The 144,179-nt window shown below is 43.6% G+C and overlaps 3 protein-coding genes and 2 long non-coding RNA genes across 9 annotated transcripts in view; 2 read left to right on the forward strand and 3 right to left on the reverse strand.

Annotated features, from left to right (window-relative positions):
• The first annotated feature begins 2,932 nt into the window (after nucleotides 1–2,932).
• LOC139554523 (uncharacterized) lies at nucleotides 2,933–4,492 on the forward strand. The gene is made up of 2 exons (XR_011670854.1): nucleotides 2,933–3,116; nucleotides 3,830–4,492. It is a non-coding gene; the product is annotated as an uncharacterized lncRNA (long non-coding RNA).
• Nucleotides 4,493–13,927: 9,435 nt separating this feature from the next.
• anxa14 (annexin A14) lies at nucleotides 13,928–30,461 on the reverse strand. 4 transcript variants are annotated; one of them, XM_071367378.1, is made up of 13 exons: nucleotides 30,326–30,461; nucleotides 27,992–28,031; nucleotides 27,389–27,485; nucleotides 27,155–27,243; nucleotides 26,914–27,027; nucleotides 23,375–23,465; nucleotides 23,131–23,210; nucleotides 20,769–20,807; nucleotides 20,594–20,684; nucleotides 20,409–20,504; nucleotides 20,131–20,186; nucleotides 19,915–20,022; nucleotides 13,928–14,517 (listed from the first exon to the last, which is right to left on the reverse strand). In XM_071367378.1, the coding sequence occupies exons 2-13, from the start codon at nucleotides 28,016–28,018 to the stop codon at nucleotides 14,458–14,460; spliced, it is 948 nt and encodes a 315-aa protein (XP_071223479.1). In that variant the 5' UTR covers nucleotides 28,019–28,031; nucleotides 30,326–30,461; the 3' UTR covers nucleotides 13,928–14,457. The 4 variants fall into 4 exon arrangements, with proteins under 4 accessions (XP_071223479.1, XP_071223480.1, XP_071223481.1 ...); XM_071367379.1 differs by lacking the exon at nucleotides 30,326–30,461 and adding an exon at nucleotides 28,596–29,180; XM_071367380.1 differs by lacking the exon at nucleotides 30,326–30,461 and adding an exon at nucleotides 29,115–29,178.
• A 550-nt stretch (nucleotides 30,462–31,011) lies between these two features.
• LOC139554528 (serine-rich adhesin for platelets-like) lies at nucleotides 31,012–102,857 on the reverse strand. Its single transcript, XM_071367388.1, has 22 exons — nucleotides 102,559–102,857; nucleotides 95,804–95,915; nucleotides 82,329–85,822; nucleotides 61,854–63,915; nucleotides 51,520–51,567; nucleotides 47,721–47,839; nucleotides 45,546–45,762; nucleotides 44,485–44,624; nucleotides 44,181–44,307; nucleotides 43,947–43,982; nucleotides 43,677–43,816; nucleotides 43,473–43,599; nucleotides 38,541–38,704; nucleotides 37,477–37,603; nucleotides 37,226–37,261; nucleotides 36,983–37,095; nucleotides 36,065–36,194; nucleotides 35,579–35,718; nucleotides 35,366–35,489; nucleotides 34,949–35,107; nucleotides 34,301–34,460; nucleotides 31,012–32,175 (listed from the first exon to the last, which is right to left on the reverse strand). Exons 1-22 carry the CDS (start codon nucleotides 102,750–102,752, stop codon nucleotides 32,087–32,089), a joined length of 8,058 nt encoding a protein of 2,685 aa, XP_071223489.1. The 5' UTR covers nucleotides 102,753–102,857; the 3' UTR covers nucleotides 31,012–32,086.
• Nucleotides 63,806–79,368, forward strand: LOC139554529 (uncharacterized). The gene is made up of 2 exons (XR_011670856.1): nucleotides 63,806–63,922; nucleotides 77,153–79,368. It is a non-coding gene; the product is annotated as an uncharacterized lncRNA (long non-coding RNA).
• Nucleotides 102,858–139,852: 36,995 nt separating the features above from the next.
• The window catches only part of LOC139554530 (PR domain zinc finger protein 1-like), an 11,349-nt gene continuing 7,022 nt past the window's right edge, over nucleotides 139,853–144,179 (reverse strand). For both annotated transcript variants that reach the window (XM_071367391.1, XM_071367392.1), the window contains 3 exons: nucleotides 142,625–143,532; nucleotides 142,389–142,517; nucleotides 139,853–141,791 (listed from right to left, as the gene is read on the reverse strand). In XM_071367391.1, coding sequence (XP_071223492.1) covers nucleotides 141,222–141,791; nucleotides 142,389–142,517; nucleotides 142,625–143,532 — 1,607 coding nt within the window. In that variant the 3' untranslated portion in view covers nucleotides 139,853–141,221. The remainder of the gene's footprint in view (nucleotides 141,792–142,388; nucleotides 142,518–142,624; nucleotides 143,533–144,179) is intronic.

The raw sequence follows: 144,179 nt of genomic DNA on the forward strand, positions 1-144,179 counted from the left end.
AACGTTCCAAGCTGTTTAAAGGCACAGTCAACTTAGTGTATGTAAACTTCTGACCCACTGGAATTGTGATTTAGTGAATTATAAGTGAAATAATCTGACTGTAAACAATTGTTGGAAAAATGACTTGTCATGCAAAGTAATGTCCTAACCGACTTCCCAAACCTATAGTTTGTTAACAAGACATTTGTGGAGTGGTTGAAAAACAAGTTCTAATGACTCCAACCTAAGTGTATGTAAACTTCACACTTCAACTCTAAATAACCTACACTACATGACTAAAAGAATGTGGACACCTTCTTGTCGAACATCTCATTCCAAAATCATAGACATTAATATGGAGCTGGTCCCTCACTTTGCTGCTGTAACAGCCTCCACTCTTCTGGGAAGGCTTTCCACTAGATGTTGGAACCTTGCTGTTGGGACTTGTTTTCATTCAGCCACAATAGCATTAGTGAGGTTGGGCACTGATGTTGGGAGATTAGGCCTGGCTCAGTCGGCGCTCCAATTCATCCCAAAGATGTTTGATGGGTTTGAGGTCAGGGCTCAGTGCAGGCCAGTCAAGTTCTTCCACACCAATCTCGACAAACAATTTCTGTATGGACCTCGCTTTATTGCTGAAACAGAAAAGGGCCTTCCCCAAACTGTTGCCACAAAGTTGGAAGCACAAAATCACCTAGAATGTCATTGTATGCTGTAGCTTTAAGATTTTCCTTCACTGAAACTAAGGGGCCTAGCCCGAACCATGAAAAACAGCTCCAGACCATTATTCCTCCTCCACCAAACTTTACATTTGGCACTATGCAGATGGTTAAGCGTGATTCATCATTCCAGCGGACGCATTTCCAATGCTCCAAAGTCCAATGGCGGAAAGCTTTACACCACTCCAGTCAACGTTTGGGATCGTGCATGCTAATCATAGGCTTGTGTGCGGCTGCTCGGCCATGGAAACCCATTTCAAGAAGCTCCCGGCGAACAGTTCTTGTGCTGATGTTGCTTCCAGAGGCAGTTTGGAACTTAGCAGTGAGTGTTGCAATCGAGGACAGGCCATTTATACGCCATTGTTGCAACTAGATGTTTCCACTTCACAATAACAGCACTCAGGGGCGCAACTTTCCTTGGGGACATGTCCCGTTCCACATTCTGAAATTGCATTTTTGTCCCTCCCAGTTGTATCAATGGAATGTGATACAAAACGAGGCAACGGTGTGCTTTAGGACCATGCGGACGCCTCCGAGTGGTTGGGTAGGCTGTGTCCCCGCAACTTCTAAAACCAAAATTGCACCACTGACAGCACTTACAGTTGACCGGGGCAGCTCTAGCAGGGCAGAAATTTGACAAACTGACTTGTTGGAAAGGTGGCATCCTATGACAGTGCCACGTTGAAAGTCACCGAGCTCTTCAGTAAAGCAATTCTACTGCCAATGTTTGTCTATTGAGATTGCATGGCTGTGTGCTTGATTTTTATACACCTGTCAGAAATGAGTGTGGCTAAACTAGCCAGTGGGTTAGGCCTAATTGGCTTTCAAATATGTGTGGTTGGCATGAACCACATAATACATGACTTATCTAATCCTAACCACCACCTTCCAAGATACGGTAAGTCATTTTATTGCATCATCACCACTCTGTTTCCTTATGACTGAGCCCCCTACGGCTACCTGTCTCTTTCTGCGGTCAACAACGCTACATTACATTCCCTCCCAATTTCCAGTCAATGTAATAAAGTTCACAAGTTATAGTGTAACTAGTTTCATATTACCTTGAAATTGGGCTTATCAATTGAAACATTTTATTGGAGTATGTATTGTGTTTTGATTGCTATTTTATCATCAGTTATGATGACATTCTTTAACCCTCACACTACCAACTGGTGTTGTTTTGACCCCAGAGGCGTATTTTTGATCAAGGTCATTTATTAAATTCTTTCATGACTTTGTCAATCAACTTTTTATTACTAAATCGAAATAATTGTTGTGTTTCTGTATCAACGTGAAAAAAAATACATTTTCACCACAGCCATAAACAACTAATTTCGAAACACCTACTTCCTCCTATAGGAATTTGATAGATATGACCCTTATTTAAATCTAGGTTCCTCTGGAGACATAATAAGAAGTAGATCAGCTTTAATATCGCCGATAGATTGTAGGTTCTATCAATGTTTTTTATGTTTATGTCCCATGGCAGATGAGCACCGATACGTTTCATCTATAATTTCTTAAAATTATTTCTCTTCATAAGACAAGGATTGAAAAGGATTTCCCAGTAAATTGTCGACTTCATTCATGATGACTGCTAGCTTGTATGATGGAGGGAACTGGAACACACGTCAATCCAGAGCATCCCAAACATGCTCAATGGGTGACATGGCTGGTGAGTATGCAGGCCATAGAAGAACTGGGACATTTTCAGCGTGCAGGAATTGTGTACAGATCATTGTGACATGGGGCCATGCATTATCATGCTGAACCATGAGATGTTGACATGATCAGTCCAATCTAAGCTACTGTAGATAACGTGATTTGGCGTAATTTTATCTGTGGCCAATGACCTTGAGCCTTCTTGGATAGGCACTTCTAATGTAACTCTATGGCAGCACCCAAGGGGCTTGAATTTGTGTCAGCATGAGTGACAGAACACTGAGCCAATCACGGCGCAACTAGAGAACATTACCAACACCTGTACTCTGTATTTTCCGCTGGCTGCCCCACCACAGAAAGCACTGAGCTAGGTCGCCAATGCATATATTCCTAATTTCCTCTTTCTTCAAGTGCTGTATTTTCACCTGAAATACAGAGAAATGTTCTTTGCGAATTAATGGGAAAGGCTTTGGCAACTTTGCATTCATGGGCGGCTCCCGTTCTGTAATGTGGGCTGGTCAAGGTTGTTTCCTGGATGGACGTTATATAAGACCAGGCTCACCCTCAGCTGTAGTCAGACTCTACACAGCCAGATCAGACCAAGGATAGCGAACCCAGGATTGTAGACCCAGGACTAACACAGGACAGCAGTTTCCTCTAGTATCTGACCCATAAGACACCTCGCCTCTCTGCAATATGAAGTACCTGGTTCTGGGACTCTGCACACTGGCCCTGCTGGCCTCCACCATGGCACAGGTAATGTACTTAAACCTAACTCAGTAATAAGAGCTGAACATGTTTTAAACTCATTAGCAGTCCACTCTCTTTGCAATGCTCTGCAGGGGGAGAAAGAGAAAGAAAGGATGAACGATGGGGAGATGTGACTCTAAGTGGACCTAATGGTGAATAGAGGGCAGGATAGACAGTCAGACTGGTAGACTATATTGATCTGTGGTATAGTAAGCGCTTGGAAAAGCGTAGTGAATAACAGCAGTGATCCACAATACGCTAGATTCACCTTCATGTTGGTGCTAGCTGGCAGACTTGTAATGCTAGGTATCAACAGCCAATCCAGTAGGGTCTGGAAACTATAGCGAGCTTCGATTGATCAATAGCAACGCGATGTCACGGAATACGTGACAAAAGTTCAGTTTTCCCCCAAACCCTGTTCACGCGCCCTCACGCATGCTTGCATCGCCAACTTCTCTTCCCTTCATTGAAAATGAACGGAGCTTCCTTGTTTCATCACCCCCAACATGCTAGATGAATTTCTGCCTTTAGGGAAGTACCAAAACACCTTGATAGGGGAGACGCATGCAAGCAGAAGATGAAATGTGGCTAGGATGGAAGTAATTATACCACCCCAGCAAATTTCAAACTGTCCCTAATTCATTTCAGTTTGAAACATGGGTGAATTAATGCTGAATTAACATGTAGCCTAATGTAAATAATTCCATTTCAACCAACAGAATTCTACAACAACACCAACAACTGAACAACAGAATTCTACAATAGGATCAACAAATGACCAAAATAATTCTACAATACGACCAACAACTGACCAAAACAATTCTACATTACGACCAACAACTGACCAACATAATTCTACAATAGGACAAACAACTGACCTAAATAATTCTACAATACGACCAACAACTGCCGAAACAAAAGCCACATGGCCAACCACTCTCACCACACCAGCAGGGGGCAGCCATGTCTTCAGTTACTCCCTGACTCTACTGTTTGGTTCGACAGCCACCCAGATCCTGCGTTCACTATGGCAATGATCGCCACCTAGACGACAAGAGTCACATTGACCGCACCATCCTGAGAGCGTGTTGGAAACTGAATGAAGAGCACCCGAGAATGATCTGTACAGCTTTCTCTTTTCTCTGACAATGTGTTCTTACAATGACCTTGAGGTTTGTGTGTCCTCTGTGTATTTCAAGATGGATAATTAACATACTCTGATTGACAGGGTATATTGCAATGCCTAAAATATATGAATGTTTTGTAATCATTCAAGCTGTGAGTTCCTTTGAACAAAATAGCTAACTATACAAATTGTGAATGATTTATTTTCTCATAGTACAAATGTTGATCAGTACCCAAATAAAATGTTTGTTTTTTTCTTTCGTATTGCTATGTGACCCAGTTAAATATTTATATATTAATGTATAATGTATTTTAGTAAAAGTATGATCTTTTATCACAGTAAATAGGTTTATCTGATTTGCTGTTGCTATTAATCTTAATATCAGTTCCATTGTTTAGCTTTTTAGGGCACTTTAAGGTCAATGTCTAAAAAGTGTCCACCCCCGAAAGTTCCTTCAAAGGAAAAATAAATATATTCTAATCTAATTTAAGATAAAGTTCTGAATTAACAATGTAAGTATTATCAAAATCTATCACATACAGTGTGACTACACTTATCAATCCAGGTACAGAAAGAAGCTAACCTAACTATAAAAAGGTGTATAATCTTTAACTATGATAAGGTTTATCATCTTATCAGGCTTATACCCCAGTGTACAAACATTAGGAACACCTGCTCTTTCCACGATATACACTACCGGTCAAAAGTTTTAGAACACCTACTCATTCAAGGGTTTTTCGTCATTTTTACAATTTTCTACATGGTAGAATAATAGTGAAGACATCAAAATTGTGATTTAACACATATGGAATCATGTAGTAACCCAAAAAGTGTTCAACAAATCAAAATATATTTTATATTTGAGAATCTTCAATGTAGCCACCCTTTCCTGGATGACATCCATCCAACTTGACACAACTGTGGGCCAGCATTCCTGTGGAAAGCTTAGGACACCTTGTCTAAGCCCCGACGAACTGAGTCTGTTCTGAAGGCAAAAGCGGATGCAACTCAATTTTGTACACTCAGTGTATTTGTTAATCTATTTCTGCACGGTATAATAAGGAAATAAGGAAATAGGGTGCATTGAGTTTTAAAGAGAGAAACAAAAGAGGTGGTAAGTGGGTGGTACGCTCCATTTCCACAGGAAATATACACTACAACGACGATACTGTCTTGTTGTTGTGCATTGTCACAGAGTACACTTTCCAAAAGACAATTAAACTGGATCTACTTCCCCCTTACCGGTAAATGTCTTCTCACTTCAATAAAACACATCAAACAATAGCATACTTCCATGCTGTTATCAGGTTGTTATGGAACTAATGGGCCAATTTATGTTTTATGAGGCGCTATTACAGTTTGTGGTTGTGACATGTCACCGTTTTCTGTAATGATAACTCAAAGAGTTATTCCACGACACAGCCAAACTGAACAATATCTCAAAAGCGCATTGTAGGCATACCTGATCTAAATATACAGTGGATTATAGGCATATATGATCTAAATATAGAATTATGTATTTCATTTTGACCGTGAAATTCAGGATGGAGATGGGAAGTCATTTGGGAGAAATTCTAGGTCTTCGTTGCTCTTCTGTATAACATGTCTGACCTCAGCTGCTATATCAACTGTCTGGTAAGAGGAAGCACGATATGATAAAAAGTCTTCTTCAGACTTCAACTTTATCCCCATACAATCCAGCAGATGTGACACGGTATTCTTTGCAGTGACGCTGCAACGTCTCTACCGGGAAGTCTATCAGACGAGGATGCAGTTTCAAATACTGACGGGAACTAAAATGTTTCATAAAACAAGCTATAAAATATATATTTTTACGGTCTAGGCAAAACAAAATATCTAAAATCAAAGTTATTTTGTCACGTGCGCCAAATACAACAGGTGTAGACCTTACAGTGAAATGCTTACTTACAGGCTTTAACCAATAGTGCAAAAAATGTATGAGGTGAACAATAGGTAAGTAAAGAAATAAAAACAACCGTAAAAAGACAGTGAAAAACAGTAGCGAGGCTATATACAGTAGCGAGGCTATACAAGTAGCGGGGGCTATATACAGACACCGGTTAGTCAGGCTGATTGAGGTAGTGTGTACATGTAGATATGGTTAAAGTGACTATGCATATATGATGAACAGAGAGTAGCAGTAGCGCAAAAGAGGGGTTGGCGGGTGGCGGGACACAACTCACGGGTATATTGAGGTGAAGGAAGAGTAAGAAAAAATGTTGTTGTTTTATGCATGATGTGTGAGAAGATATAGTAGATTGTCCATTCAACAGACGTCATAGAGAAGGTGGCACAAGTTGTTAGTGGGGCTAATGGTCTTTGATAGCCTAGGTCTGGTGTGGTTGTTAATGGATCATACAGTTAAAGTCGGAAGTTTACATACACCTTAGCCAAATACATTTACACTCAGTTTTTCACAATTCCTGACATGTAATCCTAGTACACATTTCCTGTCTTAGGTCAGTTAGGATCACCACTTTATTTTAAGAATGTGAAATGTCAGAATAATAGAGATAATTATTTATTTCAGATTTTATTTCTTTTCATCACAAAAGTTTACATACACTCAATTAGTATTTGGTAGCATTGCCTTTAAATTGTTTAAAACCTCTTGCAGATCAGTGGGACGGTAGCGTCCCACCTGACCAACATCCGGTGAAATGGCAGAGCGCCAAATTCAAATTAAATTACTATAAATATTAAACTTTCATGAAATCGCAAGTGCAATACATCAAAATGAAGCTTAACTTGTTGTTAATCCAGCCAAGGTGTCAGATTTCAAAAAGTCTTTACGGCGAAAGCAAACCATGCGATTATCTGAGGACAGCATCCAGCACACAAACGCATAACAGATCATTTTCAACCAGGGAGTTGCGACACGAAAGTCAGAAATAGCCATATAATATATGCCTTACCTTTGAAGATCTTCTTTTGGCACTCCAAAATGTTCCAGAAACATCACAAATGGTCCTTTTGTTCGATAATATCCTTTTTTATGTCCCAAAAATGTCCATTTATTTGGCGCGTTTGATTCAGAAATACACCGGTTTCAACTCGCCCAACATGCCTACAAAGTATCTAATAAATTACCTGTAAAATTGGTCCAAACATTTCAAACAACGTTCCTAATCCTTCCTCAGGTATCCTAAAACGTAAATAATCGATAAAATTTAAGACAGGATAATCTGTTTTCAACACCGAAGAAAAATACCACGGAGCGCTCTCCTGTCTATGCGCAATAAAATACTTCAGCCCTTCACAGTGACACAAACAATTTACAGCCGTACTTCTTCATTCCTCAAAAGAAAAACGTCAACCAATTTCTAAAGACGGTTGACATCTAGTGGAAGCCATAGGAACTGCAACCAGGGCCCATATAAATCAGGATTCCCAAAGAAAATTTGTGGAAAACACAATGAGCTCAAAAAAACTTTTCCCTGGATGGATTGTGCTCAGGGTTTCACCTGCCAAACAGTTTTAGAAACTAAAGAGTGTTTTCTATCCAAATCTACTATTATATGCATATCCTAGCTTCTGGGCCTGAGAAACAGGCTATTTACTTTGGGCATGCTTTTCATCCGGACGTGAAAATACCGCCCCCTATCCCAAAGAAGTTTTAACTTGGGTCAAACATTTCAGGTAGCCTTCCACAAGCTTCCCACAATATGTTGGGTGAATTTTGGCCTATTCCTCCTGACAGAGCTGGTGTAACTGAGTCAGGTTTGTAGGCCTCCTTGCTCGCACATGCTTTTTCAGTTCTGCCCACACATTTTCTATAGGTTTGAGGTCAGAGCTTTGTGATGGCCACTCCAATACCTTGACTTTGTTGTCCTTAAGCCATTTTGCCACAACTTTGGAAGTACGCTTGGGATCATTGTCCATTTGGAACACACATTTGAGACCAAGCTTTAACTTCCTGACTGATGTCTTGAGATGTTGCTTCAATATATCCACATCATTGGTGGATGATGATGCCATCTTTTTTGTGAAGTGCACCAGTCCCTCCTGCAGCAAAGCAATCCCCCAACATGATGCTGCCACCCCCGTGCTTCACAGTTGGGATGGTGTTCTTTGGCTTGCAAGCCTCCCCCTTTTTCCTCCAAACATAACGATGGTCATTATGGCCAAACAGTTCTATTTTTGTTTCATCCGACCAGAGGACATTTCTCCAAAAAGTACGATCTTTGTCCCCATGTGCAGTTGCAAACCGTAGTCTGGCTTTTTTAATGGCGGTTTTGGTGCAGTGGCTTCTTCCTTGTTGAGCGGCCTTTCAAGTTTATGTTGATATTGGACTCGTTTTACTGTGGATATAGATACTTTTGTACTTGTTTCCTCCAGCATCTTCACAAGGTTCTTTGCCGTTGTTCTGGGATTGGTTCGCATTTTTTGCACCAAAGTACGTTCATCTCTAGGAGACAGAATGGGTCTCCTTCCTGAGCGGTATGACGGCTGCGTGGTCCCATGGTGTTTATACTTGCGTACTATTGTTTGTACAGATGAACGTGGTACCTTCAGGCATTTGGAAATTGCTCCCAGGGATGAACCAGACTTTTGATTTTCCCATGATGTCAAGCAAAGAGGCACTGAGTTTGAAGGTAGGCCTTGAAATACATCCACAGGTACACCTCCATTTGACTCAAATGATGTCAATTAGCCTATCAGAAGCTTCTAAAGCCATGACATAATTTTCTGGAATTTTCCAAGCTGTTTAAAGGCACAGTCAACTTAGTGTATGTAAACTTCTGACCCACTGGAATTGTGATTTAGTGAATTATAAGTGAAATAATCTGTCTGTAAGCAATTGTTGGAAAAATGACTTGTGTCATGCACAAAGTAGATGTCCTAACCGACTTCCCAAACCTATAGTTTGTTAACAAGACATTTGCGGAGTGGTTGAAAAACGAGTTTTAATGACTTCAACCTAAGTGTATGTAAACTTCCGACTTCAACTGGTCTATACTGTGGACTGCAGGTGTGACTGCTTTAAAAATAGACCTTTTAATCAAAGAATGTTGTCCCAAATTACAAGTGATTTGTGTGACATGGTGCTCAGGAATTTGCTAAGCAACATCATGGCCTCTGGACCGTGTTTGTTACAGCAACTATCAGTATGATATTTATTTATACCTTTTTTTTACCCAAATGAAGATTTTCCATCAACAAAAACAGAGTGAAGAGTAATGGAAAGGTGGAGTAAAAATCAAAGTGATACGTGTTGAACCTTGACGCTGCTGTTTTGTACACTGACATGATGTCGGCCGAAACTGCCGGGAAAAAACCCCAACCACACGTGCACATACACACACACACAATCTTCCTGGAACCAGAGGAACGTGGTGTGTTCAGGACATAGACTCTACAGCACTCGATACACTGAGGACCATCTCTGGATACATAAATAACATTTGATTTGATTTGTCTGTCACATACACATGGTTAGCAGATGTTAATGCGAGTTTAGCGAAATGCTTGTGCTTCTAGTTCCGACCGTGCAGTAATATCTAACAAGTAATCTATTTCACAACAACTACCTTATACACACAAGTGTAAAGGAATGAATAAGAATATGTACATAAAAATATATATGGATGAGCGATGGCCGAACGGCATAGGCATGATGCAGTAGATGGTATAGAGTACAGTATGTAAACATTAAATAAAGTGCCATTGTTTATAGTGGCTAGTGATACATTAATTACATCCAATTTGCAATTATTAAAGTAGCTAGAGTTGAGTCAGTATGTTGGCAGCAGCCACTCAATGTTAGTGGTGGCTGTTTAACAGTCTGATGGCCTTGAGATAGAAGCTGTTTTTCAGTCTCTCGGTCCCAGCTTTGATGCACCTGTACTGACCTCGCCTTCTGGATGATAGCGGGGTGAACAGGCAGTGGCTCGGGTGGTTGTTGTCCTTGATGATCTTTTTGGCATTCCTGTGACATCAGGTGGTGTAGGTGTCCTGGAGGGCAGGTAGTTTGCCCCCGGTGATGCGTTGTGCAGGCCTCACTACCCTCTGGAGAGCCTTGCGGTTGTGGGTGCATCAGTTGCCGTACCAGGCGGTGATACAGCCCGACAGGATGCTCTCGATTGTGCATCTGTAAAAGTTTGTGAGTGTTTTTGGCGCTGCTGCACCTTCTTCACCACGCTGTCTGTGTGGGTGGACCATTTCAGTTTGTCCGTGATGTGTACTCCGAGGAACTTAAAATTTCCCACCTTCTCCACTACTGTCCCGTCGTTGTGGATAGGGGGGCTGCTCCCTCTGCTGTTTCCTGAAGTCCACGATCATCTCCTTGGTTTTGTTGACATTGAGTGTGAGGTTATTTTCCTGACACCACACTCCGAGGGCACTCACCTCCTCCCTGTAGGCCACCTCGTCGTTGTTGGTAATCAAGCCTGTCGTCTGCAAACTTGATGATTGAGTTGGAGGCGTGCATGGCCACGCAGTCATGGGTGAACAGGGAGTACAGGAGAGGGCTGAGAACGCACCCTTGTGGGGCCCCAGTGTTGAGGATCAGCGGGGTGGAGATGTTGTTTCCTACCCTCACCACCTGGGGGCGGCCCATCAGGAGACCCAGGGTCTCGAGCTAAATTATGAGTTTGGTGGGTACTATGGTGTTAAATGCTGAGCTGTAGTCGATGAACAGCATTCTTACATAGGTATTCCTCTTGTCCAGATGGGTTAGGGCAGTGTGCAGTGTGATTGCGAATGCGTCGTCTGTGGACCTATTGGGGCGGTAAGCAAATTGGAGTGGGTCTAGGGTGTCAGGTAGGGTGGAGGTGATATGATCCTTGACTAGTCTCTCAAAGCTGATGACGGAAGTGAGTGCTACGGGGCGATAGTCATTTAGCGCAGTTACCTTAGCTTTCTTGGGAACAGGAACAATGGTGGCCCTCTTGAAGCATGCGGGAACAGCAGACTGGGATAAGGATAAGACCAACAACTCTCCAAGCCTGCTGCAGTATTTTACTCTTAGGACACCTCATCTACTCTCCAATATGAAGTATCTTCTGGGAGTCTGTACACTGGTCCTGCTGGCCTCCACCATCGCAATGGTAATGAAATGGACACTACTCAACAGAGTCGGAGTCAATTCCATTTCAAATCAGTTAGTTTAGGAGATGACTTAAGATTCCAATTCAAGGAATTAGAAGTGGCATACATTTATTTTAAATAACTTACTGAATGTTTTTTTTGAAGTTGAAATGGAATTGACCCCCAAAAAATATCAGAATTACTGTACAATGCTTCAGACATGTTGTGTTTGAATTTGATGGGAGTTTTTTTTTTCTTTGGGGAAAAGCAGCAATGTCTAGTATGCTATTAGTCTGCAATTGAGTGCCTTGAAAGTTACAATTTCTGGTGTCAAAACATAAGGGTAGGCAACCTACTAATCTGGAAAGGCGTCAATTCCATCCAGTAAGTGACATTATTTCCAATAAGGATTGTTCCATTCTGGAATTAGACTTTCAAGTTCACTTCCTGGATTTAAATTGAATTGACCCCCAATCTCACTGTTACTACATTCCTTAAAGCTAGAATCCTTAATTGAAACAATAACAAAGCAGCCACCTAGCCTGTGTTTTGGTAAAAAATCTGAGGGATGGGCCTGGAGAAATGTAACCACTCTCAAATTCATACACAGAGTCTTTGGATGCAAAGACTATAGTTTTAACTATGGGCTGGATTCAGTCCGCGTAAAAATGTAAAGGTAATTTCTGACTGAGCCGACATATGCAGGATTTACAGTGAATGCAGTCTCCAGGACCGCGGGAATATTGCCTCCGATTGTCAATCGCGTTATAAAGCAGATCTTCAGCGCTATGGATCGAACAGAGCCCTATGTTTTGAGGCAATACAGTGTTTGTTTACATTGAGATTGTTTACAAACATTGGAGTAAAACAAGCTTGCATTTTGGATTCTGACGGTTGAACTAAGGACTCTATTCGATCCGTGTCGCAGAAATTCAACTTTACAGTGTGATTGAAATGGAAAGGCAACGCGTTAGCGGAGACTACATTCACTGAAACGCTGCACATCGTCCGTCTCCATCGGAAATTACCTTTGACATTTCTAGCGCGCAATCCGTAACGCTTCAGCGATCCAGATTGACTAGAGCCTTAAACTCATGAGGCCTTGTCGTGGTAATTTCCTGTATTACTCAATAAAGAGAGCCAACCACACACAAGTCAGAGTTATATTATAAAGTCCATCTTTAATAATATATGAGCTTCACCATAGCCCTTTTTGACTCTCAGATCAATTCAGTGTCTATAAATGAATTCTCTGAGAGTGCTTACAAAACAATTCTTAGTTTCATTTATAGCCAAGATACACCCCTCTCCTTACAAATAACCTTTTACTTGAAAGAGGAGTATCTCACATATGAAGACAAGCCTGACCTCCCCCCTCTCTAGGCCCCAAGTGACTAAGCCCTAGCTCAGAAGGGGAAAATGCACTGCCAACCCTATAGTCCAAAGGGCACCATTCTAATGACAAGTATCTCACAAGCATATGATGAAAATAACATCTTATCTATCTATGTTACCTAACTAATTATGATTCAGCCACGACAGCCTTTATAAGTTATTTTCTTCAAGAATCAATGGTTATATATCATCCATTTATAAATCCAAAAATGGATCGAGCATCTAATAGTTAAAGCTTTAAAAGGGACATTACACTTTCAAATGAAAGTTTGTTAGACTTTTTCTGACCTCTAAAGTAGTCTAATGTCAAGACGAAACTATGTCCAATGACATTGGTTGTGTAGATCCAGCTCTGCACCTCCATTTCAAATTAATGGAAAAGATGAGCATCGAATAAAACCAGGAAAACTAGGAAATTAGACAGTGCTAATCCATTAATTTGGGATTGAGGCCTATAGCCAGATCCACACAATCAATGTTTCACCTTGACACGAGTCTACTTTTGAGGTCTGAAAACATCTGACAAATCTTCATTTATGAGTGAAATGTCCCTTTAAGAATGATTTGCAGCCCACTGACTCAATTGTTTCTATCATTCTCTGTATTCAGGATACTAATGCAACCGCTACTCCTGCAGCGGCTGCTCCAACAATGGCTGCTCCCAACAACGGCTGCTCCAACAACGGCTGCTCCTGCAACGGCTGCTCCTGCAACGGCTGCTCCTGCTCCTACAAACGCTGATCCTGTTCCTCCTACAACCGCAGCTCCTGCTCCTACAACAGCAGCACATGTCCCACCCACCACACCAAGTGGCAGACCAGCAACCAGAGCATCTCTGTTGTGTTCTGTGGTGCCTCCTCTGCTCTACACCTTGTGGTTCTAAGCGGTGCACCCCCCCTGGCCTGGAGTTTGTATTACTCAGGCTAAATAGACTGACGGGCTATGAATGAAACCAAAGCTAATGAGCAAAGCAAATATGTATCTGGAAGTATGGATTTTCCTCTACTGGAACACCAGTCATTAACGTTTCATGTTAGAGGTTAAACTTTGCATATGAACATATTAGGAGAAAAGCAAGTTGTTCTTAAACTTGAATTTGTTGTAAACAGTCACCAAAGGGTAAAATTCTTTGGGCAGATATCTGTTGCCGGTTTTAGGAACTTGCCTCCACTACCCTTTTAGACGTCTTTTTGTCTGTTTGTTTTTTAAATGCACTGGTTAGAAGGAATGAATGTTGTAGAAAATATACTTGATTGTAATCCAATTTTTATTTTAATAAAAGTATGTATGGAAGTACACTTCAAATAATTATAGAAGAAATGAGTAGAAGGTGTGACTTTACTGTCATATTAGGCATTATGAGCATTAGCAATAGGACAAAGTTTGATTTTCTTGTATTACCGTGTAGGAATGAGACGTAGAGTAATACAGATGTAGGATCTTAATTTGATCACCGTGTTAAAGGAGAACTTTCCTGCAATGCAGGGAATGTAAAACTTGTAGTGTATTTGAGGTTTAAACAGGCTTCTGAAGTTTGTAATTTTCACTTGATTTCAGACTTGATTTTTCCTTACGAAAAATGTATCAACCGGTACAATATTTTGTATTAATTATAATCCACATAACAATTCACATTTCCAGTTGCTGCAGGATTATTTTCCTGCTGTAGCAAACTGGCTCAAATTAAGATCCTACATCTGTATACTGTAAATACTCAAATGTGAATAGTAATGTGTAGGCTGAGCTAATGTGAAATTGTACACAAAACTCATTCCTTTAGTCTTCAGATCGACAGATAGCCAGCAGTGCTTGTAGGTGATCTCCTTTGAATTGTTTCTGTTGAAAAACATTGGAACATTTAAAAAAATAATAATAATATTTTTTTTGGAAAGACTGTTGGCTATACTGCTTGGTTGAGATACTGTAGATAGATACAGTAGAAATGCATGTCAATGAAAGTATTTGTTACAGGAAATAAATACATAGATTTTGTTTTTCATTCCTCAACAGGTGTGCTACTGGCATGCAGATAAGTGTGTGTACATGTGGGAGTCTAAATGTGCATGACATCTGGTGGATGGGTACACACAGTGGTGTAGTGGTGCCTGGAGAAGTGAGCATACTCTATTTCTGCCCAAAATTTCCCAAATGGCCAGCCCGGTGAAGGAAAGGCGCCCTGTGTGAGAAAAAATATACTTTGTCCTATATTTCTTTCGGGTTTTCACTCTCACAAATTGGATGTTAAGAGACTGGTAGACCATCACTAGTTAACACAGCCACAAAGTCACAATTACTCCATAATTCTATTTTCTAACTATATATGGCCATATTGGACTTACTTTCTAATTATTTCTAATTCTAATACTTTTCTTTCAAAAACAAGGACATTTCTAAGTGACCCCAAACTTTTGAACAGTAGTGTATATCAGACATGATTTATGACAACATTTCTCTTTGCCATTAATTTGAACATATTTCAGATGTATCTTACAGAATAAATAAAAATCAGTTCCATATTACTTAACACACTTTCCAGCTAGTTTACTTCAGCAGGAAAATAATCCTGCAGCAACAGGTAATGTGAATTAATTGATATTTTTGTAGGGGTCTGAATATCTAAAATGCTATTTAAAAACTTTAGAAGCCTTTTTAAAACATCAAACGAGTGATCAAATCAAATCAAAAAGTAAGCTCCTACATCTGTAGTCAATAGTGGGTGACATCTGTAGTCAATAGACATGACGTCAATAGTGGGTGACATCTGTAGTCAATAGACATGACGTCAATAGTGGGTGACATCTGTAGTCAATAGACATGACGTCAATAGTGGGTGACATCTGTCGTCAATAGACATGACGTCAATAGTGACATCTGTAGTCAATAGTGGGTGATATCTGTCGTCAATAGACATGACGTCAATAGTGGGTGACATCTGTAGTCAATAGACATGACGTCAATAGTGGGTGACATCTGTCGTCAACAGACATGACGTCAATAGTGGGTGACATCTGTAGTCAATAGACATGACGTCAATAGTGGGTGACATCTGTCGTCAATAGGACATGACGTCAATAGTGGGTGACATCTGTAGTCAATAGACATGACGTCAATAGGACATGACGTCAATAGTGGGTGACATCTGTCGTCAACAGACATGACGTCAATAGGACATGACGTCAATAGTGGGTGACATCTGTAGTCAATAGACATGACGTCAATAGTGGGTGACATCTGTCGTCAACAGACATGACGTCAATAGGACATGACGTCAATAGTGGGTGAAATCTGTAGTCAATAGACATGACGTCAATAGTGGGTGACATCTGTCGTCAATAGACATGACGTCAATAGTGGGTGACATCTGAGTCAACAGACCTGACGTCAATAGTGGGTGACATCTGTCGTCAATAGACATGACGTCAATAGTGGGTGACATCTGTAGTCAATAGACATGACGTCAATAGTGGGTGACATCTGTCGTCAATAGACATGACGTCAATAGTGGGTGACATCTGTCGTCAATAGACATGACGTCAATAGTGGGTGACATCTGAGTCAACAGACCTGACGTCAATAGTGGGTGACATCTGTAGTCAATAGACATGACGTCAATAGTGGGTGACATCTGAGTCAACAGACATGTAGTCAATAGTGGGTGACATCTGTAGTCAATAGACATGAAGTCAATAGTGGGTGACATCTGAGTCAACAGACATGTAGTCAATAGTGGGTGACATCTGTAGTCAATAGACATGAAGTCAATAGTGGGTGACATCTGTAGTCAATAGACATGACGTCAATAGTGGGTGACATCTGTAGTCAATAGACATGACGTCAATAGTGGGTGACATCTGTAGTCAATAGACATGACGTCAATAGTGGGTGACATCTGTAGTCAATAGACATGACGTCAATAGTGGGTGACATCTGTCGTCAATAGACATGAAGTCAATAGTGGGTGACATCTGTCGTCAATAGGCATGAAGTCAATAGTGGGTGACATCTGTCGTCAATAGGCATGAAGTCAATAGTGGGTGACATCTGTAGTCAATAGACATGACGTCAATAGTGGGTGACATCTGTCGTCAATAGGCATGAAGTCAATAGTGGGTGACATCTGTAGTCAATAGACATGACGTCAATAGTGGGTGACATCTGTCGTCAATAGACATGACGTCAATAGTGGGTGACATCTGTAGTCAATAGACATGACGTCAATAGGACATGACGTCAATAGTGGGTGACATCTGTCGTCAATAGACATGACGTCAATAGTGGGTGACATCTGAGTCAATAGACATGACGTCAATAGTGGGTGACATCTGTCGTCAATAGACATGACGTCAATAGTGGGTGACATCTGTCGTCAATAGACATGACGTCAATAGTGGGTGACATCTGAGTCAACAGACCTGACGTCAATAGTGGGTGACATCTGTCGTCAATAGGCATGAAGTCAATAGTGGGTGACATCTGTCGTCAATAGGCATGAAGTCAATAGTGGGTGACATCTGTAGTCAATAGACATGACGTCAATAGTGGGTGACATCTGTAGTCAATAGACATGACGTCAATAGTGACATCTGTAGTCAATAGACATGACGTCAATAGTGGGTGACATCTGTCGTCAATAGGCATGAAGTCAATAGTGGGTGACATCTGTCGTCAATAGGCATGAAGTCAATAGTGGGTGACATCTGTCGTCAATAGGCATGAAGTCAATAGTGGGTGACATCTGTAGTCAATAGACATGACGTCAATAGTGGGTGACATCTGTCGTCAATAGGCATGAAGTCAATAGTGGGTGACATCTGTAGTCAATAGACATGACGTCAATAGTGGGTGACATCTGTAGTCAATAGACATGACGTCAATAGTGACATCTGTAGTCAATAGACATGACGTCAATAGTGGGTGATATCTGTCGTCAATAGACATGACGTCAATAGTGGGTGACATCTGTCGTCAATAGACATGACGTCAATAGTGGGTGACATCTGTAGTCAATAGACATGACGTCAATAGTGGGTGACATCTGTCGTCAATAGACATGACGTCAATAGTGGGTGACATCTGTCGTCAATAGACATGACGTCAATAGTGGGTGACATCTGAGTCAACAGACCTGACGTCAATAGTGGGTGACATCTGTAGTCAATAGACATGACGGCAATAGTGGGTGACATCTGTAGTCAATAGACATGACGTCAATAGTGGGTGACATCTGTAGTCAATAGACATGACGTCAATAGTGGGTGACATCTGTAGTCAATAGACATGACGTCAATAGTGGGTGACATCTGAGTCAACAGACATGTAGTCAATAGTGGGTGACATCTGTCGTCAATAGACATGAAGTCAATAGTGGGTGACATCTGGAGTCAATAGACATGAAGTCAATAGTGGGTGACATCTGTCGTCAATAGGCATGACGTCAATAGTGGGTGACATCTGTCGTCAATAGGCATGAAGTCAATAGTGGGTGACATCTGTCGTCAATAGACATGACGTCAATAGTGGGTGACATCTGTCGTCAATAGGCATGAAGTCAATAGTGGGTGACATCTGTCGTCAATAGGCATGAAGTCAATAGTGGGTGACATCTGTCGTCAATAGACATGACGTCAATAGTGGGTGACATCTGTAGTCAATAGACATGACGTCAATAGTGGGTGACATCTGTCGTCAATAGACATGACGTCAATAGTGGGTGACATCTGAGTCAACAGACCTGACGTCAATAGTGGGTGACATCTGTCGTCAATAGACATGACGTCAATAGTGGGTGACATCTGTAGTCAATAGACATGACGTCAATAGTGGGTGACATCTGTAGTCAATAGACATGACGTCAATAGTGGGTGACATCTGTAGTCAATAGACATGACGTCAATAGTGGGTGACATCTGTCGTCAATAGACATGACGTCAATAGTGGGTGACATCTGTCGTCAATAGACATGAAGTCAATAGTGGGTGACATCTGTCGTCAATAGGCATGAAGTCAATAGTGGGTGACATCTGAGTCAATAGACATGAAGTCAATAGTGGGTGACATCTGTAGTCAATAGACATGACGTCAATAGTGGGTGACATCTGTCGTCAATAGGCATGAAGTCAATAGTGGGTGACATCTGTAGTCAATAGACATGACGTCAATAGTGGGTGACATCTGTAGTCAATAGACATGACGTCAATAGTGGGTGACATCTGTCGTCAATAGACATGACGTCAATAGTGACATCTGTAGTCAATAGTGGGTGATATCTGTCGTCAATAGACATGACGTCAATAGTGGGTGAAATCTGTAGTCAATAGACATGACGTCAATAGTGGGTGACATCTGTAGTCAATAGACATGACGTCAATAGTGGGTGACATCTGTCGTCAATAGACATGACGTCAATAGTGACATCTGTAGTCAATAGTGGGTGAAATCTGTAGTCAATAGACATGACGTCAATAGTGGGTGATGTAAGGGCTGAAAACCCTACGTACGGAGAAGGGTTTGAGAGCTACATTTGTGTAGGCTACTTCATGCATGATTTCTCTATTGTTCTACATAATATATTTTTTGATAACCTTTCTTTTATCAGGGAGTCATACCGAGACCAAGTTCTCTTTTACAGATGAGCCCTGAATGACAGAAATGACAGAAAATACACACATCGAAATACAAATACAAAATGCAAACAGGAAGAAGAAAAACATCCATAAAAAAACAAACACATTCATCAGTGACAACATCCTCAATCAGCTTTCTGGATTGCCCTACAGGCACCAGAACCTCTGGTGCAAGAAAACTAAAAGCTTATTTAACTCAGTAGAGACCAAATACATTTCCAGAGTTACCATCCCTGAGACCGGGGGTGGTAACTCCGATGTCTAAAGTTTAGTATTGCTGTTAGGTACAGTGGGAAAACATAGCAATGTATTAACCTACCTGACATCAAAGACGGCCAACCAACGGTTCTGGTAGAGAATGCATTGATGAGCACTAAAATTGTCGCCCGTAATATAATATATGATACGGCGTGTACCTCTACTACAATACTTTGATACGCATCAGTGGGGATTAAGACGTGAGTATAGGCAATGCCCAATTTTTTAAAGAGTGGGTATACCTGCCTGTAGACCCCACTACACCACTGGGTACACATACAGTGTACATATGATTGTATATGTGTGTGCGTGTGTGTGTATGTGTCCATGCGTGCGTATGTGTGTGTCTGACCTGTAGGGCTGTATAGAGTGAGGTGCTTGTCTGTCTGAGATAAGCCACTCTCACACACAGCAGGTCCTCCTCACTGTGGGACACCATCACCCCCTGGACTATGGCTGCCTGGAGGGTACAAACAGAGTTTAACCAACCAAACACAACGGAAAACCAAACACCCCCAAAGACAGACAGACGGACGGACTCATGCGTTCGGAACGTGTTGACGCTTACCTTCATGGTCTCCAGTCTCTGAGCCAGGTAGAGGTTTGGGCTCTGTATGCAACGCACTGTTATCAGAGAGAAAGGTTAGTGATCCTTTGTGTGCGAGTCCCTGCACATATTCACATCCCTCTTCTGTATGTACAGTGCACTCCGTGCTCTGCTGCTTGTGGGCGCATAACTGTTTCCACCGGACATCCATTTCATTAGTAATGATGTAAGCATATGATGTAAGATAGATGTACACATGGAACACATGACACACACACACCCACATTCCAGTGTTTTACCCAATGTTTTCAGCCCAAGTCTCACATCTCCACTGAATGCTTTCTCTATTGCTTCATCCACTGTCTCTCGCTTCTCACTCTCCAAATTGACGAACACTGCACACACAACACAAAATTACATAAAGGTCCATCCCCCCAAAAAAGGCCCACACACACACGCATACACAGTAAAACCACACACACACCTTTGTTAAGATGTTCAGAGTCTCTGGTAGTCAGAATGGTGATCCATGGTCCAGGATCTGCCTTCGCCTGATTGATAGCTTCAGCGAGAGCCTGCTCAGTCAAGCACATAAGATTAAACAGACATATACACACACACACACACAGCTTGATCACTCAAAAATACACTGTACGTACCTCTGTGTCTCTTTGTACCATTCCTACGACCTTTTTCTTCTATTGAGTGTGAACAAGTAGAGGGAGAGGAAGAGAGTGGGATCAAGATCAGTATTTCTAAACATTTCTAATTATATTGTTTACCTATTTAACCCTTGTGTTGTCTTAAGGGTCAAAAATTACCCGCCACTATGTTTAAAAGCAGAGAAAACCCCCCCTAAATTATATTTTTCCACTTGAAATTGGATGACTTTTCCTAGAGTGACCCCAACATTAGAAAATGTGAAACATCGCCTTTGTTCATAATTCCATGAAAGCTGTACACCACCAGGGTACAAAGATTGTCTTAGGGTCATTTTTGACCCGGCAGTTATAAAATCGCGTGCGCGACACACACACAGAGAGAGAAACTGAGATTACGTGCTACTGATTGAACTCAGCCAGCAGCTCCTGAAGAGGAAGGTCACCATGGTTGGCACAGTTAGAAAGAACAAGCCTGAGCTCCCCCCTGCACTCCTCGTAACAAGGGGGAGAGATGCCTTCTCATCAAAGTTTGCCTTCACCCCCACCACCACTCTAGGTTCTTACCAAAGAGGAACAAGAATGTGGTCCTCCTGAGCACACTGCACAAAATGGCTGAGATCAGTGATCGTGAGGAGAGGAAGCCAGCCATCATCCTGGACTACAACCACAACAAAGGAGGCGTGGACAACCTGGACATTGGATATCTTGCTCTGCCTCACTGTAGCCCCCCCAGTAAGTCTAGGACATCCTGTTCTGGCCCACTGAAGCCCCCCAGTAAGTCTAGGACATCCTGTTCTGGCCCACTGTATCCCCCCAGTAAGTCTAGGACATCCTGTTCTGGCCCACTGTATCCCCCCAGTAAGTCTAGGACATCCTGCTCTGCCCCACAGGTGATTGGAACTTACAGCTGAAGGACTGTCCGCTGGCCCCTGGTCATCTTCCATTACATCATTGATGTGTCCTCAATGCCTTCGTGATATGGAACAATATCAACCCTACCTGGATGCCTGATAAGTGGAAAAAGAGGATGATGTTCCTGGAGCAGCTGGGAAAAGCACTTATAACGCCACACATTCAAAGAAGGGAGCGCCTCCCCCGCACAGCAGCCTCTGCAGCGCTTGTGAAAGCTGTTCAGGGGTCTGAATCGTGTCCTGATACACCTGAGGCTGCAGCTGGGGCAGGCAAGAGGAGGAGATGCCAATTCTGCCCCCCAAAGAAGGACTGTAAAACAAATACTATGTGCTGCACATATGAGAAATACATCTGCAAAGTCCATGCACACATACTGTCCTACATGTGCTAATCAGAGTTGATTGATTTATGTTCTTCACGTTCTTGTTTTGTATCTATTATTTTATTCGTATTTATTGTTGTTGTTTATACACCTTGTGGGTGGGGGCAATGGTTAAAAAAATGGGAGTTAAATTCCTCATTGTACAGTATATAATAATATATCACTATGAGGCCAAAAAAGTTCAAGACTGTTATTGTTTCCCTTCAATAAAATGCATTCAAAACTATTTTCTGCACATTTCTGCTACTTTCGTAGGCTGTACAAGTGCTATATCTTGCTAAAAAAATGTATGTTTACACCTATGCAGTACCTTTAGCAATAATAATAATAATAAACCTCTACTTTAGTAAAGAAAACAATTATGACAGGTGTGTTGAAATAAAAACGAGTGGTGTCCACTGATTTAAATGCAGTCTTTCTGCATTGTGAAGAGGGAAAACCCAGATATCCACAAAGTTTGTGATAAATTACAGGTTGTTTCTTCATGCAAAATAGATTTGGGGTTTAAAATTCAATTAAGCTGCTTTATTTTAGGGGTTTAGTGAAGGCGGGTCATTTTTTTTACCCTTAGGACAAGGGGAGTATACAGAATGTTAACAAGGGTTAAAATGTACATGTCCAATTTAGTCATTTAGCAGACAACCTTACAGAGGATCTTCTCATAAGTGTAACATGTCGGTGTCCACCGAAGTCGGTCCCTCTCCTTGTTTGGGCGGCGTTCGGCGGTCGACGTCACCAGCTTTCTCGCCACCGCCGATCCACTTTTCATTTGTTCTGTCTTTGTCTGATCACACCTGGCTTCACTTAATCAATTACTTGTTTATTATTTACCCCCCGTTCTACGTGTTGTATTTGTGAGTGATTGTTTGTTGTATTGTGGTCCGTATTGTGTGGCCGTGTATATTACGTGTTATGTTTGAATTTTTGAGTAAAGTATTGTATTACTCATATCTGCTGTCCTGTGCCTGACTCATCTCACCAGCTACACACAGACAACTTTACACTTATAACAAGGCTCCAGTGAAGAGGATTTCTGTCAGGGAGGGGAGAGGGAAAAAGGTTTACCTTGAGTAAGGCCAGAACGAGTTTGGCAAAGTCCCCACTGGTCTCACCCTTCAGGTCCGTCTCTAGATCCTTATTATACTCTAAAAACACACACCACATGAAGTTATGGGGACATTTTTTGGCCTCTGAATACTTTGGTGATTACTTCATGAGAACATATCATAATAGAACTGTATTGATGGAAGAGCCAAACTGCCATGCGATGTTATGAAGGGAAGAATATCCTTGAACTGTTGTAACTTACGCTCCTTGTAGGTAGAGGTGATGTTGGCAAGCACATTGGGTGACCTGGTGCACAGAATCTCTAGCAAACCCTCCTCATCTGTACCAATGCCCTGTATATAAAAAATACACTCATTTCAATTACTGTATGTTGCTCATCTGTACATTTACAGTATGTCTGATCAATGTTCCATGCACCTGCCCTCCCTCCCTCCCTCCCTCATAGATCTCACTAGGATGTATGATCAGGATCTTGGACTCATTTCTATTGATGAAGAAAAATCTTTTGAAAGTGTGCCATGCCTATCTGTTGAGGAACATGAAAGCGTTTGGCCGGGTTAGTGGGTATAGATCATTGTCCTCTGGGGCTTCAGTTATGGTAAATGTGGGGGGTGGGCTGAGCCGGCCAGTCCCAGTTAGAAGAGAGGGATTAGACAGGTGTGTCCACTCTCGAGTCAGCTCTACTGTCTAGCCATGTAACCACTGCTGTGTAGGCTGAGGGAGAGGCTGCAGGGAGAGGCTGAGGGAGAGGCTGCAGGGGATGTCAGTTCCGGGGACAGTAGGTGGGGTTCAGCTCAGTGTTGGCTTATGCTGATGACGTGACAGTGTTTGTCAAGAGGGAGGGAGATGTGGAGGAGGTTAGCATGGCTTTTCTCTTGTTTGAGGTGAACTGGGAGAAGAGGGAAGGGTTGGTTATGGGGAGATGGGCCAGAGCAGGATGTCCTAGACTTACTGGAGGGATACAGTGGGCCAGAGCAGGATGTCCTAGACTTACTGGGGGGCTACAGTGGGCCAGAGCAGGATGTCCTAGACTTACTGGGGGGATACAGTGGGGCAGAGCAGGATGTCCTAGACTTACTGGGGGGCTACAGTGGGGCAGAGCAGGATGTCCTAGACTTACTGGGGGGATACAGTGGGGCAGAACAGGATGTCCTAGACTTACTGGGGGGATACAGTGAGGCAGAGCAGGATGTCCTAGACTTACTGGGGGGATACAGTGGGGCAGAGCAGGATGTCCTAGACTTACTGGGGGGATACAGTGAGGCAGAGCAGGATGTCCTAGACTTACTGGGGGGATACAGTGAGGCAGAGCAGGATGTCCTAGACTTACTGGGGGGGATACAGTGGGCCAGAGCAGGATGTCCTAGACTTACTGGAGGGATACAGTGGGCCAGAGCAGGATGTCCTAGACTTACTGGGGGGGATACAGTGGGCCAGAGCAGGATGTCCTAGACTTACTGGGGGGATACAGTGGGCCAGAGCAGGATGTCCTAGACTTACTGGGGGGATACAGTGAGGCAGAGCAGGATGTCCTAGACTTACTGGGGGGGATACAGTGAGGCAGAGCAGGATGTCCTAGACTTACTGGGGGGATACAGTGAGGCAGAGCAGGGATGAAGTTCCTAGGGGTGTTCTTGGGGACCTCAGAATTTCAGGAGAGAATCTTGGAGGGGCTGGTGGACAATGTTGCGGCTAAGTTGTCTAAATGTTGGGGGTTGTTGCTGATCAAATCAAATCATCAAATCAAATGTCACATGCTTCGTAAACAGCAGGTGTAGACTAACAGTGAAACGCTAACTAACGGGGCAAACAATGCAAAGAGAAAATTGAGAAAATAGAAAAAATAACAACAAGGAATAAATACAGAATGAGTAATGATAACTCGGCTATATATACTGAGTGAGTACTGAGTCGATGTGCAGGGGTACGAGGTAATTGAGGTGTAGGTCGGGATAAACAGTAGCGTATGTGATGAGTTAAAGGAGTTAGTGCAAAAAGGGTCAATGCAGATAGTCCGGGCAGCTATTTGGTTTACTTTTTAACTAACTATTTAGATGTCTTTTAGGGGAACAGTGCTTTCACTGACAACGTGGCCGCTTCAATGCTCTTGCACTGATGTTATTGGACCCCACAGAGTCTCGTCAAGCAACTGCAAAAGTTACTTGTGGACCTTTTTTTGGTCTGGTCTGGTCGACACCGGACGTGCATGAGGGGGGCTGGGGGATATTGGGTCCAGAGTCACAGCTTTCCACCTACAAGCTGTGCCAGCAGGGGGTGTGCTGGAGAGACACAGGGCTGTTCTGAGGAAGGCAGGGGCCTTGGATCTGACAGGCACTTGTTCCTTTTGGATCTGGAGCAGGCCGATATGTCAAGCCTTACTCCATTCTACTGCGCTGTGCTTCGGACGTGGAAAGAGACTCTTAACTGTTTACAGTGATGTTTCATGGCCAGGACGTTGGATAATGGAGTTGCCACTCTTCCACAACCCCCTCATCCAGTCCAGAGTGCTGACCTCGAACCAGACTTGTGAGAGGGGGGAGTTCACTAAGTTAGGTGATCTAAGAGAGAAGGATGGGTGTAAATCTGCCAGTGACATGACAGAGGCTTCCTCCATGAAGTCACCCAGGTTTCTGCAGCAGGTGATGGACGGGTTCCATGCTGCACTACCGGGCTCCTTCAGCGAGCTGCTGGGAAGCAGGCAGAGACCGGGCTGTTTAACCACGAGTGACATTGATCTCGCTCCTTTTACCATCTACCTCCTTTTTCCCCCAGCTGCTGTTGCAGGGGAACACCAGGAGGGCGAGGAGCTGATTGTATTGTACAACCAACAAAAAGGCTTTGTATGCATGAGGTGGCTGTCAAGGTGGATCAATAAGACAATTTGCATGGGCTGAAAGCAACAGGGCACTTCCCTGAGAGGATGTTGGCGTTCCCTGTATAAGACTGCCATAGAGAAGTGTACTGCTGATCTACAGTGGAGGATTATTCACGGGGCTATCGTGACAAACAGGTGTGTGTCGCACCTTGATCCATCAGCGGGGAGGGGGTGTCTGTTCTGTGGGGAGGAGGAAACAGTGCAGCGTCTGTTTTTCTTCTGTTCCAGACTGACAGGGCTGTTTTCTGTCCTGGTGGTATACAGGGCTAGGGTTGGGGCTGACTTGGGACCTATATGTTGGAGGGCCTAGGTTTAGCGTGGCTAACAGCCAAATGGACTGCCTTGTAAACTTCCTGTTTTATACATTTTTCTTTTATTTAACTAGACAAGTCAGTTAAGAACAAATTCTTATTTACAATGACGGCCTACCGGGGAACAGTGGGTTAACTGCCTTGTTCAGGGGCAGAACGACAGATTTTTACCTTGTCAGCTCGGGGATTCGATCCAGCAACCTTTCGGTTACTGGCCAAACCGTCTAACCACTAGGCTACCTGCCACCACATGTTGGGGCAGGCAAAAATGACAGTGTGGAAGACCAGGAAGTATGAGATGCAGCGGGTGGGATGTAAGGACCACAGAGCTCGGCTGACACTGGATCATGCTTACTGTGGGCTGGTGAACCATCTGGAGGACCTTGTAGAGGTGTGGGGTTCTGTGTACAGTGGACGACGAGGAGTGGCTTGGTTTGAACTGTTTAGTACAGTTACAATGCAGTAAAGAGAGTACTAAAGTGATGTAAATTATTGGACCAATAAAGGTATTTGTTTTATTTTAAAAAAGTCTCTCTCTCTCTATCCCTCCCTTCCACCCTCTTTCTCCTGTCCCCCTGTCCCACCATCCCTCACCTCCATGGATTGTCTCAGACGATAGGCCTCAAACTGCAGTGGGGTCATCAGCAAGGCCAACAGCAAATTCTCCAACTCCCCAGACAGGGCCTTCTTCAGCCCAGAGGACAGCTCCTGGACCAGGGGGACAACACATAGTCAGTGTGTCTGAACTATGGTCAGTTTGGAATTTTTACCTGTAATGGCTGAGGTTAGGATTTGAAGTGGGTAACCTTGTCCCAGTATTGTAGTTACTAGTTACCTTCTCCGTGATGGTTTTGAAGGTCTGAGCGATGATTTGTCTTTGAGCATTGCTACGGTTGGTCAGGATTTTTATCAGAGTAAGTGCATCTGTAATCAGACCGGAAAGGAGATCTTGTTAAGATTTTTTTAAATAAAATAATGCAAATCATTTTTAATACCCAAGGGTAGAACAAAACGATCCTTGAAGCCCATATACTTTAATCATTATGAGTTATGATGACTGAGGCTGTACCTTTCTGTTCCAGGGCAGCCTGAATGTTCAGAGCATCTTTCTTAGCATGGAAGTTAAGGAAGGGCCTTATAGTACCCAAGGTACCCCAGGACATCTCCTAGGAGAGGACCAGCGTAAGAATGAGTGAGAGAGGAAGGGCAAGGCCAATGGAGGAGAGGATAGAGGGTGACGATAGGGGAAATAGACAGATAGAGGGGTAGGGTAAGACAGAGAAATGGCATTGGAAGGGGACAAAATGGAAGAGGGTGAAGAAAATAGTTAAGTGGGAGGACAAGGAGACAAATGAGGGGGGGGGGTGGGAAAGGAGAGTGAGAGAGAGCTCAGCAAAACAGTGACAAGATGAGGACTGTGAGGGAGGGGAGTGAAACCGGCAAATGTGCATTTTGCCCGGGCAGGCATTATCCTAAAGGTTTCACACGCTTCCATTTCACAATGGAGAATTGTAAGAATTCTAAACATGCAATCGTCAACCACAGTGCAGGAAAAAGAGGCGATAGGACAGGTAGGGTGAAGAAAAAGTGACGAAACTAAGATGCAGAGATGTCGACAGATAAAGAGATGAAAGATTGACAGACAAAGGGGACAGAGATTCCTAACACTCACATATGATGGCAAGTACTCAATGTCCATGTCTGAGTTTCACCTGCGAAAGAGGAAACGAGAGAGACCATTTCACACAACCACACCACTGTGTCATGCATGAATGAAGACAGGTGAGGAATGATGGAACGTGTCATTGTTGAAAACTCCAGATTTAATCACAAAAGCAGTCATGAGCTCTCATAAGTCAAATGTATTGATAGCCTTTATAGAAGGGGGTTTTACACAATCACAACCTGTAACTAAGGTTTATTAAGTCTAACAATGCTTTATGTAGAAGGCACTATAAATGCATTAACTATGCCTTATATACAGGTGGTTCATAGAAAGTTCTTTATATTTTTATTTGTTATACTATTTTGATATTGACAACTGCACTGTTTGACATAGCTTGCATTTCACTATACTTGTGTATGTGGCAATAAAACTTGAACTTGGCCCACAACATAAAATTCTGAAATTCATAAAGGATGCCCAAAAGACAGAAACCACTCTAAAGTCACTCACAATTAGTAATATGGCAATATGGTCACTAATATACACACTATAAGCTACAATGTTTTCTCAAAAGCGCTGTCGGACAAATAATAATAGTACTAGTTCCTACCTGTGACAAAGAAAACCAGTAGTCAGAACGAAAGGTGAGCAAGTAGCTAAACTGCCCTTACGACGACGAAACTGCCCTTTCTGCACCCGCCTCCTCTTTCCCTCAAATTCCTCTTGCAAAAAATCTTATTTTTGAACCAATGAGAGCTCAGGACCCACAAGCAGGTTATTGCCATTGGTCCATCAGATATCTATGGCAACTCGCGTAGATAACTAGGAAATGTCTAACATTCCCGAGCTGAGGAGACATCTGGACTATCTGGTTAAGACCAAGCGACCCATGAACATCTGCTGATGTAAAAAGGTCTTTATAAATACATTTGACGTGACATAGTTGACCATAAAAATAGAACTAATAAGGGTCCATACTAGTAATAGGAGGGCTGGTTTGTTTTCATACACATATGGTGTCTTTAAGCAGGGAATATTTTGATTGGGGTAAAGGAAGATGTCATGAATGGGATTATGAACAGCTGAGTTTCATAGAAGAATCTACAATGAGAGCCACAAGATAACTAACCTCACCATTCAACATACCAAACCAGCTCACAATCTAAGGGTGCATTCCAGCGTTTCCCAAACTCGATCCTCGGGACCCAAAGGTGTGCACATTTATTTATTTTTGGCCTAACACTACACAGCTGATTCAAATGATCAAAGCTTGATGATTAGTTGACTATTTGAATCAGCTGTGTAGCGCTAGAGCTAAAACCAAAACATCCACCAAGTTTGGGAAACCCTGGTCTATTCAATCAAATCTGTTATCCAGGTGTCCGGGGTAAGTTCCTTCTTGCAAAGGTAAAAGCCGTCTTTGAACGCTTATGAGGGTGAGGTTTTGTGCAGGGCAAGGAAGGATTCCTCAACCTTACCACAGAAACGAAATGTCCGGTTTTGACTGAATAGAATCAAGAGACTTTCCTTTGTGAGAGAATTGTAAGAAGAGGGAACATGTATCAAATTCAGAAGAGAATCCAGGTAAAACAAAGCCCAAATACATTTCAGGGGAATTCAGGACAGTACTAAAACAGAAGAAAACATCTGATTTGACCCTTCTGACCAATATGTTTAACTTAACTTGTAGCACCTAAATCTTGGTGTTGCCTCTTAACTTAAGAGGGACTGAAACCTTCATGTTTAGAACGGACAGAGTCCAACAAAGAAGCCATTCAACACCCAGGACATGTGAAAACCCCTAAGATCAGATATCCATTCAACAGCTCTGATCTTGTTCCTCCCGTTTAACATTACAGAGGTCAAAAGAGAAAACATTCTACTTCTCTCTGTATTTCCACGGAACTCAGTCATAAAGATTATTGGACTTAAAATGAGAAAGGGAGACAGAGGGAGAGAGCGACACAGAGGGGATGGTGCGTTGGAGGCGGCTCCAAAGTAAAGGGACACATATTTACAGCCACGTAAAACAAGCTGGTGATTTACAATGACATTTACACATTACTGATACATACATTTACACCATTATTACTGATACATACATTTACACCATTATTACTGATACGTACATTTACACATTATTACTGATACATACATTTACACCATTATTACTGATACGTACATTTACACCATTATTACTGATACATACATTTACACCATTATTACTGATACGTACATTTACACATTATTACTGATAAGTACATTTACACCATTATTACTGATACGTACATTTACTAGACAAAGAGGCAGCTGGGTTTCCATTACAAATACAATTCTTACCTGGTTTGGTGAGGAACTTGGAAAGTTCCACTCTCTTCCTTACTGTGTCCGCCTAGTGCCTAGGATATTGTCTGTACTCTGTTCCTGGAGCAGAGTGAAATGAGATATGTGGGTCTACTGTGTGGCCACTGTCAACAATGGGAAGTTTCGGTGTGTATCGGTTGGATGGATATGATGTACGATTGTTCCACTTTAGCGTGTCGGATATAAAAGTCACCATTTAAAATGTATCCAGTACGTCATTATGTCTTACCTCTATTGCCATTTAGTTCATTGTACCGTATGTATAAATGCAGGCCTGAGATGTTCCTTTTTGTGAAGGATTAGACTACTAATAAAACCTGCATTTAACCTGGAGCTACAAGTATGTACTTATACATAGTATGTTCTGTACAGAGTAGGGCCACATACTATACTATCAGTTGACTTGTCTCACTCTTAACAGTCCTGTATCTTGTACGCACATCACCGTGCTATTCAGGACAGCTTGCTCAGTGTTTCTAGATTACGTCTGTGTGAATCCTGATTGCCAATCTAGATGACGGTCGGACACGGTACCACTGCTCACCCCTGACCGATCTGTATTATAAAAACACTGGACGACACAGAACACATGACAGTATACTGTACCTGATCTATAATTGAAGATCAATGAAAGGACAAGACACATTTCAGATGAACAACACTTCAACAATTAATATGTTTTATTTAAACTTGATATTTTAAAACCGCGTTTATTTCCATTCACATCTTTTTTTGGTATAAAAGAATGCACAGAGAAGCAAGGCATTTGGTGTTATATAACAAATAGAGCAACCTGTATGTTGACAGTGAACGGCAACGTATGATTAATATCTATGCAAGTACAGAAGTAATACCATAGTGGAATAGAAACACCAACTTGATACTTGTAGCATGAGAGAAGAACTGCATAAAAGCCCACAGGGTCATTGCACTGCATCATACATTATTATATGTATTGTGTATGTATTATACTGCATCATACATTATTATATGTATTGTGTATGTATTATACTGCATCATACATTATTATATGTATTGTATATGTATTATACTGCATCAAGAATACACTTCCCATCCAATGTTTTCCCAAAACGTAGTACATTGCAGTCAAACAAAACACAACCAAAAAAGTCAATTCAGAAAATAACGTGCATAGACGTGGCTTCCTTTATGAATCCATGTTAAATATACTGCATATAGCCACAGATAATGTACCATTTAGTAGATGTAACTTTGACCTTCCCAATAATCATTGGTGAGTTCAAGTGAATGGTTAAGTCCACTACTGTGTGTGTGGGTAAGCCGGGTCATACCATCCAAGCCAAGGAAGAATCTGATAGCGTAGAATGTCTGTAAATAGAATAATACAAATATACATATTTAAGGAGAGTGGAGGGGGGGGGGGGGGGTGAAGCATTATCCTTCCCATTCTCTCTGGTTGATTCAAAAGGCACTGGTTGTTTATTGTCGAGACCTTCGTATGCTGCGGTACTCACGTCGAGCCAAGAAATGATCATCCTCGTAGGTTTTTTCACGGAATTAAAGAAAAACCCTTTAACTGCAACGAAGACGTTCTCAGAACATCTTGCGGGTGCCTGGTGATGACAAGGCTAAGTCTGTGGTGCTTCCTAATGTCCATCTCCACAGACTGAAAAGCAGGAGTTCTGAGGGGTTGGTGATATTGCAACGTATTGTATTGAAGGAGCGGGTGAAGGTTGTGGGAAGGTTGTTGGAAGGTTATAGCAGCTCCAACTCCCACTGTTGGCAAGGCCTCTCCTCACTCTCTGGTAAAATCACCACATGGTCTCTGTCGTACTGCTTGCCACCTGAGAGATACAATTATATCATTCATTTATAGCATGCTTATCAATAGGTGATGTGATTATTATTTTTTGAATCAAACATGCCTATTTAATACATCTATATCTTATCAGTAGACTTTACTTCCTATATATGTTGTGCCCATCACATCCCATAAATACGGGGGGGGGGGGATGTTCCCTCTAAGCTGCAGAGATGCAAGACATTGAACTTCACTGAGTTCACACCATTAGTTTACGCAATATAAATCAATGTTTTTCCCGTGATTGAATCAACATTATATCAGCCCCTTTCCAATGAAACAAACCGAAATATATGTAACTTTACAAGATTGAGTCTGTGATTGTATTGTAGGCAGAGCCAGAGAGCAACAGAGTAGAATTCTATTGGCGGGGGTAACCCACGAGCAGTCTTTCAATCACCTGCAAGTGAATGTGCTTTTCAGATCAGTGCGTGTGTACATTTGTTTATATTCTATGCTAGCTAGCGAGTTATTAGCCCAGTTATATACACTGATTAAAAAAATATTGTGGACATTCCTGCCAATTGGACGCTCCCTCAAAACTTGAGACATCTGTGGAATTGTGTTGTGTGACAACTGCACCAGGTGCACCTGTGTAATGATCATGCTGTTTAATCAGCTTCTTGATATGCCACAGCTATCAAGTGGATGGATTATCTTGGCGAAGGAGAAATGCTCACTAACAGGGATGTAAACATTTGTGCACAATATTTGAGAGAAATAAGCTTTTGGGCTTATGGAAAAATTCTGGTATCTTTTATTTCAGCTCAGTGCATTCGGGGAAGTATTCAGACCCCTTGACTATTTCCACATTTTGTTATGTTACAGCCTTATTCTAAAATTGATGAAATCGTTTTTGTTTCCTCATGGTCTGAGAGGCCTTTAGGTGCCTTTTGGCAAACTCCAAGCAGGCTGTCATGTGCCTTTTACTGTGGACTGGCTTCTGTCTGGCCACTCTACCATAAAAGCCTGATTGGTGGAGTGCTGCAGAGATGGGAGAACCTTCCAGAAGGACAACCATCTCCACACAGGAACTCTGGAGCTCTGTCAGAGTGACCATCGGGTTCTTGGTCACCTTCCTGACTAAGGCCCTCCTCCCCGGTTTGCAGTTTGGCCGGGCGGCCAGCCCTAGGAAGAGTTTTGGTGGTTCCAAACCTCTTCCATTTAAGAATGATGGAGGCCACTGTGTTCTTGCAGACATGTATTTATTTTGGCTACCATGGCCATGCCCCCATAGGATGACAATGCCCCCATCCACAGGGCACAAGTGGTCAATGGTTGAATGGTTTGACGAGCATGAAAACGATGTAAACCATATGACACAGGGGTCGCGTTTGTGTTTTTCACACAGGTCTAAAACGCAGGTCTAAAATGTTTCTTATTGTAAATTCTGCTCAGCTTCAGTCAGGGTTCGCTCCAAATCATGAACGGAAAAGGTCTAATTTTGTTCAGTATAGATAAGTATAGGTCAGCAATGAGGAGTTACTGCTTCCTACAAGAGCACAAAATGTGTAGGCTACAGTTCAAGCTGTCTTTGAAAAGCTAGTCATGTAAAAAAGCTTAATTAAAGGGGCAGTGTTGTATTTTGAGACAGGCTTGAATGTGCAAATAAGCCAATGGGCAGCCTACACTGTCTGATTCTCTGTATGTTAATAATAATGACTTTTATTTTGTAAAGTGGTTTCTTGCATCATACAACACAACACAATGCAATTTACAGTCACCTGTTTGGCCCATAATGTTATAGACCAAGTAAAAAATAATGAATTAATGTCAAGCCCTTCATAATGTAAAAACGTTATTAAAAGTCACATGCAAGTAGACATTGGTTTTGTTGGTAGGCCTACATTATGCTCAAATAGCCACAATAGCCTATTGGCTACTGTCTAAAATTGTAAGGGTACAGCCTCAGTGTTCACTGTAAATGCGCGGGAAGTTGCACAAAATACTCACACGGTTCAAATTTCCGCTCACAAGACCAAACATTTCCCCAGTGCCCCAATTTTTATTTGAGAACATGGGGGGGGGGGGGGGGGTTATTGCATGAAAGCACAAATCATGTGTGTAGTTCCTATCATTTCCCTCCTAAGATGACAGTAGTGTCTCACCCTTGATGTCCAACACCATACCAGGGAAGGTAAGACTGGGGATGGCGCCTTTCAACTGCGCTGACCAGTTCTGGACAGGCTGCCGGGCCTCTGACCACAGCACCACCTTCGCCCCCGCCTCCACATTCCCCATCACCTGCAGGCTCATAGTAGGAGCCAACTAGAGAAAGACGGACATAAGAAAATGTAGAACTCTGGTCAACTCTCTTTGTTTTCAGTGGAAAGACACAATAAGCTTCCATAATTATTTGGATTACTATAGGACTAGCAGATTGTTCAACAGTCAATGTCTATGTGAATCTAAGACCAGGGGTGTGAAACTCCTCAAGGGCTACAGTGTATGCCAGTGTCCATCTTTGCCTTTTAATCAGAGACTAATGTCTACCTGGACAAACAGGTGTGAGCCCTCTATGGTCAATCAATAATTGTGATTGTGATTGATAAATGTATCAATCAAGTGCCAGGATGGTATATATTTTTTTAAACAGTAAAAATGCAGCTCTTCAGAACTGTAATCCGGGAACCCATGGGGTTGTGCGAGGGAGTCTCAGGGGTTCCTCAGTAAAGGTGAAAGAAAATGATCATAAGAATAAAGAAAATTTGGGAAAAAAAAAAAAGTTGAGGAACTTTATTCCTTGTAAGTAATACCTTGTTCTTGATGAGGCCCTCCTGGTAGAACCAGATGTCGCTCATGCCCTCCACCTGCTCGATCACCACCACGCGTCCTGACTTCATTTCCTCTACGCCGCCCTGGATGGACAGGAAGTGACCTCGCTCCTTGCTCTTGATGCGGAAGAAGCGCCGCTTCTGCAGGGCGTGGAAACAGTCACATGTCAAAGCAAATAGAAGTGGCGTAAAAGGGCTTCATAACTTTGTATAAGCATGTATGAGATTTTATGACGTCTTATTATAAGGCTTATAATAAATGAGGTTTCTATGTAGAAATGTTCAACTGACTCACAACGGCAGTGATTTAGTCAGTATCACTATTCTAAGCAAAAAAATGTTTTTTCTTACAGTGTATTATAACTGGAATGAAGTAAAGAAGTAGAGTGGGATACGAACCTGTCGTACTGGGTACATTGAGCCAATGGTGAGAAGCTGACTGAACTTGGGCCAGTTGGTGATTTCAATGGGTTCTAATAGGAACTGGCGCCCCCTGTAGTTACTGTGCTCACACAGCACCCAGCTGTAAAGAGCGCAAGTGAGGTATCGGGTGAGAGAGTTAAACAAGATCACAGAATGTCAACACTCAGAATAACACACGCGCACACTCACCAGCCTCGGTTGACTCTGACAGAGAGTAGATGGTTGTTGTAGCCCTCCTCCAGCATATTGACCACCTCTGTGTCCACTGTGATCTCCCTGCCCTCCAAACACTCCAGACCAAACAGAGAGATGGAGGGCACTGAGAATACCTGGGGAAACAAGGGGATTAAGATACACAGTGTTAAGATAGGCTTTATTAGTCCACACGTGATGTCTTCTGCTCCCCCCCCCCCCCCCAACCCCTCCGATATAAACATACATTAGGTTGAATAGGCTGGCGCAGTGTTACAGTGGATCAGGCTATGGGGAAGAGGAGGGGGAGAGAGAAGGCTGGGAGCATTAAGCCAAACATACCGAAATACTATGATGAACAAATTGATTCCTTAAGTGATTGAAAATAAAATGGTGAGAGACAGACAGACAAAGTGAAATGTGATGGTGAGAGGGAGGGGAAAAGGCCAGTCTATATACGAGTGGGACGAGGATTGTTCTTACCAGCGGGACAGTCTTCAGCGAGCGTATGACACAGTTCGGAGGACAGCCCATGCTGGTGAAGTTGGGGTAGTCTCCTTCTGACAGGATGTACAGGTTCCCTGAATACTCACGGCCCTCGTACACCACCCAACTGGAACACAGAGGAGCACACAAAAGCCATTTAAAAGCCATTTACTAACCCCACATACTCATCAGTACAGTGATAATAATGTGCTGGCTCGTCTCTAGGCCCTTCATCACTCCATACCATCCTTTACATCTCCTCTAAGCCTGTGTATCCTTCCATCGCTCCTAATTCTACATTTTTCCCTCTCAGACCTTTGTCAACTACACTTGGTGTGTGTGTGTGTGTGTGTGTGTGTGTGTACGTATATGTGATGGCTCATCTCTTATAAGTCCTCCATCCCACTGTTTCTCAACTCTGGTCTTCGAGGACCCCCAACAGTACACAGTTTTGTTGTGGCAGCCGACGAAGCACACCGGATTCCACTTGTCAACTAATCATCAAACCCTTGACAAGATGAATGAGGTGTTTTTCCGGGGCAACAACAACAAGATGAATCTCCACACTCTTAGAAAAAAGGGTTACTAAAGGATTCTGCGGCTGTCCCCATTGGAGAACTCTTTGGTTCTAGGTGGAACCCTTTTTGGTTCCAGGTAGAACTCTTTTGGGATCCATGTATAACCCTCTGTGGAAAGGGTTCTTTATGGAACCCAAAAGGATTCTACCTGGAACCAAAAGGAGATCCTCAAAGGGTTCTCCTATGGGGACAACCGAATAACCATTTTTTGTTCTAGATAGCACCTTTAATTCTAAGAGTGCACTAAGCCTGTGTAACCTCCTGAATTCTCCTTCATGCTTTCCTCTCTTTGGCTACTGCCAGAATGTTAGCTCTGTGTGTGTTGGTCTCGGCCCACCTTCCTCCCACCACTCTGAAGGACTTGGCGATGAGCTTGTCAGAGAGGGACTCCTGGTTCTTGTCACACAGATGGCATTCACCCTGGAAATCTGGCTCTGTGTACAGCATCACCTGAGAAGGACAGGGACAGCGAAGGAAGAAAGAGTTTTAAAAAATCGGTCACATTTACCGTAGACATAGTTCCAAGTGAAAAGAGATCGCGTGACTGCAGAAGGATATACGATTGCGCAAGGTGTCTCACCTCTCTTCTGACGTTGCCCTGGTTTTCGCTCGGAGCCTGAAACAGACACACGACAACTGAGTGCACGGAGTAAACATCGAAAATGTCAAACATCCTTTTCATATTTCCCTCAGGCTGACAAAGCGATCGAAACATTAGAACATTGAAGAAGCAGCGAAACAGCGCGGGTGTTCTCCCAGTTCATTTGCCCGTCTGTTTGCGTCTCTCCACTGTCAACTCCGGTAGAAAAGAGTCTCCAGGCTCCTACTCACCTGTAGGATGGGCTGGACAGAGCAGATGCGGTTGTCTGTAGAGCCCCAGTCAGCAGAGTTACTGTAGAAACCTTTCTCCAGGATATACTGGTCACCAGAGAAGTCCACGTGAGAGTAGGCGATCCATCTGGAGGAGAGAACAACGGAGTCAAACCTCCACTAATACTCTAACATCCTCCATTCACTGTTGGAGGGACCTTGTGTTAAATTTATTATGCCTATAATGTAATAAAATCCAGCTATTATCAAATATGATCATATTCTTATTAACTTATCAGCCAGCATCAAGTTATTATCAGAGCCATATCTATATTGGCTCTAGTGATGATCATATTCTTATTAACTTATCAGGCCTCTGACACACAAGCATTATATCAGTCATTACTATGCTATTACTATATAAAGCAGGGGTGAAAGTAAGGCGGTACCATCCGGTACAACTTCCCGGCCAAATACATAGCGGGGGCACGCTGTACCGGTTAAACGTGAGCCTAAATCATAATAATGAAAAGAAAACGTCAAGAAAACGGTACGATCCAAAATGCGATGTGGTCGACGAGAACACGGACATTTTGCCACGCCAGAGACGAGTTGCTGACACAGAGACGCGTGTGGACAGCAGTGGACTTATACATCCTGGCCTAATGACAGTCACCAACGTCATTACACTTTGTGCTGTTTTGTGTGACAGGATGGCTCTTTACATTCACCACTGGTTGGAGGCAGGAAATATGTTGCCAGTGGAAGAACGTGCGCCAGTATTCTAGTAAAGAAGCCCTTCGAAGTGATTGTTTGACAAATCAGATGAAAACATCGCGACTGGTTGTGTTTATGCCACAATAAAAAGGTTATACATTCTAAAAGTTAAATGACAAATCTTTAGGACTATAACCCACAGAGATCCTATTGAATTAATAGGGGTTTGATATGGAATTCTATGATTAGGCCCATAAAAAAAATACAGGAGGTCCAATACCGGGAAGAAATGTATTCTACTTTCACCCTTGCATATAACACTAGACTGTTAGACTATAACGCTGCTCGTCACAAGCAAGTGTACTTACGCTCCACTGAGGACCTGGATGGAGCGCGTGGTGGTGTGGAAACCAAACAGCTCCACGTCAGGAATGGCCTTGGTCACCTCAAAGGTGTTCTCCTGCTCCACCATCCCCTCCTCCTCCTCCTCGTCTGGCTGTTCATACATCACCAGCATGGGCTCCGTCAGGTCCTACAGGGGACAGAGGGGTCAGAGGTCACATGCTGTGGCTCCAGGTAGGAGTTGTCTTTAGGCACAGATCTAGGACCAGCTACATCCTAAACTTAACCAGCAGGAAAGGAATAGCTACAGTAAGCACGCTGGCACCCACAGACACAGTGAGGTCTTGATGTGGTGTGTTCCACTGTCCTTATAGATGCCATCTGTTGTTTCCGTTTCTGGTCAAAAGTATTTCACACTGATTAGTTCAATGGAACTACATTTGTTTTTGAGTGAATGGCCACGCTGCTCTATGGCAACAGGGGACAAGTTAATTCTAGATATGAATCCTAACCCCAATCCAAAAGCCTAACCTGAGTATGTCCCTGTGCCTGGGTCATCTAGATATAATACAGGTCACTGCCAAAATAATGGAAACACTTGAAATTGTTGCGTTTATTTTCTTTGTACCGCATTTACTCAACAATTTCACTGAGTTAGCTTTATTACAGACATAAATACTCCTCAGTTTCATCAGCTGTCCAGGTGGCTGGTCTCAGATGATCCCGCAGGTGAAGAAGCATGCTTTGGAGGTCCTGGACTAGTGTGGTTAGATGTGGTCAGCGGTTGTGAGGCCGGTTGGACGTACTGCTAAATTCTCTAGAATGACGTTGGAGGTGGCTTATGGTAGAGAAATGAACATGAAATTCTCTGGCAACAGTTCCCGGTGGACATTCCTGCAATCAGCATGCCAATTGCACGCTCCCTCAACTCGAGACATCTGTGGCATTGTGTTGTGTGACAAAACTGCACATTTTAGAGTTGCCTTTTATTGTCCCCAGCACAAGGTGGTGCTTCTACACAGGTGTGAGTGAGTTAACTTGTTATGGCTGCAGTGGGCGTATTGAAAAACTGGAAAATATGTGCCCATTTTCAAATGGCCTCTTACTCAATTTTTGCTCGTACAATATGCATATTATTATTAGTATTGGATAGAAAACACTGTCTAGTTTCTAAAACAGGTTTAATTATTTCTCTAAGTGAAACATAACTCTTTTTACAGCCCATTTTCTATCCGGAAGTGAAATTTCCAAGAAGCTATGTCTCTCTTCAAGATACTCTCTATAAAAGGCCTTGGCACTTAGGACTGTAGAAACACGTCACACGCCTTCCCCTGTGTGTCATGCGGAAGTGAGAGAAGAAATGACTTGATTATCTCTGTCAGGGACTGAAAACAACATCTTGGAGTCAGAAGTGCGCACTTAATTTTTTTTTCTGGGCGCGAAGTAGGAACTGGACTGCGCTCCTGGAAAACCCTCGTTATAGGTGAATATGACCTCCGGCTTCGATTTTATTTGATACATGTCACAATATCATCCTAAAGTATGTTTTTTCAATATACTTTAATTATATTATTGAAATTTATTCTGGACTTTAGACGTGATGCGACGCAAGAATTTTGTCAAGACGGAGAGGTTAGCACGGCATGGCCAGTGTGCATGCTAATTCAAGAGGGACATCGTTCGTTCTGGGTCCAAATGAAGACGGTTCTGAACAAAGGACCCTTTGGAGAACATTCTGATGGAAAATCAACAAAGATAAGGACCCAATTTGGGATGCTTTTTCATATATCTGTCGAACTGTGCTATCGCTAGCGTTTGACTAGAATCAATGCTGCTGTGTGTTAGCTATTGTAGTAAGCTAATATAACGATATATTGTGTTTTCGCTGTAAAACACTTCAGAAATCGGAAATATTGTCTGTATTCACAAGATCTTTCTCTTTCATTAGCTATCCACCATATATTTTTCTGAAATGATTTATGATGAGTAATAAGGTAGTTGACGTTGGTGTCTATTTTCTCTGGCTACTCCCGTGCGATTTCTGACTGTAGCTATGATGGTAGCAGTAATGTAAAACTGATTTATAGCTAAAATATGCAATTTTTTTGAACAAAACATAGATTTATTGTGTAACATGTTATAGGACTGTCATCTGAGGTAGTTTTTTCTAGGTTATTTAGGTTGGTTCTAGGTTAGTTAGGTTGGCTTGTGCATGCTACTTGCATCCTACTTGTGCTGTGAAAAATGTCTGTCCTCTTTTTTATTTGGTGGTGAGCTAACATAAATATATGTGGTGTTTTCTCTGTAAAACATTTAAAAAATTGGACATGTTGGCTGGATTGACAAGATGTTTATCTTTCAAATGCTGTATTGGACTTGTTAATGTGTGAAAGTTAAATATAAAAAAAAAATAGATTTTGAATTTCGCGCCCTGCATTTGAGCTGGATGTTGTCATAGGTGTACCAGTGTCGGGCTGCAGCCATAACAGGTTTTAACTAAGAAATTAACATCCCATCATGCTTAGGGTCATATATAAAAATGCTGGGTAGGGCATTATTTTGGCTACCATGGCTATGCCCCCGTAGGATGACAATGCCCCCATCCACAGAGCACAAGTGGTCAATGGTTGAATGGTTTGATGAGCATGAAAACGACGTAAACCATATGACACAGGAGTCGCGTTTGCGCTTTTTACGCAGAAAAGAAAAGATAAAACGCAGAAAAAATATCTTGCTGATTTTGTAAACGCAGATCTAAAATGCTTCTTACTGTAAATTCTGCTCAGCTTCAGTCAGGATTCGCTCCAAATCATGAACGGAAAAGGACTAGTTTTGTGCAACAGTTGCACTCGGATGAAATATACTGACCTCCAATATGAAACTCAGATGAAATGATTTCAAAAGGCAGAAAATGCAGATTTCTGAAAGTTAATGTGACCCCGGTGCCATGACCGTTCACTCACTCCTAATATTGAGGTTTGAGCTGCACCCATTTAGAATAGCCTCAATTCGTCAGGGCATGGACTCTACAAGGTGTCGAAAGCGTTCCACAGGGATGCTGACCCAATGTTTCCCACAGATGTGTCAAGTTGGCTGGATGTCCTTTGGGTGGTGGACCATTCTTGATACACACGGGAAACTGTTGAGCGTGAAAGACCCAGCAACATTGCAGTTCTTGACACAAACCACTTAAATATTTTCTCTTGCCCATTCACCCTGTGAATGGCACAAATACACAATCCATGTCTCAATTGTCTCAAGGCTTAAAAATCCTTCTTTAACACTAGAACCGCTAAAGCAGTAATTTTGACTGCTCGTGATTTTTTTTTTTTTGGGGGGGGGGTGTCTATATAACACACTGCCATTGTTAAAATCTTAATATCACAAACAGAACTGGAGTTACAACCAGTTTTAGCATGTCATTTTTTGGAATGGTTTTCCCCCGGTGCCCATCCTTCTCCCAACAGTAGGGCCTGCTCCGCTCCTTCTCCCAACAGTAGGGCCTGCGCCGCTCCTTCTCCCAACAGTAGGGCCTGCTCCGCTCCTTCTCCCAACAGTAGGGCCTGCTCCGCTCCTTCTCCCAACAGTAGGGCCTGCTCCGCTCCTTCTCCCAACAGTAGGGCCTGCTCCGCTCCTTCTCCCAACAGTAGGGCCTGCTCCGCTCCTTCTCCCAACAGTAGGGCCTACTCCACTCCTTCTTCCAACAGTTGGAAGTGCAGTACCCAGTTGATAATCCCCCGGACAATTGCCTTGAAACTGAACTATACCGAAACTAATTTCACACATATAACAGATTAAATAAATGAAGTAAAGTATGATGGGGAGAAGCATAATAGTGAATGAAGAACAGGACGGGCCATTCTGTTGTATTGATCCAGTCTAATTCTAATCTTAAATGGTATGCACGTCGGGCAGCAGACGTGAGCGTCAGAAGATGTGGTTGAGAGGCTTGTGGAACCTTACATTGGTAAGGGGAGAATTTCTTCACTGTCATTGGCGAGCGACTTGCTTGCAAAGAAAACTAGTCTGGCCGGCACCGTGAACAAAGTGAGACGGGAGCTCCCTCCCTCTGCACAAAATAAGGCACCTGCTCAGCTGTTGTACTCCACAACAGGGCTGAAGAATGACAAGACCACGGGACACAATGAGGAAACAGGCGACTACTACGCTCTACAACCAAACAAAAGTATGTCAGTGTGTCAAGCAAGTGATTGTTATGAAGATTTGTGTCAACTGTTGGGACAAGGAGTAACAGCTAAACGAAATCCAACCGATGCCATTGCGTGAAGACACACAAAATGTAAGCACGAGCTGACAATAACGGACTATTTCTGACTGCAGTCATATCGACACTTACATTCATTATAATGCCATTATATATTTTGTGGCGAATTTCACTATTTATCAAGGCCACTTGGTGCTTATAATGTTTAGGCTACTGATGTTTTCATCATTTGACCACGCTTCTTGGTGGTTGGGGTATTTGATTAGATTTTGTCGTTATAAAAAGAAGCTGTTACCGTGTTCAAACACATATGCGTTGTGTTTCATAGCTGTAACAAACGCACTCCGTGAATAAAATGGATTGAACACGTTTCACTTTTTTTGTTTTTTTTGTTTTTACATATAGCCTACAGTAACAAACTAATGAAAATGCTATTGTGTTATTTGAAATAAAATACAAATTCTAAATGTTACACTGTTAGAATGTTGTAATCAGAATGACTGCTCATTAGCTTGAAGGGAGGGGTCCATCGACACCCGGTTCCAGTGTTAACTCGTCTCATACCCTTCATCTATACCGATTGAAGTGGTTTTAACAAGTGACATCAATAAGGGAGCACAGCTTTCACCAGTGTATGATAAACATGCCAGTTAGGACATGATTATTCTTGCAGCAGCTGGATACAAGGTCCTGACAGAGATGGGGGTGTTACGTGATGGTATGGCCCACTCACCGCTCGTATGACTCTGACAGAGCGCAGCTCGGCATCGCAGCCACCCCACACCCTCCAGTCGTGGTACTCTCCCTCCTCCAACAGATACTGATGGCCTCGGAAACCCTCCTTCTCATAGCCCACCCAGCTACAAGTACAAGGAGACAGAGGATGAGATGCAGGAAGTAAGACACACACACACACACGCACACACAGTTTACTCACCAGCCACCCTGTACTTGGATGGATCCAGGGCTGTACATGAAGGCAGTCTGCTGCCTATCCAGTCTGGTCATGAAGTCTCTCATGTTGGTGTAGATCGTCCTCTTCTTCCCAGTGAAGTAAGGCTTGTCATACAGCACCAGCTGGAAAAACAACAAGGAAAAACATGAAAAATAATTTGCTTAGCGTTTGTGTAATTAAATTGATTTGATTGTTTGATTGGCTTGTTCCTTCATTTCCGTATCATGGCCATAGCATTGCCGGATCTCTTACCTTTGGCTCACCGGGTTTCTCCACTCTCGGTTCACCCTGTAAAAAAAAGATATATATTAAATGAAATCTTAACAAATGTAATCTGTAATACATTGTTCCCCTGTAAAATGACGTTGCATGGGAATGTGTAGTCTACTAGATCTACTAGTAAATCTAAACCGTGTACATTGTCCTGATTGTCTGTACAATTCTCTTTAAGGTGAAAGGTGTTCCGGAGGTGGAGGGGATTCTTACGATTTTGAGAGGGTGCACTGAGCCCACGTAGGGTTGTTCCACGCCCCAGGCTGCAGGGTTGGGGAACCCCCCCACCTCCAGGACACGTGGTACGCCCTGGAAAAAAGGCTGAGGGTACACCAGCCATCTGAAGAGAGAAAATCCAAATCAGAACAGGGATATCATAACAGAAGATCGACCTCACAAAACTATGTCATTATGTCGACAAAATAAACAATATAAAAAAATATAATCATCTACTTTCATAAAAGGTTTATCCTTTTCCTCCTGAAAAGTAGTTGGCAGAGCCGACTCTGTTACTCACAGTCCAGCGTTGATGATGATAGAGTTGGCTTTGATGGGGAAGCCGAATATCCTGGCGTCATCTGACGTGTCTCTGAAGGTCACCTTCTTCCCCTCGGCATTCTCCTCTGGGAACAGACTGATCTCTGGCACACTGTAGTCCTGTGGGGGCAGAGAGAAATGTCAAGTATAGTACTTTGACACTAGGGGCTGCTAGTTTCACAGAGAGAAGCGCATTTGTGATACAGGCTCTAACAAAGAGGACGGCATTTCGAGGCAGCAATCCGTAAGAGTGCCAGAGTCTGTCAACACATCTACTGAACCACACCTAATCAGAGTTGCATAACTCTTGCCCTGTGGCATCCATCAACCTGACTATTTGGCTTGAGCCCGTTTTAGTTGCATAATGAGTTCATTTATAATTGCATAATCCGCTTATTAGTAGTAATTGTTATTGGCTATGATGTTGGAGCTGGAAAGTGTTAATGCAGCGACAAGGGGAGTACAGAAAGTGTCTGTATGTCCAGATGTGTTATTGTTTTATGTTGATATTTCTGAGGTAAGTGAAGGGCCACAGTTGAGTCTCAGTTCCTGGTAAGGTCATGCTAGTTCCGGTGGAACTAGGGCAGGGAGAGACGTGGAGTACAACATCGAGGTGAGGACAACAGTTGAAGAGAGAAGAAACCTCTGGGAGGGCGGGGCTAGAGGGGCCCATCTCAACAATATTCCAACTGTAGACGTATCTCTCTCACACACACACACACAGAGACAGGTTCTGGACTGGGCCATGATAATACCAATAGGAGGAACAGACTCAGTTCTTACCCAGCAACAAAGAATCCGCCTAATCGGAAGGTATAAATATATGCTTGTTTGAATTGTATGTGTGCTTTCCAGCTGCAACATCCAGTTTGGGTGTAAAAAAATCTAGCCTGAGCTTCCTGTCTGACTGGATTCGTACAAGAATTTAGAACCCAACATGCCTAAAGCCTTTGGAATTAGCGGCTACTCAAAAAGGCCTGGTTTGAGAAACTATGCTATGGCTTATCATAATAGTAATCTGTGACTTCTTCTTCTTCTTACCCTGACTGCTCTTCGTACTGATCCTATGATGAACCTCCTGGCCGGCTTGGCCTCCACCACTTCTTCTCCTCCCTCCTTCTGCCCGTCCACTCCATTTTGCTCCCGTTGTTGTTCCTCGTCCTCCTCAGGGGCGTCGAAGGGGTAGGTGAGCTCTATGTCCCCCTCGTCCAGAGCTATCTTCTCCCCTTTGAAGTTGGGCTTCTCATACAAGACCCAGCTGAAGAGAGGAATGGAAAGACAGGAAAATGAGAAGTAAGGGTCCATGGTCTGAACAAGATTCATTTGAACACAATGCATGACCTATTTCAGTAGTGATTTAAACAGGCACGGGTGGTGAATATATTGACCATTGCGCTAACAAACAGACACACGAGTAGATCTCTACATTGGCACACGGAGGATGGCACGGGTGTCACTGCCCAAGATATGAAAGGGTAAGTATAAATATCTCTCCAGTTATGCAAGTGTTCACAATATATTGATTCATTCATAATCATGGGTTCTACATGGAAGACATGAGGATAGTCGAATAACCCTTTTAGGTTCTGGATAGCACCTTTTTTGGGGGGGGGGGGGGGGGGGGCTTTTTCTCTCCAATTTCGTGATATCCAATTGCGATCTTGTCTCATCGCTGCAACTCCCCAACGGGCTAGGGAGAGACGAAGGTCGGGTCATCTGTCCTCCGAAACATGACCCGCCACACCATGCTTCTATATTATTATTTTTTTTTATATGATTTTTTTTACTTTTACCCCTTTTTCGTGATATCCAATTTGTAGTTAGAGTCTTGTCCCATCGCTGCAACTCCCGTACGGACTCAGGAGAGGCGAAGGTCAAGAGCCATGTATCCTACAAAACACGACCCTGCCAAGCCGCACTGCTTCTTGACACACTGCTTGCTTAACCCAGAAGCCAGCTGCTGGAGGAAACACTGTACGACTGGCAACCGAAATCAGCTTGCAGGCGCCCGGCCCGCCACAAGGAGTTGCTAGAGCGCGATGGGACAAGGGAATCCCGGCTGGCCAAACCCTCCCCATAACCCGGATGACCCTGGGCAAATTGTGTGCCGCCTCATGGGTTTCCCAGTCACGGCCGGCTGTGACACAGCCTGGGATCAAACCCGGGGCTGTAGTGACGCCTCAAGCGGGGCGATGCAGTGCCTTAAGACCGCTGGAGGTCCCAAACCGCGCTTCTTAACACCAGCCCGCTTAATCCGGAAGCCGGCCGCACCAATGTGTCAGAGGAAACACCATTCAACTGACGACCGAAGTCTGGATAGGACCTTTTATTCTACGAAAGTGTACAGTAATAGGTTGTGAGAGACTATTTTCATTTATTTTAGAGTAGGCAAATTATAACAAGAGGGAGAGACAGGTAGACAGATATGCAAATATTGCAATAGAACATGCCAATATCTTAGTCCCCTCTCCAAAGATCTCCTCAAAAAGGTCACAGCAGCACAGAGAAAGGGATGGGTGTGAGAGAGACGTAAAAGATTCCCTCTGCAGCGCTCGCACCCAGTGCAGGTGATGGACTGCATGCCTTTGATCCATTTCCTAGAATAAATCATCCATTCCCTCTCTGGATTAATAAAATGATTATAGTGTGTATTACTACTAGGTACTTGGTTGAGATCATACTACAACTATCTTTATCATAATTCTATGGATCAGTGTCTGTGTGTCTGTGGATTACTGCTTAAAGCGTGTCCAATTTCAGACATTGGTGTTCAGTTCCGTGTATCTCAGCGGGTGATAAGGGGGCATTCAAGATCTACATGATTTGGCAGCGTTGGAGATACTTTAATAATCTTGACAGGATAGTTTAAATATGGTTTCTTGCTTTGAGGTTGGGCCAAATATGTGGAAGTGACATGTGACACGAGGAAAAAGTGTGACCTTTGATTTTGTTTGCTGCTGGGGGCAGTAAAATATAGGCACCAATGACACTCTCTCTCTCTGTGGCTCTGTGTTTTTTCCAGGGCACATAAAGGTGCTTTGGAACAGGTGATTACATCCATTGTCGATCTGTTCACAACTGACTGTTTGTGTGTGTGTGTCCCTGCATGTCATATACCCATGTGTGTGGGTGTGTGCATCCCCTCAAGTCTAAAGTCCATGAGCAGTTCTAACTACAGTAGTGAGTGAGCGAGCGAGCGTGCATTTGAATACTTACCCTCCCCTTACAACCCTGATCGAGATGGTCTCCTGTAGTTGCCAGGGTGTGGCATCAATGACATCACTCCGCACCTCAATCCGCTGGCCACACATCCCTGGCTGGTCAAAGATGAACATCTAGAAAAGAGAGCACCATTTCATAAGAGATGCTCAACTTAAGCGCACACGGATACTGTACCACGCTCCATCCTCTATCCTAGCATGGACGCTCGATCTGTTTGTGCTTTAGCCAACATCTCTGACGTACATGAAAACGTTCTGATGAAGGCCATTGTAAAAGGGAATGTCAAGCTTTTTAATAGTCGCTCAAATAAAACAACATGTTTTTAAAATGGTGAGCGAGGTTCGCGCCCGTTTCTTTTCTACGATGATGTCATTTTTTGGTTTGCACAGTTGACTCATGTTTGTTGAGCGCCCGCCACTTCTTACTGTATATTAAAGGAACAAACTAATCTAATGACCAGGCTAACTCTAGCCAGCTCTTTCCTCAATTACCGGAGGCAGCAAACAGCAAAAAGAGTGTGACGCAACTTAGCTACGGCGCTTTGTGTCGTTAGCCATGTGAACGTTCAGGTAAGGTATGCTATTGTGTATCACAGCCAGGCTCTTTAATCAGAACCTGTCAGAACTAAATGTCAAGCAAGTCTGTAGGTGCCATGACAAATTCCATGTTGACGGAGAAAAGTTAATTGGAGCATGCAGGAGCAAGCTTGACATTTATCTAGTTTCATAATCTTAATGGCAAAAGGCAAATAGGGCAGGTATGTAGCTAGTGTTACTCAGTGTTGAAATACCACAGTAATTTAAATACCACAGAAATTGTTTGAGCACAGGATCGATTGACTGGAGCACAAAAGCATTGGCACGGCATGGATGTAACTTCTGCCAACGAGGAAGTAATTGTGAATGGCTAATAACGAGAGACTTGAAACTGTAACCAACAATAAAACTAAAACATAAAACATGCCGATCAAGTACGCCCAATGTTTGACCTGGATCCTGACGGACATTTTGAAGAAAAGCGATCAAAGTTCATTCGAGTTGCCTCTTCGTTAAACAAGAAAGAGAGAGGTTTTTGGCATAAACGCGTCGGCCATCACCAGGGAGTGAGCTGCTCATCATCGGGTAAATCAGTGAAACTGGAAAGCAGAAAAAGGGCACATTTTCCCCGGACCCTAGGCTACTAAAATGCCTCGCCTCTACAGCTCTATGCCACTACGCAAATGTGATGATATGCATGCAATGCTTTCTGCTTCCGGTACCTCAGAGCTGCCCAGGTCACCCCCCTCTTTAGTTCACTTTTTGTTCCGGAACCTCCCGATTTACAAATTATGCACTGATTATGATTTGATTTTCTCTCAAATCAAACACTGCAAGTTTTGGCGACCCCTACTCCTAGGTTGGGAACCCCTACTGTAGTATGTTAGGACTATAGTGAATGAACTGGGCTTTCAGGAATATTGTCCAAACCACTAAGTGTGCATTGGAAAAAAGAGAATGGCTTTCTTTCCACTTCCACACAGATGTGATTGATTGATCCAAATGTTCAACAGCCTAAATCGAGAACGATGTTTGGCTGAGTGAATCTGAATGGAATCATACTCATCTCATTTCCTCAGCTCTACATGAGATCGCTCTCCTCATCCTTAATTACTTGCCTTCGGCAACTAACCGTCACTTTGGGGTACGGTGAAGTGCGAAGCCATTAATTCACTTTGATTTATCCTCATTAATCCTAACGGCTAACCTGGTGAAAAACAGCTAACATGGTGGCTAACCTGGTGAAAAACAGCTAACATGGTGGCTAACCTGGTGAAAAACCGCTAACATGGTGGCTAACCTGGTGAAAAACAGCTAACATGGTGGCTAACCTGGTGAAAAACAGCTAACATGGTGGCTAACCTGGTGAAAAACCGCTAACATGGTGGCTAACCTGGTGAAAAACAGCTAACATGGTGGCTGACCTGGTGAAAAACAGCTAACATGGTGGCTAACCTGGTGAAAAACAGCTAACATGGTGGCTAACCTGGTGAAAAACAGCTAACATGGTGGCTAACCTGGTGAAAAACAGCTAACATGGTGGCTAACCTGGTGAAAAACCGCTAACATGGTGGCTAACCTGGTGAAAAACAGCTAACATGGTGGCTGACCTGGTGAAAAACCGCTAACATGGTGGCTAACCTGGTGAAAAACAGCTAACATGGTGGCTAACCTGGTGAAAAACAGCTAACATGGTGGCTGACCTGGTGAAAAACAGCTAACATGGTGGCTAACCTGGTGAAAAACAGCTAACATGGTGGCTAACCTGGTGAAAAACCGCTAACATGGTGGCTAACCTGGTGAAAAACAGCTAACATGGTGGCTGACCTGGTGAAAAACAGCTAACATGGTGGCTGACCTGGTGAAAAACAGCTAACATGGTGGCTAACCTGGTGAAAAACCGCTAACATGGTGGCTAACCTGGTGAAAAACAGCTAACATGGTGGCTGACCTGGTGAAAAACAGCTAACATGGTGGCTGACCTGGTGAAAAACAGCTAACATGGTGGCTAACCTGGTGAAAAACAGCTAACATGGTGGCTAACCTGGTGAAAAACAGCTAACATGGTGGCTAACCTGGTGAAAAACAGCTAACATGGTGGCTGACCTGGTGAAAAACAGCTAACATGGTGGCTAACCTGGTGAAAAACAGCTAACATGGTGGCTAACCTGGTGAAAAACAGCTAACATGGTGGCTAACCTGGTGAAAAACAGCTAACATGGTGGCTAACCTGGTGAAAAACAGCTAACATGGTGGCTAACCTGGTGAAAAACAGCTAACATGGTGGCTAACCTGGTGAAAAACAGCTAACATGGTGGCTGACCTGGTGAAAAACAGCTAACATGGTGGCTAACCTGGTGAAAAACCGCTAACATGGTGGCTAACCTGGTGAAAAACAGCTAACATGGTGGCTAACCTGGTGAAAAACAGCTAACATGGTGGCTGACCTGGTGAAAAACAGCTAACATGGTGGCTAACCTGGTGAAAAACAGCTAACATGGTGGCTAACCTGGTGAAAAACCGCTAACATGGTGGCTAACCTGGTGAAAAACAGCTAACATGGTGGCTGACCTGGTGAAAAACAGCTAACATGGTGGCTGACCTGGTGAAAAACAGCTAACATGGTGGCTAACCTGGTGAAAAACCGCTAACATGGTGGCTAACCTGGTGAAAAACAGCTAACATGGTGGCTGACCTGGTGAAAAACAGCTAACATGGTGGCTAACCTGGTGAAAAACAGCTAACATGGTGGCTAACCTGGTGAAAAACAGCTAACATGGTGGCTGACCTGGTGAAAAACAGCTAACATGGTGGCTGACCTGGTGAAAAACAGCTAACATGGTGGCTAACCTGGTGAAAAACAGCTAACATGGTGGCTGACCTGGTGAAAAACAGCTAACATGGTGGCTAACCTGGTGAAAAACCGCTAACATGGTGGCTAACCTGGTGAAAAACAGCTAACATGGTGGCTGACCTGGTGAAAAACAGCTAACATGGTGGCTAACCTGGTGAAAAACAGCTAACATGGTGGCTAACCTGGTGAAAAACAGCTAACATGGTGGCTGACCTGGTGAAAAACAGCTAACATGGTGGCTAACCTGGTGAAAAACAGCTAACATGGTGGCTAACCTGGTGAGCAGTCATCCTTCATTACATCTCAAAAAAAAGGTCGCAATGGGACATTGACCTTTACTTCAGGACAAATTGTATACTGTAGGACAAAGACGATGTTGTTTCACAGTCAGACAGACACTCACCTTTCCTGGCCGAGGGTTGAGCTTTCCATGTTCTTTCTCCTTGGTGAGCTGCAGACACACAGAGAAAACAGCCATCTAGTCATGTCATACTTTATCAAACCACGATAAATAGTACATAGTTATCTTACCTAATCTTTTAAGATGAATGCGGTAAGTTGCTGTGGATAAGAGCGTCTGCTAAATGACTCAAATGTATTTTATTGGAGAAAAAAATGAACAGTGCATCACTAGACTTTCTACAGTATGTCATGTTTAACTGGTCTTGGACAACACATTAGGGATTGGAATCTAAATAGTTAAACATGCCAAACCTCAAAATATCTCAACTACTGCAGCAACAGTACCCAAACAACTACAGAAATGTTCAATCTAAAACCCCCAGCCACCCTGTCAACCCGTTTTGCAATTACTGATTAACACACACAAGGCCACCCATGTCCCAATACTCCCTGAGAGAATGCAAACATCAACTTCACATTGAGAGGCATGAGACAGACAACAACAAACTACTGTGTGTGTGTGTGTGTGTGTGTGTGTGTGTGTGTGTGTGTGTGTGTGTGTGTGTGTGTGTGTGTGTGTGTGTGTGTGTGTGTGTGTGTGTGTGTGTGTGTGTATTTTTGTCAACACAGTTAACCATTCAAAAGTGGGAATACTCTTTGCAGTGATTTACTACCGTTGATCTATTTCACCTTATTTCAGCCAGTAGGACACACATGCCTAACAATTTCAGCATTCCTTCGTCTAGGAGAACGGGTTCTGAGGAAGACGCGGAGAGGGGAGCGGCCATTTTGAAAGCACAACAACCTCTCTCCCAGAGGGAAGTGAGAAAGATGCATTCGTGTGTCATTTGTTCTCGTCTCACCAGACCTTGACATTCCTTGGCTACACCTGTTTCTCAATGACATGTACTAGTGGCATGTAGTTGGAATGCGATGTGTCCACACTGTGGTCTGTAGTCCTTCACCTTTCTGGATGGACAGGTAGAGAGTTTGTGTTTGTTTTGTGTGCGTGTGTGTGTGTGTGTGTGTGTGTCTCTCTCTTTATGTGCAAGTCATTAGGGTATCAACTGTCTGCTTGACTCTTTGCAGTAGGAACTCATAGGAAATATCCTCTACATCTCTTTACACTCTGTAATCAAAGATGGTATGAAAGTCCATCCTACTTCCTGGATCATATCCAATCCTGTTTTTGAATGGCCTTCATAATAACATCATCGAATTCATAAACTCGGGCAATTAATATAAGTACAATTCGATTCGTATTAGTGGATTAATTTACTTCAACCCAATGCCATCTATGAAGACTTTTGTTGACAAAAAGAAACCACTTATAGAAAACCTTAATGAAAGCCATCAGGTAGAAGTAAATGATTCCCTGAATACAAATGGAATTTTACATATATCTTATGTGAACACATTTTCATAAATCTGAAGACAATCTTGAAGGCCATTCTAAAATAGCATGGGACATGGTCCAGGAAGTAGGAAGGACTTTCATATCATATTCAGGTCATGAACAGAATTTGTTGCTGCTCCAATCTACACATTGCTTATCCTGTCATGTCTGTCTAGTAAGACTTGCTGCCTTTCCAGTGCACCCTGAAACGTTTGTGGCTAAATGAGTCTTGAACTATAACAAAGTGGCCCTCGACTCCATTCAGCTTGAGCATTCAAAACAGTAACAGGACACCGGTCGACTTCACTTGAAAATGAGCCGAGGGGAGGATTGAGCCACAGCTTAAAAGACCTCCGATACTACCTTGGCTTTGCCATTGTCATTTCATAGGGAAAAGCCCCCCCCCCCCCCCCCCTCAATTTTGTCACTCTGCTATGTCACAAGTTACAATGCTTCAGGGCTTCACAAAGACAGGTAGGATCAGAATGACTGTTAGACAGTCTTCTCTAGTCTAAGAACCCCCACCTCCATCTCAGGCGCATGTTTGAAATGTAATAGCCTATTTCAAATCCCAACATTGGAACAACAAAAATAATGTAATTAAGTGCATTGGAAGATTATAAGGAAAGAAAGGTTCACGCTCTTTTGTTCTCGCATCTTGGCTTGCTGAGGGAGATGCCTTTCCAGACTCAGTGAGCCATAGTCAAGAGAGTCTTGTACGGAACGTATTCAAAATGCTGCAGGTGAGTTGTGTAAGCCGGAAGTCAACTTGTACAGTCATTAAACACACAACGTGTATCTGTGTTGTCTTTGGGGGTAGGAAAAAAGTGACTGAAACTGCTGAGAGACGAAGTGAGCAGTCCCACAATAGAGGGATCATCATTTAGTGTCCTCAGCTGTCTGGTTACGACACAGCGCTGCCAAGGTCCTTTTGTCAAAGGTGATTGAGTGCTAGTTACTGCGGTATTTATCGAGATTGTTTATGTGCGGAGCGTGCCTTTTCAGTCTGCGACAGGAAAATAGTTGTAAAGGACACTAGTCCATGCTAAAGACAATTGACCTGCATAATTCATAACACATACTGCTCTTTCCATGACAGACTGTCCCAGGTGAATCCAGGTGAAATCTATAATCCCTCATTGGTGTTACCTGTTAAATCCACTTCAAATCAGTGTAGATGAAGGGGAGGAGACAGGTTAAAGAAGGATTTGTAAGCCTTGAGATATGGCTTGTGTGTGTATGTGTGCCATTCAGAAGGTGAATCGGCAAGACAAAAGATCAGTGCCTTTGAACGGGGTAGGATATATACAGCCAAAAGCAAACAGGAAAACGCTCATCCAGAGGCGGTGCTCCGATGGCTGGTGACTTTAATGCAGGGAAACTTAAATCCGTTTTACCTCATTTCTACCAGCATGTTAAATGTTCAACCAGAGGCGAAAAAAACTCTAGACCTCCTTTACTCCACACACAGAGACGCATACAAAGTTCTCCCTCTCCCTCCATTTGGCAAATCTGACCATAATTCTATCCTCCTAATTCCTGCTTACAAGCAAAAACTAAAGCAGGGAGCACCAGTGACTTGGTCAATAAAAAAGTGGTCAGATGAAGCAGATGCTAAGCTACAGGACTGTTTTGCTAACACAGACTGGAACATGTTCAGGAATTCTTCCGATGGCATTTAAGATTACACCACATCAGTAAGTTCATCGATGACGTCATCCCCACAGTGACTGTACGTACATACCCACACCAGAAGCCATGGATTACAGGCAACATCCGCACTGAGCTAAAGGGAAGAGCTGCCGCTTTCAAGCAGGCAATACAGGACTAAGATTGAATTGTACCACACCGGCTCCGGCGCTCGTCGGATGTGGCAGGGCTTGCAAACTATTACAGACTACAAAGGGAAGCAAAGCCACGAGCTGTCCAGTGACACAAGCCTACCAGATTAGCTAAATTACTTCTATGCTCGCTTCGAGGTAAGTAACACTGAAACATGCAGGAGAGCACCAGATGTTCTGGACGACTGTGTGATCACGCACTCCGCAGCCGGTGTGAGCAAGACCTTTAAACAGGTCAATATTCACAAGGCCGCAGGGCCAGATGGATTACCAGGACGTGTACTCCGACATGCGCTGACCAACTGGCAAGTGTCTTCACTGACATTTTCATCCTGTCCCTGACTAAGTCTGTAATACCAACATGTTTCATTGTCCCTGCGTCCAAAAACACTAAGGTAACCTGCCTAAATGACTACCGACCTGTAGCACTCACGTCTGTAGCCATGAAGTGCTTTGATAGCTTGGTCACGGCTCACATCAACACCATTATCCCGGAAACCCTAGACCCACTCCAATTTGCATACCGCCCCAACAGATCCACAGATGATGCAATCTCTATTGCACTCCACACTGCTCTTTCCCTTCTGGACAAAAGGAACACCTACGTGAGAATGCTATTCATTGACTACAGCTCAGTGTTCAACACCATAGTGCCCTCAAATCTCATCACTAAGCTAAGGACCCTGGGACCAAACACCTCCCTCTGCAACTAGATCCTGGACTTCCTGAAGGGCTGCCCCCAGGTAGTAAGTTTGCCGATGACAACAGTGGTAGGCCTGATCCCCGACAACGATGATACAGCCTATAGGGAGGAGGTCAGAGACTTGACAGTGTGGTGCCAGGATAACAACCTCTCCCTCAACATGATCAAGACAAAGAAGATGATTGTGGACTACAGGAAAAGGAGGACTGAGCACGCCCCCATTCTCATCGTGCAGGGCTGTAGTGGAGCAGGTTGAGAGCTTTAAGTTCCTTGGTGTCGACATCAACAAACTATCATGGTCCAAACACAACAAGATAGTCGTGAAGAGGGCAAGACAAAGCCTATTCCCCCCAGGAGACTGAAAACATTTGGCATGTATCCTCAGATCCTCAAAAAGTTCTACAGCTGCACCATCGAGAGCATCCTGACTGGTTGCGTCACAACCTGGTATGGCAACTGCTCGGCCTCCAACCGCAAGGCACTACAGAGGGTAGTGCGTACGGCCCAGCTTCCTGCCATCCAGGACCTCTATACCAGGCGGTGTCAGAGAAAGACTTCAGCCACCCTAGTCATAGACTGTTCTCTCTGCTACCGCACGGCAAGAGGTACCGGAGCACCAAGTCTAGGTCCAAAAGGATTCTTAACAGCTTCTACCCCCAAGCCATAAGACTCCTGAACAGCTAATCAAAGACCTACCCAGACCCCTCTTTCACGCTGCTGCTACTCTCTGTTTATTATCTATGCATAGTCACTTTAACTCTACCTACATGTACATATTACCTCAACTAACCGGTGCCCCCGCACATTGACTCTGTACCAGTACCCCCTGAATATAGCCTCACTTTTGTTATTTCACTGCTGCTCTTTAATTACGTGTTACTTTTATTTATTTTTCGACTTAACACTTATTTTTCTGCATTGTTGCTTAAGGGCTTATAAGTAAGCATTTCACTGTAAGGTCTACACCTGTTGTATTCGGCGCATGTGAAAAATACAATTTGATTTGATAGTTGTTGCCAGACACATCGGTTTTTCACGCTCAGTTACCCTTGTGTTTCAAGTCCACCACCCAAAGGACATCCAGCCAACTTGACACAATTGTGGGAAGCATTGGAGTCAACATGGGGCAGCATCCCTGTGGAACGCTTTTGACACCTTGTAGAGTCCATGCCCCGACATATTCAGGCTGTCCTCAAGGCAAAGAGGGCAGAGGGGGTGCAACTCAATATTAGGAAAGTGTTCATGTTCTCAGTGCATAAGAGTTATATAATGACTATAACCCACACAATAGTAGTGAGACATCAGTATGTGATGTTAAATGAAATACAAGGCATAGGTCCACACGGCAAAATGACATTTTTACCGAAAATTCATACAAGCCGGGACGGGCAGATCTTTCCCAATCTATCCCCAATGAAAGCAGTGCAGCCAAGCCTGAATTCAAGCAATAACGACACAAATAGTTAAAAAATATATATATATATTATAACTGGATTATAGCTTCCATCCAAACATCATGAATGATATATATTCATGTCATAGTCACCAGTCAACTCCATTACACACAAAAGTTACTTCAATATCAACCAGTAAACGCCAGCAATGCCAGTTATTCGACGTCTGTCTTAATGAGTGTTAGCACGCTAATAGCACACCCTGCACACAAACATTTCTATTTTGAAGGGGTATGCAGTAGGTTGATAAAATACAACATACTTTGGTGATATTGTTATCTAACCTTTATTTAACTAGGCAAGTCAGTTAAGAACATCTTATTTACAATGACGGCCTAGGAACAGTGGGTTAACTGCCTTGTTCAGGGGCAGAACAACAGATTTTTACCTTGTCAGCTCGGGGATTCGATCAAGCAACCTTTCGGTTACTGGCCCAACGCTCTAACCACTAGGCTACGCTGCCGCCCCGTATCAGACGTTTCAAATAAAAAAACATGAGTTGGGACACACCCAGAAAAACAATTTATTTGGAGGTGCTGACTAACGGCGAATAAACTATAAAAATAAAGTCGCACACTCCATATATAAACTCCCAGTAATTTATTGGGTAAGGCACAGTGATGCCGAAACGTTGGTGTTTTACCCAATAAATTACTGGGAGTTTCTATATGGAGTGTGCGACTCTATATTTTTATAGTATCAGACATTTCAAACATTCCCAGCTAATGAGAAAAGTCATGGTATTTCATTTAAGAGAATTGACAAGATTTAACAAGGCACCCTTGGGGCTAATTTGAATGGACGCCAACGGGAGATTGAGGGATTTTAACATCTGTACCCTAGTACAACCCATGTGACTGCAGTGAATGTGACTGAGGGACTATGGAAAAACACTAAGAATACTGCCTGTCACCAAGGCAGTACCCCAAGGCTCGATTCTAGGCCCCACGCTCCTCTCAATTTACATCAACAACAAAGCTCAGGCAGTAGGAAGCTCTCTCATCCATTTATATGCAGATACAGCCTTATACTCAGCTGGCCTCTCCCTGGATTTTGTGTTAAATGCTCTACAACAAAGCTTTCTTAGTGTCCAACAAGTTTTCTCTGCCCCTAACCTTGTCCTGAACACCTCCAAAACAAAGGTAATGTGGTTTGGTAAGAAGAATGCCCCTCTCCCCACCGGTGTGATTACTGCCTCTGAGGGTTTAGAGCTTGAGGTAGTCACCTCATACAAGTACTTGGGAGTATGGCTAGACGGTACACTGTCCTTCTCTCAGCACATATCAAAGCTGCAGGCTAAAATTAAATCTAGACTATCGTAATCGCTCCTCTTTCACCCCAGCTGCCAAACTAACTCTAATTCAGATGACCATCCTCCCCATGCTAGATTACAGATACATCATTTATAGATCGGAGGTTAGGGTGCTCTCGAGCGGCTTGATGTTCTTTACCTTTGGCCATCAGATTTGCCACCAATGCTCCTTATAGGACACATCACCTCACTCCATATTCCTCTGTAAACTGGTCATCTCTGTACGCCCGTTGCAAGACCCACTGGTTGATGCTTATTTATAAAGCCCTTTTAGGCCTCACCCCCCCTATCTGAGATATCTACTGCAGCCCTCATCCTCCACATACAGCACCCGTTCTGTCAGTCACATTCTGTTAAAAGGTCCCCAAAGCACACATCCCTGGATCACTCGTCTTTTCAGTTCGCTGCAGCTGATAGACTGGAACGAGCTGCAACAAACACTCAAACTGGACAGTTTTATCTCAATCTCTTCATTCAAAGACTCAATCATGGACACTCTTACAGACAGTTGTGGCTGCTTCGCGTGATTTACTGTTCACTCTACCTTCTTGCCCTTTGTGCTGTTGTCTGTGTCCAATCATTTTCGTACCATGTTTTGTGCTGCTACCATGTTGTGCTGCTGCCATGTGTTTCTACCATGTTGTTGTCATGTTGTGTTGCTACCGTGCTGTGATGTCATGTGTTGCTGCCTTGCTATGTTGTCGTCTTAAGTCTCTCTTTAGGTAGTGTTGTGTTGTCTCTTATCGTGATGTGTGTTTTGTTCTATATTTATTTTATTATTTTTTAATCCCAGCCCACGTCCCCGCAGGAGGCCTTTTGCCTTTTGGTAGTCCGTCATTGTAAATAAGAATTTGTTCTTAACTGACTTGCCTAGATAAATAAAAAGGTAAAAAAAAAAAAAATGGTTGTCTTTAACTATAGTACAGCACATCCCATTCTTTACGTCTCTGTCCCCGTGTCTCTGATTAATTGAGCGAACGCTCGTAGGTCCAGGACGATACCTGTATGACGATACTCTTTAGTATCGTGGCAAGGAAACAAAACACGAAGCAGATCTGACTTCTTTATGAAAACAGCCCTAATGTTGGAAACAAACATCATTATGTTGTCATCCAAAGTCACATGTATTTATTTTCCAAGCTATAGCTCACAATATTTTACATACAGCAGGTTTTTAAAAGGACAAAAGAGTTTGGTCTGCTTGGTGTTGCGATACTGGCACTGTCACAGCCCTAGAACGCTGTCACTTCCATCATGTACCCACGCCTCTCCACCTCCCGAGTGTCAACCTCCAGCCAAGCACTGCAGGCTGGAAATGTGCTTACAGATTACATCTCGCAGGCTCAGCACGATACGTTCAGACTGTGCACAGACTTGTGTAAGAGAGAGATGAACGGAACAGCGGGGGAAAGACAGAAGACTTAATCATTTCCCACCTTCCACCACCCTCCCTCCCTCCTCTCCTGGGCCAGGTTGTCGACTCAGCTCTGTCAGATCCAACAGTAAGCAAAGGTCAAAGTTGAGGTAAACGAAAGATGAAAAGACGAGGTGTGTCAGCCCAAGCAGGATTCGATCGCTGGGTGGATAAGTGCTGCCGAGAACAGATAACACTGTGCCAAGATGAATTATGCCCCTAATGCTATCTGGATGGGTAGCTTTTATTCATGTCATATATGTACAGACATACATGTACAGTGTGTCCAAGGCCTGTTGCCATAGACACATCTTATTAAGATCGTGTATATTCAAATTCCCCAGAAACTCAAACCGTTGTGTTTTGATAGGTGTGTCTGTGCGTGTGTTGGACTTTCTCTTTCACGCTCCCTTCTCTATCTCTCCTTCTCTTGATGTCTCACCCTCCCTTTGCTTGTCTCTCTCTCCATCTCACCCTCCCTTTTCCTCTCTGTTGGCAGAAGGAAAGCAGGATGAGGCTGTAAAAGCCAACAGTGGGCGGGGAAAACAGTCTCCAAACACTTGCCCGGCAACACCCACATGATAACAGGCCACTCACTGTACCTGTTCTGGTGACTTAGCGTTCATGTAGGTCAGGTAGCCACCAGCATTACAGGTTACTGAACTGCCCTTGTGACTTCTGTCCGAATTCTTAGCTGAGATCTAGGCTATGCATGCCCAGAAACTCTTGCATAAATCATAGATCAATGTCAACTTGAGTTCCCCATGTGGATCTCACATTCAGATGTATATAAGGATTCGACCTATTTAACTGAGGTCAGTTCCATTAAGGAGCCAAATCACACGGTGAAAGGGTCAATAATAGTCTCAGTGACAGAAACATGAGCTGCTCAGGTCTACCTGTGGCCTGAGGGGAGGCAGGGTTATTAGATATCCCGACCAGCACACAAACAGAACGCGCGTGCACTGTGCCAACTCTGCAAAACACAGTTTGCATAGGATAAGTGTCAACATCTCGGTCGAATGGTGTAAGGTAAAGCTCCACTGGATGAGTGGTGCTCAGTATATCCTAATGTCAGTATGTACATGCACCTGTGTGACTGAAATATGCCTGACGATGTCATTAGGAGGGAACGTACGGATATGGCCTTGTTGGAGGTCGTAACTCCTGCTATGTCCCCGTCAGAGATGCGTCTTTGCGGTGTAAAACTGTAAAAACGAGCCATAGTGGATGATTGTGAAACCGTTAATTGGCATGTGCCATGTTCTTCTGTGGAAGAACCAATGAAGTGTTTCGTCATGAGTTCAGCGTGTTATCCAAGCCTCGGGGCATATTGAGTGGTGTGTGAGGCATGCGTGCCTGGGTGAATGTGTGTGTTGGCATGACCCGTCCTGAATTGTGTTTTGGCTTAACCCGCATGCCCGGTAACCACGGCAACCCTAGCCACACAAGCAGCGACTTCCTTATCTGTAGAAAAACGTTTCCCGCTTTTTTTTGCTGTTTTCTGTTACTGTGTTTATTAGAGAACTGAACATGTGTATTATGAATGCAGACGGGAAGAGCTAGTAGCTACATGAGAGGGGAGCGCGGATACTGTGGCTGATGTAATGCATCAGGCCATGGCTCTACTGCGTTTCATCAGCCTCCGGTACCATTTCACCGCCCTCACCCTTTCCTTCAGAAAGGGCATCGGCATCACCGTGGTGGAACTCAGTAAGTGAAAGGTAGAAAATCAGGAAACTACACTGGTAATTTGCACTTTTTCTCAAATCAGATTGTCACGTAATCGCTTCCTAAACTCATCTGTTCTTCAAAACGCCCATGTAAACGAATGATAAAATGCTCGGTAGGCATGTAAAACATCTACATCCTGAAAACTTAGGCTGAGTTCCATTTCTTCCCATCCCTCCTATATTCTTCTCCTCTCACACTGTGTTCTCACAATCTCTCACTAAACATATAAAAAGAAAATGTGTCATGAGGCCGATGGTGAAATACGTGTCCAAGACAAATCCAATCCAATTGCAGTCCTATTAAATGCCCCTATTCCCCCTGTACTAGACCCCTTCCCATAAGACTCTTTGTCATGAATCCTATCACACTCCTTTTACCATCCCCATGATCCCAGTATTCACACAATCACTTCCTGAAACATTTTCCAACTAAACCCTTGCATCTAAACCAATGCTAAATTAAACCCCAGGTCAGTACTCACATAGGCATCGGGGAAAGCTCTATACTTGGGCACCAGGTTCTTCTCTGGCTCTGGACTGAAGTGAGATCCTCCATGGACAGACCCTCCATGGACAGACCCTCCATGGACAGACCCCGTGTTGAACAGTGGTGAGTTCAGGCCTTCGTTACTGAAGCTCCTCTGCAGACCTAGACCAATAGAGCCCACAGAGCCCATACCACCCAGTCCCGGGCTGAGCTTGGACTGGGAGTCGTTAGAATTGGCGAACGACCTGTGGATGTCCAGAGATGAGCTTGTGGGACTGACAAGGCTTCCGAGGGTAGAGGTGAAGCTAGGGAGGGGAGGGGGCCTGCTCATTCGAGAGTCGGTGTCTGTGTTGTGTCCGGTTAAGGAGCCAGACATCAGGGAGGAGAAACGTTCGTAGCGGAAGGGGGTTGAAGGGTCAGTTCCAGTTCCGGTTCCAGCTCCAGATTCAAATCCGCTTCCAGGCCCACCGGCCATGCCCATACCAACCCCTGAGCTCATGCGGTCCTGGTTAGGCCCTATATCCGGTAGGGAGCCCGTACGGAACAGAGAGGGCCGCTGGCCTGGGCTATGGGCCTTGCCGTTCTCCTGTGGCTGATCAATCGATGCTGAACGATAGCTGGAGAAGAGGAACGAGTTGTCCAGGCGCGAGGGGCTTGGAGACTTGTTGTTGCTCCCTCCGTTTAGTATGGGGGACGGTGAGTGCTCTGAGGATGAGTCACTGCCCAAGGAGCTCTTCCTCACGATGATGCTGTTAAGAGCCGAGGCTCGGAGTGGGAGGTTGAGGCTTCCACGGTCCCAATGGTGGTCCCCAGCCTGCTGCTCCTGCTGCTGTTGGAGCTGCTGGAGCTTCATCATCTCCAGAGGGGAGCGCATCTCTTTGGGGGCACCCCGGTTGAGGCCCAGGTCTGCGGGCAGGATGTAACGGTCGTTAGAGACCTCCAGCGAAGACCCAGCGGGCACCTGGGGAGATTTGGTGTTGGTGGGGGTGGAGCAGGGGGCATCCTCCACGATAGGGGAAAGGGAGGAGAAAATGGAGGGGGCAGTGGACCCACGCAGGCTCCTCTGCCTCTGGACCGGGATAGGGTTCATGCTCTTCAGGGTGTCCACCAGGCATTCCATATCACCGTGATAGAGGGAGCCTGGGTCAGGGGTCACGGGAGAGGAAGAGGGGGAAGGGTCCGAGGAGGGGTCAGGGAGCAGCTCCACGAGTGTGGCCTTGTACACCCCAGAGAAGAAGTCACTGCTGTCTCTGCTGTAGTCCACGTCGTCAATGGACTGACCTGCCGAGGAGAAGTTTGAGACTGGGAGCGACTGTGGATCACAGCCTGATTTGATCTTCTTTGCCACAGACTCTCCCGCCCTACTATTTTGCTCTAACCCTCTCTCTCTCTGTCCTGCAGGTGCAGTGGCTAGCTCCTCCTCCTCTTCCCACTCCCTCCTCCTCCCCCTGCCTGTTTCTGGCTCGCTACTCTCATGGCTCAGCTGAACTTCGCTCCTGTCGCTCAGCCAGTGACCGTTGCCGGGGGAACCGGGCATGTTCGAGGAGTGGGAGGACAGGCCAGGTTCCTGGAATGGCGGCCCGGGGGAGGCGAGGTGTTGTCTGTACACAGGGAGGGAGGGGGACAGGGAGGAGTAGAATCCATTGTGCGTGGACACTCTTGACTCATCCGACTGAGAGTCAGGGCGCCAGGACACCCCTGTGGGGTCAAAAGTGGTTTGCACCCCCTCATACCGGTCACTCCATTTGTATTCTGGTACGACTGGACCTAGGTCACTTTCAGTTCTATCGGGGTCAGTGATAGTGCTTTTACTGTAGTCCACACTGTATTCAGTGTGGTCTGTGGTGTCATTGTCGGTGACCTGGGAGACTTTGCGGAAGTCCTGTTTTGATTCATCCATGCCCTCGTGGGTGGGAGAGGGTCTTATAATGAGAGTGGAACGGTATAATTTCATCTCGCTGTCTGACTCCAGATCAGCCACTATCTGTTGAATTTCTGAATCAGAGCCCTCAGAGTGTTTTAAAGGAGTACTGCGAACAGCAGAAGCATCCAGAGACCTAACAGGTAGGAGACAAACAGAATGGCACAAGTTAATGATAGTCATTGACCAATCATGGCAGTGTTTTAATGAAGGCCTGTTTTGTCAAGAGGTGGTGATTATCTAGGCGAGCTATGGAAATCATAGAGGTGAACTTTAGGTATGCAGAATTGGGTGTACTGTGTAAAAAAAAAACAAGTTAACACAAGCTAGGCTACATGCTTCACCAGCAGTGTGTCAGTGGCTGGGTTTTGTGTCATTGATTGGGAAATGTAACAATGATGGCCCAAAAACTGTATACATCTTCTTTTGTATAGTTAGTACATTAGTATTTGACAAATATATATATTATACATTGTGTGGTGGGCCAATTTTCTTTCAGACTGTGCAACCTAAAATGTATACCGGGACGCAAAAGAGAACTTACACACATTGCAACGATGTTTAACCAGAGATTAGTTTGTGTTTACAATGTGAATGAAGAGTTGCTGAAAGCTAAAGGTTACTATAAGTCAACAGGATTCGAATGATGCCAGGCCAAACCTACTGTGATACTACTGTGGATGTTTGTTACATTCCCTTTGAGCTTGAATGTCACAGGTTTACGTGACAAATTAATTTGAAATGAATCACTATTTCGCCATCGCCTTCAGAATGTGCAGAGAACTCCAAACAAAGCATTACAGGTACAGTCACTTTTGAATCCCAGTACTATTCCACACATGACTCAAATAACCGTTAACAGCTATAGTGATTACTGTTCTGTTACAGCTCTCTGTGTTGGGAGGTGGCATTAACTAAAGGGCCCTACCTACTCTTCGCGGAAGGAATTGGGAGGGGGGTGGGGTGGTTTCAAGAAGCACTAGAGATCAAAAGATCAGAACATAGCACTGTGTTGTGATCACCTTTTCCCAAACCTGTAGGTGTACAACCTGAGCTCTCTCATACAGTACCAGTCAAAAGTTTGGACACACTTAGTCATTCAAGGGTTTTTCTTTATTTTTCAAAATGTCCTACATTGTAGAATAATACTGAAGACATCAACACTATGAAATAACACATATGGAATCATGTAGTAACCAAAAACAGTGTTAAATCAAAATATATTTTAGATTCTAGCCACCCTTGATGACAGCTTTGCACACTCTTGGCATTCTCTCAACCAGCATCACATGGAATGCTTTTCCAACTGTCTTGAAGGAGTTTCCACATATGCTGAGCACTTGTTGGCTGCTTTTCCTTCACTCTGCGGTCTAACTCATCCCAAACCATCTCAACTGGGTTGAGGTCGGGTGATTGTGGAGGCCACGTCATCTGATGCAGCACTCCATCACCCTTCTTCTTGGTCAAATAGCCCTTACACAGCCTGGAGGTGTGCTTGGTCATTGTCCTGTTGAAAAACAAATTATAGTCCCACTAAGCGAAACCCAGATGGGATGGCGTTTTGCTGCAGAATGCTGTGGTAGCGATGCTGGTTAAGTGTGGCTTGAATTCTAAATACATCACTGACAGTGTCACCAGCAAAGCACCCTCAAACCATCACACATCCTCCTCCATGCTTCACGGTGGGAACTGCACATGCAGAGATATTCCGTTCACCTACTCTATGTCTCACAAAGACACAGCGGTTGGAACCAAAAATCTAAATTTGGACTCATCAGACCAAAGGACAGATTTCCACCGGTCTAATGTCCATTGCTCGTGTTTCTTGGCCCGAACAAGTATCTTCTTCTTATTGGTGTCCTTTAGTTGTGGTTTCTTTGCAGCAATTTGACCATGAAGCCCTGATTCACGCAGTCTCCTCTGAACAGTTGATGTTGAGATGTGTCTGTTACTTGAACTCATTGAAGCATTTATTTGGGCTGCATTTTTTGAGGCTGGTAACTAATGAACGTATCCTCTGCAGCAGAGGTCACTCTGGGTTTTTATTTCCTGTGGCGATGCTCATGAGAGCCAGTTTAATCATAGCGCTTGATGTTTTTTGCGACTGCACTTGAAGAAACGTTCAAATGTCTTGACATTTTCCAGATCGACTGACCTTCATATATTAAAGTAATGATTGACTGTTGTTTCTCTTGGCTTATTTGAGCTGTTCTTGCCATAATAATTTTTAACAAGACACACCTGTTGTTAATTGCATTCCAGGTGACTACCTCATGAAGCTGGTTGAGAGAATGCCAAGAGTGTGCAAAGCTGTCATCAAGGCAAAGGATGGCTACTTTGAAGAATCTCAAATATAAAATATATTTTGATTTGTTTAACACTTTTTTCGTTACTTCATGATTCCATATATGTTATTTCATAGTTTGAGGTCTTCACTATTATTCCACAATGTAGAAAATTAAAAAAAATTAAGAAACACCTACTCATTCCAGGGGTTGTCTGAACTTTTGACTGGTACTGTATGTCAAATCAAAAACAGATGCCAGACGTGCATTCCTCATAGGTCACTGTTGCATAATTACTATGTTTTGAAGTATGATTAATATGCGTTTAACAGACGTGGTAACACTTTAATTGGATAGTCCATCTGTCGATGCTCTACAGACAGACAATCTACAGACTAGTCATGTGGGAATCCAAATCAAACCTGGTCCTGGGGACTCAAAGGGTTGCACTTTTTCCCCCCCTTCCTAACGCTCACACACTTCACTCTTCATTTGAAAATCAGGTGTGTGAGTGCTAGGGCAAAAACAAAAATGTGCACCCATTTGGGTCCCCGGGACTAGGATTTTGATGCGCTGAACTAGCTCACCTGATTCATGTAGTCAAGGGGCTTGATAATTAGTTGACAAGTTAGCTCTGGTATAGTTAGAAAAACCCCTGCTCTAACCCACTGAACCATTAGAACCACTGACTTACGATCAGACGAAGCAGAAGCATTTGATTTCGTGTCCGTAACAAAAAATGTGTTGGTCTGTTCAAACATGCAGGGTCTCTCTCCAGGGACAGGTACAAATAGACAGACTCAACATAAAGTGTACAATATGCAAACTACTAGAGAGACGAGTGGGGTGTCAAGTCAGACGTAAGCGTCCTATCTATGCGTTCCAGACTAAACAGCAGTCCTTTTATGAGTCGACAACAAAATGTTTACCTACATTAAATGGGAGTTCATCTATCCTCACAACGTCTCCCTAATTTCATACTACCATTTCTAGCAGAGCATTTCTTTTTCTAAACTATGTCTTTATCCAACTTCTTTCCAGTGTTTTTCTTGGTAGCGTGCTATGGCCCTTCTCCATCCATCCGTTTCAGCAGGTAGATCAACTCATCACAACACCAGCCCCCGGGGAAGACAGAAGGGCTTAGCTACCACATACCACTGCACCTCTGCTGGAACATGCAGCTTTAAAGAGCGACTATCCCTAAAAAGCAACTGCTCGTTTAAAAAAAAATGGCCTACGTGTCATTGGTATGAGTCAAATATTTATTCCAGTGTCAAAGTTTAGTATAATGTGTAAATAGGATCATCTTGGTCATAAAGTCAGTCTCGTCCAAAACTAAGATTTGTGAGATGATAGGAAAAGATTGTATGTCATGGAATGAAGGGTACCAGAAAATGTTTCTATGGGTTGGGTTTATTTTAATCCTGCCCACATGCCCACAGTTTACAATTGGCTCATTCATCCCCCTCCTCTCCCCTGTAACTATTCCCCAGGTCGTTGCTGCAAATGAGAACGTGTTCTCAGTCAACTTACCTGGTAAAATAACGGTAAAATAAAAATAAATAAATAAAAATGCCCTCAGCTGGCAGCACCCAAGTAATCATCAATTCGGAGCGCAGCTGCACACGACCTGATCGTATTCCCAACGGTCAATTTGGTTTGACATCCCTATGGGGCTCGTTAGGGACAGTCAGTAAATTACACGATGTACATGGGACTACATTGTAAAAGGTTCAATAGGTCAACTTCGCCGCAGTCGCACACCAGCCGGCTGAGGCTAACTGGCTAAATCATTTGGCTAACTCTTCACACCTGCGAACACAGACAAGAGACACCCGCATCCAAACCACACCCCGGAATCAACTCCCGTTTGAATTCAATCATGGCTGCTAGCATTTCTTAAAGAGCCAAATCTAAAATGAGGCCGAATCAGGAAGTGCAGTTGCCCTTTAAAATATCAAATCAACACAAACTCACAATCATCTGTTCCAACATGAGAAATTGGGAATTCACACACACACACACACACACACACACACACACACACACACACACACACACACACACACACACACACACACACACACACACACACACACACACACACACACACACACACACACACACACACACGTGCTGGCGGAGTGATCCCAGGAAAATAACCTGTCCCTCAACGTCAATAAAAAGGAAGGATCTTATTGTGGACTACAGGAGACAGAAGAGGGAGCATGCCTACATCGTCATCGACGCGGACGCAGTAGATGGGATCAAAAGCTTGAAGTTCCTTGGCGTACACATCACTGATGACCTGAAAATGGTCTCACCACACCGACACTGTGGTGAAGAAGTGCAACAGCGCCTCTACAACCTGCTGCGGCTGAAGAAATTTGGCATGGCCCCTAAGACACTCATGAACTTCTACAGATGCACCATTGAGAGCATCCTGTCGGGAATATATCACCACCAAAGATTTTACTGAGTTACAGTTCATATAAGGAAATCAGTCAATTGAAAGAAATAAATTAGGCCCTAATCTCTGGATTTCGCATGACTGGGAATATAGATATGCATCTGTTGGTCACATATATCTTTTTTTAAATTTTTTAATTTAAGTAGGGTGTGGATCAGAACCAGTCAGTATCTGGTGTGACCATCATTTGCTTCATGCAGTGCGACACATCTCTTTCGCATAGAATTGATCTGGTTGTTGATTGTTGCCAGAGGAATGATGTCCCACTCCTCTTCCATGGCTGTGCGAAGTTGCTGAATATTGGCGGGAACTAGAACATGCTGTCATTCACATCCCAAACATGCTCAATGGGTGACATGTCTGGTGAGTATGCAGGCCATGGAAGAACTGGGACATGTTCAGCTTCCATGAATTGTGTACAGATCCTTGCGACATGGTGTCGTGCATTATCACGCTGAAACATGAATTGATGGTGGCGGATGAATGACACGACAATGGGCCTCAGGATATCATCACGGTATCTCTGTGCTTCCAAATTGCCATCGACAAAATGTAATTGTGTTCGTTGTCCACAGCTTATGCCTGCCCATACCGTAACCCCACCGCAACCATGGGGCACTCTGTTCACGCCGTTGACAAACCGCTCACTCACACAATGCCATACACGTGGTCTGCGGTTGAGGCTGGTTGGACGTACGGCCAAATTCTCTAAAATGATGTTGGAGGCTGCTTATGGTAGAGAAATTAACATTCAATTCTCTGGCAACAGCTCTGGTGTACATTCCTGCAGTCAGCATACCTATTGCACACTCCCTCAAAACTTTAGACATTTGTGGCATTGTGTTGTGTGACAAACTGCACATTTTAGAGTGGCATTTCACTGTCACCAGCACAAGGTGCACCTGTGTAATGATCATGCTGTTTAATCAGCTTTTTGACATGCCAAACCTGTCAGGTGGGTAGATTATCTTGGCAAAGGAAAAATGCTCACTAACAGGGATGTAAACAAATTTGAGCACAAAATGTAAGAGAAATAAGCTTTTTGAGTGGATGGAACATTTCTGGGAACTTTTATTTCAGCTCATGAAATATGGGACCAACACTTTACATGTTGCGTTTATATTTTTGTTCAGTGTAGTTTCTCTTGTGTAAATTCCCCCGGTGTACATATGTATAGATTGCATTTTGATACTGCTACAGTGCTATTTGAGTTGTTAATTGGATTTGTCTGTCAGTTCTTGATTTCATTAGAATTGTTTGACATTTGACTGCATTGTTAAGAGCTAGTAACAGAAGAATATCATTGCACTGCTAAAACGCCATCTAAAATGTGTACGGCGACAAATAAACTTTGATTTAGAACATGTTCTAACTGAAATGTTGGGACCACTATAACTTTTTTAAACTCTTTTTTTCCCTCTATGCTGTCTGAAGGGTAAGGTGGAGGAAGGCTTTGCGGTCTCAGGAAGAACACGAATACCCACACACACACTTTTTGCTTGTTCTTACATTTTAATAGCAATGCATTAATCACTAAGAGATTTTAAAATCAGGCTTAAATTCAGCAGCATTCCAACAGTCGTTTTGCAGGTATTTATTTTCCTACGGCAGTATTTTGACCCCGGCTGCACCTGTGGATGTTTTTGTGTGAATGTACTACAGTACTTTTGAATTGGGGCCCGACTGTCTGCCTCCACATTCCACACAGGTCTCTCCATTCTCACAGAAACCAGCTCTGGTACCCCGTGCACAGCTGTTCCTAGGTGTACGTGCAGAGTTCCCAATGCAACTTTAGATTCAGAGTTACAGGGCAACACCATCCATTGGGTTCTGCCATGACGACATTTGAAACCGCCACCACTGTCGCTAAACATACTGGGATGTATAGTTCCCATAAGATAATACATTTTGCCGGCGTTACTGAAGTACAATCTCCGGTACTTTGGCGACTAAAAAAATATTTTTTAAACCTCCTGCTTTGGGCTGATGTGTCAATGTGTAGTTTACACATGCATCATCTATGAGCGGAATTACCATTTTACCTCAATTAGCCACGAAATCCTTCATTTGAAAAGAAACTGTTTTCTTGAAGCTGTGCCGTGCAATTTTCCCTACATTTCCCCCCAAGTGGGCCAGCCCCCTAGCAATTCAAGTTCTAGCCAATGAGTTTCCGCCCTGCGCATTTGAGTGACAGCTAGCAAGTGGCCTGCCCAGCGTTATCCAATGAGGTTACAGGGCGGGCCCAATGGCTCAGTGGACGCAACAGAGAGAGAGCAATGACATGGGGCACATATCTATTTCGGGGACCACTTTTGGCTCGCGATTGCTACATTCAAATCTACTGGCTAATAAGTATATTATAGGGTGTACCTCCTATAATGGAGGTATTCATCACAGGCCAAAATTGTCCATTTTAATTACAGGTAAAGAAATGTTGGTTTGATAGATCTCTTTTGAAAGTGTTGCCCTCATGTGGTGAACACCTATCATTGCCCATGAGTAAAACTATAATGTATGGGGCGCAGTATGCTAATCAAGCTATGTCCTCAAATGTGCATTTGTTGTCAATTGTTGACTTTTCTTGAAAGTCTACCTTTGGCATGTTTCTGATTATTGCTTCCATCCTGGTATTCATGAAAGAAAATTGAATGTCATCGAAAATCTAAGTGGGTTCGTAGACAAAGAATGGATGGCGCCAATGACAGCACCAGATGACACAATGACAGCACCAGATGACACAATGACAGCACCAGATGACACAATGACAGCACCAGATGACACAATGACAGCACCAGATGACACAATGACAGCACCAGATGACACAATGACAGCACCAGATGACACAATGACAGCACCAGATGACACAATGACAGCACCAGATGACACAATGACAGCACCAGATGACACAATGACAGCACCAGATGACACAATGACAGCACCAGATGACACAGTGTCAGCAGACATTTGGCCCTGTAGCGAGGTTGCCTCTGAGTCCGAAACACTTTATAGGTGATCATTGAGGGTTATTCCCTTTAGTTTAGCTTTCACCTAGTGTTAACATGTCTGGCCACCAGAGCTCCAGTCTCATACAAGAGGTGGAGGTTTTGTCTATTGGCAGATGGTGACAGGACTTCCTGGTTCATAAAAGAGATGTTGGACAGAGTGCAACATACTCTACCATCAAGGACCTCTATACCAGGCGGTGTCAGAGGAATGCCCCCAAAAATTGTCAGACTCCAGTCACCAAAGTCATAGACTGTTCTCTCTGCTACCGCATGGCAAGCGGTACCGGAGCGCCAAGTCTAGGTCCAAAAGGCTCCTTAACAGCTTCTACCTCCCTTTATTTTTACACTGCTGCTACTCGCTGTTCATTATCTATGCATAGTCACTTCACCCCTACCTACATGTACAAATTACCTCGACTAATCTGTACCCCTGCACACTGACTCGGTACCGGTACCACCTGTATATAGCCTCATTATTGTTATTTTATTGTGTTACTTTTTTTATTTGTATATTTTCTTAACTGCATTGTTGGTTAAGGGTTTGTAAGGAAGCATTTCACGGTAAGGTTGTATTCGGCGCATTTTACCAAATTACCAAATTTACCAATTAAAGCAGAGGCTAGCAAACCATTTTGTGTCCTGTGTGACTTTCTAGAAACTGCCTACATTCACACAAGCTGATTCTTTCTATTCACCCTTATATACAGTATAGCGATGTCTCTTAGTGATATTGTCATAAGTGGACCACTGCATTCTTAACTCAACCATATGTATATGCCACCATCTTGTGGGGCAGCAGGAAACAACAGCAGATATGTTTATTTTTATTTAACCTTCATTTAACTAGGTAAGTCAGTTAAGAACAAATTCTTATTTTACAATGAAGTCCTACCCCGGCCAAACCCTCCCCTAACCCGGCCAATTACCCCTATGGGACTCCCGATCACGGCCGGTTGGGATCAAACCAGGGTCTGTAGTGACACCTCTAGCACTGAGAGGCAGTGCCTTAGACCGCTGCACCACTTGGGAGCTGGGAAAGACAATGGGAAAGACAACAACAAACAGACAACACTACTTATAGAAGGGATATTCAACTGGTGGCCCGCGGGCCAGATCCGGCCTGTTTATTAATTTCTACTGGCCCTTTGATAAATTCTGAACATTAATAAAAGATCTGCAAAAAAACACTATGGTCCTGGTCTACACTGAGTGTACAAAACATTAGCTCTCTCCATGACATAGACTGACCAGGTGAGTCCAGGTGAAAGCTATGATCCCTTATTGATGTCACCTGTTAAATCCACTTCAATCAGTGTAGATGAAGGGGAGGAGACAGGTTAAAGGATTGTTATACCTACGAGACAATTGAGACATGCATTGTGTATGTATGCCATTCAGAGGGTGAATGGGCAAGAGAAAAGATTTAAGTGTATTTTGAATGGGGTATGGTAGTAGGTGCCAGGCGCACTGGTTTGAGTGTGTCAAGAACTGCAACGCTGATGGGTTTCTCACCCTCAACAGTTTCCCATGTGGTTTTTAGAGGCTTCAAGAGCCTATGTGGCATGTATGACTAACTTTTTTTTATTTAGTTTTGGGGGAAAAATTCAGAGGGGGGTTAAAGGTAAAAACATTTTTTTTAAAGAAATGCATATATACAAAAATAACCCTGACACATTCCCCATCCCTTCCCATCCTGCACAGCAACCAAAAGTTGCTTTTCAGTCCCCCTCCATCTCCCCTTAAATTCCCCCCCATATCACCCCTCGACCTTGAAAGAAACAAATGTATGACAAATAAAAAACTGAAAGAAAACATTTGACATAATTATTCAGACCCTTTACTTTGTTGAAGCACCTTTGGATGCGATTGCAGCTTAGTCTTCTTGGGTATGACGCTACAAGCTTGGCACACCTGTATTTGGGGAGTTTCTCCCAGTCTTCTCTGCATATCCTCTCAAGCGCAGTCAGGCATTTTCAGGTCTCTGCAGAGATGTTCTATCAGGTTCAAGTCCGGGCTCTGGCTGAGCCACTCAAGGACATTCAGAGACTTGTCCTGAAGCCACTCCTGTGTTGTCTTGGTTGTGCGCTTAGGGTTGTTGTCCTGTTGGAAGGTGAACCTTCACCCCAGTCTGAGGTCCTGAGCGCTCTGGAACAGGTTTTCTTCAAGGATCTCTGTACTTTGCTCCGTTCACATTTCCCTCAATCCTGACTAGTCTCCCAGTTCCAGCCGCTGAAAAACATCCCCACAGCATGATGCGGCCACCACCATGCTTCACCATAGGGGTAGTGCCAGATCCCTTCCAGACGTGACGCTTGGCATTCATGCCAAAGAGTTCAATCTTGGTTTCATCAGACCAGAGAATCTTGTTTCTCATGGTCTGAGAGTCTTTAGGGGCCTTTTGGCAAACTCCAAGCGGGCTGTCATGTGACTTTTACTGAGCAGTGGTTTCCGTCTGGCCATAAAGGCCTGATTGGTGGAGTGCTGTAGAGATGGGAGAACCTTCCAGAAGGACAACCATCTTCACAGAGGAACTCTGGAGCTCTATTCTTGGTCACCTACCTGACCAAGGCCCTTCTCCCCCGATTCCTCAGTTTGGCAGAGTGGCCAGCACTAGGAAGAGTCTTGGTGGTTCCAAACTTCTTCCATTTAAGAATGATGTGTTCTTGGGGACCTTTAATGCTGCAGAAATGTTTTGGTAGCTTACCCCACACAATCCTGTCTCGGAGCTCAACAGACAATTCCTTCGACCTCATGGCTTGGTTTATGCTCTGACATGCACTGTCATCAGTGGGACCTTATATACAGGTGTGTGCCTTTTCAAATCATGTCCAATCAATTTAATTTACCACAGGTGGACTCCAAATTGTAGAAACATCTCAAGGATGATCAATGAAAACAGGATGCACCTGAGCTCAATTGAGTCTCATAGCAGAGTCTAAATTCTTATGTAAATAAGTTAATTATTAGCAAACATTTTCCCTCAAAAATTGTTTTCACTTTGTCATTATGGGGTACTGTGTGTAAAGTGATGAGAAAATAAGGCTGTAATGTAACAAAATGTGGAAGTCAAGGGGTGTGAATTAGAGGTCGACCGATTATGATTTTTCAGCGCCGATACCGATTATTGGAGGACCAAAAAAAGGTATCGGCCTCATTTTTTGTTGTTGTTGTAATAATGATAATTACAACAATACTGAATGAACACTTATTTTAACTTAATATAATACATCAATAAAATCTATTTAGCCTCAAATAAATAATGAAACATGTTCAATTTGGTTTAAATAATGCAAAAACAAAGTGTTGGGAGAAGAAAGTAAAAGTGCAATATGTGCCATGTAAGGAAGCTAACGTTTAAGTTCCTTGCTCAGAACATGAGAACATATGAAAGCTGGTGGTTCCTTTTAACATGAGTCTTCAATATTCCCAGGTAAGAAGTTTTAGGTTGTAGTTATTATAGGAATTATAGGACTATTTCTCTCTATACCATTTGTATTTCATTAACCTTTGACTATTGGATGTTCTTATAGGCACTTTAGTATTGCCAGTGTAACAGTATCGCTTCCATCCCTCTCCTTGCTCCTACCTGGGCTCGAACCAGGAACACAACGACAACAGCCACCCTCGAAGCAGCGTTACCCATGCAGAGCAAGGGGAATAACTACTCCAAGTCTCAGAGCGAGTGACGTTTGAAACGCTATTAGCGCGCACCCCGCTAACTAGCTATCCATTTCACATCGGTTACACCAGCCTAATCTCGGGAGTTGATAGGCTTGAAGGCACAACGAAAAGCTTCTGGCAAAACGCAGGAAAGTGCTGTTTGAATGAATGCTTACGAGCCTGGTGCTGCCTACCACCGCTCAGTCACACTGCTCTATCAAATCATAGACTTAGTTATAACATAATAACACACAGAAATACGAGCCTTAGGTAATTAATATGGTCGAATCCGGAAACTATCATCTCGAAAACAAGACATTTATTCTTTCAGTGAAATACGGAACCGTTCCGTATTTTATCTAACGGGTGGCATCCATAAGTCTAAATATTCCTGTTACATTGCACAACCTTCAATGTTATGCCATAATTACGTAAAATTCTGGCAAATTAGGTGGCCCAAACTGCACGCTGACTCTGTGTGCAATGAACGCAAGAGAAGTGACACAATTTCACCTGGTTAATATTGCCTGCTAACCTAGATTTCTTTTAGCTAAATATGCAGGTTTAAAAATATATACTTCTGTGTATTGATTTTAAGAAAGGCATTGATGTTTATGGTTAGGTACACATTGGCGCAACGATACGCACCGCATCGATTATATGCAACGCAGGATACGCTAGATAAACTAGTAATATCATCAACCATGTGTAGTTAACTAGTGATTATGATTGATTGATTGTTTTTTATAAGATAAGTTTAATGCTAGCTAGCAACTTACCTTGGCTTCTACTGCATTCGCGTAACAGGCAGGCTCCTCGTGAAGTGCAATGTAAGCAGGTGGTTAGAGCGTTGGACTAGTTAACTATAACGTTGCAAGATTGAATCCCCCGAGCTGACAAGGTAACTTAGTGTATGTAAACTTCTGACCCACTGGAATTGTGATACAGTGAATTATAAGTGAAATAATCTGTCTGTAAACAATTATTGGAAAAATTACTTGTGTCATGCACAAAGTAGATGTCCTAACCGACTTGCCAAAACTATGGTTTGTTAACAAGAAATGTGGGGAGTGGTTGAAAAACTAGTTTTAATGACTCCAACCTAAGTGTAATGTAAACTTCCCGACCTCAACTGTATATATAAATAAAACAAACTGGTTTTGTATGTGTGGGGCTTTAGCTGTTCTTTACAGAGTCAAATATATTTATCCAGGCCTCAATTGTTCCTTGACTAGCTCAATTAATTCTCGCTGTCGATAATTTGAATGTTATAACTTAATAGTAACTGTATTCTCTGGTTAACTGGAGAGAGTGAGGTGGTTGCCTTCTTAGTCAACATTTTTAGTAATCTTCTCGGATTTTGATTGAGAGATTCAAGGTGCTATCATCGTTAAGTAACATAATAGGTCGAAAGCATTGAATATTTAAATTCATGCACTTCTAAATGAATTGTATAACTTTGACCCAGAAGCATTTAACTGCAGAAGCATTTGACCCAAAAGCATTTGACTACCTAACCTTTTTAACTCCGAGTTACATTGTTATTCAATTATTTTTCAAAGTGTAGTGTACTTTGTTTAAGGGATATATCAGTGAAGACCACCTCTTCCAGGGCATATCTCTCTCTATACTCAGCCAGAAGTGTCATGTCTAAACCAATTTAGAATGAGGCAAAATGCTAGATCCTGGAAATATGTAGCATTTGATTATGTTGTCTTTATATGAATTTGTCTTTAGTGTTTGAACGGTTGAGGTTACAAAATATTATGACCCCATTCCTGCAATGTATGACTCTAAGGAACACGTACATGCATTGGTTTCTCTCTCTGATACTAATAAGAAGTTAGTGTTAAGTTCTTACTAATAAAAAGTTAAGACACCTGTCTTATCCGGTGTCCTGTGTGAATTTAAGTATGCTCTCTCTAATTCTCTCTTTCTTTCTCTCTCTTGGAGGACCTGAGCCCTAGGACCATGCCTCAGGACGACCTGGCATGATGACTCCTTGCTGTCCCCAGTCCACCTGGCCGTGCTGCTGCTCCAGTTTCAACTGTTCTGCCTGCGGCTATGGAACCCTGACCTGTTCACCGGACGTGCTACTTGTCCCAGACCTGCTGTTTTCAACTCTCTGGAGACCGATGGAGCGGTAGAGATACTCTTAATGATCGGCTATGAAAAGCCAACTGACATTTACTCCCGAGGCGCTGACTTGCTGCACCCTCAAACTACTGTGATTATTATTATTTGACCATGCTGGTCATTTATGAACATTTTGAACATCTTGGCCATGTTCTGTTATAATCTCCACCCGGCACAGCCAGAAGAGGACTGGCCCACCCCTCATAGCCTGGTTCCTCTCTAGGTTTCTTCCTAGGTTTTGGCCTTTCTAGGGAGTTTTTCCTAGCCACCGTGCTTCCACACCTGCATTGCTTGCTGTTTGGGGTTTTAGGCTGGTTTTCTGTACAGCACTTTGAGATATCAGCTGATGTACGAAGGGCTATAAAAATACATCTGATTTGATTTAGTGTGACCAAACACGCACCTAATGACAGAGAAATTAATTCAAAGCATACTTCCTTCGGACTGGAAATGCGCATTGTCGGATTTGACATTCAGTACCAGTCAAAAGTTTGGACACACCTACTCATTCCAGGGTTTTTCTTTATTTGTACTATTTTCATGAGGTAGTCACCTGGAATGCATTTCAATTAACAGGTGTGCCTTGTTAAAAGGAATTTCTTTCCTTCTTAATGCGTTTGAGCCACAAGAAAGGAAGACCTAGAGTTACCTCTGCGGCAGAGGATACGTTCATTAGGAGTTAACTGCACCTCAGATTGAAGCCCAAATAAATCCTTCAGAGTTCAGGTAACATACACATCTCAACATCAACTGTACAGAGGAGACTGCATGAATCAGGGCTTGATGGTCAAATTGCTGCAAAGAACCCACTGCTAAAGGACACCAATAAAAATAATAGAATTGCTTGGGCCAAAAAACAAGAGCGACGGACATTAGACCGGTGAAAATCTGTCCATTGTTCTGATGAGTCCAAATTTGAGTTTTCAACCGCAGTGTCTTTGTGAGACATAGAGTAGGTGAGCAGATGATCTCCGCACGTGTGGTTCCCACCGTGAAGCATGGAGGAGGTGTGATGGTGTTTTGCTGGTGACACTGTCAGTGATTTATTTAGAATTCAAGGCACACTTAAACAGCATGGCTACCACAGCATTCTGCAGCGATACGCCGTCCCATCTGGTTTGGACTATAATTTGTTTTTCAACAGGACAATGATCCAACACACCTCCAGGCTGTGTAAGGGCTATTAACCAAGAAGGAGAGTGATGGAGTGCTGCATCAGATGACCTGGCCTCCACAATCACCTGACCTCAACCCAATTGAGATGAGTTGGACCGCAGAGTGAAGGAAAAGCAGTCAACAAGTGTTCAGCATACACTACCGTTCAAAAGTTTGGGGTCACTTATGTACAGTCTCTTCTTTGCCTCGCCTCCCTCTTCATCCTCTTATTTCTCCTCAACCCCCTCTTCCTTCTTTTCCACTTCTTCAAATAAGAAATATCCTTGTATTTGAAAGAAAAGTACGTTTTTGTCCATTAAAATAACATCTAATTGATCCAGTGTAGACATTATTAATGTTGTAAATGGCTAATGTAGCTGGAAACGGCTGATTTTTTTCATGGAATATCTACATAGGCGTACAGAGGCCCATTATCAGCAACCATCACTCCTGTGTTCCAATGGCACGTTGTGTTAGCTAATCCACGTTTATAATTAAAAAAATCTAGATTGAGAAATAGATGCCTCACAAATCCTCAACTGGCAGCTTCATTAAATACTACCCGCAAAACACCAGTCTCAATGTCAACAGTGAAGAAGCGACTCCGGGATGCTGGCCTTCTAGGCAGAGTTCCTCTGTCCAGTCTGTGTTCTTTTGCCCATCTTAATCTTTTATTTTTTATTGGCCAGTCTGAGATATGGCTTTTTCTTTGCAACTCTGCCTAGAAGAATCTAAAATCTAAAATGTATTTTGATTTGTTTTAACACTTTTTTGGGGTTACTACATGATTCCCTTTGTGTTATTTCATAGTTTTGACGTCTTCACTATTATTCTGCAATGTAGAAAATAGTCAAAATAAAGAAATATCCTTGAATGACTAGGTGTGTCCAAACTTTTGACTGGTACTCTATCTTTGTGTTATTTATTGAGATCCTTAGTTTTCAGATTATTTTAAAATGACAAAATTAATTTGAGAAGCTTTTAATAGTTAATAATGGTGAGCAAGTGTGGCGCCGTTTACTTTTCAATGGTGATAAAAAGGTTTTGGTTGCACCTTGACTCACGTGGTTGACGGCCCTCCACCTATTTCCGAATTACTTTAGCAACATTTCATTTTAAGAAAAGTGCATTATTGTCGGTTGTGCGTTGCTTTTTAAAATTGTTATACAGTACTTCCGAAGAATAATGCCATGTGGAAAAATGTCCTGTATGTTTTCAGATGAACTGATAGCAGTGTGGCTTGGCTATATAAACTTCACTGTGTGGGTCTACTGGGTACCTTACGGTGTTCCAAGAATTAGGCATAGGTTCAACATTCCATGATCGAGCAAAGGCCTGACAATCAGGTAGACCATGTAAGGCTGCGCCTGAGTTAGGCGGAAACAATTAACATAGTGTACCCATCTTAAAGAATGAAAACCATAGGCTACATTCTTATCTCTTTCATTCTTGGCTACACAAAGAGTGTTGTTTACGCGCACACACACACACGTCAATTATGTTTTTAAGCCACCAGAAGTTCTTTTACTATGACTCCTCACAGCCCATCCCACTGAAAGGGTGCAGAGAGCAATCTCCACAAATACGTGGTCGGACGGGTGAGGCTAATCACCACTTCTACAGTCTGGCTTGGAGACTCACATTTTGTGATCCACCAGGAAACTGGCCAATTAAACGACAACAAAAAAGGACGCCATTGTCATTAAAGAAATGTCCACAAATAAGAAATATTCAAAAAGGTGACAGAAAAAAATGCACAGGTAAATACTGTAGTCGTTTCACCTGAGAAATTATTACGTAATGTTTATGGTTCATGTCATGTCATGTATCAGGACGCTAAAGTAGACCTTGGTCATGCCTGTCTGTCTGTACAAAGGTAGTTAAGTGCTGTATACAATTGAAGTCGGAAGTTTACATACACTTAGATTGGAGTCATTACAACTCGTTTTTCAACCACTCCACTCATTCCTTGTTAACAAGTCGGTTAGGACATCTACTTTGTGTAATTTTTTTAACTATTGTTTACAGACAGATTACTTCACTTATAATTCACTGTATCATAATTCCAGTGGGTCAGAAGTTTACATACACTAAGTTGACTGTGCCTTTAAACAGCTTGGAAAATTCCAGAAAATGATGTCATGGCTTTAGAAGCTTCTGATAGGCTAATTGACATCATTTGAGTCAATTGGAGGTGTACCTGTGGATGTATTTCAAGGCCTACCTTCAAACTCAGTGCCTCTTTGCTTGACATCATTGGAAAATTAAAAGAAATCAGCCAAGACCTCCACAAGTCTGGTTCATCCTTGGGAGCAATTTCCAAACACCTGAAGGTACCACATTCATCTGTACAAACAATAGTATGCAAGTATAAACACCATGGGACCACGCAGCCATCATACCGCTCAGGAAGGAGACGCATTCTGTCTTCTAGAGATGAACGTACTCTGGTGCGAAAAGTGCAAATCAATCCCAGAACAACAGCAAAGGACCTTGTGAAGATGCTGGAGGAAACAGGTACAAAAGTATCTATATCCACAGTAAAAACGAGTTCTATATCAACATAACCTGAAAGGCCGCTCAGCAAGGAAGAAGCCACTACTCCAAACCGCCATAAAAAGCCAGACTACGGTTTGCAACTGCACATGGGGACAAAGATTGTACTTTTTGGAGAAATGGTCTGATGAAACAAAAATAGAACTGTTTGGCCATAATGACCAACGTTATGTTTGGAGGAAAAAAATGGGAGGCTTGCAAGCCGAAGAACATCATCCCAACCGTGAAGAACAGGGATAGCAGCATCATGTTGTGGGGGTGCTTTGCTGCAGGAGGGACTGGTGCACTTCACAAAATAAATGTCATCATGAGGTAGGAAAATTATATGGATATATTGAAGCAACATCTCAAGACATCAGTCAGGAAGTTAAAGCTTGGTCGCAAATGGGTCTTCCAAATGGACAATGACCCAAGCATACTTCCAAAGTTGTGGCAAAATGGCCAACAAAGTCAAGGTATTGGAGTGGCCATCACAAAGCCCTGACCTCAATCCCATAGAAAATGTGTGGGCAGAACTGAAAAAACGTGTGCGAGCAAGGAGGCCTACAAACCTGACTCAATCACACCCGCTCTGTCAGGAGGAATGGGCCAAAAGTCACCCAACTTATTGTGGGAAGCTTGTGGAATGCTACCCAAAACATTTGACCCAAGTTAAACAATTTAAAGGCAATGCTACCAAATACTAATTGAGTGTATGTAAACTTCTGACCCACTGGGAATGTGATGAAATAAATAAATAATTCTCTGTACTATTACTCTGACATTTCACATTCTTAAAATAAAGTGGTGATCCTAACTGACCTAAAACAGGGCATTTTTACTAGGATTAAATGTCAGGAATTGTGAAAAACTGAGTTTAAATGTATTTGGCTAAGGTGTATGTAAACTTACAACTTCAACTGTAAATCCAATTCGTTATTATAGCTAGTTACCATAAACCACAACAGTATAAAATAATAACAGTCTTTGCATTTCCAATAAACAACATTCCAGACACATTGCAGAGAAAACGGACATCACCATTTTGTCCTCTATTCCACCTACTACCATACCATACACATACAATTTACTGCACAGCAGACATGATAGATCAATTAGTCCTATTGTTGTTGAGTCTCCGCGTTCCCTCACACTCAGACACACGTGTTCAATCTGCGCACACACTCATTTAGTATAGAATGATCACATGAAACTTAATCACTTCCGCCTCCATTTCAAAACACACACATCAAGAAAAGTTGGAAATCAGAGTAAGGATATCAGATGAAATGGAATCACTTACCCTTCTGGCTGGCTGAGGCAGTTGACTCTGTTCTTCTGTGACTTGAGGAATGTGTCTGCAGTGACTGACAGCTTCACTTCCACCTGCTCTGGCTCTGCACCGGGTCTCTCTGTGTCCTCAGTGACAAGACCGTTAGCTCTCTTCTGAAGTCTCTCGAGGATTGGGTCTCCTGTGACTGGAGGATTCACTGCCACCTGCTCTGACACTGGCTCTCCACTGTCTCCGTCTGTGTCCTGAGTAAAAATGCTGTCTATCCACTCAGTACTGAGTGTCCCTTTGTGTTCTCTCTTTACAGTGTATGTGTTGGACTCGGACTCAGCGCTGTGTGCGAATGTGTCTGTCGATGTCTCTTCTCTGTCTGTGTCAAGTGGGAGTCTGTTCTCACCATCTGCACTGTGTGCGACAGAGTCTACGTTTGTTTTCTGGTCAGTGAAAGAGGGTGTGCTCGGTGCACCCGTGTCCTCGACGGTCCAAGTGACTAAGTCCACTATCTCTGCTCTATGTGTGTCTGAAATCCTCTCCTCTCCGCCGGCGGTGTGTGTGAGTGTGTTGTGTGTTTTGAGTGTGTCCTCTCGCCCTCTGTTAGAGTGTTTATTCTCAGCGCTGCGGGACTCGTTCACTCCCTCCTGTGGCTCTTCCTGGCCTGGGGTCTGTGTATATGTATAAGTGCAGGCCTCTGTTCCCAGGGAAGCTTGCGTAACCACACTCCGGTTACTCCCTGACCCCTCCTCCTCTCCATGCTGCTCTGTGGTGAAAGGTGGGGCTGGCGACTCACATTCCATGAGCGTGTGCACCTGCTGAACAGGTAGGGCTGGTTCCACCCCCTCCTCCCTATTTTCCTTCACCAGTGGCCAGACTTCTCTCGCTTTTCTCTCCTCCACCTGCACTAGGCTCGCCGCGTCACTCTCTTCTTGGGACTCAATGTTTCTCTTCTCTTTGTGGACTTCATTCTCTTGACCTCTATCCCTCGTTTTGAACATTTCTTCAGTTTCTTTCTGTGATGCCACACTCCATCCCATTTCGGTGGTTTCATTACCATTCCTCCGTTGTCTGCCCGTGCCTTTCTCTTCCTCTGCTTTGACCTTTTCAACTCCACTCTCCTCCATGTAATCGTCCAGGATGCTGTAATGGACCAATGATATAGTGACCTCCATGGCACTGCTGTTCTCTGGTATGGTCACATAATGTGAGCTTGCCCTGACAACTGCTGCATCACAGGGTATATGTTCCTCAACCTGTCTATTAGAATCTATGCTGTTGGCCTCTTCCATCATCTCTGCTTCTTGAACTTCCTCAGTAGCAATTGTGGACACATATGATTTTTCCCTGACAATGTCTGCATCACAGTTCAGAATATTTTTCGCTTCCATAATCTCTACTTCTGCTTCTTGAGCGGTCGCAGTTGCCATTGTTTCAGAGATTGTAGAGGAGCCGGAAGCGTCAATGGTGACTGGTTTTGTGACAAAGGATTCCCCCTGTGTGGACTCAAGAGAACCGGAACTCTCAGGCTCAGTGAGGGAGATATCTGTGTTAGGGTCGGAGGTGTCTGTTTGAGGAACAGCGGGATCCTTTTTTTCAAGAGAAGTGTCCATATTATGAGGCGGATATTCCATCGTAACGTCACATGTCTCCATGTCTGGGTTAGACGTGTAACTAGTGACGGCAGATCTGTCAGATATGTGACGCGAGGGAAAACCTTCAGGAAAAAGAGAGTCATAAAGATCTTCAAATACTGGTTTTGAGTCACTAGCAGTGAGGTTAGTTTTAGGGGAAGCAGCGGTGTCTGTGTCAGGATGGCTGGCATTCATTTTGGAGACTACAGTGGCAGGTATGTCCATGTCGGCGTCAGGGGCGTCAGTGGCAGACCGTAATGGAGTTGATTGGGTGGTGCCACTGACACTAGCTTCAGTGTGATCAATGGCAGTTTCAGACTCCTGTTTAACTGGTTCAGGTAAAAATAAGTCAAAGGGGTTACCCAAGGACAGGTGTGGGTCAGTGTCATAACTCATGGTTAGGTTGGTGTCAAGACGTCCCTCAGTAGAGTGAGGGTCTGATATGGCAGATTTCTGTTCCGATGTGAAACTATGAGGAAATAGCGAGTCATACAGAGTTCCATATACCTCTTTGTTGGCGGAGGACGTGTCAGTGTTGGGGACAGCGTTGTCGCTGCCGGTAACGGAGTAGACCGTGTTTGCAATGGAGGCTAGCATTTTATCTGTAGATTTGTCAGTGCTTGGAACGGGGATGACCATTTCAGCGGGAGAGGGGCCAGGATGAGGAATAGCGGTGCTGACCTCTTCAGAGGTGACAGTTTCAGGCCTAGATGTATCAGTGGTGGAGACAGAGGTGTCATTGATGGAGGTGGTGCCAATGGTAGTAACAGTGTCAGCAAGAGTGTCCACGTCAGTAACAGCGTTGATAGTGATAAGAGAAGAGCTGACAGTGGTGAGAACAGGAGTGTCAGTGTCGTCAGCCAAAGTATCACGGTTGAGCGTAAAGGTCTCGGTATTAACTTCAGGGACAGGTGTGTCTGTTTCAGTCACAGAGGTTTCTCTATTGGGGTCCAAGGCAATGGGAGAGGGATCAGTATTAGGGGTAACAGTGCTGATATTCTCAGCAACAACAGGTTGGCCAATGGAGAAGGTAACACAGGCCTCAGCTTTGGTAAGTGGGAATTCAGTAACAGGAAAGACGGGATCAGAAAGACCACTACTCACAGGGTCAGAGCTGGGTAATGGGGAGTGGGAAATGTCATCTCTCTGGTTTGTGGTGTAAACTGTAATAGGAGGGCAAAAGGGTGTCGGTGGGCTAGATGGATAGCAGGGTGGTGGGATAAATGGGAAAGAGGGAGGAGTTGGGTTAAAGCTATCAACATCCATATAAGTTGTGTCAGTATGGTCTGTTGAGGCATAAGCGTTGTCACACTGAACATCCGGGCTTTCCTCTTCCTCTGAGGTCTCGTCCCACACCATCTCAGGCATAGCTAAAGGGGCTTTTCCTGTAGCCCGACCCACTTCAATAGGAATAATCTTATCCATCAGGGATTCCTGGGATTTTGATTGGTTAGTGACAGTCTTAGGACTGTCCATCAGGGGCTCCTGGGCCTGCGATGCGTTGGGGACAGTGGCAGGAGGATAAGAGGTGACCCGTGTCGTAGTGTTTATGTCAGGCTGAGACATAGTGAACCTTACGCTCTTGTTCAGAGTACCGCCCTGGCCGATGTCCCAGAGGCTGAGGTCCAAAGACTCCTCCTCCTCTTGCCCTTTGACCTCTGGATCGGGGCTGTGGAGGACCACGATGCTCTGGGATAGATCCCTGTCACTCTTCTTCTTACTCCTCTTCAAGCCGAAGGTGAAAGTGCCGAAACTCTTGGGCTTGGCACGGAGGTCCATCTCTGAGTAGCTGAGGTCCTTGGCCTGATTGTGAGCGATAGACGGAAAGGCAGAGGGAGGGATAGTGAGTGAGAGACGGGGAGGGAGAGGGGGGACAATATGCTAAAAAGAGAAAGATAGAGGCAGAAAAAGATAAAGGGAGAAAGAGATTGGGGAGAGAAAAGAGAGACCGAACATTACATGGAGTATGAAACGTTCATTTCGACACTATCAACTGCTCCGTAGAGAGTCAGTAGGCTCACCGTGTAATTTGCATGAGAATAATCTCTCGATTTCATAAGAACCAAACCCCAATTACTCAGCGCTTGAAACGCTCCATTGACAACAAAAAGGCAAGAATCCCTGGTATGTATTGAACAGAAGTTATAGAATCCTGCCAGTGTTTGTTCATCGGAGTTGATCTGTCTACACCTCAGTGAAAAAGGAGCACGGAGACACCCTTCCAAGGCATACTTCAAAGAGGACTCCACCCTTAGTTTGAACAACATCAGTTCCAGAGATGTAGATCTCCAGTGGTGCGTCAGACCGTGGGGATGAGGTGCGAATGATTGGAGGAGAGCCACAAAGTGTTGGTAGCTAATAACACAAACCATATCCTATTTGTCTGGACACCGTTTTCCTATGATTACGTTTGATAAGACATAGTTGCAATGTTATTCTGGTGAGTGTGCCTTCGTTGCACCTTGATGACAATGGAGAATGGAATGCAACGCTTTCCATTAGGCAAGTCTGTCAGATTTGAATCTAGGCAGAGTTGAAAAGAATTCCTCTTTGAGTGAAACGCAGAAGATAACAATAGTAGTGAAACCTGAGTATATGGATGGAGCAACTATGTGTTATGACACAAAGACACACACACTAAAATGTGGAGAAAAAAAGGTTGTTTATTTTCCTTGCATACAAACTCTTACAACTTTTGATGCTGCTCATTATCTTTCTTGATATGCATTTCTCAGATTTGTTTCCCCCCCTTTTTTTGTGGCAGCCCACGGGTATAAGAAAAAGTGAAATGCAAATATGATAACTGAATAAATATGATAATGAATGTTATAGGCTTGGGCGGTATACCGGGATATTTGGATATAGCCACAGGATGGTTTTTCAATACCATCAATATCGTTGAAACTAGTTCTTTGAAGTTTTTCAATACATTTTAAAATTTGTAGCTAATGTTTATGTACATACACACAGTCAACTTGTGCAATACGAGATAAAGCAGATCGCGTTCTTCATTTCACCGGTCACATTATGAAGCTTACCGTAGTTCCCCAGAACAGCTGAGCCGGTCACACAGCCAGCTACATTTCCTTGTATTTTACAGAGAAAAGTAGGTTGGCTACACCAAGAAAAGTACCGGAGAAAAGTATCGACACAGTCAGAGTGCTGTCTGCTGATAGATGAGAATTCACAAACGGCACTCAGTGGAGAAACGCAACTGAGGCACAAAATGTGTAATGCCGAGCAGAAATTACAATAAGAAGCATTTTACATCTGCGTTTACAAAACGCAGCAAGATATTAAGCGTTCTATTTATTTTTCTGCGTAAAAAATGCTGAATTCTGCATTAACTAGCAAGTTAAACTTTTGGGTGGCGTTATCTAAGTAAGTGGCTTCTGCCATATTTGAGAAGTCAAAGGTGGATTGGATTAATTATTTGTAATTAAAGCCACTATCTTGATTTCCTTGTTCTCGGCCCATCTTCTTCTCCCCCCTTTTCTTCAAGGAGAGCAGGTAGGCTCATTGCCCTAGCGACCCCAGACTCCACACAGGCACAGCGTGTACACATGCTGTTTCAGAGCCAGTACTGTTCTTCCTTCAGACAAGGATGCATCCAAAACTTTGTTAATTTGCACAATGTCTCGTTCACATTCGCTTGTAAATGTCCAAACTCAGCAAAAATGACATTCGGTAGCTCGTCCCTGCATTCAGAGAGTATTCAGACCCTTTAACTTTTTCCCACATTGTTACGTTAAAACAGGTTTTTAGATTTTTTTTGCAAAAGTATACAATAAAAAAAACGAAAATATTTACGTAAGTATTCAGACCCTTTACTCAGTACTTTGTTGAAGCACCTTTGGCAGGGATTACAGCCTTGAGTTTTATTGGGTATGACGTTACAAGCTTGGCACACCTGTATTTGGGGAGTTTCTCCCATTATTCTCTGCAGATCCTCTCAAGCTCTGTCAAGTTGGATGGGTAGCGTCGCTGCACAGCTATTTTCAGGTCTCTCCAGAGATGTTCGATCGGGTTCAAATCTGGGCCACTCAAGGATATTCAGGGACTTGTTCCGAAGGCACTCCTGCGTTGTCTTGACTGTGTGTTTAGGTTTGTTGTCCTGTTGGAAGGTGAACCTTGACCCCAGTCTGGAGGTCCTGAGCAGGTTTTCATCAAGGATCTCTCTGTACTTTGCGCCGTTCATTTTTACCTTGATCCTGAATAGTCTCCCAGTCCCTGCTGCTGAAAAACATCCCCACACCATGATTCTGCCACCACAGGTATCGTTCTAGGTTTCCTCCAGATGTGACTCTTGGCATTCAGGCCAAAGAGTTCAATCTTGGATTCATCAGACCAGAGAATCTTGTTTCTCATTGTCTGAGAGTCCTTAAGGTGCTTTTTGGCCAACTCCAAGCGGGCTGTCATGTGATTTTTTATTGAGGAGTGGCTTCCGTCATGGCCACTCTACCATGAAGACCAGATTGATGAGTGAGATGGTTCTCCCATCTCCACAGTTGCATGATTCGTCACAATAATGTTCTCTTGAGGACCGATGCTCGAATGAACGTTCTACTAGCTACTCAATGACATTCTCTGAACTGCAATGTTCTGATTAAGATTTAGTCTAAAGTGCATTATAGTTACATGGAACAAACAATAACATTTCTAAAAGGAGGCAAATAATTTTGTCATCACTGTAATAGCATCAGATTGACTTTAGATGGAGCATAACTTTAGTTAGCTAAGATTGAGGGACAGGACCGGATTTTAACTAGCTAACGTTAGCATTTTTTACTAATTTTTCTAGCTATGGCAATTGCCACAACATGATAATGATGGCAAAGTTGTTTTCTACTAATTACTTGCCTACTTTAGCAATGTCATTGTATTTCTAGGCCACTATAGTGTCTCCTCAGATAATGTTAGTTAAATTGCTAGCTACCAAAGCCTGTGAGATAACTAATGGTAGCTAGCCTGTTGACTATTTTTCAAGCTGCAGTCAGTCAGTCACCCAAAAAGGAATTGATTTAGATTGTCGTCTTTTTCGTGTTTTCTTTGATGACTGTACAAAATAAAATGCTCTAATTTACAATTTGAAGAGTATTTGTTATTAGGTATTAGAGCTAAAATTATTGGATTTGTAGCTTCTATCCTGACAGCCAGAAGAAAGAAAGAGGGTAGCTATTATTATTAGTTAGCTAGATAACTCATTAGGTGTATGTTTATCTGTGATATGATTCCTAAAAAAATTTGTGAGCCTTCTGGCTGTTGAATGGACGTATTAATGTATAACTCTTATGATAAATTATATGACTTATGAAGGCTCAGGTTGGAGGTATAACTGGTTCCATTTTTCTACAGGCATCCATAATCATATTATTTTAGTTATGGACTATCAGATATCAAATTGTTACGTCTTCTCAAAATGTGAGAGTGAAAGGGATTATAAAATATAACTTCGCCACCTTGCCAACAGGTTGATAACAATTCCCTTACATTCATGATCCCCTTTTTTCTGTGTTAAAGGGTCATCACTGAAGAAGGCCTGCAGGATGAGGAGGACCATGAAGTCATGGACTTCCTGGAGGAAGATTCTTTTGATGAGGAGCTACTTGGTGAAGACTATTACGAAGAGTATGACCATATACTACGGTTTAAATGCTGTAGTCCTACTATTTTTTATATACTATAGTATTTACTGTAGTCTTTACTGTAGTATACTGAATATAGAAGTAGAGGTCTTTCTCCTTGAGGAAATCTACTGGAGAAATACTAAAAGAGCACATTTTCCATAAGCTTTAGATAGATAGGACTGGGGTATGAACAGAGTTCAGAGCTCTTGTTATAACCTGTATGGAACACAATATGGTTGATACTAGGCATGTAGGTTTCTCACTTATGGGTGGCATAAATTGGGATATGGGGGAGTGGAATGGGCAGGGTATTTGCTAATGAAATACTGTAGTATTTAATACAGTAAAAAAAAAGTACTGTTTTTGCAGACATACATTACTGTAGTAATTACTTGTGTTTTTTTTGCAGATAATACTGTAGTATTTACTATAGTAGTCTACCGTATACTGCAACATTCTATAGTAAGTAATACACATGATGGAGGGATACTACAGTGTGTAGTTTACTAATCTACAGAATTCTATAGTAAACTGTAGTATTGTTACATGTGGGCAAACAAGTGAACATCGACTGGCAGAGAAGCATCTTAATTAACGTGTGCCCCCCCCCATTTTGTTGTATTAAAGTGAAATCAAAGTGGGATTTAATTGTCATTTTTTTGTCAACAATCTACACAAAATACTCTAATGTCAAAGTGGATTTTTTTAATAAACATTTTGTATAAAATAAATAAATAATAAAACACGAAAATATCTTGATTAAATAAGTATTCAACCCCCTGAGTCAATACATCACCTTTGGCATTGATTACAGCTGTGTCTTTCTGGGTAAGTCTCAGTCTAACTGCCCCTTTATGCAATACACACACACACACACACACACCCACACGCTTTCAGACATGCACACAAAACACTAGCAGAAAACAGTGTTTACACCAAATATAAAACGTTCCTATGTCTCCAGACTTTCTAGAACACTTTGGAGAAGTGTTCACTAGTGTGCTAGAAATAAAATAAGTTTTTCGTTTTCATAATTTAACTGAGGTTTTACCTCTGTTCTGAGGAACAATGAATCACTGATGATGACTGACAACAAAACCTATTGTATGCTTGGTGCCTGCAAACCTCATGCATGGTAACACTGGCTCCCTCTATCGGGCAAGGGAAGGACTAACTAACCTATTATACACCATAAGTATGTGGACACCTGCTCATCGAACATCTCATTCCAAAATCATAGGCATTAATATGGAGCTGGTCCCCCCTTTGCTGCTATAACAGCCTCCACTCTTCTGGGAAGGCTTTCCACTAGATGTTGGAACATTGCTGTGGGGACTTGCTTCCATTCAGCCACAAGAGCATTAGTGAGGTCGGGCACTGATGTTGGGCGATTAGGCCTGGCTCGCAGTCGGCGTTCCAATTCATCCCAAAGGTATTCGATGGTGTTGAGGTCAGGGCTCTGTGTAGGCCAGTCAAGTTCTTCTACACCGATCAACAAACAATTTCTGTAAGGACCTCGCTTTGTGCACTCGGGCATTGTCATGTGGAAACAGGAAAGGTCCTTACCCAAACTGTTGCCACAAAGTTGGAAGCACAGAATCGTCTAAAGTGTCATTGTATGCTGTAGCGTTAAGATTGTCCTTCACTGTAACTAAGGGGCCTAGCCCGAACCATGAAAAACAGCCTCAGACCATTATTCCTCCTCCACCAAACTTTGCAGTTGGCACTATGCATTGGGGCAGGTAGCGTTCTCCTGGCATCCACCAAACCCAGATTTGTCCGTCAGACTGCCAGAAGCGTGATTCATTGCTCCAGAGTCCAAAGGCGGCTAACTTTACACCACTCCAGCCAATGCTTGGCATTGCACATGCTGATCTTAGGCTTGTGTGTGGCTGCTCTACCATGAAAACCTATTTCATAAAGCTCCTGAAGAACAGTTATTGTGCTGATGTTGCTTCCAGAGGCAGTTTGGAACTCGGTAGTGACAGGCGATTTATATGCGCTACGCGCTTCAGCACCCGGCGGTCCCATTCTGTGAGCTTGTGTGACAAAAAAATGTTCGATGGGTGGATTCTTATTTTGTCAAGTGCTCTTTATTGAGAAAAATGATAATGGACACTGTGTTTTTCGAATAAATGATAATTGACAAATACTTTTGAAGGTAAGCGGGGCACCTGATGTCACGTCTACTCCCTCTCCGGCCTCTAGGTCATCAGGCTGCTGATTATCCCGCACACCTGTCACCATCGTCTCACGCACCTGCGCCTCATGACACTCACCTGGACTCCATCACCTCCTTGATTATCTTCCCTGTATCTGCAACTCCCCTTGGTTCTTTCCTCAGGTGTTATTGACTCTGTTTTCATGTCGGTGCGTTGTTTGTGTTTCGTGTTCATTGTCTTTTATTTATTAAAACACTCACTCCCTGAACTTGCTTCCCGACTCTCAGTGCACATCGTTACAGAATAACACCTCACCTAAGGGAAGCATCAGGGAGTGTTTTTTTAATAAAATTGTTTGTGTCAGATTCATGATGCCGGGTCCGGGAACTGCTACAGGCTCCCCTGCCTCAGCCGGATCGCCGGGCTCCCCTGCCTCAGCCGGATCGCCGGGCTCCCCTGCCTCAGCCGGATCGCCGGGCTCCCCTGCCTCAACCCATCTGTCTAGTTCCCGCGCCCCAGCTGACCGACAGGTTCCTGCGCCTCAGCTGTCGTGACAGGTTCTCGTGCATCAGCAGTGGTGACCGGTCACCTCCTGATCCCCGGGTTTGTCCCCTTTGACGGCGTCTTGCGGTGGGAGCCGCACGACGGGGAGGGGTTACTGTCACGTATACTCCCTCTCCGGCCTCTAGGTCATCAGGCTGCTGATTATCCCGCACACCTGTCACCATCGTCTCGCTCACCTTCGCCTCATGACACTCACCTGGACTCCATCACCCCCTTGATTATCTTCCCTATATCTGTCACTCCCTTTGGTTCTTTCCTCAGGTGTTATTGACTCTGTTTCCATGTCGGTGCGTTGTTTGTGTTACGTGTTCATCATTTCATTTATTTACTAAAACACTCACTCCCTGAACTTGCTTCCCGACTCTCAGCTCACTCGTTACACCTGATGTCACTGCATAACTATAAAGCACCACTCCACACTTAAATTCTAAATGCCTACTGCTTGCAAAAAAAAAATGGATTGTCCAGACTTTCAAGAACACCTGAATTGCTTCGCCTTGCTTTTCTAGTTACCTGGCAAGTTTAACAATCCAATTATTTCAGATCTACAGGAGTGCAAGTATCACCATGGCGATACGTTGACACATGAGAAGTATTAAAATGTGGCAAATATTAGTCAATTATTGCATTCTATTTGTGCTGGCTTTCGCAGGCTACCTGAGACATGAAACTGATAGGTGGGAGGATATACAGGCTGTCGCCAATTTATGAACGCGCAATTTTCCTACATGAGTAATGGAGACACTTCAACCACAACATTTGTATTGAACACCATATTTTTTTATATTTATTTTTAGGTGTGACGTCATTATGTCCAGCTGTTTTCATCAACAAGACAGTTCAATGGAAACTCACCCTAACAGACCATTGTCTGATTTATATGCAGACTTTATACATTTTGACCCCCCCAAAAAAGCACTGGACAAGTTAATGGAAACATAGCTACTGTCACCACCATCCCTGAAATGCTGGCAGTAGAAGTTGGCCCTAACCACAGATCTAGGAACAGATCACCCTACTCTGAAATCCCATCATTAACATTAAGGTAGATAAAATAACATCTGGATCTGGATCAGCAGTTTGCATGTCAACTTTTCCCTAATCCATCTGAGCAAGTCTAGAAATTTAGCAACAGGAAATAGCCTACTGAGTTCAAATACACCAGACCTGAGTTCAAATACTTGTTAGGGTATTTGAATTATTTTCAAAGACATTTCAAAGTAAGTATTTGGATATTCCTTCTTAGACTATTGGAATATATTTGGAAATACATGTGGAGAGTATTGGCATGTTTGAAAATAATGAAATACACAGTGTATTTTCAAATACTCCATGCATTTACACTGTTTGGTCCTAGGGGAATTTAAAATACTGTATTTGGAAACAAGTGTGAAAATAGTAGGCTATTTATAGGAAATGATTTGAAAATAACCTCCCTCTAGCGTGGAATAGCAGAACCTGATAACGTCATAGTTTACCCAAAATACTTTTTAAATAAGTGCTACACAGATCACAATGTGAGGAGTCTACTGTATGGCCATGATTTGCACTGAGAACTGCCAGAGGGAGAGGACGGGAACACCAACTGGCATGCTGCTGTTAGAAAAAGAGCCACACACTAAACGTTAAGAAGACAATATGCATTTTCTAACACAAACAAATATAAGCCCCAGAGTATACTCCTGCTCTGAAAAGCCTTGAGAAAAACTAAGAGAAATACCCCAACGGTTTCTCAATTAAAATGACAGACACCACATTAACACCAACAAAAGCAGTAGTTGCCCTTATGAGATTAGGCATTCTCAAACAGACACTGAACAGTTAGGAGTGAGCTATAGTCATACTATAGTAAAGCACATTCAAATGGATACCATACACATGAAAGCTGATAAGGAAAGATATTGCACACAAAAAACACACTTTTCATAGAATTGTAACTCTGTGTGATTCTTTGAGCACTGTGGACAATGACTAGAGAACAAATGTCCACTTTAATAACGGAACACTAGTCACTTTAGTAATGTTTACATACTACTCTACTCATCTCGTATGTATATACACACTGTAGTCTATTCTACTGTATTTTAGTCAATGCCACTCCAACATTGCTCGTCCTAATATTGATATTTTTCTAAATTACATTATTTAACTTTTAGATGTGTGTATTGTTGTGAATTGTTAGATACTACTGCACTGTTGGAGCTACGAACACAACCATAAACTTTGTTTTAATTTTAATGACTTTATTAGTTAAGTAATCATTTCTGTTCAGGCAGTAGCAGTCATCCCACCAGCCAGCCCATCTTAACATTTTGTGCTCTCCATACTGTACTGTCTGTAGTCATCCCATTTAGCTAGCCTGCCTAAGTATGCTGCAGAGCTATCTGACGAAATCATTGTACTAATTCTTCAAAGTAGCTAAGGCATACTTTCGCGAACTGTTTATGTCCCCCTCATCGTTGTGTACATTCCTCTCTCAAGCGGTCTGTGTGTATACAACCTAATGTAGCAAGCGTAAAAGTGTATCCATCCAGAGATCTGTATATAATGACGAGACGCTCAGGTCTCTGCCCTAACAATGGGAGTCGTTTTCCCAAAGGTGGGAAGAAACGTATTGGGGTTGTTTTTGGAATGATCTTGGTGAGAGTGAAATCTCTCGCTTCGCCTTATCCTCTGATTCGTCTCTGTCTGAGCCGGAAAAGTCCACAAAGGATTATGGACATTGTAGTTAATTACCAAGTTTCTGCACTGAACTAGGTTGAATATTTGCTTAATGAAAACTACAACTCCCTTCAGCCCAGCATCCCACATAGTTCTTGACTTGATTTCTCTTGTGCCCTGTTTATCTAGAGAGAAATCAAATTATTCACATTGGCTCACAACCCCCCCCCCCCCCCCCGGAATTAAAGCAATTGATCTGACGTCTGTCAATTAGTTGTTTAATAACTGATTAAAAAAGACAAAATGTCAGTTAATCGCTCAGCACTAGAAAGTTATTTTCGTAAAATACTTTATATAGCCTACTATTTGAAACTGTTTCCAAATGCATACCACTAAGACCAAACAGATGTTTTTGTTGTACTGTATGTGTGTTTATAGTTGTTTAATGTTGTGTTAGTGTATGTAAGTTGTTTTGTCTGAAACGTTGTTCCCCCTGCAGCTATTGGACCAGGTCTCTCTTGGAAAAAAGAGATGTTATCTCAATGAGAAAAACCTGTATACATAAAAGGTATAAAAATAAAAATAAAATAAAAAATTGACCTGGGTTCAAATGCATTGGTATTTTAAATATTTGTATTTTCAAATGCATGCCAATACTTTCAAAGTGTATTTCTAAATACAGTATATTCCAATACCTCTATTTTCAAATAAAAAATATTTAAAAAAAAACACTTCCTTTGAAATGTATGTGAAAGCTATTGAAAGAGTATTTGAACCCAGGTCTGGAGCACGCCACGTTCCCAGTTATCTCCAAAAGGACTGACGGGGGGTCAAGGAGCCCAACTGACCTTTGGCCTGGGAGCAGTCAGAGATCTGGTCTTCTTGGTGTGACTAACATCAGGCCAGTCTTCAGCATCCCTCCCCAGGGCATCGCCACCAGATCCATTGGTCTCAGCAGCACTGGAGGACACACAAATACATCCTGATTTGGTGTGCTTGCTGAAGGCAAAGCACGATTCTACATTTCTTACATACTTCTTATTACAATTATTCCACTCGCTCTAGCACTTAAACCACTTGAGCTATTAACACTAAATCAACTTTATAATGTGCAGACTGACCGTATTCAGGTTGCTTGAGAAAATGTTTGATAGTATTTATACTTTCCGTACTACAACCATATTTGCATGAAACTAAATGCAAGTCAATAGACTTGAATGGTACATTTTTTTAAATAAATGGATCCTTTCACCATTTAAGGCATGCTATCAACACCATCCAACGTTGGGGTGTTCAGAATGATTGTCAAAGACTGATATTATAACAAATTAAAATATGCAATATTTACATTATCTACCTCATCGTCTCGCCATTGACTATTCAGTCTCACTGCTTTCTAACCATTCCAGCTAGAAACTCTAGTCTAAACCAACTGCAGGATGATGGAAACACTTCATATATTCTTTCATTCCTCCATCCTTTAATCAGTTAAAATGGGCATACATTTTCATATTAGAGCAAACGCAACAACACTAAGCGTATAAGGTAGAAACACACGTTTAAAATGTGCAGATTGTCCCAACTTAGAAAGCTTGAGAAAATGTTTTCGATAACATCTATACTTTTTGTACTACAACCATATTTTAAATGAGACACCATTGCCATGCATTTCAATGACAATAAAAGAGCCATAGACTTGCACGGGGGATCATTTGGCCATGCTACTCCTCTTGAAGCGTTTAGGTGATCAACTCTAAACCGACGCCGAAATGTGCACACTGACTCAACATAAATTGTTTGCATACAGCCTTTTGATACAATTTATAATTTTGGAACTAGAACCATTTTAAATTAGCATAAATCGACATAGGTTTGAATGAGAACCAAAAGGAATACAGTGGTAGCAATGTAAAAAAAAAAAAGATCCTGACTTCAAATTTCAAAAACTTTTAATTTACTTACAACTTCACGGATTCAATGCCAATCATATGAACGAAGTGCAGCCTTTTCAAATGCTACTGCTTTTTAACCATTTCAGCTACACACATTAAAACTACTAACATTTTCAAAATGTTATTAATTATAACTATTCAAATTTGCATAAAATGAGCCCACTAACAGTAATTATCAGTCTTGATTCGTTCAAGCTAGAGACGCCAAGCCAACTTTCACATGTTCAGGCTATCCTATCAACCAACCGACCCAACCATCTGCCTAATTTTCAAACTATAACCAGTCACTACCACTACTTATTTCAAAACCATACTTTAAATCAAGCTAGCAAGCACACCACCATTTTTTCAGGAAATGTACATCTCTACTTATTATTTGTTTTGTATGCATTGCTGAAAGTACCAACAGTAGCATGGTTCTAGGTCTGTTTGTGCTGTCTTGCCAGAAACATATCTAGGACCAGGCTATACCAAAGGCACTTCTCTGTATGAAACAGGAGTGAGTAAATAAACCGGACATGTTTTTATCAGCAGCATAGTTCTGGCTCATAAAATGGAAGTACAGTTGGAGAGCATCGTTCATATTCACTAGAGCACTTAAGGACATACTTTGAGTAAATAGCGTCTACACATTCCAACCGAAGTATACGTCAATGCACAAATGAAACATTTTAATGCTGTACATACATCAATTCATCGATAAGTAGAGAATGCAGAACATTTCCAATGCACAGCAGGCTTAACAGATAGCACTGCATGTTCTCCTTGGAAAAGCTGAATGTAAAGATCACTTTTGACTTTTGCACAGGCCGAGGGCATAGGGTCTCATCAACAAGGGTGTCCCTGCAGTTCTGCACTGTCTTTGAACCGTGCATGGTGAATGATTGGGTTCATAAGGTTGAAGTGATAACCTGTTGTGCGATTATAAGATCCAACCAAAAATCTAACTCCTGACAATCGCTATAAAGTGGAGTTGGAGTTTGTACGAAAAGGTTTCAGAAGTTTGAATACACTGATACAAAATCAAATACACCGAAGTCGGACAAAATGTCCCTTTAGCATGCAAGAAAAATCAACACAATACTGCACAATCTCTCTGAATCGGGTTTCATTTTTTCCCCTACTGACATAATTATTACAGTGAATGACAAATGGCCCCTTCCTCAATAACGCTGCCAGTGGGTCCAGTGTGTGGCTGTAAACAGAGTGGCTTCATCCATAAGCAGCTGTCATCACAGCAGAGCTCTCCAAAGGAGTGCCACAAAAGCCTCTTTCTACACAGGTAGCATTTCTTCACTTTGCTGAATGAAAAAGGGTTGAGGTAAGCGGCAAGCAAATAAAGCTACGGAAAAACGTATCTCTTTGTTACAATAGACGGACATCGACAGTGTCACGACGAAGCATTGCATGTGAGGTTGAATGATCGCGAGGTGGATGATCCAATGGGATGATCGAATTCCATTTTCACACCTCAGGGGAACAGCATTCCTCCCTAAAATACAGTCTAAGTTTGCTGTTTAGGAGAGACTGTCAGGCGCTATAAAAAAATCAGACCGGTCCAGTGGCTTCTACACACACAAACAAACCCCAGCAACTCACTTCCAGGTTTCTACTGTGTCATCTAAAGTGCTCGGCCTGTCAATCATTCTGTCCATCCATCATCACACAGAGAAGACAAAACACGGTGTCTCTCTAGCCCAGAGGGAGGAGTGCTGATGCATTGTGAACGGGTCACGTCCTCTTCCACGATCCTTCACTAGCGACATGTGTACACCCTGACAGAAGCGCGGCGTCCTGCTTGTGTAGGCTTCATAAAGACTTCATATTAAAAAAAAAGGCTCATAGACTGACGCTGCTTCTTATCGAAGACATGATTTGGATGCAGTTCAACCGGGCATTCCTAAAGAGCAGGTGACAGGTGCCTCATTCAGATTCACAAGCAGAAATATAGAGAGAGGGGAGGGAGGGAGAAAGTGAGGAGCGCCTCAGTGCAACTAGACAGGGTGCTTTACCAGAGCAGGATTTGCATAGAGATGTCGGCTGTCATTCACAGCTAGCCAAGCCACCCGGTTTTTCCTATTCAAATGATTTAGTATACTGTAAGGCTCACCTTAGGGACTCAGACTATTCGTCACGAGTTCAACTTGAGATTGTCAAAGTGCTGCGCGAATGATGAGTTATGCCAAGCGGAAATAATAATACAATCACACGCATACAGTGCATTCGGAAAGTATTCAGACCCACCAAAAAAGTTTTTTAGATTTATAAAAAATTAAAAACAGAAATACCCGACTTACATATGTATTCAGACCCTTTGCTATGAGACTCAATTGAGCTCAGGTGCATCCTGTTTCCATTGATCATCCTCGAGATGTTTCTACAACTTGATTGGACATGAATTGATTGGACATGATTTGGAAAGGATCACACCTGTCTATATAAGGTCCCACAGTTGACAGTGCATGTCAGAGAAAAAAACCAAGCCATGAGATCGAAGGAATTGTTCATAGAGCTCCGAGACAGGATTATGTCGAGGCACAGATCTGGGGAAGGGTACCAAAACATTACTGCAGCATTGAAGGTCCCCAAGAACACAGTGGCCTCCATAATTGTTAAAGAAAGCTTGGAACCTTCCAAGACACTTCTTTTATAAAAAAATATACTTTTCACTTCGTCGCAATTTAATCCATTTTAGAATAAGGTTGTAATGTAAATTTTTTGGGGGGAAAAGTCAAGGGGGCTGAATACTTTCCGAATGCACCGTATATTGCCTAATTAAGGTTGACAACTGAAACTGGTACTCGTGGGAGACTGGTATTGACACACATGTGCAAGCATGCATGTATAGTATGGAGTGCTGTTAACCAGAGCCTGAGGGGTGAAGCATACCTCTGTAGCTCCTAGTTATTGTGTACAGTATGTGAGATACCTGTGCCACACCTTGGTAAAGGTGGCGTGGACCTTATTGCACAACATTGGAGTTGTTTTTCAGTAAAACACAGTGTAACAAAACATGCACATTTTATATAGTAAACTACTATTGACAATAGGCTAAACATAAACAATAGAAGGTAACGCAACATGCAGAGATGGGAGAAGGGCAAGATGTTGGTATTGGGTTAAAAAAAATGTGAAGCGTCGTTGTTTTAGATGAAGAGGGGAGCGTAGAGGAAGTTGCACGTGGAGAAAACTGTACGCTGAAGTAAGAGGACCGTTCTCGTAGAGGGTTTCAGTTGATGCTTTTATGCATCATGAAACCAACAGAGCAAAAAGTATACACTGTAACACTATGATGTAACTGTATGGAGGGGACACCTGTGCTGAGTAATAACACTCAACAATCCAGGCCCAGACTCACATCTAAGAGAGAGGAATCATATCGTACTGAATTTGTAATCTGGCAGACATTAGAATAATAATTGAAGATATAATTGTCTAGATATGACAGCACATCCTTAATATGCAGACAAAAGAAATTCTAAGCCGTATATGTTTCAAATAAACTCCACTGGCTACATATTGTCAGATACATCATTTGCTTCACTTCAATTGGATGCTACTGTAACTTTTACTAAGATGATGCCAACAGTGACATCAGGCATAGATGCCCCTGGGAACAATAACATGTAGAGGAAATGCAGAGGAAAGACAGGTTCCTCTTCGTGTCCCTTCGCTTAGCTAAGACACAAATACGTCCGTAGACAGTCCTCCTCGGATACAGATACCGTAGCTCAAATTCTGCCTAGAAGGATGGCTGTGAAGAAGCTAAGCTATGCACAAGGACTGAACGGAGTGGGACGCGTCTCAAGTTGTGTCAAGACCGATTTGATCTTTAAAATTGGCAAAAAGGGTTATGCTGGGGCCAGGTTGCCTCGTCGCACTACGCGATAAGTTCAGTTAACACTCCACACTCCCATGAAGTACTCCATATTTGGAAGTATTTGAACCTGTTTGGTTCTGGCAATGCTGACTGGGTATTGTAAAGGTCTTGTCTTTCATGTAGTTCTATGAGTCGGATTCTCATGCCAAACCACACTGACATACGGGATTAATGTCCGTTTTATTGATGTATTTTTTTACAACGATTATCTACCATTGAAGAGATTCAGACAGTGAGTTTACATTTTCATGGAGACATGTGTACTTAAACCTATTTTGACCAATGGGTAAAGCTATGTTAATTGTGACGGTAATCCTCTAAGAAAACAAATTGGCCAGAATTAGGGTGAATAAATCAACGAAGGCCAGAGAAAAAAAATGTGGTCAAAAATCTGTAAAATTACATCACGTCAGCAAATAATCCCGTTTCAAATAAAACGCTGGGTCTAAATTAATTGTTTACTAGGTTTAATGCTTGATTTGTTAAGTTCATTTTTTTGTTAAATTTTTTTATGGCATACTAAGACAAAATAATCGTGACAGTGTGTAAATGATAAAACTGAAGGAAATTAAGAAATGTATTAAAATGCTGGAATTAAATGACTAACTATGCAAATGAACAAAAGCTGTGTGCATTAAGGAATTAAGACACCTGGCTCAACTAGATGCCTTGGGCAGATAGAACCATGAATAAGTGCATGTTGTGTTCAGTGATTTAAACAAACGGTAATCATATTTGTCTTGGTAAATTGTATTTTATAACGTCAGGAAGTTACATATCATCACCAAAGCACATTTTCACCCACGCTGGGCAGGGTGGGTGGACACCCTACCCTATACTAAATAGTCACAAACATGCCAACTACCCTTGATAGCCTGGAATAAGCGAACACCAAAACAAACATTGAATAAACCTCTAACTCGCGATTTACTGGTTTGACCCTCCTGCCTTTGAATTAAATATTCTATGAAAAGGAGACGTTTACTCTTGCTGTTGATCCAGGCATTGAGGTGTATAGTTGGCACGGTTCAATTAAGGCGAACTGGTGTATTGGAGCCTATAAAACCAGATGTCAACAGCTGCTTTCCAAAAGGACAAACCACATGATTGTTGTGTCATGTGCTTCACCGGTTTGTTAATGTTCAACCAGTAAATGACGATCAAAGTATATACTGCTCATTCATACGTGCATACTCTAGTATACCGAGGCCAACACTTCAACACGTGATGAAAAACTTTAACGTCAAGGGATTTCATCACCATATTGCATACCTAAATAAAGCCATTGAAAATGTTGTAGGATCGACAGAAACATACATGTGTGTAAATATTGAATGTTCGGGCTACCCTCAGACGAGCATACAATGTGCATAGTTTGAACCAGTGGCTCTTGCATCCCGTCTAGCGTGTAACACCCTGCAGTATGTGTAAGGTTTCAATCAGATTCTCGATGCATGCTTAATACAGGTTGCTACTTCCATCCAGTGTGGTGTAGATCATCTTGTTGTTTTTGCAACGGTATCTTCTGAATCAGAGAGCCTATTTGTTGCCTAATTGTTAGACTAGCTTGACTGTTCCCACTGTTAAGAGATGCATGCACAAATATAACAAACGTGTGTGAATTCATGTCAAGTCACGCACAACATAAATAAAGTATACTATTCAAAGTCTGTGGACTACAGTAGAACATTATAATGGTATCACGACCATCAGTTCGAACACAATGTTGCAACAAGAAAAGCCTGGAACTATTTGGCATATTTTAGCCTACCTGAAGTCCACTTGCTTCTCTTCTTCTTTGTCGTGTTTCGTATTTATCTTGAATTTGAAGAGTTTGAACTTTTTCCCTCCACGGTCATCTTTCTCCTTCTCCACAGTCAAATTGGCTTCGCTTTTAGAAAACAAGCTTTTGAATGACTTTTTGGAACTACTCTTTCTCGCCATCTTTACGTTTATTCCAGACATAAATGGCAAGTCACCAAATTCAAAGTACCACTTGTCACGAATCTCGACATGAAAAACACTACAAGGTCCTCAGAACCTGCAGACAACAGGACAGCTGATTCTCGCTCTTCACTCTCTCTACTGCATGCGCAGTCGCACACAGGTGAGTGACACGCCCTAGAGTAGCTTTGGGACACATCATCGGGAGTCTGTGCATCGCTATGGTGGTCACAGAAAATAACCCTACCACAATATAGCCGGCTTCACCAAAAAACAAAACGTTTCCAGTCAACGAAGGTATATGTACTGTAATTGTCAAACAATCACTTCAAAGGGCTCTTTTACTAGGCTACCCGCGCACGTTCTTCCACTGGCAACATATTTCCAGCTTCCAAACAGTGGTGAATGTAAAGAGCCATCTGTTACACAAAACACAAAAAGCCTAATGACATTGGTGATGATTTATTAGGCCAGAATGTAGGCCTATACATCCGCGCGCGTCGGCCACCCATCTCTGCCTTGGCAACGTTTCCGTGTTTTTATCGAACCACATCAGATTTTGGAGTTTAGGCTATGCCACCCATTTTCAAATCCATTCGCTCATTTTCATTACCGCTGTCATACGGCGGGGATAAAAAGTAGTGTAATAGCCTACAGTTTTTACCTTTGTATTTAATTATTGTGAGGTTCATGTTTTACCTGTATGGTTTACCCCCACTATTTATTTTGCTGGGAAGCTGTACCTTACCTCCTTACTTTCAACCCTGCTCACTGTGAAATAAACGTCTGTAACTCAGTAAATTTGTTGCGTTTTAAGTTAATTTACACATTTTTATGACTAGGCCCACATAGAATCCCTGTTAATTCAATACTATGTGTAATTATATGATTAGGCCCATAAAAATATAGGAGGTCCAATACCGGGAAGAAATTAATTATACTGTAACGACCCTGGGTTTATAAGTGCGGAAATCGACTCTGCCGCACGAGCATGCTTTTGCGGTACAGTCGATAGCGCGCCGGACCTCGGGCTAGAAGGTCGAGGGTTCGATACCTACTCCCTGCCTGTTTCATTACAATACTTTCACCCCTGATAGCGAGGGACACGTTTAACTTTACGTCTTGTAAGTATACTTCCTAGAGACTACACGCGTTTGTTGATGGGACACGTTTTTTTCTGTGATGTCTGCTATATGGTTGTCGGGTTAGCTATTTTCCGTCGCCACACCAGAACGATGCACAACTCAGAGACTCAAACCAATACAGACTCCCGATTTTGTGTCCCAAAGCTCGCACTTGCGATGAGTTAGCCGAGCATCTTAATTAAGGAAATCCACATGCATGCAGATACACATGTCGCTAAAATAGACACAAGCAAAGCCAAAACGACTGATAGCCAGATTTTCGGACAAATATAACAGCTCATGGATGCTTTTTGGCTAGATAGCCTAACACGGAACCTAAACCGGCTGCGCACGTGCGCTATCGTGCATAAATTTATTTTGCCCCCCACACCAAACGCGATCACGACACGCAGGTTAAAATATCAAAACTCTGAACCAATGACATTAATTTGGGGACATGTCAAAAAGCAATAAACATATATGGCATTTTAGCTAGTTAGCTTGCACTTGCAAGCTAACGTTAATTAGCGTTATGAATTAATTAACGTTAATTTGTTCTATTTAGCTAGCTTGCTGTTGCTAGCTAATTTGTCCTGGGATATAAACATTGAGTTGTTTTACCTGGAATTCACAAGGTCTTCTACTCCGACAATTAATCCACACATAAAACGGCCAACCGGATCGTTTCTTGTCATCTCTCCTCCTTCCAGGCTTTTTCATCTTTGAACTTATATGGTGATCCATCTAAACTTTCATAGTATTACCACACAACCGGCAACAAAGTTCGTCTTTCAATCACGCACGTGGGTATAACCAATGAGGAGATGGCACGTGGGTACCTGCTTCTTCAAACCAATGAGGAGATGGGAGAGGCAGGACTTTCAGCGCGATCTGCGTCAGAAATAGAAACTACTTCCGGCGCCGAACAGGATGGCTGCCTCGCTTCGCGTTCCTTGGAAAATATGCAGTATTTTGTTTTTCTATGTGTTATTTCTTACATTGGTACCCCGGGTGATCTTAAGTTTCATTACATACAGCCGGGAGGAACTACTGAATATACGATTAACGTCAACTAACCACCCTTCCTACCAGGAATATGACTTTCCCGAAACGGATCCAGTGTCTTGCCTTCCACCCAATACAATGGACCTGATCCCAGCCGGCGAAGCTACACGACGCCGAAAAAGGGGCAAACGTAGCGGTCTCCTGGTCAGGCTTCGGAGACGAGCACATCGCGCTCCACTCCCTAGCATACTACTCGCCAATGTCCAGTCTCTTGAGAATAAGGTCGATGAAATCCGAGCACGGGTAACATTCGAGAGAGACATCAGGGATTGCAACGTGCTCTGAATCACGGAAACATGGCTAACTGAAAAGACGCTAACGGAGTCGGTGCAGCCAGCTGGTTTCTTCACGCATCGCGCAGACAGAAACATACATCTTTCTGGTAAGAAGAGGGGCGGGGGGGTATGCCTCATGATTAACGAGACGTGGTGTGACCATCATAACAACACTCAGGAACTAAAGTCATTCTGTTCACCTGATCTAGAACTCCTCACAATCAAATGTAGACCGCATTATCTACCAAGGGAATTCACTTCGGTCATAATCACCGTATATATTCCCCCCCAAGCAGACACATCGATGGCCCTGAACGAACTCTATCTGACTCTCTGTAAACTGGAAACCACACACCCTGAGGCTGCATTCATCGTAGCTGGGGATTTTAACAAGGCTAATCTAAAAACAAAACTCCCTAAATTCTATCAGCACATCGATTGTCCGACCAGGGCTGGCAGAACTCTGGACCATTGTTATACTAACTTCCGCGACGCATATAAGGCCCTCCCCCGCCCTCCTTTCGGAAAAGCTGACCACGACTCCATTTTGTTGATTCCAGCCTACAAACAGAAATTAAAACTACAAGCTCCCGCGCTCAGGTCTGTTCAACGCTGGTCCGACCAATCTGAATCCACGCTTCAAGACTGCTTTGATCACGCGGATTGGAATATGTTCCGCACGGCGTCCAACAACAACAATGATGAATATGCAGATTCGGTGAGCGAGTTCATTAGGAAGTGCATTGACGATGTCGTACCCAGAGCAACGATTAAAACATTCCCAAACCAGAAACCGTGGATTAACGGCAGCATTCGCGTGAAACTGAAAGCGCGAACCACTGCTTTTAACCAGGGCAAGGTGACCGGAAACATGACCGAATACACACAGTGTAGCTATTCTCTCCGCAAGGCTATCAAACAGGCTAAGTCCCAGTACAGAGACAAAATTGAATCGCAATTCAACAGCTCAGACACAAGGGGTATGTGGCAGGGTCTACAGTCTATCACGGATTACAAAAAGAAAAGCAGCCCCGTCGCGGATCAGGATGTCTTGCTCCCAGACAGGCTAAATACCTTTTTTGCCCGCTTTGAGGATAATACAGTGCCACTGACACGGCCCACTACCAAAACCTGCGGGCTCTCCTTCACTGCAGCCGAGGTGAGTAAAACATTTAAACGTGTTAACCCTCGCAAGGCTGCAGGCCCAGACGGCATTCCCAGCCGCGTCCTCAGAGCATGCGCAGACCAGCTGGCTGGTGTGTTTACGGACATATTCAATCAATCCTTAGCCCAGTCTGCTGTTCCCACATGCTTCAAGAGGGCCACCATTGTTCCTGTTCCCAAGAAAGCTAAGGTAACTGAGCTAAACGACTACCGCCCCGTAGCACTCACTTCCGTCATCATGAAGTGCTTTGAGAGACTAGTCAAGGACCATATCACCTCCACCCTACCGGACACCCTAGACCCACTCCAATTTGCTTACCGACCCAATAGGTCCACAGACGACGCAATCGCAACCACACTGCACACTGCCCTAACCCATCTGGACAAGAGGAATACCTATGTGAGAATGCTGTTCATCGACTACAGCTCAGCATTCAACACCATAGTACCCTCCAAACTCGTCATCAAGCTCGAGACCCTGGGCCTCGACCCCGCCCTGTGCAACTGGGTCCTGGACTTCCTGACGGGCCGCCCCCAGGTGGTGAGGGTAGGTAACAACATCTCCACCCCGCTGATCCTCAACACTGGGGCCCCACAAGGGTGCGTTCTGAGCCCTCTCCTGTACTCCCTGTTCACCCACGACTGCGTGGCCATGCACGCCTCCAACTCAATCATCAAGTTTGCGGACGACACTACAGTGGTAGGCTTGATTACCAACAACGACGAGACGGCCTACAGGGAGGAGGTGAGGGCCCTCGGAGTGTGGTGTCAGGAAAATAACCTCACACTCAACGTCAACAAAACAAAGGAGATGATTGTGGACTTCAGGAAACAGCAGAGGGAGCTCCCCCCTATCCACATCGACGGGTCAGTAGTGGAGAAGGTGGAAAGTTTTAAGTTCCTCGGTGTACACATCACGGACAAACTGAATTGGTCCACCCACACAGACAGCGTTGTGAAGAAGGCGCAGCAGCGCCTCTTCAACCTCAGGAGGCTGAAGAAATTCGGCTTGTCACCAAAAGCACTCACAAACTTCTACAGATGCACAATCGAGAGCATCCTGTCGGGCTGTATCACCGCCTGGTACGGCAACTGCTCCGCACACAACCGTAAGGCTCTCCAGAGGGTAGTGAGGTCGGCAGAACGCATCACCCGGGGCAAACTACCTGCCCTCCAGGACACCTACACCACCCGATGTCACAGGAAGGCCATAAAGATCATCAAGGACAACAACCACCCAAGCCACTACCTGTTCACCCCGCTATCATCCAGAAGGCGAGGTCAGTACAGGTGCATCCAAGCAGGGACCGAGAGACTGAAAAACAGCTTCTATCTCAAGGCCATCAGACTGTTAAACAGCCACCACTAACATTTAGCGGCCGCTGCCAACAAACTGACTCAGCTCCAGCCACCTTAAAAATGGGAATTGATGGAAATTATGTAAAAATGTACCACCAGCCACTTTAAACAATGCCACCTAATATAATGTTTACATACCCTACATTACACATCTCTTATGTATATGTATATACTGTACTCTATATCATCTACTGCATCTTGCCATCTTATGTAATACATGGACCACTAGCCACTTTAAACTATGCCACTTTATGTTTACATACCCTACAGTACTCATCTCATAGGTATATACCGTACTCTATACCATCTACTGCACCTTGCCTATGCCGTCTGTACCATCACTCATTCATATATCTTTATGTACATATTCTTTATCCCTTTACACTTGCGTGTATAAGGTAGTAGTTGCGGAATTGTTAGGTTAGATTACTTGTTGTTATTACTGCATTGTCGGAACTAGAAGCACAAGCATTTCGCTACACTCGCATTAACATCTGCTAACCATGTGTATGTGACTAATAAATTTGATTTGATTTGATTTGATTTGAATGACTTCTATTTTAGCCCTTGGCGTCGCAGACGCTCGTTGGCGCAATAATTGAATAACATGGATTTCTAAATTTATTTTGCGACGCTTGCGCACGCGACGTGTCCGGTCTGGTCAGCATATCTGATATCCGTGCGTTGGAGACAACTGACAGCTAAATTAATTTTTTAAAACTCAGACTGGGAAAAAATCTGGGGATCCCGCTGCATTCAATACAACTGGGAACTTGGATATCTCCGACCTCTGACTTACACACGCTCAAGAAAACTGGGAACTCGGAAATAAACTAGCTCCGACTCGGTTTGAAAGGTCATCCAACTCGGAATTCCAAGTCGGAAACTCAAGCATCTTTCTAGCTTCCGAGTGGTGCAGCGGTCTCAGGCAATACATCTCAGTGCTAGAGGAGTGACTACAGACCCAGGTTTGATCCCAGGCTGTGATTGGGAGTCCCATAGGGCGGCGCACAACTGGCCTAGCGTCATCCGGGTTACATTTACATTTACATTTAAGTCATTTAGCAGACGCAACCACTTTACAATAGTGCATCTAACTCTTTTAAGGGGGGGGGGGGTTAGAAGGATTACTTTATCCTATCCTAGGTATTCCTTAAAGAGGTGGGGTTTCAGGTGTCTCCGGAAGGTGGTGATTGACTCCGCTGACCTGGCGTCGTGAGGGAGTTTGTTCCACCATTGGGGTGCCAGAGCAGCGAACAGTTTTGACTGGGCTGAGCGGGAACTGTACTTCCTCAGAGGTAGGGAGGCGAGCAGGCCAGAGGTGGATGAACGCAGTGCCCTTGTTTGGGTGTAGGGCCTGATCAGAGCCTGAAGGTACGGAGGTGCCGTTCCCCTCACAGCTCCGTAGGCAAGCACCATGGTCTTGTAGCGGATGCGAGCTTCAACTGGAAGCCAGTGGAGAGAGCGGAGGAGCGGGGTGACGTGAGAGAACTTGGGAAAGTTGAACACCAGACGGGCTGCGGCGTTCTGGATGAGTTGTAGGGGTTTAATGGCACAGGCAGGGAGCCCAGCCAACAGCGAGTTGCAGTAATCCAGACGGGAGATGACAAGTGCCTGGATTAAGACCTGCGCCGCTTCCTGCGTGAGGCAGGGTCGTACTCTGCGAATGTTGTAGAGCATGAACCTACAGGAACGGGTCACCGCCTTGATGTTAGTTGAGAACGACAGGGTGTTGTCCAGGATCACGCCAAGGTTCTTAGCACTCTGGGAGGAGGACACAATGGAGTTGTCAACCGTGATGGCGAGATCATGGAACGGGCAGTCCTTCCCCGGGAGGAAGAGCAGCTCCGTCTTGCCGAGGTTCAGCTTGAGGTGGTGATCCGTCATCCACACTGATATGTCTGCCAGACATGCAGAGATGCGATTCACCACCTGGTTATCAGAGGGGGGAAAGGAGAAGATTAATTGTGTGTCGTCTGCATAGCAATGATAGGAGAGACCATGTGAGGATATGACAGAGCCAAGTGACTTGGTGTATAGCGAGAATAGGAGAGGGCCTAGAACAGAGCCCTGGGGGACACCAGTGGTGAGAGCACGTGGTGCGGAGACAGATTCTCGCCACGCCACCTGGTAGGAGCGACCTGTCAGGTAGGACGCAATCCAAGCGTGGGCCGCGCCGGAGATGCCCAGCTCGGAGAGGGTGGAGAGGAGGATCTGATGGTTCACAGTATCAAAGGCAGCCGATAGGTCTAGAAGGATGAGAGCAGAGGAGAGAGAGTTAGCTTTAGCAGTGCGGAGCGCCTCCGTGACACAGAGAAGAGCAGTCTCAGTTGAATGACTAGTCTTGAAACCTGACTGATTTGGATCAAGAAGGTCATTCTGAGAGAGATAGCAGGAGAGCTGGCCAAGGACGGCACGTTCAAGAGTTTTGGAGAGAAAAGAAAGAAGGGATACTGGTCTGTAGTTGTTGACATCGGAGGGATCGAGTGTAGGTTTTTTCAGAAGGGGTGCAACTCTCGCTCTCTTGAAGACGGAAGGGACGTAGCCAGCGGTCAAGGATGAGTTGATGAGCGAGGTGAGGTAAGGGAGAAGGTCTCCGGAAATGGTCTGGAGAAGAGAGGAGGGGATAGGGTCAAGCGGGCAGGTTGTTGGGCGGCCGGCCGTCACAAGACGCGAGATTTCATCTGGAGAGAGAGGGGAGAAAGAGGTCAAAGCACAGGGTAGGGCAGTGTGAGCAGAACCAGCGGTGTCGTTTGACTTAGCAAACGAGGATCGGATGTCGTCGACCTTCTTTTCAAAATGGTTGACGAAGTCATCAGCAGAGAGGGAGGAGGGGGAGGAGGATTCAGGAGGGAGGAGAAGGTGGTAAAGAGCTTCCTAGGGTTAGAGGCAGATGCTTGGAATTTAGAGTGGTAGAAATTGGCTTTAGCAGCAGAGACAGAAGAGGAGAATGTAGAGAGGAGGGAGTGAAAGGATGCCAGGTCCGCAGGGAGGCGAGTTTTCCTCCATTTCCGCTCGGCTGCCCGGAGCCCTGTTCTGTGAGCTCGCAATGAGTCGTCGAGCCACGGAGCAGGAGGGGAGGACCGAGCCGGCCTGGAGGATAGGGGACATAGAGAGTCAAAGGATGCAGAAAGGGAGGAGAGGAGGGTTGAGGAGGCAGAATCAGGAGATAGGTTGGAGAAGGTTTGAGCAGAGGGAAGAGATGATAGGATGGAAGAGGAGAGAGTAGCGGGGGAGAGAGAGCGAAGGTTGGGACGGCGCGATACCATCCGAGTAGGGGCAGTGTGGGAAGTGTTGGATGAGAGCGAGAGGGAAAAGGATACAAGGTAGTGGTCGGAGACTTGGAGGGGAGTTGCAATGAGATTAGTGGAAGAACAGCATCTAGTAAAGATGAGGTCAAGCGTATTGCCTGCCTTGTGAGTAGGGGGGGAAGGTGAGAGGGTGAGGTCAAAAGAGGAGAGGAGTGGAAAGAAGGAGGCAGAGAGGAATGAGTCAAAGGTAGACGTGGGGAGGTTAAAGTCACCCAGAACTGTGAGAGGTGAGCCATCCTCAGGAAAGGAACTTATCAGGGCGTCAAGCTCATTGATGAACTCTCCAAGGGAACCTGGAGGGCGATAAATGATAAGGATGTTAAGCTTGAAAGGGCTGGTAACTGTGACAGCATGGAATTCAAAGGAGGCGATAGACAGATGGGTCAGGGGAGAAAGAGAGAATGTCCACTTGGGAGAGATGAGGATCCCAGTGCCACCACCCCGCTGACCAGAAGCTCTCGGGGTGTGCGAGAACACGTGGGCAGACGAGGAGAGAGCAGTAGGAGTAGCAGTGTTATCAGTGGTAATCCATGTTTCCGTCAGTGCCAAGAAGTCGAGGGACTGGAGGGAAGCATAGGCTGAGATGAACTCTGCCTTGTTGGCCGCAGATCGGCAGTTCCAGAGGCTGCCTGAGACCTGGAACTCCACGTGGGTCGTGCGCGCTGGGACCACCAGGTTAGAGTAGCAGCGGCCACGCGGTATGAAGCGTTTGTATGGTCTGTGCAGAGAGGAGAGAACAGGGATAGACAGACACATAGTTGACAGGCTACAGAAGAGGCTACGCTAATGCAAAGGAGATTGGAATGACAAGTGGACTACACGTCTCGAATGTTCAGAAAGTTAAGCTTACGTTGCAAAAAATCTTATTGACTAAAATGATATAGTACTGCTGGCTGGTGAAATAGGCTAGCTAGCAGTGGCTGCGTTGTTGACTTTGTTTGAAAGTGTAGCTGGCTAGGTAACCTCTAACTGGCTAGGTAACCTCGACAATTACTCTAGACTACACAATTATCTTGGATACAAAGACGGCTATGTAGCCAGCTAAGATCAAACAAATCAAACTGTTGTACTGTAATGAAATGAAATGTAATACTACCTGTGGAGCAAAGCGGAATGCAACTACTCGCTCCAACCCGGAAGTGCGTATCGTAGAGGGAGAGGCAATAGAAGTGTTGTTTCTTGTATTATTGTCTTTTGTGTCTTTAGAGGACTGCTTCACCTTAATGTCCCCTTTCCCTTTTCTTCTGTCCTTATTTTGTCCCACTTTGTCCCTTCTTTGTCCCTTCTTCTCTTCTGCCAACTAGACACTCCTTGTTAGCTAGCTAGCTTCTTCCAGGAATGTCCCTAGCAACTGCCTAGCAACAGGTAAACAACTTAGCTAGCTAAGAAAACGGTATAATTTTATGAAAAATTGTTACTTTTTCAAAAGCCTTTCTTCTTTGTTTGCTGCTTGTTTTGGTCTCCTATTCAGTTTGCAGTTTTCTTTTGATTTTTTTTCGATGTACTTTACTCTAAAAAAACATTTAAATTTCAATATTTGTAGGAGCTCATCTTTTCAGCTGCTGCTGCTTAATTTGGAACTCCGGAACCATTAGGGTTAGGGGAGGGTTTGGCGACTTTCCGACCTGAAGATCACTGACGTCATAATTTGAGGGGATTTCCCAATTGTCTTGAAAGCACCATCACCCTAGAGTCACACCCCCCCCCCCAACCTGAAGAGCACTGATGTCATGATTTGAGGACCTTAGAGATGGGGACAGGGCCGATAAAACAGGGGGAAAGTTTGCGGGACTCCACCCGGAGCGGCAGATCCCGAGTGGAAAGCCATACCCTCTGCTCAAGACGGTAGTGGGAAGCAGGGGTCCGTTGGCGGTCCGCCTGTTGTCGATACCTGGAGGTGGTCTTGAGAAGAGTGGCCCGGGCTCTCTTCCAGGTACTGAAAACATCTGGGAAGATGGTATACTGACCTCTTGCTGTGGGAAGAGCAGGGCTGTACAGATGTGAGAGTGTGTCAGGTTTCACATTCTTGGACCCCGGGCGGTAGGACATAGTGAAATGGAAATGAGTGAATAACAGGGCCCATCTCGCCTGCCTGGAGTTGAGGTGCTTGGTGGTGAGGCGATATGCCAGGTTCTTATGGTCCGCACACACCAAGAATTTATGTTCTGCCCCTTCTAACCAACGCCATCTTAACTGCGAGTAATTCTCGGTTTCCCACGTCACAGTTCCTCTCAGCGGGGTTAAGACGATGGGAAAGGAAGGCGCAGGGATGCAGCTACTGGTCCGGGGCAGAAAGCTGAAACAGGACAGCCCCCGCTCCGACGTCTGAGGCGTCGACCTCCACCATGAACTGACGGGACGGGTCCGGAGAGATTAAGATGGGAGCTGTAGTCAATCGCTGCTTGAGGTCTGAGAATGGCGATCAGCTGCTGGAGACCATATGAACGGAACCTTGGGAGAGGTGAGTGCAGAGAGGGGGAAAGCAAGGTTGCTGTAACCCCGGATGAAACAACGGTAGAAATGAGCAAATCCCAGGAAACGTTGCAGCTAAACTCTGGATGTGGGTTGAGGCCAATCCACCACTGCTCACACCTTGTCAGGGTCCATCTGAATATTCCCTGCAGCGATGATGTATCCTAGGAAGGAGATGGTGGAGCGATGGAACTCAAATTTCGCCGCTTTCACGAAAAGCTGGTTCTCCAGGAGATGCTGGAGGACCTGTCGGACATGGAGGACGTTCTCTTGAGCTGGCAGGGAATAAATGAGCATGTCGTCGAGGTAGACAAACACAAATTGGTTCAACATGTCACAGAGCACATCATTGACCAGGGCCTGGAACACTGCAGGAGCTTTGGTCAGTCCAAACGGCATCACCAAGTACTCGTAGTACCCGCTAGCCTCCACTCGCCTCCTTCCCATATCTGAACCAGATGGTATGCATTCCGAAGGTCCAAGAAGATGACGGCCCCCTGGAGAAGCTCGAACGCCAAGCAGATGAGTGGTAGCGGGTAACGGTTTTGAACCGTAATGTCGTTAAGGCCCCGGTAGTTGATACACGGACGCAGGGTCTTGTCTGTCTTCTCCACAAAGAAGAACCTTTTACCGGCGGGGGAGGCAGTTGGACGTATAATCCTTGCAGCGAGAGAGTCCTCAATGTACCCCTCCATCGCTTTGGTCTCCGGACCCGATATGGAATAAAGTCACCCCCCGAGGCGGTGTGGTGCCAGTGAGAAGGTTGATTGCACAGTCGTAGGGCCAATGCGGAGGAAGAGATGTGGTGCGGGCAGAGTTGAAAACCTCCTGTAAGTCCTAGTACTCCGCGGGAACAGCGGAGAGATCCGAGGCTTTACCCAAGCCCGCCGGGAGACGTCCCGGGACACGTTGCGCCAACTTCAGACTATGTGCATGGCAAAACAGACTCCAACCCATGATGGAACCCATAACCCAGTTGGTTAGGGGGTTGGGTACGTAGGAGACTCGAGGAGCAGAAACTGCATAGCCTTACTGTGGTTGCCTGACACTCTCAGGTTGATAGGAACCGTATTGTGGGTGACTCTGCCAATAGTTCGCCCATCCAGCGCTCTTACGTCCATTGGGATGGAAAGGGGTTGAGTGGAAATACCCAGCTCCGACACCAGGGTAGTGTCCATAAAGCTCTCGTCGGCCCAAAAGTCAATGAGCACCCGGATGGATTTGGACTGGTCTCCCCACAACAGGGTAGCATAGAGGGGGTTTCGAGTAGTGAGAGATTGGAAACTCCCCATACAACTCAACAGTGTACTCCTATCTACTGATGAGCTTGGTCTTTTAATGGGCAGGTAGATAAGAAATGTCCTGGAGCTCCACAATACAGACTGCTATTCAGTCTGCGTAAGCGCTCAGCAGGAGACAATATAGCCCTGCAAAGTTGCATGGGCTCTGGAGGAGGCGAGTCGACAGTTCTCAGTGATTTCCGAGGGAACTCGGATGACACCGGATTCTCTCGGAAATGTAGACTTTGGGGATTTCCAGGATTCCTCGGAGGCGAGGTGGAATTCGAGTACGAGCGAGGGTGACGGGGATCAGACCCCTCTCCTTCCTACGTTCCCGTAGCCACCCATCGATCTGGATGGTGAAGGCTGTGAGTGAATCCAGATCCATGGACTGCTCCCAGGCTGTGAGCTCCGATAATCTGTGTCAAACAGGGCTTCCGGATTCCAGACACTCCCAGTCGCCAACATGTGAAAATCCACTGGAGTCTTGACGTAGTTGGAGCAGCTTACGAGCAGCCTCTCTCCCGGACAACGGAGAATCTAACACATTTTGTACCTCCGCCACAAACTTCTCCAGACTGAGGCAAACAGTGGACTTTTGCACCCACACCGGCGTCTGGGCCCTCCAGGACATCAGCGTTATCGAGTACGCTATCTTCAAGCGGTCCGAGGGGAACGAAGAAGGCTGCAGCTCGAAGATGAGGGAGCACTGGGAGAGAAACGCCTGGCAGGTTCCAGAATCTCCAGCGTAGCGCTCCGGAGGAGGGAAGCGAGGTTCTGGGTACACCGGGGTTGGTGGCGGGTTGCTGAGAGTGGGGGATTACTGTTGTGGCTTGCTGCCTAGTTGGGAATCCGCAGAATTGCTCCAGTAATGTAGTGAACACATGGTCATGGCATTCTGCCAGGGTATGGAGTCCATCCATAAGGCTTTGCAGTAACTCCTCATGTCTTCCAAAGGTGGCTCCTTGAAGCTAAGATGGGAGGCTAAGATCCAGGTGCAGACACAGGAGGCAGATAGTATGAGTCTCAGAGTTTATTACAATACAAGGGGCAGGCAATCTGTAGGTCAAGGCAGGCAAGAGTCGTAAATCCAAATCAGAATCAGGCAGGTACAGGATGGCAGGGAGGATCAGGACAGGCAGAAAGGTCAGAGCTGGGAAGACTAGAAAAAGCTAAACTAGAGCACAGGAAACACGGGAACACGCTGGTAGGACTTGACGGCACAAGACGAACTGGCAACAGAGAAACAGAAAACGCAGGTATAAATACACATGAGGTAATGGGAGACACCTGGTGGGGGTTGGAGACAATCACAAGACAGATCAGGGTGGAGATGAACATACTTTGGTGCAAAAAGTGCAAATCAATCCCAGAACAACAGCAAAGGACCGATGTTGGGGGAAACAGGTACAAAAGTATCTATATCCACAGTAAAACGAGTCCTATATCGACATAACCTGAAAAGCCACTCAGCAAGGAAGAAGCCACTGCTCCAAAACCGCCATAAAAAAGCCAGACTACGGTTTGCAACTGCACATGGGGATAAAGATCGTACCTTTTGGAGAAATGTCCTCTGGTCGGATGAAACAAAAATAGAACTGTTTGGCCATAATGACCATCGTTATGTTTGGAGGAAAAAGGGGGAGGCTTGCAAGCTGAAGAAAACCATCCCAACCGTGAAGCACGGAAGTGGCCGCATCATGTTGTGGGGGTGCTTTGCTGCAGGAGGGACTGGTGCACTTCACAAAATAGATGGCATCAAATTATGTGGATATATTGAAGCAACATCTCAAGACATCAGTCAGGAAGTTAAAGCTTGGTCGCAAATGGGTCTTCCAAATGGACAATGACCCCAAGCATACTTCCAAAGTTGTGGCAAAATGGCTTAAGGACAACAAAGTCAAGGTATTGGAGTGGCCATCACAAAGCCCTGACCTCAATCCTATAGACAATTTGTGGGCAGAACTGAAAAAGCGTGTGTGAGCAAAGAGGCCTACAAACCTGACTCAGTTACACCAGCTCTGTCAGGAGGAATGGGCCAAAATTCACCCAACTTATTGTTTGAAGCTTGTGGATAGCTAACCGAAACGTTTGACCCAAATTAAACAATTTAAAGGCAATGCTACCAAATACTAATTGAGTGTATGTAAACTTCTGACCCACTGGGAATGTGGTGAAAGAAATAAAAGCTGAAATAAATCATTCTCTGTACTATTATTCTGACATTTCACATTCTTAAAATAAATTGGTGATCCTAACTGACCTAAGACAGGGAACTTTTACTAGGATTAAATGTCAGGAATTGTGAAAAACTTTGTTTTTTTGAAATGTATTGGCTAAGGTGTATGTAAACTTCATACTTCAACTGTAGGTCCTGGATGGCAGGAAGCTTGGCCCCAGTGATGTACTGGGCCGTACGCACTACACTCTGCAGCGCCTTACTGTCAGATGCCGAGCAGTTACCATACCAGGCTGTGATGCAACCAGTTAGAATGCTCTCGATGGTGCAACTGTAGAACTTTTTGAGGATCTGGGGACCCATGCCAAATCTTTTCTGTCTCCTGGGGGGGAAAATATGTTGTTGTGCCCTCTTCACGACTGTCTTGGTGTGTTTGGACCATGATAGTTTGTTGGTGATGTGGAGACCAAGGAACTTGAAACTCTAGACCCGCTTCACTACAGCCCTGTCGATGCTAATGGGGGCCTGTTTGGCCCGCCTTTTCCTGTAGTCCACGATCAGCTCCTTTGTCTTGCTTACATTGAGGGAGAGTTTGTTGTCCTGGCACCACACTGCCAGGTCTCTGACCTCCTCCCTATAGGCTGTCTCATCATTGTCGGTGATCAGGCCTACCACTGTTGTGTCGTCAACAAACTTAATGATGGTGTTGGAGTTGTGTTTGGCCCCGCAGTCGTGGGTGAACAGGGAGTACAAGAGGGGACTAGGCACACACACACACCTGAGGGGCCTCAGGGTTGAGGATCAGCGTAGCAGACATGTTGTTGCCTACCCTTACCACCTGGGGGCAGCCTGTCAGGAAGTCCAGGTTCCAGTTGCAGAAAGAGGTGTTTAGTCCCAGCGTCCTTAGCTTAGTGATGAGCTTTGTGGGCACTAAAGTGTTGAACGCTGAGCTGTATTCAATGAACAGCATTCTCACATAGGTGTTCCTTTTGTCCAGGTTGGAAAGGGCAGTGTGGAGTGCGATTGAGATTGTGTCATCTGTGGATCTGTTGGGGCGGTATGCGAATTGGAGTAGGTCTCGGGTTTCCAGGAGGATGATGTTAATGTGAGCCATGACCAGCCTTTCAAAGCACTTCATGGCTACCGACGTGAGTGTATGGGGCTGTAATCATTTAGGCAGGTTACCTTCACTTCCTTGGGCACAGGGACTATGGTGGTCTGCTTGAAGCATGTAGGTATTACAGACTCGGTCAGGGAGAGTTTGAACATGTCAGTGAAGACACTTGCCAGTTGGTCAGCGCATGCTTTGAGTACACGTCCTGGTAATCCGTCTGGCCCAGCGGCTTTGTGAATGTTGACCTGTTTAAAGGTCTTGCTCACATCGGCTACCGAGAGTGTTATGTCCAGAACAGCTGGTGCTCTCATGCATGCTTCAGTGTTGATTGTCTTGAAGCAAGCAGTAAAGGCATTACTCCCTCCCTAGAACGCCGCAGCCCGTCTGGTGTTCAACTTTCCCAAGTTCTCTCACGTCACCCCGCTCCTCCGCTCTCTCCACTGGCTTCCAGTTGAAGCTCGCATCCGCTACAAGACCATGGTGCTTGCCTACGGAGCTGTGAGGGGAACGGCACCTCCGTACCTTCAGGCTCTGATCAGGCCCTACACCCAAACAAGGGCACTGCGTTCATCCACCTCTGGCCTGCTCGCCTCCCTACCTCTGAGGAAGTACAGTTCCCGCTCAGCCCAGTCAAAACTGTTCGCTGCTCTGGCACCCCAATGGTGGAACAAACTCCCTCACGACGCCAGGTCAGCGGAGTCAATCACCACCTTCCGGAGACACCTGAAACCCCACCTCTTTAAGGAATACCTAGGATAGGATAAAGTAATCCTTCTAACCCCCCCCCCCCCCTTAAAAGAGTTAGATGCACTATTGTAAAGTGGTTGTTCCACTGGATATCATAAGGTGAATGCACCAATTTGTAAGTCGCTCTGGATAAGAGCGTCTGCTAAATGACTTAAATGTAAATGTAAATGTAAATTTAGCCCGTCTGGTAGGCTCGCGTCACTGGGCAGCTCGCTGCTGGGATTCCCTTTGTAGTCCATAATAGTTTAAGTCCTGCCACATTTGACGAGGATCAGAGCTGGTGTAGTAGGATTCAATCTTAATCCTGTATTGCCGCTTTGCTTGTTTGATGGTTCGTCTGAGGGCATAGCGGGATTTCTTATTCGTGTACGGATTAGTGTTCTGCTCCTTGAAAGCGGCAGCTCTAATCTTTAGCTCAATTAGGATTTTGCCTGTAATCCATGGCTTCTGGTTGGGATATGTACGTACGGTCACTGTGGGGATGACGTCATTGATGCACTTATTGATGAAGCCAATGACTGAGGTGGTATACTCCTCAATGCCATTTGATGAATCCCGGAACATATTCCAGTCTGTGCTAGCAAAACAGTCCTGTAGCGTAGCATCCGCGTCATCTGACCACTTCCATATTGAGCGAGTCACTGGTACTTCCTGCTTTAGTTTTTGCATGTAAGCAGGAATCAGGAGGATAGAATTTGTCAGATTTGCCAAATGGAGTGCCGGGGAGAGCTTTGTATGCATCTCTGTGTGTGGATTAAAGGTGGTCTAGAGTTGTTTTTCCTCTGGTTGCACGTGTGACATTTTGGTAGAAATTAGGTAAAACGGATTTAAGTTTACCTTCATTAAAGTCCCCGGCCACTAGGAGCGCCGCTTCTGGATGAGCATTTTCTTGTTTGCTTATGGCCTTATACAGCTGGTTGAGTGCGGTCTTAGTGGCAGCATCGGTTTGTGGTGGTAAATAGACGGCTACGAATAATATAGATGAGAACTCTCTAGGTAAATAGTGTAGTCTACATCTTATCATAAGGTACTGTACCTCAGGCGAGCAATACCTCGAGACTTCTTTAATATTAGACATCGCGCACCAGCTGTTATTGACAAATAGACACCCACCCCCGCCCCTCGTCTTACCAGACGTAGCTTCTCTGTCTTGCCGGTGCATGGAAAATCCTGCCAGCTCTATATTATCCATGTCGTCGTTCAGCCACAACTCGGTGAAACATAAGATATTACAGTTAATGTCCCGTTGGTGGTAGGTCATCCATTTTATTTTCCAATGATTGCATGTTGGCCAATAGAACGGATTGCAGTGGGAGTTTACTCACTGTTACGCACACCTCTGTGAAGAGGGAACGCAACACCATGCTACAACTCAACTCCCCGTGAAGTGAAAGAGGTATGGGACTGTAAGTGTGAGAAAGGATGATAAAAGGCAGAATTGACCGTTTACTAGGATTTTATTCCTTTACACGGTAATATGGGGACAAGGGGCTGGACGGAACCAAAGCAAGGAAAGTAAATGTCAAAGCTCCCCCTCTCCTATCTAACGTGCCTACCCACTACTTACCTAACTTAGCACCACCTGGTGCACTAACCAAAATACAGGGGGTGGTCCGCCCAGGTCTTACCTAGTGTGCCTAGACAATGAATATACTACGGGTATATGTATGCCCACGGGCCTCTTGCCTAAGCACTCCCTAGGTGCCTTCCCCTTCCCCCCTGGGAACAAATGAAACAGAATATCAAACAATTACTCAAACAAACTAATAAACAAAGGACATCAAATAAGCTCCATCTGAGCAACAATCTCACACAGAACATACCAACTGCTCCCAGCAACAACTAACACAGTACATACCAACGACCAACATGCTATAACCCTCAGCCATTAACCTCCTCTCTCAGCAATGATCTATATCACATTCAATCTCTCCAGCAATGATCTATATCACATTCAATCTCTCCAGCAATGATCTCAGCCTGCAATGATCTCAGCCAGCAATGATCTCAGCCAGCAATGATCTCAGCCAGCAATGATCTCAGCCAGCCTATTATCTCAGCCAGCCTATTATCTCAGCCAGCCTATTATCTCAGCCAGCCTATTATCTCAGCCAGCCTATTATCTCAGCCAGCCTATTATCTCACTCTCCTGAACAACAGAACACTGGCTTTTATATAGCTTCAGACGGAATGGGTAATTAGAAACAGCTGCGTCTCGACGAGGGGGCGGGGTCAGCTCTCCAATCGTCAATTGGGGCCGACCAATCAGCTGCCTGGGGAGAATTTCAGGAAGCCATCTCCTGAAACACACACACTCAAATACAAACTACAACACAGAAACTGGGGAACGTAACACTCACTCACCTACGAATTCTCAGAAGGCAGTCCGACCTCCGCCCCCTTTTTCTCTGTTTTTTCTTCATGCAAATGACGAGGATTTTGGCCCATTCCCGAGAAAGCAGTATATCCTTCGCATCGGCCTCGTTACAGAAAAATTACTCTTCCAGTTCGAGGTGGATTACCACTGTTCAGAAGTTATTTTCGGTCATAAGAGACGGTAGCAGCAACATTATGTACACAATAAGTTACAAAATAAAGTAACAAACAACGTGAAAAAACGAACAAAATAGGACAGTTGGTTAGGAGCACGTAAAACGTCAGCCATCCCCCCGGCGCCATTCTACAAAGATGGAATTGTCTTAGTGTGCCATGCTCATAGGCTGAAGTTAATCGGGGAATGACATTCCGCATGTTTGCTAATAGGAAAGAGGAGAGGCGTGACGTTAAGCTGATGAGGTACAGTGGGGCAAAAAAGTATTTAGTCAGCCACCAATTGTGCAAGTTCTCCCACTTAAAAAGATGAGAGAGGCCTGTAATTCTCATCATAGGTACACTTCAACTATGACAGCAAAATGAGGGGGGGAAAATCACATTGTAGGATTTTTTATGAATTTATTTGCAAATTATGGTGGAAAATAAGTATTAGCAATTATGAAAATTTCCTCAGATCTGCGACCTTTGCATGCTATCTTGAACATGCACACTTTCCATGATTTCATGAGATTTAGGGAGTGAATCTTATTTATATTGAGGGCTACTGGATTTAATTGGATTTATTTTAAATGAAAATGGATGGAAAATGTCTTTTTAACTGGCCCTCCCCGTGTGTTTGAAACAAAAACATGTAACCCTCCCCCTCCAACATGATCATTAAAACAAAATAGCAGGAAATATTACATCGCTTTTTATTAGGCTATCAATGTTGCAGTCGTGATTTCTATCAAATCAATCCGTGGTGAGAACCACTGCTGTATTCATACCATATTCATGTTATCCACTTGAGGGAGGCATTTACCAATTTAAGCTTTAAGGGCCGTCCACACCAAGGACGATAACTATAACGATACATTATGCATAACTATAAAACGTTGGTGAGCATCCACACCAGGGAAACGTTTACCGTTCTACAGTAGTCTACACCTGTCAATCAACTGATCAAAGCATTGTACTGCACGCTGTAGGCCTATTAATAATGTAGTAACACAGACCGTTCAGTGCTCCAGGGTGTGTCCATTGTGACAACTGCAAATAACACTTCAATGTAGGCTACATGTAGCCTAATGAAAAATAATATAGACACTCGTAGGCCTATTTCAATTAAATGTAAAAATTCAACAACAAAAGCTGTTGAGCCTGTGCATCTTTTACATCATGTAATCACTTGCCTCGTTGATAGGACAAAAAGGCTTCTCAACAGTTTTTACCCCCAAGCCATAAGACTCCTGAACAGGTAATCAAATGTCTACCCGGACCGTTTGCATTGTGCCCCCACCCCCAAACCCTCTTTTTACGCTGCTGCTACTCTCTGTTTATCATATATGCATAGTCACTTTAACTATACATTCATGAACATACTACTTCAATTGGGCCGACCAACCAGTGCTCCCGCACATTGGCTAACCGGGCTATCTGCATTGTGTCCCACCACCCACCACCCCCTCTTTTACGCTGCTGCTACTCTCTGTTTATCATATATGCATAGTCACTTTAACTATACATTCATGAACATACTACTTCAATTGGGCCGACCAACCAGTGCTCCCGCACATTGGCTAACCGGGCTATCTGCATTGTGTCCCACCACCCACCACCCCCTCTTTTACGCTACTGCTACTCTCTGTTCATCATATATGCATAGTCACTTTAACCATATCTACATGTACATACTACCTCAATCAGCCTGACTAACCGATGTCTCGCTACTTTTATAGCCTCGCTACTGTTTTTCACTGTCTTTTTACTGTTGTTTTTATTTCTTTACTTACCTATTGTTCACCTAACACCTTTTTTTGCACTATTGGTTGGAGCCTGTAAGTAAGCATTTCACTGTAAGGTCTACACCTGTTGTATTCGGCGCACGTGACAAATACACTTTGATTTTGAGTTAAAGTGGTTTGCTTTCAATTTCCATTTTTCAAATGGATGTCAATTCGTTTGGATTTTCTTTTTCACTGTGCTCATCACTGTCTGTCCTGTGCAACCATGTAATACCTGGTTATCTAGGGCTTAATTGAAAGAAAAAAAACAAAAAGCTGCAGACACTAGGCCCTCCATGGAATGAGTTTGACACCCTGCTATAGCATATTGCGCACGGGAATAGCTGAAAAATAGGTTAGAGTTGTGTAGCCAAAGAAGCTAAATATTAGCTCGAAATTAGGCCACTCATTAGCTAAATATTAGGGCTGTAAATATTTGCCTGTCAAAGTGCATTCGGGCACGCAAAGCTCCACTATTGATTCGGTCTACGTTTTTAGAGAATAACATTATTATGCCTAAACTACAACAACACAGTGCAATGAGGAATGTATTATTGATTATTGTTATCAAGTGACGCAATTATTGGGTTTAGGGCTGAAACTGCAGTAATGTAGGTTAATTATATATATATATATTTTTTGTGTGTATTTTTTTAGGATTCCCTTTATGGACTGAACACTATTTGTAATTATAATGAGGGATACCTGGAGAAAATCGTACCTTTTCTAAGATGAAAATGGATGTCGCTCGCTTTAAAAATAATATGAGAGGATGCAGTAGAACCGATAAGTTTAAATTTCTATACAGGCTATTGTTTAAAAAAGAGGATAGTCTAAGTTTGGAACAGTGCGAAAGTTCAACTGTAAAAACGTGTTGTTTAACACAGCATCTGCATATCATCAGTATAAGCCTATATGCACTTGTAACTTTTGTCATTTGGCAAACTATTATTTTCGAATTGATTCTATTTGATTACATGATATTGTCGTTACAAAATAGATTTGCGTTGGCTGTGATTACGCCATGGGAATATAAGAGCATCTGCTAGGCTAAATTAACAAACTAGGCATGTATAGCTCACGGCATGATCCTCAAACCAAAAACTGGCCAAACTCGTATTTCTAAAAGTGGATTCAAAGGCACTGTAGAATGACTGTGTAGTCTAATATTTATACAGCTTAATTGCTACATTTATAGGCAGGCTGTAGAAGTGCTGTTGTTGACGTGCTGGTGAAATGCTGAGCGCTTCTGCCAGCCTGTATGTTTCAAAATGTATTTCTTAAATGGCGGACTATAGCCTTGAAATAATAATAGTAAAGCCTAAATCATTAATTTTCGTTCATTTTCTACGGGGCTTTTCTATTTATTACAGAAGGGTACCATATCACTTTATCTTGCCTTTGAAAGTCACCAAAAACAATTGTCTAGTTCAGTTACAGGTAGAATTTTTCTTTTTCTACCTGCAACCTAGAATAATAGTGAACAGGGCATGAGGTAAACACCAGCATACAGTCTGGTATGACTCTCCCAGATCAGTTGATTGTGGATGCAGCGCGATGACATCCTAAGAATGAGCACTTCAGCGCTATATAAATGAATAAGCACACTTTATCTGTACCTTTAGACCCATGTAGGTTACTGTAGCTGAGCGCCTGTATCACTCATTCAGTTTATCACTGTCCGTTTATCACTGTCTGCACTCTGCCCTACCTATGTCGTCAGAGGTGGTGTGTAATGGAAAGACAAACAGCCCAGGACAGTGACGAATGGACCAGGGTTGGACACCAAGATAAAACTTCTCTGTGTTTCATTTTTGATCAAAGGTCCATAGTCTTTTCCCCCCCCTCTTTTTAATTTTTTTTATATTTGTGTTCTTTTTTATGCCTTATTGGCTAGAGAAGAGACAGTGGGAAAGATGGGAACCCACTGTCACGTTCTGACCATAGTTCTTTTGTGTTTTCGTTGTTTTAGTGTTGGTCAGGACGTGAGCTGAGTGGGCATTCTATGTTGTGTGTCTAGTTTTCCTATTTTTGTGTTTGGCCTGATATGGTTCTCAATCAGAGGCAGGTGTTTTGTGTTGTCTCTGATTGGGAACCATATTTAGGTAGCCTGTTTTGTGTTGGGTTTTGTGGGTGGTTGTCTTCTGTCTTTGTGTCTATGCACCAGATAGGACTGTTTCGGTTTTTCACATTTGTTGTTTTTGTATTTTGTAGTGTTCACGTTTTTTGTCGTTATTAAACATGATGAACACTAACCACGCTGAGCTTTGGTCCGATCCCTGCTACACCTCCTCTTCAGACGAAGAGGAGGAAATCTGCCGTTACACCCATGCTGCAGCAATATATGTGATTGAGTTAAGACCGCTACACCACCCTAGGACATCAATCAATCAATCAATCAAATGTATTTATAATGCCCTTTTTACATCAGTCGATGTCACAAAGTGCTATACAGAAACCCAGCCTAAAACCCCAAACAGCAAGCAATGCAGGTGTAGAAGCACGGTGTCTAGGAAAAACTCCCTAGAAAGGCAGGAACCTAGGAAGAAACCTAGAGAGGAACCAGGCTCTGAGGGGTGGCCAGTCCTCTTCTGGCTGTGCAAGGTGGAGATTATAACAGTACATGGCCAAGATGTTCAAACATTCATAGATGACCAGCAGGGTCAAATAATAATAATCAGAGTGGTAGTAGAGGGTGCAACAGGTCAGCACCTCAGGAGTAAATGTCATTTGGCTTTTCATAGCTTTTCATAGTCTTAATACATATTTTCAATTGAAGGACAGATTGTGAAACAATGTAAGGTTATGTTTCTGTGCAGGTAGCCTAATCCATATGTATACGGTACCATCAATTGGTGTTTGTGAAGGTGCATTATACCTGTAATAACTAATTTGAATCGGTCCAGGACCTGTTCTGATATTTATTGTCAGTTAGGCTTAGGTAGAAGTAGGGGAAACAGATCTTGAATCAGCTGTTTACGTAAAAGTAATTCAATCAAAGAGTAATCCCTATTAGACTGAGAGTTTGTGGGGCCAGTCTTGTGACCTCTTGGAAAATAAGTTTTAAACGGTCGTGCAACTCGGAATTGTAAGCCGGGAACTCGGGCCTCTATCTAGCGCCACAACCTGAAGATCACTGACGTCATCTTGATTTGACCTTGTTTTTTCCCCAGTTCCCAGTTGTCTTGAAAGCACCATCAATCCAGAGATTGGATGACAAAATTTGCCCGCGAAGGCCCGCCGCGCCACCTTCCTGTTCAAGTGAACACAGCACAACAAGGTGAGTCCAAAAATGTCTTGCATGCTGCTGCATAAATGATGTAATATGCCAGGGAGATATGTATACTGTAGCTAAGAAAGTAATACTAAGTGTATGTTTTGAAGTAAGCTGTTAGTAGCCCAAGAAATTACAAACAACCACAAATCAAGACTTCACAAACATTCAACAAGTAGACAATACAGACAATTAAAATACCTCTTTCTCTTTCTACTTGATGGAATTCTAACATGCATTGCCTCTCCTTCATGATACAATATTTTATAAGGGAATATGACATGGAGGCATCACTTGGAATCATAGCATTCCTCAACTTGTCCACTTTGCCTGTAAAATATTCATTAAAGTAGTTTGCGATGTCATATGGTTTCGTAATAAATAGACCCTCTGATTCAACAAAAGAGGTGGACATGTTCGAATTCCTACCCATAATAATGTTCAACGTTCTCCACAGTTTTTTCCCATCAACCTTTACTTCATCAATGTTGTGCTGATAGAATCCCTTCTTCTTTTCTTTGTTTAGCTTGGTCACAAGATTTCTTCATTTACAATAACTTTGCTTATCAAACAGAGTGCCAGATTTATCTGCTACTTTTTTTGCCATTATAAATGTTGAATCATTCAATTTCTCAGCTCATCATCAATCCATGAGGCACCGTTTGACCTCAAAGTGCATTTTCTTAAAGGGGCTTGCTTATCAGCTATACTCATAAACAAACTTAGTGACATTTCAGGATCATCCTTACTACACACTTCTAACCATTGCACATTCTTAATCTCATCCACAAATGAGTCCTGATTGAAACCCTCTGTAGGACCTTGGGTAGATTACCTTAGGGCCAGCCTTTGGTATTTTAGTTTTCCTAGTGAGTGCAACCAAGTTATGATCACTGCCACCTAGTGCCACTGATACAGCGTTAGAACAACGCTCAGCCATGTTGGTAAAAATTTGATCGATACAAGTTGGTGATGTGATACCGGACCTATCAGTGAACGTTCTGGTTGGTGATGTCACAACTTGGGTCAGGTTACATACATTGGCAACAGAAATACGTTTCTTTCTCATTGGACAGTTGGTGTTAAAACAAAATCAATATTCATATCTCCCCAAAAATAAATGTCCCCTATTTTCATCAGACACCTTATCCAACATTTTGCAAATGACATCAAGATATTTCACAGCAGCATTAAGTGGCCTATAGCAGCAACCAACTAGCATAGGTTTCATATGTGGTCAATGCACCTGTACCCATAGTGCCTCTAATCCATTCAACATTAAGTCCGTACGTTGTTTTGCTGGAATATGACTCTGGATGTAAACTGCAACTCCACCCCCATATCTATTTCTGTCCCTCCTGAACAAATTGTATCCAGAGACCTCAGCATCCTCAAAAGGAGAGTCTAAGTGAGTCTCTGATATTGCCAATAAATGAATATTGTTTGACTGCACTAGACAGCATATTTCATGAATTTTGTTCCTTAAACTGCATATATTCAAGTGAGCAATTAACTGACCTTTCTTTGGTAGATTTACAGTATGTATATGTCCAAACATGAATCAGCAGTTGGAATCTGAGAGACAGATACTCAGTCAGTGTGTGTGTGTGGGGGGGGGGCTGGAATTACTTGTGTCTGTCGCTCCTCCGAACTCCTTGAGAGGGAGGGTGAACAATCAGTTTGTCATACCTCAAATATGCTACATGTCACCTTGTTCTCTTGCAGCCTTCATAGCTGGTATCAGTTTCTTTCTTCTTTGACGGACTGCATCTGAGAAATCCTCATTGATGAAGATGAAGGACCCTTTAAGGCGTTTGGCTTTTCCAATGACTGCAAGCTTATCCTTGAAACGGAGGAATTTCACTACTATTGGCCTGGTTCTGGTTCCATTGGCACCACCATTGGCACCACTTGTGACCCCTGGTTTCCCAGACCGGTCAACACGTTCCAGCTCAACCTGTTGATCCAATTGTAGCTCCTCAGAAAACAGCTTTCGAACTTTGTCCTCTGATTCAGCCCATGTCTCGCTTTGGCTCTCCTGGATACCATCTATTACAAGATTATTTCTCCTTGATTGTCCATCCAGGTAATCAGCCTTCCCAGACATGTTCTGGAGGCCCTCCACGACTGTGGTGATTTCATTCCGCATAGAGGAACAGTTTCTGGAAAGTGTATCCTGTGTGGTCTTCAATACATCCACATCCTTCTGTGTGAACTGAAGGCTTGTTTTAATGTCTTGTACATCATTAGTCAGGTCGTCCAGCCGTTTGTTGGTCGACTCCATGATCATCTATATGAAGCTTTTAAAGTTATTGTCCTGCTGAAGTATCATTTCCTTATAGAAAATGTTCTGCTTCTCCAAGAATTCATGTACCTGCCCAGCAGAGATGTGATCCTTGTCTTTTTTCGGAGGCATGACAGTACTAATAGTAGGATGAGCCTGCTATTCACTCCGTGAAATGAGAACACTCTGGAAATCGGTAGTCCTAAAACTGAGTCAAATAGAAGTGCTGCCCTAGCTACAAGGGCTAACCGCTTAGCGTGCTTGGTATCTGGCAATAGTAGACCAGGTTGCCTAGCTTGATAGGCTAGCTTCTTCGCCAACGTAGTACCACCTTGTTTGAGCACGGATCCCGGGACATATATCAGCGGTCCCAGCGTTAACGGTAACTGCGTCCCAGGATCCAGATATGTAAATGGTTCCCAGGATTGCCCTTTATCTAAAAAGGAAGTCTGTTGGCATAGGACACACACACACACACACACACACACACACACACACACACACACACACACACACACACACACACACACACACACACACACACACACACACACACACACACACACACACACACACACACACACACACACACACACACACACACACACACACACACACACACACACACACACACACACACACACACACACACACACACACACACACACACACACACACACACACACACACACACACACACACACACACACACACACACACACACACACACACACACACACACACACACACACACACACACACACACACACACACACCCCCCCCCCCCACCCACCCCCCCCACCCCCCCCCCGGGGCTGGGATATAGAGGCCCATGGCTGATTTTATTAGTGTGCCCTTTACTTTTAACATCTCTAATGAAATGGTGCTGTCTTTTGAGTTGAGGAGTGATGTCGTTGATGCTACAGGAGACGGTCTCTAACAGGGTTGTCAGAGAAGGGTAAGTGTTCACACACCCACGCACATTTATGAACACACACACACACAACTTCTACGGAACACATCCAGAATAGTTTCTTCTGAGGAAAAGTACAGAACTAGTTGTACTTTTACTTTGTCAGTTCCATGCAAATAGGCACGCAGAGTTATAAGTGATGGGTTATGGTGCCGGAGTAATGTTGTTGACATTTTCTTTTTCAACCGCTTTGGTGCTATTTTCACAAGAATGTGGTGAATTTTCAAAACTCTTAGTACACAACTCCAAACTGGTAGCACTTATAACGCAGCAAGTCATCTTCCACCACACAACCATTGATTCAAAATGTACATTTATTGTGAAATAGCTTGAGAACATTGATCTAATCCAATAGCAAAAAATGCAATAAACATGTTTCAAAAATGCCCTGTGAATGTAATATTCTACAGTACATTACACTTGTATCACATAAGGCAATACACTTGCACTAGCAATCAAACTTGACCCATCAAAACTTTCTATCCCATGTGTGATCAGTGGTGTGACCATTGAAGACATCTTTCACAATCATTGAGACAGAAATATATTGTTCAGATATAACTACAACATAGGTGTACTGTAATCAAATGAAAGTCGTGTGGGTAACACATCAAACACATCTAACACACAAACACATCTAACATCCAACACATCAAACACATCTAACATCCAACACATCAAACACATCTAACATCCAACACATCTAACACACAAACACATCTAACACCCAACACATCCAACGCACCAACACATCTAACACACCAACACATCTAACACACCAACACATCCAACACATCTAACACACCAACACATCTAACACACAAACACATCTAACACCTAACACGCCAACACATCTAACACACCAACACGTCTAACGCACCAACACATCTAACACACCAACACATCTAACACACCAACACATCTAACATCCAACACATCTAACATCCATCACATCTAACATCCATCACATCTAACACACCAACACATCTAACACATATAACACACCAACACATCTAACATCCATCACATCTAACGGACCAACACATCTAACACACCAACACATATAACACACCAACACATCTAATATCCATCACATCTAACACACCAACACATCTAACACACCAACACATCTAACACACAAACACATCTAACACCCAACACATCCAACGCACCAACACATCTAACACACCAACACATCTAACACACCAACACATCCAACACATCTAACACACCAACACATCTAACACACAAACACATCTAACACCCAACACATCTAACACGCCAACACATCTAACACACCAACACGTCTAACGCACCAACACATCTAACACACCAACACATCTAACACACCAACACATCTAACATCCAACACATCTAACATCCATCACATCTAACATCCATCACATCTAACATCCATCACATCTAACACACCAACACATCTAACACATATAACACACCAACTCATCTAACATCCATCACATCTAACGGACCAACACATCTAACACACCAACACATATAACACACCAACACACCAACACATCTAACACACCTAACATCCATCACACCTAACATCCATCACACCTAACATCCATCACACCTAACATCCATCACATCTAATGCACCAACACATCTAACATCCATAACATCTAATGGACCAACACATCTAACACACCAACACATCTAACACACCAACACATCCAACACATCTAACGCACCAACACATCTAACATCCATAACATCTAATGGACCAACACATCTAACACACCAACACATCTAACACACCAACACATCCAAGACATCCAAGACATCCAAAACATCCAACACATCTAAAATAAAACACATCTAACATCCAACACATCTAACACACCAACACATCTAACACATCCAAGACATCTAACACATCCAACACATCTAACATCCAACACATCTAACATCCAACACATCTAACATCCAACACATCTAACGCACCAACGCATCTAACATATCCAACACATCTAACACATATAACACACCAACACATCTAACATCCAACGCACCAACACATCTAACACACCAACACATCTAGCATCCAACCCATCCAACATCCAACACATCTAACACACCAACACATCCAAGACATCCAAGACATCCAAAACATCCAACACATCTAAAATAAAACACATCTAACATCCAACACATCTAACACACCAACACATCTAACACATCCAAGACATCTAACACATCCAACACATCTAACATCCAACACATCTAACATCCAACACATCTAACATCCAACACATCTAACGCACCAACGCATCTAACATATCCAACACATCTAACACATATAACACACCAACACATCTAACATCCAACGCACCAACACATCTAACACACCAACACATCTAGCATCCAACCCATCCAACATCCAACACATCTAACATCCAACACATCTAACATCCAACACATCTAACATCCAACACATCTAACATGCAACACATCTAACATCCAACACATCTAACATCCAACACATCTAACATGCAACACATCTAACATCCAACACATCTAACATCCACCACATCTAACACACCAACACATCTAACATCCAACACATCTAACACATCCAACACATCTAACATCCAACACATCTAACATCCAACACATCTAACATCCAACACATCTAACATGCAACACATCTAACATCCAACACATCTAACATCCAACACATCTAACATGCAACACATCTAACATCCAACACATCTAACACATCTAACATCTAACACATCTAACGCATCCAACACATCTAACGCATCCAACACATCTAACACACCAACACATCTAACATGCAACACATCTAACACTCCAACACATCTGACATATCCAACACATCTAACACATCCAACACATCCAACACATCTAACATCCAACACATCTAACGCATCCAACACATCTAACGCACCAACGCATCTAACATATCCAACACATCTAACACATCCAACACATCTAATGCACCAACACATCTAACACTCCAACACATCTAACATATCCAACACATCTAACATATCCAACACATCCAACACATCTAACGCACCAACACATCTAACGCACCAACACATCTAACTTCCATCACATCTAACTTCATCACATCCAACGCACCAACACATCTAACACACCAACACATCTAATATCCATCACATCTAACACACAAACACATCTAACATATCCAACACATCTAACATATCCAACACATCTAACGCACCAACACATCTAACGCACCAACACATCTAACATATCCAACACATCTAACACATCCAACACATCTAACATATCCAACACATCTAACACATCTAACGCACCAACACATCTAACACATCTAACGCACCAACACATCTAACATATCCAACACATCTAACATATCCAACACATCTAACATATCCAACACATCTAACATATCCAACACATCTAACATATCCAACACATCTAACATATCCAACACATCTAACATATCCAACACATCTAACGCACCAACACATCTAACATATCCAACACATCTAACATATCCAACACATCTAACATATCCAACACATCTAACGCACCAACACATCTAACATATCCAACACATCTAACATATCCAACACATCTAACATATCCAACACATCTAACGCACCAACACATCTAACATATCCAACACATCTAACACATCCAACACATCTAACATATCCAACACATCTAACACATCTAACGCACCAACACATCTAACATATCCAACACATCTAACATATCCAACACATCTAACACATCCAACACATCTAACATATCCAACACATCTAACACATCTAACGCACCAACACATCTAACATATCCAACACATCTAACATATCCAACACATCTAACACACCAACACATCTAACACACCAACACATCTAACATATCCAACACATCTAACGCACCAACACATCTAACATATCCAACACATCTAACATATCCAACACATCTAACACATCCAACACATCTAACATATCCAACACATCTAACACATCCAACACATCTAACACATCCAACACATCTAACATATCCAACACATCTAACATATCCAACACATCTAACATATCCAACACATCTAACATCTAACACATCTAACGCACCAACACATCTAACGCACCAACACATCTAACGCACCAACACATCTAACACATCTAACATCTAACACATCTAACGCACCAACACATCTAACGCACCAACACATCTAACACACCAACACACAAACACATCTAACATATCCAACACATCTAACATATCCAACACATCTAACATCCAACACATCCAACACATCTAACGCACCAACACATCTAACATATCCAACACATCTAACACATCCAACACATCTAACATATCCAACACATCTAACGCACCAACACATCTAACGCACCAACACATCTAACATATCCAACACATCTAACATATCCAACACATCTAACATATCCAACACATCTAACATCTAACACATCCAACACATCTAACATATCCAACACATCTAACATCTAACACATCTAACGCACCAACACATCTAACGCACCAACACATCTAACGCACCAACACATCTAACACATCCAACACATCTAACATATCCAACACATCTAACATCTAACACATCTAACGCACCAACACATCTAACGCACCAACACATCTAACGCACCAACACATCTAACACATCCAACACACAAACACATCTAACACTCCAACACATCTAACATATCCAATCAATCAAGTTTATTTTATATAGCCCTTCGTACATCAGCTAATATCTCGAAGTGCTGTACAGAAACCCAGCCTAAAACCCCAAACTGCAAGCAATGCAGGTGTAGAAGCACGGTGGCTAGGAAAAACTCCTTAGAAAGGCCAAAACCTAGGAAGAAACCTAGAGAGGAACCAGGCTATGAGGGGTGGCCAGTCCTCTTCTGGCTGTGCCGGGTGGAGATTATAACAGAACAGTTCCTCCGAGAGAGAGAAAGAAAGAGAGAAGGAGAGAATTAGAGAGAGCCAAGATGTTCAAAATGTTCATAAATGACAAGCATGGTCAAATAATAATCAGGAATAAATGTCAGTTGGCTTTTCATAGCCGATCATTAAGAGTTGAAAACAGCAGGTCTGGGACAGGTAGGGTTTCCATAACTGCAGGCAGAACAGTTGAAACTGGAACAGCAGCAAGGCCAGGTGGACTGGGGACAGCAAGGAGTCATCATGCCCAGTAGTCCTGACGTATGGTCCTAGGGCTCAGGTCCTCCGAGAGAGAGAAAGAAAGAGAGAAGGAGAGAATTAGAGAGAGCATACTTAAATTCACACAGGACACTGGATAAGGCAGGAGAAGTACTCCAGATATAACCAACTGGCCCTAGCCCCCCGACACAAACTACTGCAGCATAAATACTGGAGGCTGAGACAGGAGGGGTCAGGAGACACTGTGGCCCCATCCGATGATACCCCCGGACAGGGCCAAACAGGAAGGATATAACCCCACCCACTTTGCCAAAGCACAGCCCCCGCACCACTAGAGGGATATCTTCAACCACCAACTTACAATCCTGAGACAAGGCCGAGTATAGCCCACAAAGATCTCCACCACAGCACAAACCAAGGGGGGGGCGCCAACCCAGACAGGAAGATCACGTCAGTAACTCAACCCACTCAAGTGACGCACCCCTCTTAGGGACGGCATGAAAGAGCACCAGTAAGCCAGTGACTCAGCCCCTGTAATAGGGTTAGAGGTAGAGAATCCCAGTGGAGGGGAACCGGCCAGGCAGAGACAGCAAGGGCGGTTCGTTGCTCCAGAGCCTTTCCGTTCACCTTCACACTCCTGGGCCAGACTACACTCAATCATCCAACACATCTAACATCCATAACATCTAATGGACCAACACATCTAACACATCTAACACACCAACACATCTAACACACCAACACATCTAACACACCAACACATCTAGCGCACCATCACATCTAACGAGCCAACACATCTAACACGCCAACACATCTAACACGCCAACACATCTAACACCCATCACATCCAACGCACCAACACATCTAACACACCAACACATCTACCACTCCAACACATCTAACATATCCAACACATCTAACATCCATAACATCTAATGGACCAACACATCTAACACATCTAACACACCAACACATCCAACGCACCAACACATCTAACGCACCAACACATCTAACACATCTAACACACCAACACATCTAACACACCAACACATCTAACACACCAACACATCTAACATATCTAACACACCAACACATCTAACGCACCAACACATCCAACACATCTAACACACCAACACATCTAACACACCAACACATCTAACACACCAACACATCAAACACTCCAACACATCTAACATATCCAACACATCTAACATCCATAACATCTAATGGACCAACACATCTAACACACCAACACATCTAACACACCAACACATCTAACACACCAACACATCTAACACACCAACACATCCAACGCACCAACACATCTAACACACCAACACATCTAACACATCTAACACACCAACACATCTAACCCAACAACACATCTAACACACCAACACATCTAACACACCAACACATCTAACTTCCATCACATCCAACGCACCAACACATCTAACACACCAACACATCTAACACATCTAACTCACCAACACATCTAACGCATCCAACACACCAACACATCTAACACACCAACACATCTAACACACCAACACATCTAACACTCCAACACATCTAACACTCCAACACATCTAACATATCCAACACATCTAACACATCTAACGCACCAACACATCTAACGCACCAACACATTTAACACTCCAACACATCTAACACACCAACAGATCTAACACACCAACACACCAACACATCTAACACACCAACACATTCAACGCACCAACACATCTAACACATCTAACGCTCCAATGCACCAACACATCTAACACATCTAACTTCCATCACATCCAACACATCTAACACACCAACACATCTAACACATCTAACGCACCAACACATCCAACGCACCAACACATCTAACACACCAACACAACTAACACACCAACACATCTAACACACCAACACATCTAACGCACCAACACATCTAACGCGCCAACACATCTAACGCACCAACACATCTAACACGCCAACACGCCAACACATCTAACACGCCAACACATCTAACACGCCAACACATCTAACACGCCAACACATCTAACACGCCTAACGCACCAACACATCTAACGCACCAACACATCTAACGCGCCAACACATCTAACGCGCCAACACATCTAACATATCCAACACATCTAACATCCAACACATCTAACGCACCAACACATCTAACGCACCAACACATCTAACACGCCAACACATCTAACACGCCAACACATCTAACACGCCAACACATCTAACACGCCAACACATCTAACACACCAACACATCTAACACACCAACACATCTAATATTCATCACATCTAACACACCAACACATCTAACACACCAACACATCTAACACACCAACACATCTAACACGCCAACACATCTAACATCCATAACATCTAATGGACCAACACATCTAACATATCCATCACATCTAACATCCAAAGCATCTAATTGACCAACACATCTAACACATCCAACACATCTAACATCCAACACATCTAACGCACCAACACATCTAACGCACCAACACATCTAACACGCCAACACATCTAACACGCCAACACATCTAACACGCCAACACATCTAACACGCCAACACATCTAACACACCAACACATCTAATATTCATCACATCTAACACACCAACACATCTAACACACCAACACATCTAACACACCAACACATCTAACACGCCAACACATCTAACACGCCAACACATCTAACACGCCAACACATCTAACACGCCAACACATCTAACACGCCAACACATCTAACACGCCAACACATCTAACACGCCAACACATCTAACACGCCAACACATCTAACACACCAACACATCTAACACATCTAACATCCAACACATCTAACATCCAACACATCAACACATCTAACACTCCAACACATCCAACACATCTAACACATCTAACATCCAACACATCTAACACACCAACACATCTAACACACCAACACATCTAACACACCAACACATGTAATATCCATCACATCTAACACACCAACACATCTAACACATCTAACACACCAACACATCTAACACACCAACACATCTAACACACCAACACATCTCTGATGTCATATCAGATTGTTGTCATAATAGTACATTACAGTATATAGTACATCATACTTTATATGTTTCTACTTTACAAGCATATATTTTCATTCTGTTGTTCTTAAAATCTGTAGTAGACAAACCAGTAGCACATCCTGTCAAATCTATAGGTTTAACTAAGAGCAGTCGGAATAAAAAATAGTAAAATGTCTAATAATTTGAGCATTTATTTGTGAGAGGCAATTACTTTATATGAACATGTATTGCAATGTGAAACATTTATTTTCTAGATGAAACTGTTTATTTTTGTACTTGGTCAATTGAAAATGTGCTTACAATGTTGAAACAACGCACCAACACATGATCTGTTTTGTACTAAGAGTTGTGAAAATGTACCACATTCTTGTGAAAGTGCACCAAAGGGATTGAAAAAAACCCTGTAACTAGCAATTTCCAATTCACCAGTATATACCATCACCAGTAGATACCAACTGGTCATAAAACCAAATTAACTCTTGAATGAATCTGGTTTAATGGCCTGTTAAATCCCACTCCAATACGGAGTCAACAGAAAGACATCCATCAATCAAAAATACTTTTTACCGGTGAATTACTGTAAGAAAACACATGTTGCGTGTTCACTGTCCATGGGGGTGTCTAAGTAACTGTTTGGTTTCTTGCTAGACTAACAATGAATATGATTAACTCAGAATAACAGGTTTCTTGCCTCACACCTAATGCCAGACTTTTCTCTTTCACTCCCTTTACTCTGTCATAGTTGTTCTGTTCAATAAAGAAGGTCCTGATGGTATAGTTCCCAGCTACCGACAGGAACTAGGGTGCAGCGTGTTGAAGAAATTGAAGAGTAAACAGGAAATTGGCCCTGTTTCGATCAGCTAATGAGCTAGTTTTTCACTGGCATTTCACTGGTTTACTGCTGAACTGGAAGGCTAAAAGATTGACGAACTAAAAAAACAAACAGAATAGTGAACAATGCAGAAAAATCCTTTGTGCCCAAAAAACTTTCAGAAGTAATCGAGGCATTTTTATGTAGTGAGAAAAGCCTTTATTGTCTATGGCTTATGCCTGGCAAGAATACCAAAAATTCTGAAGTTTACTGGCTGGCTAAATATATATATATATGTGTGTGTGTGTGTGTGTGTGTGTAGAGAGAGAGAGAGAGAGAGAGCTCATGCAGACACCCTGAGAGAGGAGACACCACCTGAGAAAGAACGGGAGGGAGGGAAAAAATAAAGAGATTTTACTGTAATAGTAAGGTTTCAGCTTACTGTAACTATGGTGTAGTTTCGTTGACTGAAAGTGTGGTTTAATGTCAGGAGGTTCATCATCACATTGTGTTTCACCTTCATCAGGTGTGCCAGTACTCAGTCAGTCATCAACACATCAGTCATCAACACACGTAAATCTAAAAATGTATTTGCGGATAACAGCAGCGTGGTATTTGATCAACATTTCAAACTACGTTCTGGTATGATGTAGTTATAGAAATCCTATTGAATTAAAATATGATTAGAAATTGTACGGGCATGTTAAAAGGTGATGACAATAGCTTGTCAGATTTTCAAAAGAGCTGAATATCCAAAAAGGGGACATCTTTTCAGAAGACATAATCCACATTCAATGTTGCAATCGTTATTAGTACATTAGTATCGTCTGATGGTAAGTGATGCGGATTCTAGTTAACATCAGTGCATACTCTCAGTTCCTCTATTGTCGAAGAAAGTGAACTCAAAGAAGAGTATTGAGTGAGCGGTTGTGTGGAACTTTCTGGAGTTGGGTTATGAGTAAGAGAGGGCGAGAGTATGTGGGGGATTTGTGAGGGGGTGTCTGTGTGTGCGTTCATGTAAGTGTGGAGATACAATTATGGAATTTAAGAAGAGAGAAAAGATAATTCAAAACACATCCAATTTTGAGAAACAATATGTTTAATGTGAGACATTTACTATAAAAGTATCATCAAAATACTGTACAAAAACTACAAATATGTATATATATAAAAAAATCTATTCACGACTCAGAGTAGTAACAATGTTAGAACTGTTCCACCATTTTTGTTTTAGGTTAAAAAAAACCTAGGTGCACATGGATCTAGTTCCAGGCTTTTTACAGTGCTAGTGGTACTTGTGTCGATAGTTTTGGTAAAATACAAAAGACTAGAGCCATTCACCTGAGCATATACAGTAATACTTGGAGCAGACTGAGTAAAGGGTTATGTGCAATACAGACTACAGTACATTTGGTTCTGGCTCACATCTACCACCAGTATAGAGGACGAATGAAATAAAGCTTTATCGACAGTCGGTAGATAACAACTGAATCAAAGAGAAAGAGCTAGAAACACAATGCTATATCAGTATATATTCAGGAACACAATGGGAAAAAAAACAGAACAGAACTGTTGAAAATGTCTTACAAATACAAAATGCATTGTCTTAACCTGTTTTAACAGACAAAAATACAAAGAAGCAAAAATGGATAAAACAAACGTTTTTTCTTTTTTTTTTGCAAGTTTCTGTGCACAAGTATGCACCTCCAATACATCGCTAGATGACTCACAGGAAGTCCTGAGAAGCTATTTGCGTCGAACCGGAACATTATAACAATCTGACTACTTTAAGTTTGCTTTTTTTTCTCCATTTTGCTACATTACATTAGAATACACTATTTAAGTTAAAAAAATAGTTATGCTACATAAGTTAGACCCGTTTATCCTCATATTGTCTTTGATTCTTGTTGTTTTTTGGCAAATACATTCACATAGTTTCAAGATCCCTTGTCCGCCCTTTGAGCAAAAATAAATAAATACACACAAAGACTTGTCCACTAATAAAACATGAAATATCCCAGTAGTAGTTCCTGGCAATGGTCCAGTGGTTTTCCAAGGAATAAGCCTCCTTGGAAGTATCAAGACATGTAACATTACGCAAACAATTCAAAGAATCACTCAACTGAACAAATATAGCTGACAAGCACAGGGTACAGCAAACTCTTTCACACATCCCATGTAAATTACACCTGTAAACCTGAGTGAAAACAGTTGCGAGCACTTCACTGCTAATAAGAAAACACCATGTCTTTGGAATGGTCTTTGTTTTGGTGCGGCTTTCTCATTGGCTTTTAATAGTCTCTCTTCCCCTTGGGGAAATACTTTTTTTTGGCGACAACTTTATCGATTGTTCTCTGGCTTTGCAACATTAAATGGCCTTCTTTCAGGAGGTAGACCCTAAAAATGTCTCACTTATTCCCTCCCCACAAGGGTCCCTCCACTTTGCCCTACTGCCCTTGCATCTTCACCATTGGCCGGTTGTAGAGGCGTACCACGCTAGCCCTCTCCTGATGGGCTGAAGTAGGGCTTTGAGATGAGGTGGTGGGAGGAGCTGGGGTGTTAATGGCCACCGTGAGGGCCTTGAGCAGCAGGGTGGCTTCACTCTGGTCCTCCTTGCCGTCTCGCCCTTCCAAGCTCCGGGCCACCCAGCGCTCGACTGCAGCTTCCACCTGGGCCGGCCCTGCCCCTTCAGGCAGCGTGTCCGCCTCGGGGCTGGTGTCAAAGCGCTCAACCAGATCGCAGATGTGAGCGTGGGCATGGGGGTTAGCGTGGGCCTGGGAAGCGGGGCAGCAGCTGCGCTGGTGGATGCGCAGCGAGAAGCGGTGGAGGAAGGCGTGAGCGCAGAGCGGGCAGTGGTAGGGGCGGTCGTAGGTGCTATGCAGACGTCGGTGCAGCTTGAGGTGAATGTACTGGGTGAACTTGGTGCTACACAGCTTGCACTCGTAGGGCTTCTCACCTGAGTGGAGTCGCAGGTGGGTCTTGAGGTTGCTGGTGCTGCTGAAGCGCTTGTCACACACCTATATGAATAGGAGCAGATAGATGGGAGAGTTCAGGATAGGATGATGCTGTGATAGTAATATCATTAGAACAACTGGGTGAGACCAGGCTCCTGGTTTCTATATTATCAGACAGGGCCTTCCCTGGTTGTGTGCCAGCAGGGTATGACCCTAGACGGGTTATTTTCAGTGGGAGAACCCTACCAGGAAAATAAACATAGGACTGACGCCTTGATCACACCCACATAAACTCAGCAAAAAAAGAAACAGCCCTTTTTCATGACCTTGTCTTTCAAAGATTTTTTTGCTGAGTTTAGCTACAATATAGTGTTCAACAAAAGCCCAGGGATTCCTTATATCACAGGGGCAGGGCAGGGCAGGGCAGGGCAGGGGTTTGTGTTTGTGTTTGTGTGTGTGTGTGTGTGTGTGTGTGTGTGTGTGTGTGTGTGTGTGTGTGTGTGTGTGTGTGTGTGTGTGTGTGTGTGTGTGTGTGTGTGTGTGTGTGTGTGTGTGTGTGTGTGTGTGTGTGATTGCGTCTTTTGTGTGTGCGTGTCTTGTGTGTGTGTGTGTCCTAGAGGTCAAGTAGACTGGAGAAAGCGGATCAAAACACAAACATACCGTGCACTCGTGTGGTTTTTCTCCTGTGTGGACCAGGTGGTGCTTCTGCAGGTGGGCTAGCTGGGTGAAGCTCTTCTGACAGAGGTGACACTGGAAGGGCCTCTCTCCACTGTGAACTCTCAGATGCACCTAAAAGAAAAATGCCTGGATTAGATAGGAACCCACAATGACAGACAATAATAGATTTGGCCACCAAAGAAATCAAAAGGACCACCTATGTCTTCTGAAATCCTCACCTTGAGGTTGGACAGCTGTCCGAAAGTCTTGAGGCAGACGTTGCACTCGTACTTGATCTTGCCGTTCTGTTTCTTCAGGGGGTAGGGTTGGGATTTGTACCGAGGGGCAGCGGGCGGTGAGGGGCTGCTCTTTGGCATGGCCAGGCTGAGGTTCATGGCCTCCTCACAGCCAGAGGGTGACGGCAGGGGTGTCTGGTGCTCTTGCTTGGGCAGGGGGGAGAGCTCTGGGGTGGCTGGGGCTCCATGAGGAGGTGACATATTTGGGGTCCTCTCCTTCAGCTCTCCCTGAGTAGCTCCGGGGTAGGGCAGAGGCACTGGGAGCAGACCAGGCTGGTAGGTCATGGAGGGGTATGGAAGTCCATTGCTACCCAGGTAGCTACTGTGCTGCAGGGGGCCTCTGGAGGGGAGCATCCCAGGGAATGGTGGGGAGTACTGGGGGAGGAGGTGGGGGTAGTGGGGCCTGCTGTATGTGGGGAGAAGCTGATGGGTGGATTGAAGGGGTCTGGAGGGGTAGTAGAGGGGGTAGGAGGACACTAGGCCCTCTCTGTGGCTGTAGAGCCCGTGGAGGGGGAGGTCACGGTGCGTGGAAGGGGCAGTAGGGTGGTGCTCAGGGAAACCGTAGACGTGAGATGCCAGATTGGGCTCTCTCTGGTCGGGTTGAGGAGAGGGTGTGGCTCCCCGGTGGTCCTGGGTCACCTCCTCCTTCTCCATCTTCTGGCTGAAGTCCATGATTTGGTTGTCTGGCGTATCGGGTGGAGTGTCTCTCTCCAGCACCTCTACGTCGATTCTCTCCTCTCCTTCATCTTCTCTCTCGTCCTTCATATCGTCCTTCTTTTCCAGGAGCCAGGTCGGCTGAGGTCGGTGTTGTTTGGTGAACTCAGATTCTCTGACATCTCCGCATATGTGTTCTATGGATGAAGAAAAGACTCAAGGTCAGACGTAGTGTCAATCTATCCAATCCACACAATTATACAACTTCAACACTTCCTTCAATAGGAGAGTACTGATTGACAAATGCAAAAGTTCACAGTCTTAATGAGGGGAGAAGTGACTAATGACACACCACACTCGCACACTCACATCCTCCCTGGCACTCCCTCTTATGGTAAATGAAGATGATGTTTTCAGTTTTTAGATGACACTTCAAAGATAGTACTTTTTTTCATTTTGAGAAACGTGTGTGTGTTTAATGTGTGGGTGTATGTGGGTATGTGTCATGTAGGCTTGATAGTAAAACAAAGTGCTTTCATTTTTGGGACGTTTCTGTCGCAAGGTGTGAATTACCCTACACGCGCATTTTTCTCCAAACCGCAGGAAGAAAGACATTTGGAAATGCGGCTTCAGACTACTGACATTTTAATTGGAAACCTTGTGGTAAAAAAACAGGAATTGCCTGTGCGCATGGAACACGATGTACACACCATAGGCACAGGGCAAAGAAACATTTTTGTTTACTGGCTTGTGGTCATAGAGAAAAAGGGTTGCTGATTTATGTGAGTAGCTGTGTACCTTCACTGACACATGACTTATTGTTTAACAGGAATTGCCTTCCACC

The sequence above is a fragment of the Salvelinus alpinus genome, chromosome 26 (genome assembly GCF_045679555.1).
Source record: "Salvelinus alpinus chromosome 26, SLU_Salpinus.1, whole genome shotgun sequence".
NCBI classification, from domain to species: domain Eukaryota; kingdom Metazoa; phylum Chordata; class Actinopteri; order Salmoniformes; family Salmonidae; genus Salvelinus; species Salvelinus alpinus.

Coding starts and splice junctions, on each gene's coding strand:
- anxa14 (XM_071367378.1), bottom strand. CDS start 28,018: ATGGACATTGAGTACTTGCCATCATAT. Junction 20,023..20,130: donor AGAGACTGGAGACCATGAAG/GTAAGCGTCAAC, acceptor TGTACCCTCCAG/GCAGCCATAGTCCAGGGGGT. Junction 14,518..19,914: donor CACTCTATACAGCCCTACAG/GTCAGACACACA, acceptor GTTTTTCAACAG/AAACAATTCAAAGGAGATCA.
- LOC139554528 (XM_071367388.1), bottom strand. CDS start 102,752: ATGTCTGGAATAAACGTAAAGATGGCGAGAAAGAGTAGTTCCAAAAAG. Junction 45,763..47,720: donor ATCAGGGTTGTAAGGGGAGG/GTAAGTATTCAA, acceptor TCCTCTCTTCAG/CTGGGTCTTGTATGAGAAGC. Junction 43,983..44,180: donor CAGTGCACCCTCTCAAAATC/GTAAGAATCCCC, acceptor TTTTTTTTACAG/GGTGAACCGAGAGTGGAGAA.